The 144,179-nt window shown below is 42.8% G+C and overlaps 1 protein-coding gene across 1 annotated transcript; it reads right to left on the reverse strand.

Moving 5' to 3' along the window:
* Positions 1-51,821: 51,821 nt before the first annotated feature.
* Positions 51,822-96,000, reverse strand: LOC124551398 (chymotrypsin-1-like). The gene is made up of 6 exons (XM_047126438.1): positions 95,951-96,000; positions 90,971-91,127; positions 77,361-77,499; positions 75,536-75,652; positions 75,202-75,357; positions 51,822-52,044 (listed from the first exon to the last, which is right to left on the reverse strand). Exons 1-6 carry the CDS (start codon positions 95,997-95,999, stop codon positions 51,901-51,903), a joined length of 762 nt encoding a protein of 253 aa, XP_046982394.1. The 5' UTR covers position 96,000; the 3' UTR covers positions 51,822-51,900.
* Positions 96,001-144,179: the final 48,179 nt, after the last annotated feature.

A 144,179-nucleotide genomic window follows, 5' to 3' on the forward strand; every position in this document is an offset into this window, starting at 1 on the left:
CACAGAGGAATAAATCGAACCAACCACATCCGTGTATTCTGGTGGCCACGAGCTGCTGTGCACTGCTACACTTACTTCCTGATACTGTCATAGTGATGCCGAACAGTTGGCAGCACTTGCGCATGATGCAAAGGTTGAACATTCAAAAATATGTACCTCAGATTTCCAATGGGAGAAAATACATCTGTTGCTGGTAAGACACAGAAAATTTAATGTATACATTTGTAGCTAGTGGGCCTGAAAGAGTTGATACAGAAATCTACAATACAGGAAAGTGGTTAAGAATTTAATGTCATTAATTATTCTGAAGAAAATACTGAAATTTATTTTTAGCTAGAGCAGCACTAGTAAGATATTGGAATAAATGGACTTTGGTTTCGAACGTTTTGAGTACAGAGGTTTGCCTGTCGAATGGAATGGATGTTTCAGCAGTTCTCTGTACAAAAAGCACTCTCCGACAATCAAAGAAGAATAAGGTCAATTTTCTTCAGTGAGTTCTGAGGAACAACATTTTATTTAGTCCGCTCACGTATTGGGAATATGAAGGTTGCGTTTTCACGTAGTGACTTCAATCGTAAATGAAAGGAGAGGGTCACCCGGGTGATGTAGAAAACGGCGGTAATCCTTACGTGGTACCAAAGAAATCAGTTCACTAGACAAGTGTGCCTTGATGCTAAAATTATTGCTGCCACGTACCTTGGATTCGCCATGGAGGCTGTGACGTAGCTGCAGATTTCAGTTTGCTGCTAACACGATCTTGATTTCCGCGGTGTCGAAGCACATGCAACGTTAGAAAATTGTGTATTCAAAATGAGTGCTTCTTGTTACTGTGAGTTATTTAAATCGACGCCATTAATTTACAAATCCCTACTGCGAGAAATGTTCTTGAAAAAACAATCCCAGCTGGTGTACCGCATACCATTATGGTCCGAAGATTGGGAACACTTTATTTGTTTTCTCCATTACCAACTTGAGAGTTCCTGATGCAGAGCAAGTTTCCCACGCGCACTTCCTATAACACAAGTGAAACTTTTGTTTAGAATATGATGAGGTGACAAGTACTGAATCAAGTAACAGGCCTATTTTCAGCCATCCAGCACCAAAGTATTATTAATTTTCTATCTACCTAGTCATATTTATTTTTTGTCTTCTTGTAAATAAATAAAAATGTTGTATGAGTTTGTAATATTCTTCCGTCGATGCAATTATATGCATGATGATGATGATGGTGATGTTGGGTTTATGGGACGCTCAACTGCGCGGTTATCAGCGCCGGTACAAAGTCCCAATTGTTTCACAGTCCAATTTTTTTCACAGTGCAATCTAGCCACTTTCACGAATGATGAGGATGATGATGAAACGATGAGGACAACACAAACAGCCAGTCCCCGGGGAGAGAAACTACCCAACCCGGCCGGGAATCGAATTCGGTACCCCGTGATCCACAGATAGCAATGCTAGCCACTAAACCACGAGCTGTGGACGCACTTATATGGAGACACGCGTGTGCAGAGTTAATTGGTGGAAAAGTTAATCATTTTGAGAAAAGCAGAACACTATTAGTAGCGGCAGAAAGTGGACAAGATTGAGAAGATCATTTCGACTGTGTATGTAGATGGAGAACACAATAATTACACAGAGACGAGAAGAACGCAAGATGTGTAATGGTTTACGTGTTGAATTTAGAAGATACTTATGTAAATTTTTTTACAAATCGTGTTGGAATTAAATGATTTATTTATACTTATTTTCAATTAGTTGTTTTTAATTTCTTACGTTTTGATAAATGTAACTTTCTTAACTATATTAGAACTAATGGTTTTAGGTTTTATTGATGCAATAACTGACCGATATGTCGAGAAGAAAATTAATTTAGAATTTCGACACAGAAGAGGATTCACAACAGTAGAGTTATTTTGAAGAAAAGAAAAGATAAAAAGAATCTGAAGAGGAAAGATTTTTTTGAAGATTCACCTCAGAAAACGTTGGCAGGAAGACGCTGATAATAAACTCGACAGCTTAGTACCAAAAACAGTCACAAGAGAAGGTATACACTCCATAGCTTTTCCCGGCGTCGTCCGCAGCTATTTTTCATATTATTTAGGACAAAGACTTTGGACTGTGTTTACACATAACACCAGAATTACAGTAAAAGATACTTCCAACATTAGCTTTACACGAAATACTGGCATTAACTAACTTATGACATCTATATATAAATACAAATTTACAGAAACAGCCAAACAAGTATTGAAAGTCTTTTCGGGTTTACTGTCAGATTCTAAAATCGACGTGATTCAGTATTTCGGCGATACAACTGTCCGCCATCTTGAGGAGAACGCTGCTCCTGCTGCATAGTTCTTCTAAAAACTCCTCAGTTCTCAACGGGAGTCAGCAGCAAAAGCGTTGTCCTCAAGATGGCAGACAGTTGTATCGCCGAAATATTGAATCGCATTGATTTTAGGATGTGGCAGCAAACCACAAGAGACTTTCAAGACTTACTGTTCCAGAAAAGCCTTGGAAGTCACACCAAACAAATATTATTTGTACATGAGTATACCTATAGAAACGTAATAACATGAGATATAAAAAATCTAACTGTATACAAATAATCGATACATAAAGAAAAGGATAGCCTCTTGTTGGGAAGTGGATGGGTTGTTGAGGGGCCGGCCGATGTGGCCGGGCGGTTCTAGGCTCTTCAGTCTGGAGCCCCGCGACCGCTACGGTCGCAGGATCGAATCGTGCCTCGGGCATTGATGTGTGTGAGGTTCTTAGGTTAGGTAGGTTTAAGTAGTTCTAAGTTCTAGGAGACTGATGACCTCAGATGTTAAGTCCCATAGTGCTCAGAGCCATCTAAACTTTTTTTTTTTTTTTTTTGAGGCTTTCTCCAAACCATCACCTGGCCGTTGCTAATGCAACCATTATACTAGCAGAAGCACAAGCAGAATCATCCAGCGTTCGTTGGTTGTTTGGTTGGTTTGTTAGTTTGGAGAGTAAAGGGCTGAACAGCAGCGTCATCTCACCTTTTTTCCTTATTCAAACATATCTCGGAGTAAAACCATTCTCCAGAAGAGGCTGGAGAAGTAAAAAAGGCGTAAAACCAGCTGCGAACAACACTGAAAGACAAAACGAACGCAGCAATCTTTGAGGGGAAAAGGTTCTAAAATAATAAAGCAGGTAACTCGGGCTGGTTGATCACAAGATTAAAAAGGGATGAGAGAAGGTTAGGTCAAGAGCTGAAGTTTTTCGTTGGCATAAAGTGTTTAGTGAAGGCAGAACGAATGTTGAAGATCAAGACCGCAGTGGTCGACCATCAACATCACGGACGAATGTCAACTTGGTCAGGGTGCGTGAACTCGTTCGATCTGATCGAAGATTATCCGTGAAAATGATTGCAGAAGAACTGAACATCAATCGAGAGACCGTTCGTCTAATAATAAGATCTTGGCATGAGAATGATTTGTGAAAAAATAGTCCCCAAAAGTCTCACACCACAACAGCGAGAAACACGGAAAAATGTGGCAGCCGATCTGTTAGAGCAAACGGAAATCAATCCAGAATTGTCGAGCCACGTTGTCACTGGTGATGAAAATTGTTTTTTCCAGTACGATCCAGAGACAAAACGCCACAAGTTCGCAATGGTGCTCAAAGGGATCACCCAAACCAAAAAAAGCTCGCATGTCAGAGTCCAAAGTGAAATGCTTCATTGATTCCAAGGGAATTGTTCATAAAGAGTGGGTGCCTCCTGGACAAACAGTTAACCAATATTGCTACAAAGAAATTTTAGAAGGACTTCGTAAAATAGTTCTTCTTGCGTGAGCCAACATTGCTGATAAATGGATTCTGCATCACGATAATGCGCCATCCCATACTGCTCTGTCAGTGCAGCAATTTTGAACCTCAAAACAAATTTCAGTACTACCACAGCCACCTTATTCACCAGATATCGCTCCAAGCGACATTTTTCTATTTCCAAGAGTCAAAACGGCGGTCAAGGGACACCATTTTCAAACAACACAAGATGTCCAAAAAGCAGTGACGAGAGTCTTGGAAGATATTACAAAAGATGAGTTCCAGAAATGTTACCATCAATGGCAGAAGCAATGGAAAAAGTGTGTGCAATCAGAAGGGAACTACCTTGAAGGATACAATACTAAACTTGACTAAAACTGCAAGCAACTTTTTTTTCACATCAGTCTCATTACTTTATTGTCGCATCTCGTAAGTGAGTGTACCCAGAGGAAAGGTGGTAGAGGAAAAGACTCGAGTTCAGTGAGAAGGGACTGGTTACAGACTTCAGTTGTAATCTCTGATATGGGCCACCATTGTGGGAGATGGATTGCCATGTTAGGGGAAAGAGTAACTGAGCTGTTGAGCTCATCTACGAATGTGGGCTGTATACTTGGCAACCAGCTGTGCTACCTGATCTGCAATGGAGGAACCCCAACTTTAACCAGGAGGCTGTTCACAGGGCTTGTGTGGAAAGCTCCCCTCGCAAGTCAAACTCCACAGTGGAGTATAGGGTCCAGTTTCTGCAATGTGGAGGGTGATGCTGAACCATATGCCAGGATCCATAGTCAAGGCAGGACTGTAAAAGGGCTTTGTACAGCTGCAACAATGGAGGGCAATCTGCATCCCAGTTGGGTTGAGTCAGCTATCGGAGAATGTTAAGATGCCACCAGCACCTTTCCTTAAGTTGACGGAGATGGGGAAGCTAAGTAGGCGTTGAAAACCAGTCCTAATGAGCGATAAGTCCTTGTTACATTAAGAAGCCTGTCATCAAGGTAAAGTTCTGGATGTTGATGGACAGTACAATGAAGACAGCAGTGCATGATGCAAGTCTTGGCGGCTGAAAACTGAAAGCTGTGAGTGAGGGTTCATGCCTGCACCTCTCGTATGTCTCCCTACATTCGACATTCAGCCACACCAACAGTAAATGACCAAAGTGAAATATAAATGTGATAAACATATAAGAAGTGTGTTGTTAAGGTTCCGAGGGGTCATGTTAAGGTTATGACTGCCGCTCGAAGACCATTAATGACTACTAAAAGAAATGGGACAGTCGCTACAGAGCCCTCTGGGATCCTATTCTTTTCGACATGGGAGAACTGTGTGAAGCACCGACTCGATTACCGTACGAGTGGAGAGGCAAAAAGTTCTAAAATTGGGAGTGGCCCTGGAGACCCCACTCATGCAAAGTTGCAAGGATGTGGCGTCGCCAAGTGGTGTGGCTTTCGTCATGTCAAAAAAGACGGCAATAAAGTATTGACAGCGGGAAAAGGCCGTCTGGATGGCAGACTCCAGGTATATCAACTTGTCAATGGTGGAGCGTCCATGGTGGAAACTGCCCTGGGATGGAGTCAGAAGGCCCAGATACTCAAGGAGCCAACACAACCGCCAGCTCACCATCTGTTCGAGCAGCTTGCACAGAACGTTGGTGAGGCTGATAGGGCGATAGTCATCCACATCTAGCAAGTCCTTACCACGTTTTAGCACTGGAACGACAACGCTTTTCCGGCATTGCAACGGGAATTCACCGTCGCTCCAAATGCGCTTGAAGACGACAAGGAGAGGGCGGTGGTAATCCGGTGACAGATGTTTAATCATTTGGGGATGGAAGCAGTCTGGTCTAGGGGATATGTCAGAACAATCAGCAAGGGCACTGATAAATTCCCACTTACCGAAAAAAGCATTATGTGGCTCAGGGTGCCGTGTACCAAAAGATAAGTGTTGTTCCACCCACTGTTTTAGGGTATAAAAGGTGCGGTGCTAGTTTTCAGATGGAGAAGTCAGAGTATTATGCTCGGTCAAACGGTCTGCAAAAGAGGCTGGAGCTGTACAGATAGCTCCATTTGTGAAAATCAGAGGTATCCCTGCAGGGGTCTGATATCCACAAAGGCGCCTAATCCAATAGTGGTGACGAATCATTGCCAACACTCCTGCTTCTGTCATTTGATGAGTTGATGGGCCCAGGCCCAGAGACATTTGAAAGCAATGAGGTGCACAAGCGATGCGGCTCACGACGTTGGAGGACCACCTACTGTCTTTAATGGCCACTGCGATTTCCAGCAACCTTCAAGGCTGGGGGCAACCTTGGGAACAATGGGTTGCCTATTCAGCTGCAGCAGCAATGTTAGAAGTGATTATATGGATCAGCTCAAAGATGTTGCTGGGCAACAGAGAACTGGCAGTGGTAGCAAAGGTGAAAGAGTCCCAGTCAGTGTTGGTAAGAGCCCATATGGGCAAGTATCCAGGGGGGTGACGCTGGGGGAGGGGCAGGAAGCGTGGAAAGTGGTCAATACCACTCAAAGTATCCTGAGCTCTCCAGTGGATAGATGGTAGAAGGCCAGGATGGCAAATGGAGATATCAATATCTGAATATATGCCATCTACCTCACTGAAATGAGTGAGGGCATCTATATGTACAAGGCAAAGGTCAAGCAGAGTTAGTAGATTCTCAACAACTTTACCACAGTCAATAATCTTGATTAGACCCCACAATGGGTTATAGGCATTAAAATAACCAAGAAGTATAAAAGATGGGGGGGGGGGGGAGGGGGAGTGGAGTTGGGAAATTAGCACAGTACTTCACCATCTGAAGGTAGGTAGGTGCTGCAGATAGTAATTTCCTGCATTGTCTTCACCCTAACACCCACAGTTTCTAAAGGTGTTTGAAGGGAGATGCAGTGTAAACAGAGGATCTTAGATAAAGACTTCATCTGACATCCTGTTACAGTCAGTATGATTTTTGTAATACCCCCCATACCTATGAAGGGTGTGGGTCTGCATGGCTAGAAACCAGGTTTCCTGAAGGGCGATGCAAAAAGAAGAAAGGAGGTGTAACGCATAAGAGCTATCATAACAACCAGTTGGAGAGAAAGCACCTCATTTACAATGGAAGATAACGCTTTCTGTGATCTAGGAAGGCATGAATGGACCAAGGAGGCAGGTTATGCGTCATTGTCACTTGCCACCACCAGCTCAGTGCATGTATTCATTTCCATGACAGCTGAGGCACCAGCAAGATCTAGGTCCACTGGGGATGCTGGAATCTCCACCTTGATCTCCGACATGGAACTCATTAGGAGAGGTGGTATGGGGGCCACCGGCATCTCATGTCTCTTCACCAATTTCTTCTTCATTGGTTTGCCCTCTCGCTGTTCTTTAGAGGTATGCTAGGAGGGCTTCTCTGAAGTAGGATCAGGGACAGAGGAAGAGCATGAAGTTCTTTGACCAGCAGTTTGCGGTTCCTGCAGCCACTGGCTCGCATCCAGTTTTGAACTTGTGGCAACTTTGGAAGGAAGTGTTCTGATGGACAACTTCCAACACGAGCTGGAGGAGGCTGTTGCTTCTCCAGCTGGGGGTGGTGGGGGAGGGTGGGGAACGATGTCCATGGTGTTTGGCGTGGTATTGTTCCCAAAGTAAGTTCTTTGCGAGCAATGGAAAAAGAGGTACCTTCAACCACCAAGGGGGAGAGGATGTTGTCGGAATGTCCTGAGGGCCCAATGTATGGGGCAGAGACGAGGAGGCTACTGAGCCCAGTGCAGATGATGTCAATGTAGCTGCAGTGTATGAAGATGTCAAGCAGATGGTGTGCAACCATTCACATTTCCGTTTAACGTCTTGGTAAGTCAGTCCATCCAGGGTCTTATACTTCGCTCGTTTTGGAGTATTGTGCTGTCCATCTAACAGAAGGAGTGGTCCTCTACACAGCTGACACAGGTGGGAGGAGTTGCACATGGAACATTCGATGCAGTGGACGTCCTCCATCTCTACATTTGGAGCTGGAATTGCATTGGGAAGACATGTGCCTGAATTTTCAACACTTAAAGCATCAGATAGGGGAGAGATGTACGTTTTTATGTCACATTGGTACACCATCACCACACCATCACCTTCATCTTTGCAGGGAATGAATCACCCTCAAAGGCCCAGATGAAGGTACTGGTCACAACCGTATTATCTTTCGGTCCCATGTAGATGTGCTGGATGAAGCGAATACCCCAATATTCTAAATTGGCGCATAGCTCGTTGTCGGACTGCAAGAGGAGGTCACAATGGAAAATAATCCGCTGGACCATGTTGAGGCTTTTATGGTGGGAGGGGAGTGGGGGGATGGGTGTGGAGGGCACAGGAATATAACCTAGCTGATCACAGGCGAGCAGCGCCTTAGATTGATACATTTTTAATTTTGCACAACTTGTCCTCCAGGATTTCAACAAAAAATAGTGGCTTTTTAGCCGGAAAGGTGCCCCATCTGTTCTGCTGCAGACTAAGTACAGAGGCAAATAAGGCTCTCTTTTTCCATAGTCCTACATTCCTCCCATGGTGTAGCTAGGGAGGGGAACGATTTGGGGTCATACTTCGCCTCATTATAGTTTGCCTTTCCCTTCTTAGAGACTGCTAGGGACATTCAGTCACCAGAAAGAGATGACTTGGTCCACTTCATTGCAGGTCATCCGCCCTAATGCCATCCAGTCCGATTAGGCGCTCTCTCCACAGGCGCCACTCTGCCACAGCAAAGACCAACCGGCACGAAGTCCATTGCTGGGAGTCCTAATACCCCAAGATGACTGGCATCTACTCCTTGGCATACATGTGGGTTTGCCACTCAGACAGCATCAGTGCAATCCCTGTGTTGTCACGGGCTACAACCAAGTAGGTACATGACGACCCCTCCACAATGGACTGGATATCATGCTGGATATTGGGTGCAGAGAAAGACAATGTTGTCATGGGGGGCGAGAGAAGACGGTGGACAACGGAAGTAGATGATGTGCCCCTTAAGGGGAGGTTTACTATCTTTGGACCGAAAAAAACATGTCATTTGAGAATTTTTTTCTTGGGATGTGCTATAGATATCAATGTCAAATTTGGTCAAAATGTTTATTGATATTTCCTCTAGAAACTGGAATTTTTTCGACCGGAAAGATTGAAGAGTAAAAGCGGAAGTTCCGTGAGAACGAAACAAAATTTCTACGTAGACCTCCACGCACGGTATGTCACATGTCATCCGGCTTGTCTGAAATCAAAATTGAGTTGACGTTAGCGAAGTATATTTGATTCTTTAGCTGTACTTCACTTGAGTTATTTGGACCATAGGAAACAAAATGGCGGCCATTTGAAAAAAAAATAGGGTTGATTTTCACGTAAAAATATTTATAGTTGATGGATCAGAATGAAAGTGGTACAGCTCACAGACAATTTAGTTAGCTCCATCGGAAACAAAGAATCATGCATATCGGTTTAGTAGATTTGAAGTTACCATACCGCGCGATAAAAGAAAGTCATTTTGAGAAAAACGTGTTTGAAGTTTTGACTACATATAAATGCAATATTGTGCAACTTACGTTCAATCTATTATTCCGGGTCCATAAACTAGTCCTTCCTCTTCCTCATAGAGGGCGTTCTGCTCGATCTGCGCCATCCTGCGCTGCTTTAGAGCCGCTCGTACGGCGGTGACAAGCGAGAGTCGGCCGCTTGAATCCGATGGTCGTCCGAATGCTTGGCCAACTGCGTCGAATAGAGTCCCAGAGTGACGTCCATCGTTGTCATGGTCTTCAGAATTCCTGAATACCCTTCGTTGAAGCTGCCCACAGCCAGAAAAGACGCAATCTCCACAGTCTTCGCACCAGAAAACAAGTGTTTGGGGGCTAACTTCCAAACACACGTTTTCAAACATTCATTTGCATTTTGTGTGTTTCCTCCCAAGCACCGGTACAATAACTCGCCTTCCGAAAGGGCCTCGTAGATCGGATGAATCACAACTTCTTTGGAGAGCGGCTGGTCGTGTTGATATTCGTCCAGATGTCCGGTAGCCTATGCAATGCGCCACTTGCACCAACTAGTTTCGCCAGCCGCACAATTTTGGTGTTGTGGGTGGTCATTCGTCGAACACTTGTGGAAATACGTTGCCCAGATTGCCTTCTTCATCTGTTCCATTGAACTGGAATGCCGTCGGATTGCCAAACCGTAGTACGTCGTAAGCTCCTTGATCACTTTATCAGTTTTAGTCATGGGCTAGCACACAGAATAATTTTTCGCGGCTACAAAGTAGAAATTCCCGAAAAAAATTGGTGCATGAAAAAGACCGATTTCAGGCAGATGCAATTTTTGTTCAACCGCGAATAACAAATATTCAGGGATGGATTATAAACACTTTTATGGATCCAAAAATGCAATTTTAAAAAATCGATTTTTTGAGCCAAAAGATAGTAAACCTCCCCTTAAGGTGTCGTAGCCCAACTAGCTGGATTGCGGATGGAGTTACTGAGCCGTCACAGTAAGAGGTGCAGAAGGTCTAACCACAAGATGGAAATATGGTGCACCATGTATGCCTCATTCCGCAAATGGCCCGCACTTCGGAAAAATTTGGACAATGTGGAGGTCAAATCCTGAAAGAGAAACACATTAAGCCAAAAGGTAGAAGACTCCTTTTCCTCACATCTTACGACAGGCGGGAATAGCTCGAGCCTATTCTAATCCCAGAACCTGCAGGGGGAATCATTCAATGTCTCATTACCAATGACGCATGCTGATACGGAAACGTCTCATAACTGTCTCGTCCTTACGAAAAGTTGCATGCAAACCTTATACATAACATCACGCAAAAAGCAGAAATAAAAGAAATTACACCATATACTCCTGTTGTGCTACCTTTTTCCCGAGTTCTCTTCCTGGACACTTAACCCAACGGGTAGACTACACAAATAACTAAGCAATAAGCAAAAAATCACACTGAATTCCGATATTTAGCATGAACACACAAGTATCTTGTAGTACCTAGATGCATATCACCTCGTTGTCCTCTTGCAAAAATTCTCTTTGTCTCGTTGCTATCCCTTTACTCTTATCATAATATTCTGTATATCACTTCTCTTTGGAGGATAGGTACTATGGACACACACTTCAAACTTCATAAATGATTAGTTGCGATACGAAATAGTACACTGGATCGTAAGGTTTAGCGATTAATAAACCCCCTTGTTACTCTCTTGCAATTGTTCTCTCTCTTTCTTGTATCTGTTCTGCTTGGTTTAGGTCTGATTGGTTAACGTAACCTGCTAACTTGCCCCTCTTTACATTGCTATTGCTGTTTGAATGTCCCTCTCAGGCCACCATCACACGCGTTCTTAAAAGAACATGCTACAACCAGAAATACATTACCATTATCTTCAGGCAATTGATCAACCTCGGTTTTATGACTTATCCCTACTCTGTAAAACAATATCAAAAATCTTACTTCTGGAATCAACCTGCAGGTACTAAGCTCCGCGCTTTATCTCTGCCTTCGTAGGGCAGATACTCAAAACTTTCCCCAGCGCGCTCCCTGTCCGCTGACATACACTCCCTTCTCCCCCATCTGCAATATTCATCCTCTTCACAAATCGATAATTCATAACCCCAGACCAGTCTTCTTCCCTGTATCTACGCCAAGATTTCTTCCGTCACTGCCCATTTTGTAGCTCACACAGTGAGATAACCTAAAAGCGATCTTCGACCACCACAATACTCTAAAACTTGCGAAAACTCCGCAATAAGCACAGGTAACTAAATTATGACTCGTACGTAACAAGATGATAGCCTGTCAGACTCTCACGTATCGAATTACTACACTCCTGGAAATGGAAAAAAGAACACATTGACACCGGTGTGTCAGACCCACCATACTTGCTCCGGACACTGCGAGAGGGCTGTACAAGCAATGATCACACGCACGGCACAGCGGACACACCAGGAACCGCGGTGTTGGCCGTCGAATGGCGCTAGCTGCGCAGCATTTGTGCACCGCCGCCGTCAGTGTCAGCCAGTTTGCCGTGGCATACGGAGCTCCATCGGAGTCTTTAACACTGGTAGCATGCCGCGACAGCGTGGACGTGAACCGTATGTGCAGCTGACGGACTTTGAGCGAGGGCGTATAGTGGGCATGCGGGAGGCCGGGTGGACGTACCGCCGAATTGCTCAACACGTGGGGCGTGAGGTCTCCACAGTACATCGATGTTGTCGCCAGTGGTCGGCGGAAGGTGCACGTGCCCGTCGACCTGGGACCGGACCGCAGCGACGCACGGATGCACGCCAAGACCGTAGGATCCTACGCAGTGCCGTAGGGGACCGCACCGCCACTTCCCAGCAAATTAGGGACACTGTTGCTCCTGGGGTATCGGCGAGGACCATTCGCAACCGTCTCCATGAAGCTGGGCTACGGTCCCGCACACCGTTAGGCCGTCTTCCGCTCACGCCCCAACATCGTGCAGCCCGCCTCCAGTGGTGTCGCGACAGGCGTGAATGGAGGGACGAATGGAGACGTGTCGTCTTCAGCGATGAGAGTCGCTTTTGCCTTGGTGCCAATGATGGTCGTATGCGTGTTTGGCGCCGTGCAGGTGAGCGCCACAATCAGGACTGCATACGACCGAGGCACACAGGGCCAACACCCGGCATCATGGTGTGGGGAGCGATCTCCTACACTGGCCGTACACCACTGGTGATCGTCGAGGGGACACTGAATAGTGCACGGTACATCCAAACCGTCATCGAACCCATCGTTCTACCATTCCTAGACAGGCAAGGGAACTTGCTGTTCCAACAGGACAATGCACGTCCGCATGTATCCCGTGCCACCCAACGTGCTCTAGAAGGTGTAAGTCAACTACCCTGGCCAGCAAGATCTCCGGATATGTCCCCCATTGAGCATGTTTGGGACTGGATGAAGCGTCGTCTCATGCGGTCTGCACGTCCAGCACGAACGCTGGTCCAACTGAGGCGCCAGGTGGAAATGGCATGGCAAGCCGTTCCACAGGACTACATCCAGCATATCTACGATCGTCTCCATGGGAGAATAGCAGCCTGCATTGCTGCGAAAGGTGGATATACACTGTACTAGTGCCGACATTGTGCATGCTCTGTTGCCTGTGTCTATGTGCCTGTGGTTCTGTCAGTGTGATCATGTGATGTATCTGACCCCAGGAATGTGTCAATAAAGTTTCCCCTTCCTGGGACAATGAATTCACGGTGTTCTTATTTCAATTTCCAGGAGTGTATTTTTCTGGACTACGCTTCTGTGCCGGACTTCGCGAGCTAAAAATGAAACTTAATTGTACTTCCAATTGTCATTCGCACAAACTTTGTGTGCCTTTCATTCCCGATGGGCGAAAAGTCAACTACATCATATCTTAAGACCACATCTTCCCCAAAATCACCACAAGGCCACATGACACGAATTTAGAAATCGAATAACTACGAAGTCTCCAATGGCTAACCAAGAACATAAGTAACCAACAACGTTGACCCATTCTGAACACTCACATGTACCAGCGGACTAAAAGGCAAGCAGCTGTAAAATCAAAATTCGCTTCTACACATGAAAGTACAGAACCATCATTTCATCCTTACAACTGTAGCTATACAACCAGAATAGAAAATTCAAACGGGTGTAACTGTTCGTAACATGTCAGACAGGGCCTATCTTGCAAAACGGAGATTTCCCCAGTCAAAGAAGTCTGTTATTCACAAAAAGTTGTAAAATAAATATCGGAAAAACCTGAACATCGCTGGAATAAATTGTCCTTACAAATAATGTAGCAAACCTCATTGTTGTGTGTGCTCACGCACCACAGCTGAAGACTCGCAACAAACAGAAAAATCATCTTGTACTAACTAGCTCACTACATCATATTCTACGAGAACACTGCGTGGTACAAAACACATACACAAAGTGCCTGGCACATCAAAACACAAAGAAATGAGGGCTAAAAGAGAACACATCTAAACTGCCTGGTACTCAAAATTACACTGTAACAGCCTAATTATTGAATGAGACTTAGCTAGCGCATATTTACGAAAAAACTAAACAGTTTACAGCGAATACACGACAGCAGAAAGACAGCAACAACATTTTTTTCAGCAACATGACACATGTGCATGTCTTACTCCTTGTAGGCAGTAATTCCAACATTCCTCAGTATCCCAGATATTAAACTGTGAAGCATTTTGGATGGTGCAGATGGTATTTTATGCATTTTAAGCGTTACAAACTGTACTTTAATATGAATGCGCGGACTCAAGTTACATCCACAGACGTCTCTGGAATAGTTGTTACCGGTTCTAAGTTACGAGCACTGGTTGTCAGCACGTCATCTGGGCTTTCTTCAGCATTAACGGTCTCCTGGCCCACATTGGTAATCGAATCAGCTTCTGCTTTGACCTTCACTTGTCACTGTTGGTTTTTCATTACTCACATACTTGCCACGCTCACAGATTGTGTATCATCAGACGCATAAAAAACTGTCAACACAGAAATGTTACCCATCTCGTTCCTTAGTGCCTCTGCTTGACACAGCACCATAACGCTTCCAGGATCTTTCACGCACACTAAACTTTGTTCGTTCGACTTTTCTACTGGCTGTATACCTTCTTTTAGGGCCACGTTTCTGAACATTTTTTCCCGCGACCCATATATGTGATTCCTTTTCCTAGATGCAAAAAAGTAAACACATAACACGCTTACAATACAGTTTGTTTAATATAGAACGACTATGAGATATAAATTAACAAATTTATTGCGTAGGAGTCTTGAATAGGACCATATGAACATAAACATAAAGCTTACAGTAAAATAAACTTATTAATCTTATGCAGCAGCATGTAAGGCAGCAGCAGTCACAGAGTATATAAAATACTGTCATTAGGAGACGTCTGTGAAATACGAATCTCACGGACAAATTACGGAAGACTCTTAGTAGAAACATATGAACATGAAATAAACTTGTGACTTTTAATCCGGAACATAAACAATAAACTTTAAGATCAGAAATATAAAAATACTTACAACTTAATACTAGTAAGATGCTTGCCCCTGACAATTTTTGTAAAGTAAATCTATGAATGGACGAACTATTGATTGGCACACGCTTATCTCGCCGTCCACATCGAGGACGCGAGATCTATGGTCATATTTTGTATTCCAGATTCGCCGAAGTAGGACGCATAAAGGGCAGCTAAAAAGATATTGTTTTATTCGCCTTTATAGGATATTCACTTTTTTTGAGATAAAAAACAAAAAAAGATCAGAAGTATTTTTTTAAAAATTGTAAAGACTGTATTCGATAACATTTCGATAAGTTACTCTTTTCCGGACCTATTTAGTTCTGCTTTGGATACGTTTTCCTCGTCAAGTGCCATCAACCGCTCCAAGCCAGTAGTCGAGATGAGAGACAGTACTGGGATATCCCGTCTGCCTACTCAGGAGGGTGTCCTTTTATGTGTTCCTTGATCTGAGTGTTTTCTTTTCTACTCATCTCACTTGCTGCTGTAGCGGTAGCCGGAAAAACAGTTAGATCGATGCCTCCCGTTTCCGAGTTCCAAAGAGTGTTGATTTTATCACTTGATGGTATGATTATTTCATGGCGTCCGTGCATACCTGAATTCAAAGCAGTAAATTTTTTTACAATATCGGAGAGGTACGCCAGTGAAACTCACCAAAAGGGGTTTTTAAGATATTCGCAGAAATCAAGCTTATTATTGTCATTACATTAAAAAATGTAGGTAGTTTTTACTTAAGTTGTGGAACTCAGGTAAGTATTTTTCCTTTGGAAAGCCCACGAATTTTTCTACGGAATAACAACACTTTATGATCTGTATGCATTTCTTTGCCGAGTTTCTCAGACACTAACGATTTTAGAGGACGAGTTTATACAAAGTTGATCATTGACACAGCCGTCTGAATGACGCCACCAAATTAACTCCGTCCGTAGCCTTCACCATTTAAGTCTATCTCTGTAAAACGTAATGAGTCGCTATTACTGATGAGTTTTTACTCCGCACAAAAGTTAGAAAATCTTTTGCATTGAAACAGCGCCATCAATACGTACATCAGTGCAATCCGTCCGCTTGAGATCGTTATCTAGAAAGAAACTCTCAACCGCAGTGAATATATCAGCTCCAGTGGTTGTTGTTTACAGTTATCGACAAAATAGGCATTGCTCAATTATTTCTGGCATACAAACAAATCTCACAAAAGATAACAATTCAGCGTGTCTGGAGATGTCAGTGATTTCATCTAACTACAGAGCTACTGCGTGTGTGCTAAGTTTTCTATAGCATTATCCTGAATGTCAACTGACATGTCCATAACGCACGTTTCACAAAGGCACTTTTGATATCTGTTAACTATTTGCGGTCCCAACACAGTAACAAGAATTTCTTTACATGCCGATAAAATAAACTCTTCGCCGATGTTATGGGGTTTCTGTTTCTTGTCAGTCATTTCAAAAATTTTGAATAATGCCAAAAGGAATTTGCCTGAGGGGTTTATTCGCGTTTCCAACATGACCGAAGATACCTGAATGGACGTATACAGAGACTGAAATTAGTCTGAGAGGTTTTTAGACACGCTATGGTATTTTCGTTCCAAATGCGTTTTCAGTCTACCTGGTGCCATACAGTCATCTGACAAAACGGGGACGAGCATTAAATATTTCAGTGTAGATTTGACCTCCTCACCTGTCCAAGTATATCCGAAATCTAAATGATCTTCCATACAGTGGCGTTTATGTTGGACCTTGCTTGTTCCTGGTTTTATTTTTTTCTAGTTAGTAGATGATTCAGACGGCGATAACTACCAAATGCACGAAACTCGTATGAAACTGTACCGGTACCGAGACAAAAGACACCAAAAGACTCATTATAAAAAAAAAATTAATGTATGAGATGTTAATGACGGCCCTCTTATACACTACTGGCCATTGCAATTGCTACACCACGAAGATGACGTGCTACAGACGCGAAATTTAACCGACAGGTAGAAGATGCTGTGATATGTAAATGATTACCTTTTCAGAGCATTCCTACAAGGTTGGCGCCGGTGGTGACACCTACAACGTGCTGATATGAGGAAAGTTTCCAATCGATTTCTTATACACAAACAGTAGTCGACCGGCGTTGCCTGGTGAAATGTTGTTGTGATGCTCCGTGTACGGAGGAGAAATGCGTACCACCACGTTTCCGATTTTGATATAGGCCGGATTGTAGCCTATCGCGATAGCGGTTTATCGTATCGCGACATTGCTGCTCGCGTTGGTCGAGATCCAAAGACTGTTAGCAGAATATGGAATCAGTGGGTTCACGAGGGTAATAGGGAACGCCGTGCTGGATCCCAACGGCCTCGTATCACTAGCAGTCTAGATGACAGGCATCTTATCCGCATGGCTGTAACGGATCGTGGAGCCATGTCTCGATCCCTGAGTCAACAGATGGGGACGTTTGCATTACAACAACCATCTGCACGAACAGTTCGAAGACGTTTGCAGCAACATGGACTATCAGCTCGGAGACCATGGCTGCGGTTACCTTTGACGCAACATCACAGACAGGAGCGCCTGCGATGGTGTACTCAACGACGAACCTGGGTGCACGAAGGGCAGAACGTCATTTTTCTGGTGAATCCAGGTTCTGTTTACAGCATCGGTGAACGCACTTTGGAAGCGCGTATTCCTCATCGCTATACTGGCGTATCACACGGCGTGATGGTATGGGGTGCCATTGGTTACACGTCTCGCTCAACTCTTGTTCGCATTGACGGCACTTTGAACAGTGGACGTTACATTTCAGATGTGTTACGACCCGTGGCTCTACCTTTCATTCGATCCCTGCGAAACCCTACATTTCAGCAGGATAATGCACGACCGCACGTTGCAGGTTGTGTACGGGCCTTTCTGGATACAGAAAATGTTCGACTGCTGCCATGGCCAGCTAATTCACCAGATCCCTCACCAATTGAAAACGTCTGGTCAATGGTGGTCGAGCTACTGGCTCGTCACAATACGCCAGTCACTACTCTTGATGAACTGTGGTATCGTGTTGAAGCTGCATGGGCAGCTGTACCTGTACACGCCATCCAAGCTCTGTATGACTCAATGCCCAGGCATATCAAGGCCGTTATTACAGCCGGAGGTGATTGTTCTGGGTACTGATTTCTCGGGATCTATGCACCCAAATTGCGTGAAAGTGTAATCACATGTCAGTTGTAGTATAATATATTTGTCCAATGAATACCCATTTACCATCTGCATTTGTTCTTGGTGTAGCAATTTTAATGGCCAGTAGTGTATGTAAAATGATCCCGTAATGACGTTACGGCCTTTCAGGATGATGTAGAGGGGCTAGATGTATCACTTTGACGTCGTACGCCCTACTTCGGAAACGACCGGATCGGAAGTTGCAAGCGAAAATCATTGTGGTACCTCCTCTACTGTAAGCTCTTTACTTTCCATGCTTTTGGAGGTAGCAGTATGGACCAAAACAGGAAAACACGTCCAGTAAACATTGGCTGTAAAATGTATTATTGAAGAGTTACAGGCGCTTATTCAGTGGATGAGGAGTGTTTCAGAGTAACAAAGGTGAACAAGTGCTTATTAGTCTCAAGATATGAACTTTAGAGCCCATGTTTACTGGTCTTTTTTTCTTCTTGAATTCGATCCTACTTCCAACCAAAATATGGGAAGCAAAGAACTGCTGCTAGAGGAGGCTCTCAGTCCGAGGGATCAGAATGATGTTCTCTTATAACTTTCAACTTGGTCGTTTCCAGACCAGCGTTCCTTACCTAGAAATGATACATTTAACCACTGCTATCATCCATTAAAGTTTGTTACATCACCGGTGAATCCCTCCATAGCGAACTTAAAAGAGAAAACCAGAATTTCCAGAAATTCAGTTTGAGTATCCATCAAAATTTTTTGCTGATGCAGCTGACGATGTCGACAAATTTCCGCACCGACAAAATCTCAGAAGATGTCGCCCATCGCAACAAAATGGGCTCTTTTTTGGCGAAGATTATTCATTGAATAATGGATGGTTCGTTTTATAGTTCAAGGCAAAAAATTATAACTGTTTTTACACGATATATGTTTAAATGTTGATAATAATCTACAGTGATGGGTAATTTATTGCAAACTGGGATACTCAAAGATGTTTTTGCTGACAAATATTTTACTTTGTAGATATTTTATCCGCGGAACATTAGAAGACGTTAAAAATTTCGCGATGTACCTGACATTTATTTGCGACACGCCGATGTGTCGCGACACAACAGTTGAGACTGTCGTATTTGCAGCATTAATGGCTATCTCGCCTTCATTATTCTCATCCTGAACCCTCGGTAGAAACAGGCTCACACACGCATTTCACGGTCACGGTGTGATTATCCTTCGGAACCTCGAAAATTACTGCAGAAACGTCATGAATTTCGCCCCGTAGTGCCTATTTCTCTTACATGTTCCTGCCTTGTATACTTGTCCCCGCTACCGACTTCAGACATTCACCCCTTTTGCGCTTATTTCCTCAATTTTGACAAGTTTCGTGTTTTGCGCTTCGACGTTTTTAGTTAACCTAGTAATCTGTGCTTTTATTTCTGTATCGTATTCCATTAATAACTGACTTATCTTTGTGCTCTGTGCTTCTATTCCAGTTCTCATCTCAGCTGACTTAGTGTCCTGTGCCTACATTTCAGTATGAACGCAGTTATTAACTTACTTACTTTATCTGTCTTTTCATCGAACTTCTTTCCCAACTCAGTGGTCTGTGCGAAAAGGTTTTGGAACTTCATGTTGTCGAAGAATGTATGGCAGCCAATGACACATCTTATGTGTCGGTGTGTACTGTTGCCACCAGGGTTACCTAGCCTGCCGCCTGAGGCAAGTCCTCGCACTGTTGCGTTCTCTCATGGCCTGCGTAGCCGGCATCTCAGATAAGCTCGGGGACAGGACTTCTGCGATCCCATCACTCGAATGCTCGGCTTCCATTAAGAGTACCGGTACACATCCATCTTCTTGTCGGTACGGACAGCGCTTTCATGGCTGGTGTACGGCGTGCTGATGCTCTGTTCTGGATCCATTCAGAAAACTTTTGCATACGTGGTTTCATACATTCTATACGCATCACACTACTCAGAGTAGGAACCAAATAGTCTCAGGCGAATTTTAATAATTAACGCTATCCTACTTAATAACTGATTGTAGACACGACGTTGTTTGCCGGCCGCTGAGGTCTAGCGGTTCTAGGCGTTTCAGTCCGGAACCGCGCGCCTGATACTGTCGCAGGATCGAATCCTGCCTCGGGCCTGGATGTGTGTGACGTCCTTAGGCTAGTTAGGTTTAAATAGTTCTAAGTCTAGGGGACTGATGACCTGAGATGTTAAGTCCCATAGTGCTTAGGGCCATTTGAACACGACGTTGTTATGATAACGGAACTCCAAACCTGTTCCTTTTGCAACACAGAAATTGCATTAATACTGCAAGAGAAAATTATCCATTAAATATTTCCTATCATCCAGTCTTTCCCGAAAGATTCACGCTGTCTAAAATATCCTGTCAGGCACCGCCAAATAAAAGCCGCCACTCTGTTCATTGACATTTTAAAACGTTTTCAAACACCTCTACCAGTCCGAAAATTTGTTGACTTCGAAATTATTTATTTAGCACGTTTCGAGGTGGTACCTCATCATCAGGCGACAGTGGCATTACAAAAACACTTCACAGAAGTGTATAAAGATATTAAAGTTTCTTTACATGACTGCTGTGGTCACCCTGGGGACAGAGAGAAGGATAACTTAATAAGAGGCGATGTCACTTTGTGTATTGGTCTGCTACTCACATGAAAATTTTTATAAAACAATCATACTTGTTATCGGGGTGTGGCAGTCTTCTTGCGATGTGCTGAGATGTCGCTATACCCTTGGCTCTCTTGAACTTCACCATTGTTTCCAAACATCACAAGAGTGACTTTGAAAACACGCTGTAAGTGGGCCACGTACCGCTCTGTATGGAAATCACTGACTGTGCTGTGTGCAGTCTGTCGCTGGTTGGCGTTGTTGGAATATTCGCTATTGTAGTGTTGGGCAGTTGGATGGGAACAGTTATTGTTAGTCAGGGCGATTCTTTGGTAGGGATTATTGAAAGTCAGATTGCGTTGCGCTAAAAAAAATATTGTGTGTCAGTTTAGTAATGATCAAAATAAGTAAAGAGGGAAATGTCTGAGTACGTTCAGTTTTGCTCAGCTGTTTGAAAATCAAATAACGTAAGAAGTTTTCCAGCACTGTCATTTTTAAATTTTTCTAAGGGAATGTTTCAACGACAACACAAAACAAATAATCAGTGCACAAAACAAGATGTCGGTAAAAAAAAAAAAGCTAGTTTCGATTTGACTATCGATACGTCGATCCTGCTGTTGACAGTAGCAATGTCTTCTGCACGTCTTGCAACCTTATCACTGATGTTGGTTGGCATAAAGTATTACAGAATAAGTAACCATGACAATTTTATAATGGATATGAAAGTATAAACATTTTTTATTCTAAGTACCGGCCGGAGTGGCCCATCGGTTCTAGGCGCTACAGTCCGGAACCGCGCGACCGCTACGGTCGCAGGTTCGAATCCTGCCTCGGGCATGGATGTGTGTGATGTCCTTAGGTTAGTTAGGTTTAAGTAATTCTAAGTTCTAGGGGACTGATGACCTTAGAAGTTAAGTCCCATAGTGCTCAGAGCCATTTATTCTAAGAATTACAAAGATATTTCTGGAATATATAGCCTTGTATGATCTTAATGTCGTGCACTTACTTTTGTAAGAGTACTGAATCGAAATTCGTAAAAAAGCGTCAATTTTTGAACTCTGTCGTCTCATTTACGATCTCGTTTGTCCATTTCTTCTAAGTTGTCTCAATTATTCTCTGCCAAACAATGCACGAAATTTAGCCTAAGTTTCTACCAAAAGGAAAAAGCGCAGCGTTAATCCAACAACTAATTTCAGATTACGCGATCAGGGTTAACACGTTATTAAATGTTTCCTAGTAACTCTGTCTTGCTTGGCACGTGAGGTTACAGATCACAGAAAGAGGGAAGGAGTGCTAGCATGCACGTTGCGGCGAAGTTAAACGAACGAAATAGCTGCATGATAAATATTTAGCTACGAAGTTGGAGTGTACTCTTGAACTGCACGTAACTTGGAGCACATATAAAATCCTAACACTGTGGTTCATTACAACAAACTGTTATAGCTTAAAGATCACCTTTATTCGGCAAGGACTGAGTTAGCCAAGGTGCACAACATGGATACGCAATTGCTCACACACAAAGACTGAAACTCACAGAGTAGGTAAATGACTGAATCGTCAAAGCCGACTTGCGGCTCACATCAAAGAAAGTCACGAAAGTAAATTGCGCACGTGATGCACGAAGTGAATCGCGGCCAATTAAAGGACAAGTTCGGTTCCATTTGAATGTAAATAAAACAGTAGCTGAAATATAAGCCGCAAACATTCTGCACAGCTCCTAAATATAGAAGTTAAGCATTACAGAGAATCTCAACTCAAAACCGATCTGACTTCCATTTAAAATTGTTACTCAAGTACGCACAGAAGCTGGACATCAGACTTACTTCACCATAGAAGAGCATCTGCTCTGTTAGGACTCATGTCGTCAGTATCGCCGTAACTTCCGCCCAAAATTCGAACTGCCTCGGCTCTGCCTACCGATATCGAACAAAGCTGGAAGCGCGGACTCACCAGCGGCCAAGATGAACGTGGCAGCAGCTCCAGGCGTCTCTTCCAATCAGAAATCAGGAGGGACGATGTCTGGCTTCTTCGCTTCTAAATTTTCCTCTTTGTTTAACGTCCAAAATTCGAACACGGCGTCCCTAACACGTGGGTTAGGAGGAACAAGTGACGTCACCTGAAGTTTAAAACGCTTGGGCAGATTATTGTAGCGGCTGTCTGTCGCCATGGACCGGCTTCGGAGATCGCTTTCAGCTGCCTTTCCCAAGCAGCAAGATTAAACCATGAATTTCCACCTGAACTGACCCAGTCGCATGCATTTATAACCACGCCAACATTCATTCAGTCTAACGATCATCCATTTTTAGATAATTATCGGTACATAGTGAGCTGGATATCAAGTGTCGTAAAAATGAGAATGAAAGAAAAAACCACTCATTTTAGATTCGCAGCGTGATCTTCCTCCCTGGCTTGTGAAATACTAGAAAACGCAAGCAGAGGAAAGATACTCTGCCGACATTATGAAACCACGAAATGTTACGACAAAATTATATGGAAGGTGGATTGATTGATTTCAGTACTACAAGAAAAGGATCGACATACTTTTGTCCAGAAAAAACGAAATTAATAATAAATTTAGCATGACCTACACTCTATTGTAGCAAAGTATACCGTATACACTGAATCGCAGACTTTAATCAAAAGTGCTTTGATTTAATTGACTTTAGTGTCATTCTTTGTTACGATTACCACATACTTCCACTTGTCGCCATTGGATTAATTCATTGCCCTATTGCTGCTGAGATACGTAGTTCTCTTAAAATTACACACACACACACACACACACACACACACACACACAGACAGAGTGCCAGGTGCGAATAGGTCTCGCCGTTGAGGGTTCCGTACAAGCATAACTGTTTATACAGATACTTCATCCATTCCGGAAATCTACAATCTCTAAGATATCGGCTGTTATCGACACTGATACTCGCAAGATATCGGTTTCAGGGATTCCAAGACTTGGCACGAATGTTTTGATTTCAAGTTTGAGTTCGATTGAGAAAAAAAAAATTCTTTTCATGTGATATAATTACAAATTAACAATTTTCTGTTTTATTTCCTTTGCTTTTCATACCTTAGTTTTTGCCTAATTTCATGGTTCCAGGTCAACGGAAAATACCATATTGGTTTTAATGAGTGCGTCTGCGAGTGTCAAAATATCGACATACATAATCATATCTTTCGATTGGACCGATTTTAAATATAAACATTTTTACACCACCAAGGAACCGTAGATCTTAGTAAGTGATATAAATTTCAACTTGATACGTCAACCCGTTCGTGAGAAAAAGGTTTCTCATCAGTCAGACCAACAGACAGATAGATGGACGGACGACAAAGTGATTTTATATGGGTTTCGATTTTACAGATTGATGTACAGAATCCTAAGATATACGGCAGCTGTATAAAAAATGGTGTCTGCTCCGGTGCACAAGTGTGACAGGACAGACATCACACATATAATAATACATTAAATACAAGTCATTAATTCACATCCATTCATTTGCGCTTTGAGTAACATTTCATCAAAACATAACTGAAACACTTCATCACATTTTAGTAAGTATCATTACAATAGACCTTCCCGTGTAGACACACACACACACACACACACACACAGACAGACACACACACACACACACACACACACACACACACACACACAGCCGACCGCAGTGGCCGAGCGGTTCTAGAAGCTTCAGTCTGGAACCGCGCGACCGCTACGGTCGAAGGTTCGAATCCTGCCTCGGGCATGAATGTGTGTGGTGTCCTAAGGTTAGTTAGGTTTAAGTAGTTCTAGGGTACTGTCGAATCCTGCCTCGGGCATGAATGTGTGTGATGTCCTAAGGTTATTTAGGTTTAAGTAGTTCTAGGGGACTGATGACCTCAGATGCTAAGTCCCATGGTGCTCAGAGCCATTTGAACCATTTGAACACACACATACATACACACACACACACACATACTTATTAGCACGTAAGAAAGCATAGCCGTGTGTAGTTTTATCCTTCCCTGACTGACGTAGAAGGAAAGCTAGCCACAAGACGATTTTATAAATATCTTGATTCTATGTTGAAGCATCTTACGTTAAGCTGTATCTGATGAAGATGATGTAGTAATTTGAAATAATTTTGCTCAGGAGGGTTTATTTGTGACCTCGTAGTGCTCTGATATGCGACAGTACATTGAACATTTACTGTTAGTTCGTTTTACACAGTGAGGTGACAGTGCTTGGTTCGGGTATTACATCCAATTACGTCAGGACGTGTTCTGGTATATGTCAACGATTTAAAACTTAATTGCATGTGCACTACGGAGCTTATGATGTAAATACAGCGTGAGGCAATCACGTAACTTGTCTGGTCGTGGTTATCATAACTGATTGTATTGGGGACTGACATGCACAGGTAGACAGATATGGCCAATGTAACAAACAAAAGTATTCAAGGTTACTTCCAACCATGTGGTGTTCCCACTATTTCTGTGTTGTATTAAAACGCAATATTGGAGACTCGGTATAACGAGTGACCGCAAAAATTGACGTTTCACATCCTGTGGAAACTTGTTCCGAGATATTCATCGACAGTTACCGCAACTTTTTCACTGGGTTTGTTACTGAACTAAATACCGTCAAGAAGAACAGGAGCCGGCCGCGGTGTTCTAGCGGTTCTAGGCACTCAGTCCGGAACCGCGCGACTGCTACTGCCGCAGGTTCGAATCCTGCCTCGGGCATGGATGTGTGTGATGTCCTTAGGTTAGTTAGGTTTAAGTAGTTCTAAGTTCTAGGGGATTGATGACCACAGCTGTTAAGTCCCATAGTGCTCAGAGCCATTTTTGAAGAACAGGAGGCAACTGTTCGCAGAATTCAGAACTTATTAATGTCTGATGTGGCTTTGCGCCCATCTTACTACCGAAGACAGATAATCATTCATGTTGAAGCTCGCACTATTGACGTCATCAAGACTGCACTTGGAGATCGTTAGCCTAGAAATGATGTTTATAAGTGCACAGAACCAAAAAGACATTACTGACATACAAGAAAAATGATAGTAGTTCCAAGACAGACCCCTGTGGCACTCATTAGAGAACATGCTTCCACGATGTCTTTTCACTTCCACAGACAACGCGTAGCTCTTCGTTTTTCAAGTAGCTTTCAAACCACTATTTGAAAATCGTGTTTTACTGAGTCAAGTTAACAGTAAAGTTGACGGTATCAAATGCTTTGATGAAGTCCAGTAGTGTCAACATAATGGTCTCACCGTTATCCGTGGAATATTTTAGGTTAACAGTTACCTTAGTTAATGGAGTGTTTGGCTATGGTATATATGGAAACGAGACAGACACTTCTTGCATAAGTTGAATTTGCGTAAGTACAGGGTTATTACAAATGATTGAAGCGATTTCACAGCTCTACAATAACTTTATTATTTGAGATATTTTCACAATGCTTTGCACACACATACAAAAACTCAAAAAGTTTTTTTAGGCATTCACAAATGTTCGATATGTGCCCGTTTAGTGATTCGGCAGACATCAAGCCGATAATCAAGTTCCTCCCACACTCGGCGCAGCATGTCCCCATCAATGAGTTCGAAAGCATCGTTGATGCGGGCTCGCAGTTCTGGCACGTTTCTTGGTAGAGGAGGTTTAAACACTGAATCTTTCACATAACCCCACAGAAAGAAATCGCATGGGGTTAAGTCGGGAGAGCGTGGAGGCCATGACATGAATTGTTGATCATGATCTCCACCACGACCGATCCATCGGTTTTCCAATCTCCTGTTTAAGAAATGCTTCTGCTTTAGCCTTTTCCGTAAGATTTTCCAAATCGTCGGCTGTGGTACGTTTAGCTCCCTGCTTGCTTTATTGGTCGACTTCCGCGGGCTACGCGTGAAACTTGCCCGCACTCGTCCAACCGTTTCTTCGCTCACTGCAGGCCGACCCGTTGATTTCCCCTTACAGAGGCATCCAGAAACTTTAAACTGCGCATACCATCGCCGAATGGAGTTAGCAGTTGGTGGATCTTTGTTGAACTTCGTCCTGAAGTGTCGTTGCACTGTTATGACTGACTGATGTGAGTGCATTTCAAGCACGACATACGTTTTCTCGGCTCCGGTCGCCATTTTGTCTCACTGCGCTCTCGAGCGCTCTGGCGGCAGAAACCTGAAGTGCGGCTTCAGCCGAACAAAACTTTATGAGTTTTTCTACGTATCTGTAGTGTGTCATGACCATATGTCAATGAATGGAGCTACAGTGAATTTATGAAATCGCTTCAATCATTTGTAATAGCCCTGTATTTAGTATTCTGGTCGTGAACAGTACATTCCAGAGCTTTGGATATGGCGATAAGATTCTGATTGATTGGTAAAAACAAGTTAACTGTGGGATTTCGTTCTTAGGGACGGTTAGGGCTACGTTCCTTTTCATGGAGTAGGATATGTTACATTCACGAGAGAACAGTTTAACATGTTTGTTAGGAAAGATACTTAGTTACCTGCAGAGTTCTTGATGATGGTTAGGCTGATATCATCGTTGCCTATGGCTTCACAAGAGATTCTCATTATTCATTTTCTATTGTGTTTATTGCAACATGTTTGAGAGGAAAGGTTTCGTGGTTAGTTACATAGTCTGGAGATTCCCCTGGACGATATCTTTTTGAAGCGCTACATTGATTGATGCTGACAATTCACACCTGGAAATTGACACCTAGAAAAGACTTTCTGATTTTTGCTTTCCGACACCTAAGCTATGGAAACTCCACCACAGAATTGCGGGTGCCGTATGGCAACACTCAAATGTACCAACATACTATATTTGGTATTGCGAAAGTAATTCTTTCCCGTTTTTCGCACTTTTCTGTATTCGTTGCAGCGTTCTGATTTCAGATTTGCTTTGAAACGTCTGTGAGTAGTGTTCCAGTTCTTCGTCATTTGACGTCAGTTGTCAACCGAGATCCAGGAGTTTTTATGTAAACGGATTGTACGTATAGGAGCACGTTTGGCGTAGAGAATTGTAAGCTTAGTGCCAGGTTCAATAGGTTGCCATCAGTTGTGGGCGCTCTGATTATTTGTTGACATCGTGTTTCTGAGTTTCACGATCTATGTGCTTAACGTCCCTGCAAGTTATTTTATTTATTTATTTTTTATTTATTTATTTATTGTTCCGTGGGACCACATTTAGGAGAAGTCTCCATGGTCATGGAACGAGTAAATACATGAAATTATAACACGATTGTAGAAACAGATAAAATGAAATATAAGAAACATATTCAGGCGACAAGTCGTTAGTTTAAATAAAGAAAATCAAGAATGTAACACTGGAATTTGCTTAATTTTTTATCTCGTCCAGGAGCTCCTCGACAGAATAGAAGGAGTGAGCCATGAGGAAACTCTTCAGTTTAGACTTAAAAGTGTTTGGGCTACTGCTAAGATTTTTGAGTTCTTGTGGTAGCTTATTGAAAATGGATGCAGCAGAATACTGCACTCCTTTCTGCACAAGAGTCAAGGAAGTGCATTCCACATGCAGATTTGATTTCTGCCTAGTATTAACTGAGTGAAAGCTGCTAACTCTTGGGAATAAGCTAATATTGCTAACAACAAACGACATTAAAGAAAATACATACTGTGAGGGCAATGTCAAAATTCCCAGACTATTGAATAGGGGTCGACAAGAGGTTTTCGAACTTACACCATACATAGCTCGAACAGCCCGTTTTTGAGCCAAAAATACCCTTTTTGAATCAGAAGAATTACCCCAAAAAATAATACCATATGACATAAGCGTATGAAAATATGCGAAGTATACTACTTTTCGTGTTGAAATGTCACTTATTTCAGATACTGTTCTAATGGTAAATAAAGCGGCATTTAGTTTCTGAACAAGATCCTGAACATGGGCTTTCCACAACAGCTTACTATCTATCCGTACGCCTAGGAACTTGAACTGTTCCGTCTCGCTTGTAACATGCCCATTCTGTCTGATTAAAATGTCAATTCTTGTTGAATTGTGGGTTAGAAACTGTAAAAACTGAGTCTTACTGTGATTTAGCATCAAATTATTTTCCACAAGCCACGAACTTATATCATGAACTACATTATTCGATAATGTTTCAATATTACACACAACATCCTTCACTACCAAGGTGGTGTCATCAGCAAACAGAAATATTTTTGAATCTCCTGTAATACTGGAAGGCATATCATTTACATAAATAAGGAACAGCAGTGGCCCCAGCACCGACCCTTGGGGAACGCCCCATTTAACAGTGCCCCATTGAGACTGAACATCATTACCACTCTCAATATTGCGGAGGATTACCTTCTGCTTTCTGTTCTTAAAGTAGGAGGCGAACCAATTGTAAGCTACTCCCCTTACTCCATAATGTTCCAACTTCTGCAGTAATATTTTGTGGTCAACACAGTCAAAAGCCTTCGTTAAATCAAAGAAAACACCTAACGTTCGCAACCTTTTATTTAATCCGTCCAAAACCTCACAGAGAAAAGAGACTAAAGCATTTTCAGTTGTTAAGCCATTTCTAAAACCAAACTGTACATTTGACAGCAAATTATGTGAATTTAAATGCTGCAGTAACCTTGTATATACAACCCTCTCGATAACTTTAGCAAACACCGATGGCATAGAAATAGGTCTATAATTGTCAACATTATCCCTGTCTCCCTTTTTATAAAGTGGCTTCACTACCGAGTACTTTAATCGGTCAGGAAACCGACCACTCCTAAAGGAAAAGTTACAGATATGGCTAAGTACTGAGCTAACATACGTGGAACAATACTTCAGTATTCTGCTAGATACCCCGTCATATCCATGAGAGTTCTTGGTCTTTAGTGATTTAATTATTAACTCAATCACCCTCTTGTCAGTATCATGGAGGAGCATTTCAGGTAACAGTCTCGGAACACTTTTTTCTAAAAGCGCTATATGATTCCCTGTTGGGACTAGGTTTCTATTTAGTTCACCTGCTATATTCAGAAAGTGATTATTAAGTACTGTACATATATGCGTCTTATCAGTAACACGGACATCTCCACTACGCACTGATTCTATATTCTCGACCTGTCTCTGCAGACCAGCCACTTCCTTTACGATTGACCATATGGTTTTAATTTTATCCTGAGACTTAGCTATTCTATCTGCATACCACATACTTTTTGCCTTCCTAATAACCTTTTTAAGCACCTTACAATACTGTTTGTAATGGGCTGCTGCATTTAGATTTTGACTGTTTCTAACGTTTTGATATAATTGCCACTTTGTTCTACAAGATATTCTTATCCCTTTAGTCAGCCACCCAGGCTGCCTGTTTGTGCTAGTACCCTGTTTTGAACGTTCTAACGGAAAGCAACTTTCAAAGAGCTCGAGAAAAGTCTTGAGGAAAGCATTATATTTATCGTCTACTGTATCAGCACTATAAACATCTTGCCACTCTTGTTCCTTGATAAGGTTTACAAAAGTCTGTACAGCAACTGGATCAGCTTTCCTAAAAAGTTGGTAACTATATTTAACATGTGTTGCAGCACAAAAATCTTTTAGACTTAAAATTTGTGCATCATGATCTGAAAGGCCATTCACCTTTTTGCTAACAGAATGCCCTTCTAATAATGACGAATGAACAAAAGTATTGATGCAGTTTGAGCTTTGGGGTACCTGGAATAGAACAGGAATATTCCATCACGAGCTGTGAGTCCTAGAGCCGAGGTGTGACGTATATCTCTTACGTTGTGAGTCTTTATGTTGCGGTTAAACCTGTAAGTGAACCTGTATGCCTTGTGCTGTGTGGGTTTTAATGGGAGAATGCTAACATTATTGCAAGTAAACGATCTATTAGATTTATTTTGGAGGCAATGTTCATGTCACCCATTACAATGACGTGTTCATATTGGCAGTGAAGCGAATGTAATTCCGACTAGAAGGAAGTCATTTAGATGATTTTTGGATACTATACGACGCATTTAAGCACGTCTGGCACTGTATATACAGGGTTGAGGAAAACAATTTGACCGAAAGTATAGGACAGAAAGACAGAATCAAAGGAATTTGAGTATAAGAACTAGCGATCGCAGTTGCATGTCTTAGGAGGCACAGGAACCTACCTGAAATCTAACATATGGACGTCTTTACTCAAAATGAAATGTTATTCACAGCAAACGTATACATAAACGATATGTTTGGACTCAACATTCGTCACAATGAGATCAAGAGGTACTTACAGCATCACATACAAGTATCATAGTTAGCTGACGTTCAGTACACTAGTTCTTTAGAAATGAATGTTACATTATGTCTTAAAAAGTAAAAATAAATGATTAATAAGTGTGCTATTGTACACAGGCTTGCCACCACTTAATGATCGTAAGTATGTCGTAGCAAATGTTCAAACCGACTACCGTATTCACGCTGGCATAGCGCTGTAAATATTCAACTGCGACCCCTAGTTTCTATATTCAGGTTCAACAGACAATGTAACAAGCAAATTGAATCAACTAAGCCCGGTGGGGCGCAACGATAAATAAACAAATGACAAGCTAATTATCATACAGGCGAATAGTTCGCAAAATCAGTTGGTCAGCAGGCTTACGAAAATAGATAATTTTTCCACCGGCGTATTACAAGCGGATTTAGTGAACGTCACCAGATCGACAAAAGCATACAATAAAGTCGCTAGTAAACTATGCATTAATTAATGGGTGATGTGTCCTGCAGTCACCTGTAAGCTGAACTAAGCCTATTCCATTTAAATGTAACACCAGTGCAGAAAATAAGTTTGACAAGCAGTGAAAGTGTTAAACAGTATTGTAATAAAATACTGAAAACCAATGAATGAAGTCAATTGGCCTTGCAATAAGCGATAAACACTTTTCAATGAAATGCTGAAACCATCAATGCATCAATGGCGAGCATTGAATAAATACCTGTTTATGTAAATCACAAGACACTAAATAATATGTGAAGTAGATAGTTTAAAACTAGCCAAGAGTGACGAGCAGAGGCAATGGATTTTCGGACAGCGTATTAAAGGAAGCCATCGAAATTGCGAGTAATAAAAACTTCGAAAACAGGAACGGAGGTGCTGTCTGCTTGAATCTTGTTACTGACCGCAACAGGCTTCGGGACCTTTCATGTAAGATAGCAGACGAGGTAAGGCCAGGATGACCCCCTGATAGTCGAACACACACGCACACGCACACACACACACACACACATACTCCCGTTCGTAATTGCAGTAATGGGAGAGGGCACATCGTTCTCCACCATCGCTTATTTAAATACGATTTAAAGGCATTTTCGATATTTTATAGAGGGTGATGGGAGTGACAGTGATTCCGACATGGGACTTACCTACTACCTCTTGCTGGAGACGTGAAAACTTTCTATTTGATCTGGATCATTTCCATGCTGTCGAAAATGCGGTGGGAGAGAGGGCAGGAGGCTAGTACTGGGACATGGAGTGTGCGTTTAAAAGCTGGGCAGGTCTGGTTTCGTGGCAGCAGGTCTGTCCACCACGTTGTCCTAAAACTGTACCGGAGCCTGACGACTGCTGTGCCCATACAAGAGAGTCCATAGGTGAGTGCCTAGATATAAAAGTAGTCTCTAGCGGCGGCCAGATCTGTGTACCATCTCAGGAAGACTGCGGATCTACACCTGCTCGAGAGGTAAATTTTCAGATACGTAGAGATGGCTCCTTCTTCGAGTTCAATCTAAATTGGTTTCTTCACCTATGTCTTAAACGGATGAGCAAGTCATTCTCGAGTTGGATGCAGTCGAAGAGATTGTCATGTGTGTAATCCTATGTCTATGACAGCGAATTTGTTATTGTGCTGAAACAAAATGAAGACCATAATGAGCTACTACAATACAAGGATTCTACTGTAGTGAATCTTTTCCAATAAAAGCGTACAAAGAGGAGGAATGAACCTTTTGGAAACTCGGCTAACTGAACCTTGCAGGCTCTTCTTTCCTGCTGGTACTGTTGGCCAGTTTCGCAATTGCGTTCACAGTCGTAGGCACTCGACCAAGAAAGCTGGAGCACTCTGAAAGTCTGAATCTTGTCTCCCGGTCAACCTGCCTAATTATCATCTATAACAAGAACAATCCTGGAAGCGTGTTCAATGCTACAAGAAGTGAAGGTCATCGAAATACATATACTACAATTACTTTTTTCCCTATAATCAAAAGTATACCCATGTAAAAGTAACCTCATCAAAAATCTAGATAGGCAAGGTGTTTGAGAATTCCTATTACAAATTTCTGGGGATTGTAGAGGAGACTTAGTAGATGAAGTTTTGATAAGGAATCCATGCCTAGAATTATACCGTTCGGATATAAAATAAGTTTCAAGATGGAATCACATATTTACGCGTTTCACGGTACGTACACAAACGGAGAACAGGGCGCCGTCGTCAGTACCCCGACGTAATGTGCCCTCCGTTTACAGTTACTGCTCCAGCGCTCTGACAACGTGTCAGTACGTCGTTGAGCAGTAAAGACGACTGAGACATTACACGATGGCGGAATACACATTTGAAGAGTACACAGAGCTCGACCAGTACTCGAAACACTGCCCACACTATGATCTGCGTGACCAGCAACTCCACCCGTAACACTGACATAATATGCGTGAGTGACTCTGGCAGATGCTTGCCAGATTATGTGCGTAGTTTCTACATCAACGCGTGAACATGCCCGAATTTCCACGCCAAGTTCTTTTCACTGGCGGCTCTCACTTCACCATGGTAGCTGTTTTGAACTGTTGAAATAGCCACATCTGGGATGACGAGAACCCTCATCCCACACTTTCAGGTGGATTTGAGGAAAGCTTCGGTGTCAATATATAGAATGGTACATCACTGAAGGTGGTCGGGCGTCACATATTTGAGAAGAAGTACCGGTGGGGCCACCGGAAGACAGGCCACTGTCACAGTTATTCCCTGTGCTTCCAACATGACGGCGCGCCGGTGCATCTTGCACACAGCTTCTACGAACATCTCAACCAAGCATGCGGTGAAACGTAGTAGCATGAGGTAGACCAACTTCTTGGCCGCCACTGTCAACATATTTAACTTCTATCGACATTTTCTTGTGGGGCAGTATGAAGAGTTTTGTGCAGATGTTTTGTACACTCTGAAGAAGATCTCCTTGAACTAATGGCGGTAGCAGAAATTATTCAACACACACCAGGATTATGAAATCCTGCATCGCAAACACAGATTGTGCAACGGACTGCAGAGTCGCCACCTGCAACAGACCCTGTAGAGCACCAGAGTCAGAGCTCAATGTTCCGCTGTGTGCGTAGATATGATGGTGATCCGATCTTCGAACTTATTCTATATTCAAACGGTAGATTTCTACATTTCCGAACATAGGTTGAAATGGTACATTAGCGGACAGGGCTTCCCTTTGAAAACTTTATCTACCACGTCCCCTCTGCAACCCGTAGAAGACTGAATAGGAGTTGTCAAACAACCTGTACATTTTAATAAAGAAAATTATTTCTGTTACTTTCATTATCTTAGGTGTATGGTTTGCCAATGTTTGATTCAAACGGAGACAAAAAGCGCAGATAACGCAGCTGCTACCGTGGCAGTCCATCCAGTTGGAACGCTTCACAACACCTCCATCGTTTCTTGAAAGATGGGTTGCTTGGTACAGAATACAAAGGGTGAATCACCTTAAAAGTACACCGCAAATGTAGCGGGAATCTGAAGTGCTACTGATGTTTGTTTTCACTGAAAGATCAGGTAGTCAGGGGCTCGTATTTTTAGCCAATGAACAAATTGTAATAATGCTATTTTGTGTGAACATACACTTCTTTAAATGACACAATACCTATTGACTCTAAAAACTCAAAGTAGTGTAAATTAGAAAGTCAGTGGTGTTTGTTTCATGATTCTAGTGCGAGTCGTTTACGAATTATCGTTATTTTGTAAAGTTTCCACACCGACACTTGTTAGTGCCATTCAACCTATACCGTTTGCTATGTACGATGTTCTTATGTCTGCTTACAGTGTGCCTGCGTGTTCCTTGAGAGCACTGCGACTTGCTAGTCAGTTAGTGTGTGACAGTCCAAGCAGTGGCTGGCTCGGAGCACTATAGGATTAACTTCTGACGTCATCAGACCCCTCGAACTTAGAACTACTTAAACCTAACCAACCTAAGGACATCACACACATCCATGCCCGAGGCAGGAGTCGAACCTACGACCGTAGCGATCGTGTGGTTCCAGACTGTAGCGCCTAGAACCGCTCGGCCACTACGGCCGGCGTCCAAGCAGTAAGTCGTGAGTGAACTATGCGATTTGCCAACGCAGAAAACGCCGACATGCTCATGGTCTATGTAGAGAGAAGAAAGAATGCAGTTCATTCTTGCTCCGTGTTGTTGTTGTTGTGGTCTTCAGTCCTGAGACTGGTTTGATGCAGCTCCCCATGCTACCCTATCCTGTGCAAGCTTCTTCATCTCCCAGTACTTACTACAACCCACATCCTTCTGAATCTGCTTAGTGTATTCATCTCTTGGTCTCCCTCTACGATTTTTACCCTCCCTCCACGCTGCCCTCAAATGCTAAGTTTGTGATCCCTTGATGCCTCAGAACATGTCCTACTAACCGGTCCCTTCTTTTTGTCAAGTTGTGCCACATACTCCTCTTCTCCCCAATTCTATTCAATACTTCATCATTATTTATGTGATCTACCCATCTAATCTTCAGCATTCTTCTGTAGCACCACATTTCGAAAGCTTCTATTCTCTTCTTGTCCAAACTATTTATCGTCCATGTTTCACTTCCATACATGGCTACACTCCATACAAATACTTTCAGAAACGACTTCCTGACACTTAAACCTATACTCGATATTAACAAATTTCTCTTCTTCAGAAACGCTTTCCTTGCCATTGCCACTGTACATTTTATATCTTCTCTACTTCGACCATCATCAGTTATTTTGCTTCCCAAATAGCAAAACTCCTTTACTACTTTAAGTGTTTCATTTCCAAATCTAATTCCCTCAGTATCACCGGACTTAATTCGACTACATTCCATTATTCTCGTTTTGCTTTTGTTGAAGTTCATCTTATATCCTCCTTTCAAGACACTGTCCATTCCGTTCAACTGCTTTTCCAAGTCCTTTGCTGTCTCTGATAGAATTACAATGTCATCGGCGAACCTCAAAGTTTTTATTTCTTCTCCCTGGATTTTAATACCTACTCAGAATTTTTCTTTTGTTTCCTTTACTGCTTGCTCAATATACAGATTGAATAACATCGAGGAGAGGCTACAACCCTGTCTCACTCCCTTCCCAACCAGTGCTTCCCTTTCATGCCCCTCGACTCTTATAACTGCCATCTGGTTTCTGTACAAACTGTAAATAGCTTTTCGCTCCCTGTATTTTACCCCTGCCACCTTCAGAATTTGAAAGAGAGTATTCCAGTCAACATTGTCAACAGCTTTCTCTAAGTCAACAAATGCTGGAAACGTAGGTTTGCCTTTCCTTAATTTTTCTTCTAAGGTAAGTCGTAAGGTCAGTATTGCCTCACGTGTTCCAATATTTCTACGGAATCCAAACTGATCTTCCCCGAGGTTGGCTTCTACTAGTTTTTCCATTCGTCTGCAAAGAATTCGCATTAGTATTTTGCAGCCGTGACTTATTAAACTGATAGTTCGGTAATTTTCACATCTGTCAAGACGTGCTTTCTTTGGGATTGGAATTATTATATTCTTCTTGAAGTCTGAGGGTATTTCGCCTGTCTCATACATCTTGCTCACCAGATGGTAGAGTTTTGTCAGGACTGGCTCTCCCAAGGCTGTCAGTAGTTCTAATGGAATGTTGTCTACTCCCGGGGCCCTGTTTCGACTCAGGTCTTTCAGTGCTCTGTCAAACACTTCACGTAGTATCGTATCGCCCATTTCTCTTCATCTACATCCTCTTCCATTTGCATAATATTGTTCTCAAGTACATCGCCCTTGCATAGACCCTCTATATACTCCTTCCACCTTTCTGCTTTCCCCTCTTTGCTTAGAGCTGGGTTTCCATCTGAGCTCTTGATATTCATATAAGTGCCGCATACACGGCTGCACTGTGTATGCCTCAATATATCCCAATAGAAGTCAACCATCTCGACAATTATTCATCAGCCTCATCAACCAATGGTAGTGTTTGATAACATAACAGAAGGAAAAAAGTGACGACAGAAGAGTGGGAAATTAATGTTCTTGCTGCTGTTACAGTTGATCCGCAAGTTAGCTACCGCAAAATTCCACAAGGAAGTGGTATGAGTCGGGGAAGTGGCCTATGCACTTTCCATCGACATAAGCATCTCTCTCCATCAGAAGCTGCATAGAAACGACTATGAGAATTGTGTTATAAGACAGAATACTTCAGATGTGTCATGTATCTTCTTTAGTGATGAAGCCACATTTACCAATCACGGGCAGATAAATGCACTACTGATCTGCCGACAATCCTCGTTGGCTTCGTCAGCTGGAAGTCAACGATAGTGAACCATTGTGTTCCATAGACGGAACACTGAATGCGCAAAAGTACCACAGTTCCGTAACAGACCATCTTCCGCGGATGCTAGAAGCGGTTCCTCTGCATACTGGGAGAAACCTATAGTATCAACTTCATCGCTGTCCAGCTCACAGCGCACGGAATAGTACAGTATCTCTTCTAGAATTGTTTCCATATCGTTGGATTGGGCACAGAGAATTTCTATTTTGGCTGGACCGTTCCTTTGATTTGACACGCGAAGACTTTTTTGTGTAGAAAAAGCTGAAAACTCTGTCTACAAGACCATACCAACTACGACCGATGATATGCAACGACGTACTCCTGCAGCCTGCTCGGACATCTCCGCTGAGATGCTAGAAAGTGTGCAGCAGTCGTTCCATACTAGACTGGAAATGTGTTTTGCTCAAGTGGTGTTCATTTTGAACACAAACTGTGACGATCTACTGTCACGTTAGTGGTAAGAATTCACATAACTAGTGTATGCATTTGTGGTTCTCTTTAGTGTGTGCTACCACAGTTATTGTACAAGTGTCGGTAGGGGAAGTTTACAGAGTACAATATCTCGTAAACGACTCGCACTAGAATCCTGCAACAAACACCACTGACATTCTTATTTACCGTACTTTTAGTTTGTTAATGTCAATAGGCATTGTTTCATTTCAAAAGTGTATTTTTGCACAAAAGTTACCTTATTTGGTATTATTACAATCTGTTTATTGGCTAACAATACGAGACCCTGACTACCAATCCATTCTGTGAAACCGGGCGTTAATAGCACTTTCCATTTTCACAATATTTGCGGTGCAGGTTTTAGGCGATTCAGCCTGCATACTTGCAGATTGTCTGCGACTTAAAGAGGGACGAAAGACAATCAGTACTGAAAGTTGTCAATGCGACAGACAACTTTCAGTAAGAGAATCTGTTTCTACTATAACAGTGTCACTTGAATTTAGACTGTCTGAATTGTCTGTTGCGGATGCCTATTTTAAATTTTTGCACTTTTTATTTATGAAACGTTTGTGTTTATTACATCATCTCCTACGCAGGGATGTTCTTATTAACGTTTAAAAATTCCTGTAGCGACGTAGATGATGCTGAGTCAAGTAGTTTAAAATAAGACACATGGGGCTGCGAATGTCCGGAAATACCTCAAAAGTGGATGACTAATACTGAAAGTGAGACAACACATCTAAAATACGGAAGGTATTTTCGAGCGCATGCGTGAAGCGATAATTGAGTGATACAGTAATTGTGTTCAATAACTGTGCAAATTTCGAACACCTACTGTAAATGTAAAAATTGCAGAATTATTGTCCTCGCTGTAACCAAGCAAAAGCTGATCTCATTTTGGGTTTATTTCCTTTTCCCCCTGTTACATAAATTATGTAGTAAAGAAAACGTGGGACATTTACTGGTAATGATCCAATTCGGAAGATTATACTCATTTACCTTTCAGGCAAAACGATAGGTTTTTGTTGTACTTGTAAACCAGCGGAGACCGAGAGACCTGTAAATAAATTAATACCCCATTGTAAACACATAATTGTATCACCGAACGAAAGTCCGCTCCAGATAGCTGAATGGTTAGCGCGAAGGAATGTCATACCTAACGAGCCGGGTTCGATTCCTGGCTGGATTTCCAGATTTTCTCCGCTAAGGACTGGGTGTTGTGTTGTCCTTATCACCATATTTCATCGACATCGACACGCAAGTCACCGTAGTGGCGTCAACTCGAAAGACTTGCACCAGGCGAACCGTCTACCAGACGGAAGGCCTAGCCACAAGGCATTTCCATTTACCGAACGAAAAAAAAAGAAAACAAAAAAAATCTGCCTGCTAGACGCATGGTTTGAAGCCTGAGCCCACGCGCTAAGGTCGCCCACTTATGTGCGGAGCGACACCAAATTCAATACTTTGGTTGGGATGGTCAGGTGCAACAAACCGATAGGCTAAATAGCTGCAAGTGCGGCGAGGTACGTCACCTGATGACATCACATATTCAAGTTCTGTAATCCACTTCTGAGGGTATTTCCCAATATTTACCACCCCATGTGTCTTGTATTAAATGAGTTCTCTCAACACCATCTACGTTACTTCGAAGGCTCTAAACGTCAATAAGAATCATCCTTTATATTGGCTCATAAAAATTTTGAGTCCGCCTATTGGAAGTAAACTTTTTTTTTACCTAGTCCGCAATGCTCGACAAGGGAGGTTTTGCCTCCCACTCCCTGGTTCTTTGTTAGTCTTTCCTCACTTCTCTTGTTTTCCTGACTCTTGAATTGCCTTTTCAGAAGTTTCCCGATGCGTATTAGTTTTCTGATGGCTTTCTTAATCTATCGTGTATCTTCACCGTGTGTATGCTGATGGGACGTATCTATTTCTGTATTATGAGTATGAGGTTTGCTCCGTCTGACTGGTCATCATTTGTCGTAAAGCGAATTCAACTGCTACTGCGTTAGGTTACGCTCCTACTTTGATATGATTTGAGGTTTTTTATTTGCATCTGTAGGTTCAAAATATTTTGATTTTGTTGGGGGTATTTTTTTTATTTTTGGGCTCGAATTTATAACGTGGTTTCGATGTTATTGCTGATCAAGACGTTCCACTGTTTCTTCCTATCCTTTTAGCTTTTCGCAATTGTTATTGTATCTATGTTTCTTCTCCACTCCCAGGTGGTTATTTGGCTAATTTTGTGTTCACTAGCATTTTACCATGGCAAGGACGCATGTATTTAGTCTTGGAGACCTCTATTTTTCCACACATTTGTCCACGCTTTTATCTCCTTTTAAACAGCGTGTGCGTCGCACATGTTCTAGACAGTGCAGTGTCTTCTTGCGCTCTATTACAAAAGGTATGTTGCAGATTCGGTCTTCCATCAAGCCCAATCCCTCATAGAAAATGTACACCGTTGTGTCACCATTGGACAGATCTTTAGCCTCGCTCTTTGCTCACATGTATCTGAATCATCTTTCATCAATATCTCTGTATCTCATAATACTATTCTTCCATACATACAGGTTTCACTCTCTAGAAGCTTTGGCCATTGACTTGAGAATGGAAACGAAACTGCCGGCCGAAGTGGCCGTGCGGTTAAAGGCGCTGCAGTCTGGAACCGCAAGACCGCTACGGTCGCAGGTTCGAATCCTGCCTCGGGCATGGATGTTTGTGATGTCCTTAGGTTAGTTAGGTTTAACTAGTTCTAAGTTCTAGGGGACTAATGACCTCAGCAGTTGAGTCCCATAGTGCTCAGAGCCATTTGAACCATTTTTTGAAACGAAACTTTTAATGTGGCTCTCCTTATTGATTGTTCCACTGACTTAGTGGCAAGATCTGTTACAGTTCGCTGTAGTAGCGCCATTCTTTCAGCCTCGTTGTTAAGCGCGATGAGCACACATTCTCTTACTGCTGCGGCTGGAGCGAATTGGAGTTGTACTGGGTACTACTGCAGCCAAGTATTTCTTACGGCTGTCCCGTTCTCCGCTACACTCGGCGGCATAGTCCGCGTTTCCTAGCTTTGTAACGTTGTGTATGACACCTTGCAAATTTCATGTGTGTTTTTAGAGGTTTGGTACTCCCTTATGCTAAATGTCAAGACTTTTCCCTCCATTTCGCTTAAAGTTACAACTAATATGTACTTTTATAATTCCGTCGGAATTTCTAAAACCATTGCGGAAAATCGCAACTAAACAATTACTGACGTTGGTGGGTAGTATTTATGAATCTGAAGATACACCATCAGACTTTCAGAAAATTGACAGTCACGCATTTCCGAAGATAGCGAGAGCAGGTCATTACGAGAACTGTCACATAGTCAGTTTCATGTCCCTCGCATCCAAGGTATTGAAAAGAACAATATACAGAAGAATGTAGAAGAATTTGAGGATCTATTAGATGCTGATCAGTGTGAACATAGGATAGGTAAACCATCATAGACACAATTCGGACGTGCTTTATAATGAAAAAAGTGGTTAAGAAAAATCAAGGATTCGAATTTCTGAGGAAGATATGTGTAAGCTACAGGAAGATGCGGTTATTATTCAGTATGTATAAGAACCAAGAGAGAGAAACGGGAATGAAAAACCAAGAAAGAAGTACTGGGATTACAAAGAGTGCGAGAAAGGGATGTAGACTTCCGCCATCATTGTTTAGTCTATACCTCTAACAGGTAATATTGGAAGTGGAAGAGAGATTAGGAGTGGGATGAAAATTCGTAAAATGAGGGAAAACTGCAGGATTTGCTGAATGGAATGAGCACACACTTTGGACTGAGAGTAAACCAAAGAAAGTCGAAAGTAATGAATAGCGGTAGAAATGATTTAGCGGTAGACAACCTCAAAACTGGAAAATGTGGGACATGAAAAGCAGACTAACACTGGCCTACAGGGAATTTCTGATCAAAAGAAGTCTACAGGTCTACATATGAGCCTTAATTCTACGGTAGCCATTCCCGGACTGTGGGGGAACTGGAAAAGAGAAATAAAGCGTTCGGGTGTAACGCTATGAAAAAATATTGAAAGTTAGGTAGCCTGATGAAATAAGAAACGAGGAACTTCTCCACAGAATCGGTGAAGACAGAAATGTATGGAAATCATTAATGAGAGGAAGAAAGGGTATGATGATAGTAGTTGTGCTAAGACATCTAGGAATAACTTAAGCGTACGACAGTGAGGGGGGGGGGGGTGTTATGGAGGGTAAAAGCAGTATGGGAAGACAGTGACTGGAATATACTGAGCAAATAATTGAGGAAGTTATACGTGCTGCTACTTTGAAGAGATGAGGTCGGCACAGGTGAGGAATTCACAGCGGACCACATGAAACTAATCTAGCGTCTGATGACAAGAAAATAAGTGATCATGATTAAAGCATTCGCAACTGTTGTACAGTTATTTATTGACCGAAGTCTTTACACTACAAAGTTTCAGGGACTCAGCCCCATCTTTAAGTGTATTTACAAGTTAAAACTATATCTATGAATTGCAAGACCATAAACAAGGTAACAGTACTAGAGGAAAAAGATAACTGTGGGCTAGGGGGGATCACATAAATCCACTTCACTGAACATAAAGGTCGAAGTGTCCTTATCAAAACTAATAGTAAGACAACGTATCTGCCGGACATGGCTCGTCATAATGAATACCCAAATGCGCCCGCACAACAAACGACTTTCTACTGTAACTGACGTAAATCACTGAAAAAAAAAACACGCCGTCCAAACAGGCCTTGAAGGCCGAACGGTACTGAGCGGCCGCCGTGTCATCCTCAGACCTTCAGCGTCACCAGATGCGTATACGGAGGAGCATGTAGTCAGCTCACTGCTCTCCGTTGCCAGCTTTCCGCGACCGGTAAGTCGCTGAATTAAAATTAAAAAAGCCAGGTTAGGCACTACGTGGGAGGCAGAAAGCTGGAAACAAGAGGGAAAGCTTCCACGAAAAGTACACCGTCAGATGTGAACTAGTTGTGCGTAACGTGGCACGTAGTTCAAATGTCAGCTCTTGCCATTTTATGTGTTATCAGATTTTCCGTCTGGAGTACCTCTGGTGCGCCGATTCTTACGGAAGTGATATGTTGATTATAGGAAATCTGGAAAATAAAAAAAAAACTAGAATCATCTGAAGTGTGATGCTATCAAAAAATATTAGATATGAAGTGGGTCAGTGAGTCAACTGAAGACGGGCATGGGGTAAACAGCAAAGAACATTGCCTTGCTTATGTGGTGATTGGTCCATCAGCCAAGAATTTTATAGCCTGTCATATTCGAAAAAATATGCCTCAACGGTGGAGTGTGTGTACCTAGACTCTGTATGTGTGACCATTCTTACAGCAGAGCAGTGAAAACTGAATGATTTTTCTACTCATTCGCATTAGGAGAAGGAATGGTATCATAAGTTTGATTTCTATAGCCCAATTAACACATGCTTCTGTTGCGACTAGAAAGCAATAAAAGTAGAATTGTATATTGCTTTATTACATGAACATTCATCTGAAATGTGCGATATTGTACGATACCCAGTAATGACTTACAATTTCCCAGGGGCTAGTAAACGTTACAGTTTAGTAATATGATAGACACATCGTAAGCCATTTCCACACTGCAGCTCTGGAGCTACCTGAAGCCTCAACGAATATATCACCTGTCCTCCCATCTAAGATGGAATGACTAGCGGAGGCCATTGCTCTCAGGAAAGAGCATTCTAAATAAGGCACCGACACCGAATAATTTTTTGACAGATTGTCACCCGTCAGAAATGAATCAGTGGTCTGATTGTAAAGTGGAAGCATCAGGTTAGCATTGTGTCCTATCTTTACGCCCGTAGGGCAAATAAATTGACATGGAACCACAATTTTAAATTATATCATTCGAATCTTTTTTTCTTCAACAGTTCTTTATTGAACATAATGAGAATTACACACACGAAAGAATGTTTTATCTATACACTCAAATTTTCCATGTAATCTCCATCCCGTTCTACGGCCTTCCTCCAGCGCGAAACAAGGGAGTGCATGCCCGGTCGGTACTAATCATAGATCTGACAACGGAGCCAGTGCTCAGTGTATAAATTACCTCCTCATCGCCCTCAAAATGTCTTCCACGAATGGCATCCTTTAATGGTCCAAACAAGTGGAAGTCCGAGAGGGCTAGGTCAGGTGTGTCAGGTGTGATAGCTGTGGATGGTCTCCCCGACCGTTGGAAATCATGGAGCCCCGCCGAACCGCCTTTTGATGACCTCACACTCCATGCCCAGCGACTAACTGTACTTCTGTTGACAGAAGATGTTCCACAGGCTTTCCATTAGTGTTTATTAATATTCTTAATAATTTCTTTCTCTGCAGTGGCAAAATCAATGATGACGCATTGCTTATAACGTACATCACCTATAGGGACCGACGACCTAACCAGTTTAGTTCTTAGGAATTCACACACAAATATCGTACATCACCTACAGTCGTCGTTTTGAAACTGTCCTGCAGCTGCGCCCTGTATCGGAAGTGACGGAAACTTGATGCGCTCACTCAGCAGACTTCAAATAATATATACGTAACTTTTCGCATTCGTAGCATTGTTTTCAGATGAGGAAAAAAAATGCGGCGCATTACTTTCTGGGCAACCCTCGTACTTTCTGATGCAGGGGATAGTAGCGGCCCGTGAAGCTTCCTACACAAAGTGGACGGTTTGAAATAGAAAATTTTCTGCGTCAACATGACTGTATCCTGCATACAAAGAAGGAATGCTGACCTTGTGTTTGGAAGGAATTGCGGAGCAATGGTAGGTTTGAACAAAGATCCGACATGAACATCAGAGTCACTGATGAAGGCTGCCTGCAGCAGGCGACGAAACGCCGGTAATTTTATCAGATATGACGCTGTCACATACCAGGGAGAATTTTATTGAAACTATCTCTGGCTGAGAAAACCGACGCTCTCTTATCGAACTTCCTTGAGTGTTTTAGAACATCGGTTGCATGTCGTATCACATGGATTAGAAACCGCACAATGTGCTTTGATCGTTTTACAAGGAGAACGGAAAGAAATTTCGCTTCAAGTATGTCAATGTATTATTGAAATATTTCCAGGATTATTAAATACTGTGCAACAGCAGGGAAAATAAATGTTACACACCATTATCATACGGATGATGTACCTGGAACGAACGTAAAAGAGTCGTGCGTCGATGGGAGGACTAGTGGCTGGAAGTGACAGACCATAAGCTACATCTAGTGAAGACCCATAACTCGGCCGTGGCGCACTTTCTTCGAGTCACATAGGCGGCATGAGATCCTGCTTACTCACATTTGCGTCGACGTCGTCTTGCCCTGGAGAGAGGACCCTCCAATATGTGGTACTTGTGGAGTACAGATCATGTTCTTAATGTGTAAACAATGCGACCGGTTGACCTACGTTATTGTAAGTGCTCAGATATTCAAAATTCCCTGTGCCGTTATTTTAGCACCCAGGTATAGCACCTTTCACCCTTTCTCAATTGTGTTACGATATTTGGGGTAGAGTGCTTGTGTGGGTCGCAACTAATGACATGGGAGTGAGCGAGTTAGTGTGCAACATTTTGTAGCTTAACTCCTCACTGTGTGATAGCACTTTTAGCGATTTTATCCTCAGTCATTTTTTCATGTACTTGTAACGGCGCTGATAATCTAGTCGTTGAGCGCCCAGTAAACTTCAATTTACATTTGAGAAGAGTTACAGACGGAGGAATCGTACGTGTTGTTCATATCGCGGTATGGAAATGTCCCTACCATGTGAATCAACAGAACCTGAACTACGTCCTCGTGCGCACAAGTGTGATATTTCGTTAGTGAGGAACCATTCTTAGTAATTACAGAGAGTAATATGCTGAGTTTACGGAACAGATTTGCCCGTGAGTGCAAAAATTCTCTTCGGACTCTTTGTTTGACACATTAAAAGTAACAGATAGAAACTGAAAATCATTTGTTGCTGTCAGAGGTCAATTTATTGTTAATTGCTTTTTACCTTTCGACTGCGTTACGGCATTCCATCAACGATGGAAAATGTAAATGAAGTAATATGCAGTTTCTCAACATTTATACTACACAGAAATGAATTGTTGGTATGTAAACTCGTCATACGATAAATGTTAACCCTTAACTCGAGAGGTGACGTATACCACGAGGTGGGGTCTCTGGGACCCCTATATTTAAACCGCGATATAAAGCAAAATAATTTGAAATTTTTAATTTATGCTATATAACATTTATTATTACAATTATTTAAGTGTTGTTTAAATGCTTCTAGTTTATTTTACTGGACTAAAAAAAGCCTGCAGCATTTTACTATTTATCACACAAAAGCACATAATTTTGTGTTGTTCTTTTAAATAGTTTACATAGATTGACTGTTAGAATAGTGAATTTTACACTCTGAAAAACTATACGTTCTCTGTAGCAAATAAATTCCAAACAAAACTAAATTCCAGTGTTTAAGTTTGCGCTTAAAAATTCCACCCGATAGGTACAAAAAGTAAGTCTGTCAAATTGACATTCATTGCAGGGAACTACATTTTTATCACCACTCAGAACACATTCGATTTTAACGGACACTTTAAGTACTTCACCGAAGAAACAGACGGATCCCCATCACAACTTTCCTGAAGTTCTTCCTCTGAATGATACTCTTGTTCGATAGCAGAACAGTGATCACTGGCTCAAGTAAAATCGTCGTCTTGTTCGTTCATTTCTTGATCTATATCACTGACACCTACCTCCATAGACCGCCTAACAATTTCATCAAACTCCGGAAAGTTAAATACGGCTCTGAGCACTATGGTACTTAACTTCTAAGGTCATCAGTCCCCTAGAACTTAGAACTACTTAAACCTAACTAACCTAAGGGCATCACACACATCCATGCCCGAGGCAGGATTCGAACCTGCGACCGTAGCGATCGCGCGGTTCCAGACTGTAGTGCCTAGAACCACTAGGCCATTCCGGGAGAGTTAAAACTGACACATTGTGACAACACATTTTGAGCTATACGGTACCGTACTGGAGACAACAGGAACGTAGTTCACGATGAGACTCCAACACCTATGCGTAACACGTGTCAACAATAAACACAGAAGGTGATAGAGCAACCGAAAACCCCTCCGGCTGGAGGTTCGAGTCCTCCCTCGGGGCATAGGTGTGTGCGTCGTTCTTAGCATAAGTTAGTTTAAGTAGTGTTTAAGTCTAGGGACCGATCACCTAAGCAGTTTGGTCCCTTAGGAATTCACACACATTTTTTGAGCAACCGACAACAAAACATTGTAGGCAATTTAAGGGGAACGAGCTCGAAAATTTTCGCTCCGTCTAAGAGACCACACCTTGTGATTTAAGGGTTAAGGCTTTCGTGGTCACTCGTTAATCCTGTATTCCATTACTGCAGCGAAAGCTCGTTTCAGGTAACACGGAGAGAACAGTAGTGATTAGCTTGAATGTTTCAAAAAGAGTGACCTGATTCGAAAACTCATATTTATTGACATAAACATCCTAAAAACCTGAGCTAAATTGCAAAATACTTACAGACTCTTAAAGTTTTATATATACTATTACAAATGCTCTACTTGTCCACCAGCAACAGTATGAACAACGTCTAGACGATAGCTAAATTCATCATACTGTACACAACGTATCTGCTTTTTCAAAAGTTAGGGCTGCTGTTATTCTGTTCTTCTCATCTTCTATGTCTCGACATAAAGGGGAGATAACACACTTTCCTTCTCACATCCCCCGCAAGAAAAAATCGCAGAGTTAATGTCTGGTGATCTTGGAGGCCAAGAATGCAGGGCAGTGTCACAGGGTCCTTTGCGTCCTATCCAACGTTGAAGCAGAATGTCACCAACAAACTGCAAAACAGACTTTTTCCACAAGTTCAGGAGCGTCAGATGACTTCATTTTCCAATAGGATGGAGCTCCATCAAACTGGCAAAACAACATACGATAGTTTCTCAATGAGACTCTGCCTCAACGCTGCTTTCCCTAGACACTGCAATGCATTATTGACTTCCAAGATCGCCGGACAAGACCCATGGGATTTTTACTTGCGGGGATATGTGAAGGACAGTGTGTTCATCTCCCCTTTTCCTCGTGACGTATAAGAAGTGAAGAACAGAGTAACAGCTGTCATAACTTCTCTAAAAGCGTATCCGTACATTGTGTAAGGTTTATGATAAATTTATCTATCGTCCAGATGTGGTTCGTGTTGCTGCTGGTGTGGACGCAGAGAGCATTTGTAATAGCGTAGCTAAAACTGTAAGATTTTATGAGAGTTTTGCAATTCATTCTATGTTCGTAGTGTTTTTGTCAATAAAAATGAAGTTCTGAAAACAGATCATTCTTTCTTAAATACTTTGTATGCACAGAAAGGCCCTCAGACCCTGTCGTGGCAAGTACACAGAATCTCAGCACGTCGGCTCGTCTCTTTCGGTGACCAGCAGTGGAGGGTGAGTTTTTGACAATGACAGCCACTCGTGGTGTAGAAACGTCCAAAGAACCATTAAACTAACGTCGGCCGTAGATCCCTTGACGATAGCCAACAGACAATACTGAAAATCAATATTTCACAATTCTGCATTCGGTTTGTCAGGGTCCTGTCGTAATTATCTTTCGTTTCTTTAAACTTTATTACTGTCAGCAAAAGCCAATGTGCATAAAAAAGCAGTTTTGCTAGGAAGCCAAACGTCCCTCATCAGTTTTCACGTGCATTTCCTTAGGTTATGAAGTTTTTTAAATTGCTTATTTAAAACAACCGGTTTAGCCACATACAGTAAACCATCTTCAGATTGATTGCACTGTAAAGGTTATAAAAGTACATAGTAATTAAAAAAGTCAACCTTGCGTAAAATGTAAAAAGATTAAACTAAAAAGGAGTGATGTTCTAACCATTTGCTGGAGATAGCGACCCGCTGAGCAGCTGCGTGTTGTCTAGACCAGGGCTTCCCAACCTTTTCAACTGGCGGATCCCTTCTTCAGTCGAAAAGCAATGGCGGACCCCTAGTCAGGCAAGAGCACAGTAACTTTAAATTTCAGAGCAAAACCCATGGGAACTGAAAACTTCTTAATGCAAGTGCCATGTTCCCAATGAGCCCCCCCCCCTCCCCCCCCCCCCCCCCTCCGGAAGTATCCATAATCTTTGGAGCTTCTTGTGATTGTTCTTCCTTTGGTCGTCCTCCCTCATCATTCATTTCAACTAGAAACTTCCCTTGTTGTGAAGGCGATGGAGAAACTGCACCCTTCTTCAATGATCCTGACTTCAGCCACGGATCCATGTTAGAAGTAATAAACTGGTCAAAAATCGACTTATGAAATAGGTAGTGTACTGACAAAGCAAGTTTAACATTTAACGATGCCTGGGGCCGCATACGTGCCAGCGAATGCTGTGATTGGTCGGCAAAGCTCGCTCCGCGCACGCGTAAAAGATTTCAAAGCGTCTAGCGCCGTGAGCCAGCGCACAAACGACCCCTGTTTTGTTGCGGAACAGTCGATCAGAGAAGCCGCATTCTCCGGCACTAAACTGTGTATGCGTTCTCACTTAGGAACTGCAAAGGCTGCTTGGGAATACGACCTGAAGTAAAAGTACACATGTTTTTCGCACGAAAAAAAAATAGTGATGAATTTGATTTCCACATTTTTATTCTATAATTTTACTCATTATTTTACACGATTTGGTGAAAGGTGGATGCGGACCCCCTAGAAAGAGCCAGCGGACCCCTAAGAGGGGACCACAAGTTGGGAAGCCCTGGTCTAGATGATACTTGCTGCTAGCGGCTGTACTGCCTCGCGTTATACAGTGCTTGATAGTGCGGCAGTTGGCTGCATTACGTCAACTGGGATCTTACTTTACGTAAAAATATTTATGAGGTGCAAATGAACTATAAAACTAACTGTACAGTTACATGCATATCATTTTATAAGTGGTGCTGTTTAAATAAATAATGTAGATCATTAATAAAATTGCTTAAATTTAAATACATGTGCACCAATATGAAGGGTTATGCGAACGCTGAACGCCAGCTGGTGGTCCTTGTTGGTACTTGAAGGCGGCGGCGTTTCCATGGAAATGGCGATATGTTGGTCGTTGCTTGCCAAATTCCATGCTGTAGCACGCTGTTACTTAGGCTACGTTGTATATTGCCTATTGGCATCCAGAGATGTACACTATGTAGACAACGTTGTTCCCATGGAGACATTGTCCAAGACCATGGTGTAGGACGATGTTGCCTAGGCGACGTTGTATAGTGCCTATTGGCGTCCAAGATATATGTAGATTACGCGGTTCCCATGAAGACACAGTTCCCCACAGTCGTTTAATGAACAAATTAAGAGCATATGGACTATCAGACCAATTGTGCGATTGGATTGAAGAGTTCCTAGATAACAGAACGCAGCATGTCATTCTCAATGGAGAGATGTCTTCCGAAGTAAGAATGATTTCAGGTGTGCCGCAGGGGAGTGTCATAGGACCGTTGCTGTTCACAATATACATAAATGACCTTGTGGATGACATCGTAAGTTCACTGAGGCTTTTTGCAGATGATGCTGTGGTGTATCGAGAGGTTGTAACAATGGAAAATTGTACTGAAATGCGGGAGGACCTGCAGCGAATTGACGCATCGTGCAGGGAATGGCAATTGAATCTCAATGTGGACAAGTGTAATGTGCTGCGAGTACATAGAAAGATAGATCCCTTATCATTTAGCTACAAAGCAGCAGGTCAGCAACTGGAAGCCGTTATGTATGTAGATTATGCAGTTCCCATGTAGGCATTATCTGGGAGTACGCATTAAGAGTGATTTAAAATGGAATGATCATATAAAGTTGATCGTCGGTAAAGCGGATGCCAGACTGAGATTCATTGGAAGAATCCTAAGTAAATGCAATCCGAAAACAAATGAAGTAGGTTACAGTGCGCTTGTTCCCCCACTGCTTGAACACTGCTCACCGGTGTGGGATCCGTACCAGGTAGGGTTGATAGAAGAGATAGAGAAGATCCAACGGAGAGCAGCGCGCTTCGTTACAGGATCATTTAGTAATCGCGAGAGCGTTACGGAGATGATAGATAAACTCCAGTGTAGGACTCTGCAGGAGAGACACTCAGTAGCTCGGTACGGGCTTTTGTTAAAGTTTCGAGAACATACCTTCACCGAAGAGTCAAGCAGTATATTGCTCCCTCCTACGTATATCTCGCGAAGAGACCATGAGAATAAAATCAGAGAGATTAGAGCCCACACAGAAGCATACCGACAATCCTTCTTTCCACAAACAATACGAGACTGGAATAGAAGGGAGAACCGATAGAGGTACTTAAGGTACCCTCCACCACACTTGCGGAGTATGGATGTAGACGTAGATGTAGAAGACGTCCCAAAAGCCGTTATGTATGTAAATTATGCAGTTCCCATAAAGGCATTGTCCCAGTAGCCGTTACTGTGGTTGACTTACCGTTTTGCTCGAATTTTCAACTTTGTGCTTAGAGAATAAAGTGATTTATAAAAGACAGGGAGAATTAGACAACATTTGTAATAATTATAATGTGTGAATAAATCAGTGTAGTATGAGGGAAAAAATTTTTAGACATTAGTTAAGATTTGTAATAAGAGCTATTTGGCTATGTCAGTCGTAAAATAAACACAACGGTATTTTTAAAAGTTTTTTTCCCTTTACGATACATTATCGATATTCGTAAAAGATTTAGGAAATAAAATACAAAAAATATAAAATGTGACGGAGTTAAGTGGTAAAAGCAAAATACGTGAAATCTAATAGGTTCAGTGAAATAATCTATAAAGGTTGTTAGATAAGCTTATTGAATGACAAAACGAAGAACCAGCAATCGTTCCTAAGTGATTTTTTAAAAAATTATCGATAAACGTCGTTTCGTGAAACTCCAATTGTTCATTTAAAAGACTTGAAGAATTATTTTTTCGGTGAATAAAAATTTCAAGCTCCTTAGGTGTGTTCAAGGGAAAAAGTTATATTTTTTTGATCCCAAGTGTTACTTACGACATCTTTCCTCCCTATTTATATCGACCATGGACAGTAAAATAACTGAGGTTTAACGAAAGAAATTTACGTGAGTGCCAGTCAGCAGATATTTTTGAAAATCTGTATGACTACTATCACCATGTAATGAAACAATTTCGTCAAAGGTGTTACGGAACAACATTATGCATTTTCATGCTAGGTTTTTTTATTGAGGAGAAAATAAAGAAAACCTTGAGACTTCTTACAATGATCATGATTCACTTTTCCACGCACAACGCCAGACCTACTGGATGTTGTTATGTATCCAGTCCACGAAGGAAGCGACCCTCGTGAAGACGCTGGGCGGCGTGATGCCGCCACAGTACTGCATGAAGTCCACGGTGCCCACCAGCAGCCCGTCCACGTACAGAGGACCGCCAGAGTCACCCTGGAAACAAATTCAATGCGTATAGCTGTTCCGTTGGTAGTAACAATAAAAAGAAAATTTAAAGCAATCTGCTTTAGTACGCTTTTAAGCATTTTCACGACATTATTATTATTATTATTATTATTATCACTATTGTCATTATTATTAAAAGCGAATTTTGCCAATTACTGAAAGGCGGTAAGGAAATAATCCAATAAACTTTTCTTTAGGATTTTATCGTTGCCCCAATAGGCTTTCATTCTTTCCGAGAAGGCTTGCTCACGTTCTTCCGACAACTTTGGTATATACTATTTTTGTTTCCTTTACTCTGATGGAACTTTCCCTTAGTCTACATTGTTTCTGAAGGTGTCTCTTTCTAAAATCTCGGTTGGTCTTATGTTTGCATTTTTGAGGGGATTTCGAATTTCGTTCGGCCAAGGCATTGAGTTCTTAAATAATGTTACATAGTCTATTATCCTTTTTGCCCGCCGCTTTCCTTGTAGTCTGTTGAGATGACCAAAGGATTTCATTCTCCTTTTCTTTATGTCAGTTTCGAGATTTGAAAACTTTTCTGTTGTTTTGATTGACCGTCATTGGTATGTCTTGCTCCTAAAATTTAGCTAATATTTTTTCTCTCTTCTTCCTTGATTCCTTCAAGTTCCTGTTTTTCTGTTGAGTGTCAGTGTTTCGGTTGCGTAGAGGACTCTTGGTTTTCTGACTGTACTGTAGTGGCGAATTTTTTTCCGTCTTGACACGGTTTTTTTGTTGTAGGTGTTTAGGACTAATCTTAATGCTTTTTTGACTTTTTGGAGGCGATTTTTTCAAGGGCTGTCCTTTAGATGAATTCTCCATGGTATTTAAAGTATGGGACCCTGTTAATTTTACAGTAGTTTGTTTCAGGTTCGCAATTTCTGTCTGTTTCTGTAGCTGTTTTGCAGCAGTTCCTTCGCCATCAGTATCGCCAGATCGTTCTTAAACGCGAGGCATGGAATGGAGAAGCTGTTTTTGGGAAAGCCTAGTAGGATTGGCTTCCAAAACCCACGTTTCTTTTCTTTCTCATATTCGTCATCATCGATGTCTAGGACGATATTGAACAGAATGAGAAAGAATCCAGGACAGCGATATTTCCTCTTCGAATATTTCGGCTTTTAACTGAAATATCGGAGCAAGAAATATCACTGTCCCGAAAGCATACACGAAAGATGGTGGAAGATTCTATGTGTAGGGAAAATTTCAAGAAACATGAAGCACTTCTCATTCAAATTTTAGAACTGGAAATCTTGGACATATTTTAGTATATCTGAATTCAAAACTGGTTTCGGATGTACAGCCATGATCAAATCTTGTAAGAGAACGACACGTGAGATATAAAGTCGTAAACTGATCTGCTCATGGCTGCAAAGATAGAACCATTTATTTGTTCACAAAAATTAAATCGTGATCGAAACTGAAAATTCTACAGTTTATTTAGACAACTAAGTCAACGGACTCCTCGAAAGGTGAAGGCGACCTCATTTTAATACGAACTTTGTAAAAGATTTGCGTGTAGGCATATGACTTTGCCTATAAAATGGAATAAAGTCAAAGATTTACCACCGTGCACACTACTCCACACTCCTCACCATTAAACATGCAATACTATGAAGAAGGCGTCCTATAAACGCTAAACTGGCATCAAATGTGCCACATCTTGAGTACGTAAATGATTTTCATTTCAGTTCAACCGTTCAAAGTAACTCCATTTATATTCTGTATATAAGAAAGGGTTATTATGTGGGTTTCTCAATCTGAAGCTACTCTTCATTGTTCGTTGTTTCTGAGCAGATTGCACTGTGCCTCGTGTAAGGAGGAGATGTGTCTGCCAGCAGCAGTCGGAGCGTGTCTGCGGCAGGATCGCGGCCCGTCCAGGGTGACGTTTACTGTTCCGCCATATTGCGACTCGCTTTGGTCAGGATCCTGCGACCGCTACGTGAATGTGGAATCCATTGGTACAGGAGGGCCATGCTCAGCGTAATGCAGGATCTCAACGGCCACACGTGACTAGCGCCCAAGAGAGAGAGAGTAAAGTTCACTCCACCTAGCAGTATCGCGCAACCACACCATTTACATTGAATCAGCAAATATGCTTATTTGAAGGAAGACAAATGTCCACATGGAAAGTACGATGACTCAAGAGCACCATGTGCTGTCTGCATGGCAATGATTCTTACGTCTTCCCTCGACGCGCCAGCACAGAAGCGGACGGACGTTGGTGCATCCAACGACTATACTGGATGGAGGGTTGATACCAACTTGTCTTCTTAGAGGAATCTGCGTAAAACATCCACAAGCTGCTTTTATGAGGAGATCTAACGTTAGCAGATTCCAGTCGTCATCTTCATACGGACCTGGCAACTGGTGCAATAACACGAGGCGACATCGGGAATACGACACGGTCACCACCAGTTCATGCTGCCGGTAGTTTTGACAACAACCCCTACATTTAGAAGTTTTAAGACCTGTGGATATGCCCTATCTTCGAGGTTTCCTTGACATTATCTTCCAACAAGAAACATCAACACCAAATGTTACTTAACTTAATAAAGAGGTTGTTCGGCTATTGCGTTGGTCAGAGCATTCTCTAGGTAAAACATTTGGTAGTAGGATGCCGAGAAACACACCACAAAACACGAACTCCAACACAGAGTTGGAGTAGCACAGACTGTCATCAGATCTCAGTTACGATTAGATGTCCAGCCAGGTTTGTGCTCCATTTGCTGTGTACTAAAATTCGCTTCCTGTATATCCCCAAAACCAAATACAAATTTAATAGCGCGTGATAGGTACACGTACAGTAACTAGAATTTCGTTATTTGTTATACTTATGTTTTTGTGTTGCAGGCTTAATGGCTAACAGTGTACACGTGTTTTCATACGACACATTGGTTCACAACTCTTTTCCATGACGAGTCCTGCATTAACTATAGGAACAACCAACCACAAAGATTAGTGAACTTTGCGCCCCATGGCGTGGTAAATGGCACCGGCAGTTTGTTGTACGATGACACTGGCTTAGCTAAATGTGTTAGTCTCGATAATAATATCCACTGAAAATTAATTACTGTAAGATATAAAAGACAAACTACTGCAACACCTCAATAAAAATGTCTGTCTTGAAACTTTATCTACAGAATTGATACGTTATGAGCGTAAAAGCAATAGGGAAAGAGATAAAGAAACAATTACAATAAGCAGATTGATGCTTCATGACAGCTCACAGTTTAATAACAGTCGAAAAGCGACGACGATCACAGAATTGGAAAGAATCGTTTAGTAACAGCAGTATAACTTGCTGTTTAAATTGCGCGTTGTTCAACAAAATATATAATAGAGAATATGTATTAAATGTGCAAGTGTTCCACATGCAAATTTCATATGGATCTGAGCACTATGGGACTCAACTGCTGAGGTCATTAGTCCCCTAGAACTTAGAACTAGTTAAACCTAACTAACCTAAGGACATCACAAACATCCATGCCCGAGGCAGGATTCGAACCTGCGACCGTAGCGGTCTTGCGGTTTCAGACTGAAGCGCCTTTAACCGCACGGCCACTTCGGCCGGCAAATTTCATATGATAAGATCATATGAGTGAAGGAGATTTAGAATTCTCAAGAGAAACGGAATTCCTCTTCTCAGTAATATGGTTTCATAAAAAAATAAAGAAATTTGAGTATTAACTGGGTTCTAAGTTAAGACAGTCTGCTGTCAAGGAACCAAATTACACAGGACGCCACATAAATTGGTTAACTTTAATGTTACGGCAACCAAGCAATAGCTGGAATTAGGAGACACTGGTACTGTTGAGAGGATACGGATCAGCGAGTGTTTATACACTAGGGATGAGACATCATTTCATATCTATTTGCGTGAGAAAAAGAAGGAAAAAAAACATAGAGCTTAATGTAGCTACGTTGTCACAATGTACTCTTGTAAGAGTCTCCACGTTTTTCAAAAATATAAGTATAATGTAACTATAAGTTGGAGGTCAATGATTCACTCATAATTATTGATATTGGTAGTTTCCTCATTCTGTTAAGAAGATACATGCAACTTAGAGCAGAGTACAGTGGATGCTGATTCAACAAGATTAGTGCACAGGACGCTTATGAGTGATACACGAGACACTGAAAGAAGTTTCCTTCTCAGAAGTGCCACATTTCCTGTTAGACAAACGTTCAGTATTCGCCGTTTTGAAGAACTACAACGAATGCACCATGACACATACACAGATAATACTGACACATGTATACATGGGATTCAATGGAGGCTTTGCTACCCAACGAACCATAGAATCTGTGGGCTATCGGAATATTATTACCGCAGCACATGTCGACTTCTGGTCCAAACATTCGCCAAATCAGAGTACCAAAACTCACTCGTCATTATATTGGTAAATGCTCTACTTTTGTCTAGTTACATCGACCTCTGGAGACATACCATACTACCATAATTCATGATGTGAGACAAAGCAACTGTCTCGCGCAACGGTCATGTACGTCCACGTTATATGGTGCATCAACGTAGTGTCTTGCATTGTATGATGCAGCTGGGCAAAGCGTATATCATCGAATAAAATAATATAATTCAATATTAGCCTAAAAATTTAACTTTTCGAAAGTCTAGATGTGTACCACCTTTCTCAATAGTGATAGGAGTGGTCAGTTGGGACCGGTTATTGGCATCAAACTGGGAAAATGCCGCTAGTCTACAAAGGAAGTTGTTTACATAACACTAATGTGTCCTATCCTGAAAATTTCTCAGATCTCTAAAATCCGTATGAAGTAGGTTTAACTGAGAGTATTGAACGTATACAAAGAAGGACGGCAACAATTGTCGTAGGTTTGTTAGACCTATAGGAGTCGTTACGAGAATGCCTAAAAACAATAAAATTTACTGCAAAATTTTATCATATCTGTAGCTCTCAAATCACTTACATGAATGTCAGGACACAGAGATAATTCCTTGCCTATTGATTTACAGAACTGTTTTCAGGAAACCAATATTATTTTATAACAAGTCAATTGTTTTAACGAAATTACTCCATGTTCCTTTTACAACGGCTATGTAACTGCGTTCTTGTACGTTGAATCTTCAAACTGCTGAGTGACGTGGGTGAAGTGACATTGAATGACGCATCCATATGCTATGATACACATTGTCTCCGCCATTCAAGAACTCTGAGCAGCGAAACATTTTATTTAAAGCAATTACGCTGTCAGATCTTGGTATTTCAGTGTAAGACATAAGTTTATGTCTCAGAAAATAACATCATCTTTGTATCTCAGTTATCTTTGAATCACATTCTCGACCACTTATGTTAAACTGATAATCATCATCATTTCCATGGGCCTTTGTCCCACTTCAACGCAGGGTTGGCCTTGTTACTATGGATTTGGCGGAGGGTGGCTGGATGCTCTTCCTGTCGTCACCCTCTACCCCTCGGGTCAGAATTATTGCATCACAGCTGTCTGCGTCTAGTGTAATCCGTGAAATAGTGCGAACGTTTTCAAACGTCTGCAAGTCGTGTAACTGAGGCGGAAAATGGGGACCTGCCTAGTATTCATCTAGGGGGATGTGGAAACCGTCTAAAACCCACATCCAGGCTGGCCGGCACACCGGCCCTCGTCGCTAATTCGCCAGGCGGATTCGATCCAGGGCCGGCGCGCCTCCAGGAAGCAGCGCATTAGCGTCCTCGGTTAACGTGGTGGGTCGATCACTTTTCTCAAACTAATAGAACTAATATTTCTTCCTACTTCTAATTTGAGTATCGGTGATATAAGGTTGTATTTGTCCTGTAACTTGTTTTTTATGTTAAAAAATAATGCTGTTCTAATTATTTACTCTTTATTTAGTTAGCATAGTACGAGACCTGTACTAATGAAATTGGTTTTGTATAATTCGCCCCATAGGAAAAAGTCAAGAGACTTTACGTCAGATGACCTGGTCGGCGAACGGAACTGAGCCACATCATCTTCACCACTGCACTCAGTACAGTGATGGCGAAGTTTGTTTAAGTAGTGACAAACATCAGTGGTCGAGTGAGGGCATTCTCCGTCTAGTTGGATGATGAAATTCTCGAAGTCAGCAGTCAGTTGCGGAAACAACCACAATTCTAATACATGAAGTTAATGGGTACCCGTCATGATCTTCTCATAGAAGGAAACGTCCCAAACAGCTTCGTCTGTCAACGTTTTTACAGGAACAGTGGAAATTCGCAGCTCGACTAATCAGCTTAACAGGGACATAGGATACCAGTTCAGCTCGGCATGGGATACAGCGCTGGTCATGTTAAGGTCACAGCGACCACAAAGAATGGTCGTACGAGAGATGACGCTGCTGTGGCGACATAGATATTCGATTGACAACGGCGACGATGGGCGGCCGACGGCAGCGCGCAGTACGATCGACAGCCTCTTCGCCTTCGTTCGTCTTCCGACAGATAGCGTAGCTGTCTCTCTCGCTGCCGTCCAGCGTAGCTACGCCATTGGTCAACGAATTTAGCGCGTTAACGCCTGCTCAGTTTCTTCTCAGATTGTCACAAATAGGAGGCTCGGTCACTGCCTCAGCTTGCTACGAAGATGTGGAGTAAAATTTCGCTTCTCCCTCCTTTTATCACGTCCTACAGATCCTTGAACCCCATCCACTCTGCCTACCCTTCTGAATCTGCTACTCTTCTCACCCTCATTCTCTAACAACTTGTAAAATTCCCCTCTCTCCTCTTCCATCTTGAACACCTCCGAATATTCTACATAACCCTTAAAATCGACACAACCCACCCCATAGTCTCCCTCCTAATCACTGCCCCTGGTACTCTGGCGCGTCTCTACCACCATATTCACCCAAAGCTATGTCTCCACACACTCTGCACATCCTCTCCCAACGAAATTTAAATCGCGTCCGTTACCTGACCATGAAATCCGCCCTGACGTGCAGTCGTTCTGCCAGATCTAATCGGAACCCACCCCACCTCTCCCGCTCAGAGCTTCCATCGTCTCCAGTCCTCTCCACCCACACCCTAACGTTTAGTCAGAACGGCATCCCTCTTCACTCTCCCGCATTCGTCCTCCTAACATCTGCCCTCACAATCACCTTCTTACTCGTTACCCCAACCGTTACGATCCCATCATAACCCTCTTGCTGGCAAGGTATGTCCAGTCGTCATTTCACTCATGTATGTCTCTATATTAATAAACCAGCACACCAGCGTTTTACTTCTTAACTTACGCGACTCTTTCTGTCTTTTAACTTTTCTGAAACTTACATTTGCCTTTTCATCTGTGTTAATCATTCACTTAATCAACAAATCCATTTTTTGTATATATCAAATCTCTGTTTTTTCATTATGTGACTCACTTCGTCAACCGCCGTGTCCAGTTTTATAATATGTTTCAAACTTTTACTCTTACATGGTGACTTGAATCTGCTGACAGCCCAACCCCGTTATATGGGGCGAGGGGAATTAAATTACAATAAACGAAAAAAAATAAGAAAGCCCAGCCCCGGCTGTATGTTCGGCACCGAAATATAGTGGAAACTCCACGACGGTATACAGTGCCTCTCCCGAGAACTATATTTGCAATCTGTCCGTCGGGAAGGCCACAAACAATGCTAACCTAAATATTAATACTGATAGCACTTAAATAACTCTTTGCAGCGGAGTAACTGTATGTGGCCCAGAAACAGGATAACACTCCAGTGAGTTATTGTTGTTAGGGTCTTCAGTCGGGAGACTGGTTTGATGCAGCTCTCCTGCTACTCTATCCTGTGTCAACCTCTTCACGTCCGAACAACTGCTGCATCCTACATTCTTCTGAATCTTCTTACTTTATTAATCTCTTGGCCTTCCTCTGCGATTTTTGCTCCGCACTTCCCTCCAATGCTAAACTGGAGATCCCTAGATGTCTCAGAATGTGTCCTACGAACCTATCCCTTCTTCTCGTCAGGTTACGCCACAAACTTCCTTTCTCTCTCCAGATCTGTTTAGTTACGTGATCTATCCATCTAATCTTGGACATTTTTCTGTAGCACCATATTTAAAAAGCTTCTATTGTCCTATTGTCTAAACTATTTATCGTCCATGTTTCACTTTCGTATATGGCTACACTCCACACAAATACTTTCAGAAAAGATTCCCTAACACTTAAATCTACATTCGATGTTCACGGTTTTCTCTTCTTCAAAAACGCTTTTCTTACCATAACCAGGCTACATTTTATATCTTCTCTATTTTGGCCACAATCAGTAATTTTGCTGTCCAAAGAATCAAAATGACCGATTACTTTAAGTATCTCGTTTCCTAATCCAATTCCCTTAGCATCACCTGATTTAGCACGACTGCGTATGGAGCGTCGCCTTGTTTCCAGCTCTTCAGCTCTTTGCTATACGAGCACAGCAAGACCTTTTTGGTTGATGTTGCAAGACTAGATCAATCAATCACACAGACAGTTGCGCCTGCAACTATTCAAAAGGCTGCGTTCCCCCTTCAGGAATCACACGTTAGTTTGGCCTATTAACAGATACCCCTTCATTGTGGTTGCACCTACGCTATGGCTCTCTGTATCATATAGGCACCCAAGCCATCCCAGCGACGGCAAGATCCATAGTCACTGGGGGGGGGGGGGGGGATATATATGGAGCGATGGAGCGAGAGCCTAGTTGAATTCATGTCGACATCTCGCCCCAATACTCTCCAGATAAGATTAAAAAAACTTCCTCTTCGTAATACTGCGTAAATGCGTTATCTGTATCTAGTTATATCCACCTCCAGAAACGCACTAAAAACTATCAGAACCCATGTTATAGGAAAATACAACTGTTTTTTGTAACTGACGTATAGCTCGACGCTACGTGGTGTATCGCCGTAGTGTTCCAGATGTTCTGATGCAGTTGAGCAATAGGACGAGGAATTCCGCCTTATGCAAGACACCTTTTTTCTGTTTTGTTTCACCCAGACGAGTTTCAGCACTTTTTGTGCTATCTTTGTAGGTTATTTTTTTATTTTCTTACTTACATGATGCTACTGGACATTTATTTTGGCACCTATTGTGCTACACAATCTACAACTTCTCATAGTTTTTATATTGTGGTGCTTTCTCATATGTTGTTGGCGAAGTTAATAGACTCATTTCGTGACCTAAGGCCACTTGGCACTGCACTTTCCCCGATTTTTCAAAACAAGTATTTTTCAATATTTCCTTTAACTCGTCAAACGGTTTCTCGCACTCCTCAGATCAGACAAATTTGATGCCGTTTTTCAATACTTGTTTAACCCTCTGTGATAAATCCGCAAATCCTCTCACGAATTCTCTATAACAGTTCGTTAGGCCCAGGGAATTCCTGTTACTTAAAAATCTCGCACCGCTTCTGTTCAGCCGCGGGTCTGTATTCACACGATCCTTATTAATTACCTGACCCTAGTAATTTACTTCTTCCAACACAAAGTGACACATCTTAGTACTCAGTATTAAATGTGCAGCCCGTAACATCTTGAAAACTTCACTCAGATGCTGCTTACGTTCTTGCATATCCCTTGAAAAAGAAAGCGTTGTCCGGATACACAAAACACTGACGCAATATCAGTCCCTTCAACACTCCTTTTTGACACATTCCACCTCTGCAATCAACTTTTGCTTCATAATCGTTTACTGGGAACGTCTTTCGGCGGTTCTAGGGTTCTCTTTTAAGTTGAACGGTTGCTTATTATCATCCAGACCACCCCTACCATTATTACCATAATACTGCTTCTGGTTCATACCATCCTACTGTTATTTCCACAAAATCACTCGTGGTCCCTACCACCCGTACAATTTCGTGGCTGGTGGCACTGCCTCTGCACATCCCTCTTACACAAACAATTGAATCACCTTATATCCAATGCAAACACATTTCGTCGATCTCTTTCCTCTGTCGCAACATCAATTTCAAATTCCATTGCTAGCATAACTGCCGCATGAAGATCTCTAGACGAACAATTGCGGATCCTAATACTTATCCATATTAGTTGTTCTGTTTCTCTACTCACAATTCTCTACAGCTTTATTAGATCCCTTGGAAATTGCACTCAACTGGTCATGGAAAAACCTCGCAGTATTCCGCTTCTTACCGTATATCTTTGCACCAATCCTTGCCTAAGCTGCTAAAAAGTTTCCACCTTGTGCATCATACAAAGGACTTTGCTTCTCCTGACAGGCGCAATCTTGCGATTTCCAACAACTGATTTTGCGACCAACCCTCTATGTAACTGCTGACAAGAGATCCTCCACAAATGGTAGCACGTCCTCGAATGCCCTACTGGAAAAGGGAGCAGGAAGATCCGCAATAGCTGGATATATTTCATGACTCCGCGATTTCAACCTCCCCAACTTCTCATCCTTCTCTGCTAGCCTCTTATTCTCAAAATTGTTCTCTGGCACCTTATTAACTAATGATTAGATAGCTTCCTCACCAGTGACACGTTGTGTCTCTGTTTTCTCAATTGCATCACCCTTATTAATATTTACAAATTCAAGAACAACAACTCAACAGTAACAAGAACACAACATTTTTCTGGCTGTAACACTAACACACTTATTTTTAAAGTCTAATCATGAGCCACTTGGATTTCCTCATTGTCTTGACATATGACCAAATCGATGAAACTTAAATTAAACAACTGCTACCCTTTCATTGCAGGGGGCAGAACGCCCCAGTAAGTAACTCTACACGTCGCTAAGGGTCCAGAGTTATCTTTAAAATGGGAGACATCCACTGGTTCTTCCGGCTCCACATAAATTTTGCAGTTATACTGACCCCTAACTTCCGACCCCCATGATGGTCACCAAAACACACTCACTCCACAACAAAGATACTGGAGGGTGGGAACGAACGTCATGCTGCAAGGGATGGTAAGCACTCCGTTGTCCACAGGTCGCGAAGTCAGTTCCCCTGAAACCACTCGATAGGGGAGGGGCCAATTTCTGGCGCCACTCAGCAGGGTGCGATGTGGAGTGATGGGTTGGTTGGGCCCAGTGACTGAATGATGGTAGAGATAAATATTTTATTGCACCTAATTTCACATCTCGTCGTTGACAGTGTGAGGTAGTCTCTGGGTGTGACAGGCTGACGATGGCCAACACGCGGTAGGGGGCAGGAGGCAGGCAGCAGGCTTCAGCCTCAGTGAAGAGTTTCATGCATCAGCGCCTTGCATTGCTGGCGTCAGATATAGCAGCGGCTGGTAGTCTGCAAGGGGCCAAGGCTCAGTCATTGGCACGTTTCTTCCTCTTGCTATAACTGTGTTGTGTCGTTGAGTACGTGCACTCATGTGACTCAGACCTGGTTCCCATCCATCACAGTGACAAGGGAAGACTGCCATGCATAGGACATGACCCGCTGCCATGAGTCTTGCGGTGGTAGGCACGGACGACAAGTCAGCAGCGCTGTGGCACTGAGTCCCACAGATGGCAATTTAGTGGAGAAGGCAGCTGGCCAGACCTGTTCTCGAACCACAGCTACAGCTGGGGGAGCGACGTGTAGACAACCTCCAAGATGGTGCTCCCCGGGCAACGCTGCAGTAAAATCCAACGGCAAAAAGTCTACACAATTCCGGCGACCGGACGCTCAAATGCTTCCCGGTCCACAAGAAGACAAACGATTCAGAAGCGGAATTACTCCACGAAGATGGTGAGAGTGTGCCACTTCAATATAGAAGGCTACACAAGGACGAAAGGAGAAATCCTTGAAAAAATTGTAACAAGAGAAATAGTAAGTGTCGTACTCTTGCAGGAGACACACTGACGGATGAAAAGATCGAACGATTATGCATACCAGGATTCACCAATGTGGGATACTCAGGACATGACAAACATGGTATGGCGACCCTGGTGAAAAATGAGCTTCTAAGAAACCTCGAGAACAATGTGGAATCGGTTCCACACGCAATATACATTAAACTGGGAGAGATGACAATCTAAAATGTCTACAAACCACCTTCGCAGCAATGGCCTATAGGAATCTTACCGCAGGCTATCATCCAGCAATCTATGCCGGTGACTTTAATTCCCAGCACACCAGATGGGGATATCAGAGATCCACTCCGGAAGGTGTTGGACTAAGTGACTGGGCTGACAACCGGGACCTACACCTCCTGTTTGATCCCAAGGACAGAGCATCCTTCAATTCAAAAGTATGGGACACAAAGACGACACCTGACCTGACCTTTGTTACACGCGGCGCAACGGGCGTACCAATGCAAGCTACAAGAAGAGTCCTCGAAGATTTCCCACAGAGCCAACACCTCCCGATTATTGTGGAGATCGGCCTTTCCATCCCGATCATAAAGAGCCCCCCCGATTCCACGGTAGAATCTAAGAAAAGCAGACTGGGGGAAATATAAATCTTTTATTGACAAGACAATAAATCGAATACCACCAAGTCCAGAGAACTACCAAAGGTTTGTAAACCTGATATACACTCCTGGAAATGGAAAAAAAGAACACATTGACACCGGTGTGTCAGACCCACCATACTTGCTCCGGACACTGCGAGAGGGCTGTACAAGCAATGATCACACGCACGGCACAGCAGACACACTAGGAACCGCGGTGTTGGCCGTCGAATGGCGCTAGCTGCGCAGCATTTGTGCACCGCCACCGTCAGTGTCAGCCAGTTTGCCGTGGCATACGGAGCTCCATCGCAGTCTTTAACACTGGTAGCATGCCGCGACAGCGTGGACGTGAACCGTATGTGCAGTTGACGGACTTTGAGCGAGGGCGTATAGTGGGCATGCGGGAGGCCGGGTGGACGTACCGCCGAATTGCTCAAAACGTGGGGCGTGAGGTCTCCACAGTACATCGATGCTGTCGCCAGTGGTCGGCGGAAGGTGCACGTGCCCGTCGACCTGGGACCAGACCGCAGCAACGCACGGATGCACGCCAAGACCGTAGGATCCTATGCAGTGCCGTAGGGGACCGCACCGCCACTTCCCAGCAAATTAGGGACACTGTTGCTCCTGGGGTATCGGCGAGGACCATTCGCAACCGTCTCCATGAAGCTGGGCTACGGTCCCGCACACCGTTAGGCCGTCTTCCGCTCACGCCCCAACATCGTGCAGCCTGCCTCCAGTGGTGTCGCGACAGGCGTGAATAGAGGGACGAATGGAGACGTGTCGTCTTCAGCGATGAGAGTCGCTTCTGCCTTGGTGCCAATGATGGTCGTATGCGTGTTTGGCGCCGTGCAGGTGAACGCCACAATCAGGACTGCATACGACCGAGGCACACAGGGCCAACACCCGGCATCATGGTGTGGGGAGCGATCTCCTACACTGGCCGTACACCACTGGTGATCGTCGAGGGGACACTGAATAGTGCACGGTACATCCAAACCGTCATCGAACCCATCGTTCTACCATTCCTAGACCGGCAAGGGAACTTGCTGTTCCAACAGGACAATGCACGTCCGCATGTATCCCGTGCCACCCAACGTGCTCTAGAAGGTGTAAGTCAACTACCCTGGCCAGCAAGATCTGCGGATCTGTCCCCCATTGAGCATGTTTGGGACTGGATGAAGCGTCGTCTCATGCGGTCTGCACGTCCAGCACGAACGCTGGTCCAACTGAGGCGCCAGGTGGAAATGGCATGGCAAGCCGTTCCACAGGACTACATCCAGCATCTCTACGATCGTCTCCATGGGAGAATAGCAGCCTGCATTGCTGCGAAAGGTGGATATACACTGTACTAGTGCCGACATTGTGCATGCTCTGTTGCCTGTGTCTATGTGCCTGTGGTTCTGTCAGTGTGATCATGTGATGTATCTGACCCCAGGAATGTGTCAATAAAGTTTCCCCTTCCTGGGACAATGAATTCACGGTGTTCTTATTTCAATTTCCAGGAGTGTATAAAGGGGCCCTAAAGGCTATCCCCCGAGGGGCCCGGAGGTAATACATTCCTTGCTGGTCAGAGGAGTGCGAGTCATTGTTAGAGCAGTATGAAAGGAGTGGGGAGGACGAGACTGCAGATCGACTGATGAACACTATGAACGAGGAACGTAGGAACAGGTGGAAGATGGCAATGGAGAATCTGGACTTTACCCATTCTAGCAGGAAGAGCTGGGGTCTACTACGGAAACTGGGTGGTGCCACAACACCACGAAGATTGGTCGCGGGTGTGGGCCCATCCGAAATAGCGACTGCCATGAAACAGACCTCCAAGATACGCCTGAAGACTGAGGAGAAGAAAAGGATCTCCAGGAACCTAACCAAGGAATTGGCCAATAATCCTACTAATCTAGATATTGTCAAAGCAGTAGGCGTCGAGGAGATTACATAGGCCCTAACACTAATGAAAACAGGGAAAGCAGCCGGACCCGACGAAATCCTCCCAGAATTTCTGAGGGAGCTGGGACCCATTGGGAGGAAATGGATGGCCAAGCTCTTCACGGAATGCATTAAATCAGGTGCACTCCCGAAGTTATGGAAAGAAGCTAAGGTAATAGCGGTACTGAAACCAGGGAAGGATGGAGATAATCCAAAGAACTATAGACCGATCTGACTGCTTTGTACCTCTTACAAACTATTTGAGAGAATATTACTGGCCAGACTAGCACCATACATTGAGGCGAACCTCCCGGACTATCAAGCAGGGTTCCGTGTGGGAAGGAACTGCTGTGAACAAGTTTTGTCCCTTACAACATATATAGAGAAAGGCTATCAGAACAACCTGAAAACGGGCCTGGTATTAATAGATCTTACATCAGCCTATGACACTGTCTGGACCGAAGGACTACTGCTCAAGCTTACTCGAATTATCAAATGCAATCAGACGTACACATTACTAAAAAACAGGCTTACAGGCAGGAAGATCAAGGTCTATCTCCATGGAAAGAGCAGCAAAAGCATGGTCATATACAATGGCCTGCCGCAGGGGTCAGCCCTGGCGCCGACCCTTTTTAATTTATACATATCTGATATGCCGAGCACCAGGTCGCGTAAATTTGCGTATGCGGATGATCTGGCCATCGCATAACAAAGCAAAAATTTCGAAGATCTTGAAAAAACATTGAATGCGGACCTTGAAGCGCTGAACACCTACTACCTTAAGTGGCATTTGCATCCCAACCCCAATAAAACGACCAGTACCATAATGCACCTTAATAACAGAGCTTCAAGCAGGATACTACAGTTTTCCCTGAATGACCGGCATATCAGACATGAAGATAAGCCCAAATATCTGGGAGTAAAATTAGACCGCACACTAACGTTTAGCTCCCATCTGGAAGACATCAAACAGAAATTAAAATCTCGAAATGCCATTATGTCTAAACTGGCCGGAACATCATGGGGGTGCAGAGCTAATACACTAAGGACGTCAGCATTAGCCCTCGTGTACATCGTGGCTGAATACTGTTCACCAGCCTGGGCGAAAAGTGCGCATGTAAATAAAGTAGACACCCAATTGAAAGAGATGATGAGAATTATCTCAGGCACACTTAGGGCTACCCCATGTGACTGGCTCCCAGTCCTTGCCAACATAGAACCCCCTGATATAAGGCGCTCCATGGCGACCTCAAGAATATATAGGAAGATCGTACACAGTCCAGAACTCCCTATACACCAAGACTTATCACCCATCAACAGGCTAAAATCTAGGTCCCCATTTTGGAAGATTGGTAGGGAATTACAGGACTTCGACCCAAAGCTAGCCTGGGGGAATCATGGCGCAAAGGGACACACAAGAACCAAAAGCTTATCGATGACCCCAGCAAGAAGATAAATGGTTTTGATCTCCCTCGGAAGCTCTGGGTTGCCTTAAATCGCCTTAGAACAAGCGTGGGAAGATGCAAACATCTAATGAATAAGTGGGGACTTGCGGAGAGTCCCGTGTGTGAATGTGGTGAAATCCAGACAATGGACCACCTACTGGTGTGTGAAGTGGTAGGATATAGGGGTGAACTGAAGGACATACATTACCTGCCTGACCTAGCCACAGATTGGCTCAAAACTATAAGTAGCATTGTGTAGTGTTGTAATTTCCTGGTGGATTGTAATGACACTGTAATATTTTCCTTGTATATGCCGAACGAATAAATAAAGCTACAGCTGGCTGAGCCTAGTAATCTCATCGCCTAGCGTGGTCCTGGAATCGAGGTGGTGCTGCAGGGCTCCAAATCAATCTACTTCAAAGTTCATAGACAATTATACTGCTCTGGGGCGTCTATGTTGGTTGTCCCATCACGTAGCTCATAAGATGGTTCCTGCCATGGTCTGAGACAACACTTGTTCGCTCCAGCCATTATTCCTTCACAATGCAGCTTTTTCAAAAGATATGGTTAGGCCTCTTCACAGTCTTTTTGCATACATGTTGCTATATCCTATTTGACGCAGCACATTGCTTACTGGTCACCGTTAGCTAACATCACACTTTAAAGTGACATTCTTACAAATTCCAACAAGTTTCCCTGAAACTAGGCAGTGACACTACAATGACTTCTCTCTCGAGACCTTGAGAGCACTGATCATGAAGAGCCTGGAAGAGAAGATACAGGCCCCCAAGTTATATTTTGATTCAATTTTTCTATAATGCATCTTATTCTTGGCGACAGTCATTTATACATAACTAGCTGGTATGTATTTACTCCAGTCCTATTAGTCTATCTCCTCTTCCCCCTATCTTGCCTGTCTCCTCTGTCCCCTCTCTGTTCATCTCCTTCTACCCCTTCTCTCTGTACACCTCCTTCTCCCTCAGTCTATGTCCTCCTCCCCTCTCTTTCTGTTCGTCTCCTCTTAATTTTCTCTGTCCATCCCTCCTGTCCCTCTCCCAATCCATTTCCTTCTCTAATCCCACTATCTCCTCTTCCATTTCTCTGTCCATTTTCCGTTCCACTCCCTCAGTCCATCTCTTTCTCACCCATATCTATCCTCTCTCTCTCCTTCTATTCATGTCTTCTACCCCCTATTCTCTCATCATCTTACCACCCCAACTCAGTAAGAGTTCTTATCCCCACAGTAAGTAATATGTATATCAGATTTTTTGAAATTGATCCAGGGGTGTATGAAAGATTTTTATATGTAGCTTGGTCTGCAGACGCACATGTCACTTATACTTAATGTATTTCACACATATTTGTCCCATATTTCACCTGCATCTCTGGTGAATTTCGCCCTCCAGTTTAATTTTCACGTTTATCAATGTTAATGTCATACCTTCTGAACGTACAGTTATATAACTTCGCAATTATATTCAGTGGCATATGTGGATATCCCCCCATGAACCATGGACCTTGCCGTTGGTGGGGAGGCTTGCGTGTCTCAACGATGCAGATAGCCGTACCGTAGGTGCAACCACAATGGAGGGGTATCTTTTGAGAGGCCAGACGAAAGTGTGGTTCCTGAAGAGGGGCAGCAGCCTTTTCAGTAGCTGCAGGGGCAACAGTCTGGATGATTGACTGATCTGGCCTTGTAACACTAACCAAAACGGCCTTGCTTTTGTGGTACCGCGAACGGCTGAAAGCAAGGGGAAACTACAGCTGTAATTTTTCCCGAGGGCATGGAGCTTTACTGTATGGTTAAATGATGATGGCGTCCTCTTGGGTAAAATATTCCGGAGGTAAAATAGTCACCCATTCGGATCTCCGAGCGGGGACTACTCAGGAGGACCTTGTTATCAGGAGAAAGAAAACTGGCATTCTCCGGATCGGAGGGTGGAATGTCAGATCCCTTAATCGGGCAGGTAGGTTAGAAAATTTAAAAAGGAAAATGGATAGGTTAAAGTTAGATATAGCGGGAAATAGTGAAGTTCGGTGGCAGGAGGAGCAGGACTTCTGTTCAGGTGAATACAGGGTTATAAATAAAAAATCAAATAGGAGTAATGCAGGAGTAGGGTTAATAATGAATAAACAAATAGGAGTGCGGGTAAGCTACTACAAACAGCATAGTGAACGTATTATAGTGGCCAAGATAGACACGTAGACCATGCCTACTACAGTAGTACAAGTTTATATGCCAACTAGCTCTGCAGATGACGAAGAAATTGAAGAAATTTATGATGAGATAAAAGAAATTATTCAGGTAGTGAAGGGAGACGAAAAATTAATAGTCATGGATGACTGGAATTCGAGAGTAGGAAAAGGGAGAGGAGGAAACATAGTAGGTGAATATGGATTGGGGCTAAGAAATGAAAGAGGAAGCCATCTGTTAGAATTTTGCACAGAGCATAACTTAATCATAGCTAACACTTGATTCAAGAATCATAAAAAAAGGTTGTATACATGGAAGAATCCTGGAGATACTAAAAGGTACCAGATAGATTATATAATGGTAAGACAGAGATTTAGGAACCAGGTTTTAAATTGTAGGATATTTCCAGGGGCAGTTGTGGACTCTGACCACAATCTATTGGTTATGAACTGTAGATTAAAACTGAAGAAATTGCAAAAAGGTGGGAATTTAAGGAGATGGGACCCGGATAAACTGACTAAACAAGAGGTTGTACAGTCTCAGGGAGAGCATAAGGGAACAATTGACAGGAATGGGGAAAGAAATACAGTAGAAGACGAATGGGTAGCTCTGAGGGATGAAGTAGTGAAGGCAGCAGAGGATCAAGTAGGTAAACAGACGTGGGCTAGTAGAAATCCTTGAGTAACAGAAGAAATATTGAATTTAATTGATGAAAGGAGAAAATATAAAAATGCAGTAAATGAAGCAGGCAAAAAGGAATACAAACGTCTCAAAAATGAGATCGAGAGTAAGTGCAAAATGGCTAAGCAGGGATGGCTAGAGGACATATGTAAGGATGTAGAGGCTTATCTCACTAGGGGTAAGATAGATACAGCCTACAGCAAAATTAAAGAGACCTTTGGAGAAAAGAGAGCCACTTGTATGAATATCAAGAGCTCAGATGGAAACCCAGTTCTAAGCAAAGAGGGGAAGGCAGAAAGGTGGAAGGAGTATATAGAGGGTCTATACAAGGGCGATGTACTTGAGGACAATATTATGGAAATGGAAGAGGATGTAGATGAAGAGAAATGGGAGATACGATACTGCCTGACGAGTTTGACAGAGCACTGAAAGACCTGAGTCGAAACAAGGCCCCGGGAGTAGACAACATTCCATTAGAACTACTGACGGCCTTGGGAGAGCCAGTCCTGACAAAACTCTACCATCTGGCGAGCAAGATGGACGAGACAGGCGAAATACCCTCAGACTTCAAGAAGAATATAATAATTCCAATCCCAAAGAAAGCGGGTGTTGACAGATGTGAAAATTACCGAAGTATCAGTTTAATAAGTCACAGATGCAAAATAGTAACGCGAATTATTTAGAGACGAATGGAAAAACTGGCAGAAGCCGACCTCGGGGAAGATCAGTTTGGATTCCGTAGAAATGTTGGAACATGTGAGGCAATACTGACCTTACGACTTATCTTAGAAGAAAGATTAAGGAAAGGCAAACCCACGTTTCTAGCATTTATAGACTTAGAGAAAGCCTTTGACAAAGTTGACTGGAATACTCTCTTTCAATTTCTAAAAGTGGCAGGGGTAAAATACAGGGAGCCAAAGGCTATTTACAATTTGTACGGAAACCAGATGCCAGTTATAAGAGTCGAGGGGCATGAAAGGGAAGCAGTGGTTGGGAAGGGAGTGAGACACGGTTGTAGCCTCTCCCCGATGTTTTTCAATCTGTATATTGAGCAAGCAGTAAAGGAAACAAAAGAAAAATTCGGAGTAGGAATTAAAATCCAGGGAGAAGAAATAAAAACTTTGAGGTTCGCCGATGACATCGTAATTCTGTTAGAGACAGCAAAGGACTTGGAAGAGCAGTTGAACGGAATGGACAGTGTCTTGAAAGGATGGTATAAGATGAACTTCAACAAAAGCAAAACGAGGATAACGGATTGTAGTCGAATTAAGTCGGGTGATGCTGAGGGAATTAGATTAGGAAAAAGAGACACTTAAAGTAGTAAATGAGGTTTGCTATTTGGGGAGCAAAATAACTGATGATGGTCGAAGTAGAGGATATAAAATTTAGACTGGCAATGGCAAGGAAAGCGTTTCTAAAGAAGACAAATTTGTTAACATCGAGTATAGATTTAAATGTCAGGAAGTCGTTCCTGAAAGTGTTTGTATGGAGTGTAGCCATGTATGGAAGTGAAACAAGGACAATAAATAGTTTGGACAAGAAGAGAATAGAAGCTTTCGAAATGTGGTGCTACAGAAGAATGTTGAAGATTAGGTGGGTAGATCACGTAACTAATGAGGAGCTATTTAATAGGATTGGCGAGAAGAGAAGTTTGTGGCACAACGTGACTAGAAGAAGGAATCGGTTGGTAGGACATGTCCTGAGGCATCAAGGGATCACAAATTTAGCATTGGAGGGCAGCGTGGAGGGTAAAAATCGTAGAGGGAGACCAAGAGATGAGTACACTAAGCAGATTCAGAAGGATGTAGGTTGCAGTAGGTACTGGGAGATGAAGGAGTTTGCACAGGATAGATTAGCATGGAGAGCTGCATCAAACCAGTCACAGGACTGAATACCACAACAACAACAAACAATGTGGATATGTTGACAATAATGCTAATAGAAATGAAGCAAAACGTTCACGCGTCATACCCGATGTGACAATTTTACTGCATGAACAGTGAAAAAGTAGTAAGCGATAAACTTTTTTCCTTTCATCATTTTGTGTGAGTTATCAGCGATAAAATGTTTCGAAACTACGTGTTCAGTTTGTCACAGGTCACTAAGTGCTCTCATTATCAAATACAGCTTGAATAAAATACGGATATTCGAGCGTCGTGGACTACACACTACCCGTTTGATAGGTAGGTGTTTCTTGTCCCTATAAAGATTCTCTTCACACTGTAACGGATATGTGTACTAAGCTCGGTTGAAATCGCTCCAGTGACTTAGGAGGAGGTGCGGAACATGCATATACACATACATACATCCCTTTATAACATTTTTGTAATACACATGGGTTAAATTATCTGTATAGGGACTTGATGCACGTTGGTTAAGTACACTTTGATCCACTGACGCTTGATCTATTAATGTAAAACAACTTTCGCAACTGAAGTGACGTAACATCTGATTTGGTTGCGATAGTATATTTCATTTCCTTGAGTTAACTACAAGAGAAAGAGGTTGGAAAATATATTATTGCTGTAACATTGCGGTTGTTTGTGTTTTCTCGTAGTGTCCAGACTATTAATGACTTTACGAGTCGTTACTAGGGTGGTTTGGTGGATCTGATACGGGACTCAAGGAGTCTAGGAAGGGAGAACACATCGTAGTTCGCGCTTCACTGACAGATGCAGAAGTACTCGTAATTACAGGAGTCCCCCCCAGGGAAGCGTGTTGGAATCTATGTCAGTGTTCACGTTTTATGTTAATGACATGGCACACTATATTAACAATAAAGTCATATATTTACGAATGGGCATTTATCTGTTGTTATGTACAATAAAAACACTACACCTTCAGTAAGATCAGTAAGATTTCAAAGAGGTGCAAAGATTGACAACTCACTTTAAATGTTCTGAAATACAATGGCAAAGCGTAGAAAAGCAGTATCATAAGACTAAAGCGTCAGTGAGAGATAATTTATGTGCAGTAATGGATGGCATGAATTACAATGTTCACATCGACTGACTCGCAGGAAAAGCTGTTTTAGTTTCCTTGGTAGGATACTGGGAAAATGCAGTTAGTCTACAAAGGAAGCTGCTTAGACAACACTCTTCTGTCCTATCCCAGGAATCTGCTCTGGTTTGTGAAATCCACATCAAATACGTTTAACAGGAGGTCATGAACGTATACAGTTTTGTTTGACCCATGGGAGTCGTTACGAGAATGGTTCAAAGCAGTAAAACTGGCAGATTCTCGAAGAGAGGCGTCAACATTCCCGCGTCAACCCACTTACACCATCTTGAGGAATAAATGCATATACTATAGCACCTTATGCATCGCTCCCGTAGGGATGCGAAGACAAAAGACTACATAAAACGCACACAGTGACCAGCATTTCTCTTGCCTTCCATTCGCTAACGGAAAAGGTTGCTTCCCAGAGTTTGGATGTAAATGCAGCTGTGGAATAAGACTTAGTAATGCAAACGACGAACATCCAGAGTAGGTTGTGTAGCAAACAAGTAAGGTTACAGCCATTCATGATGCGGAAATGATAGGTTGAAATCTTAAAGCTGACTGAAATTCAAGGCACTGAGAGGCATTAATTTTTTTACGTCGCACAAAATGTGGCGGATTGTTGAGACTAGAAGGAAGGCGAGATTAACGTCATTAGATAAATTAGCAATTGGTCGGCATGTGGGTATATTAGGAACACATCCCAGCGAAATTTCCTGGCAGATTAAAACTGTGTGCCGGACGGATACTCGAACTCGGGACCTTTGCCTTTCGCAGCAAGTGCTCTACCAACTGAGCTACCCAAGCACGAATCACGCCCCGTCCTCACAGCTTTACTTCTGCCAGTACCTCCGCTGCAGAGTGAAAACCTCGCTCTGGAAACATCCCCCAGGCTGTGGCTAAGCCATGTCTCCGCAATATCCTTTCTTTCAGGAGTGCTAGTTCTGCAAGGTTCGCAGGAGAGTTTTTTTAAAGTTTAGTAGGTAGGAGACGAGGTACCGGCAGAAGTGAAGCTGTGACGACGGGGCGTGATTCGTGCTTCGGTAGTTCAGCTGGTAGAGCACTTTCCCGCGAAAGGCAAAGGTCCCGAGTTCGAGTTTCGGTCCGGCACATAGTTTTAATCTGCCAGGAAGTTTCACATCAGCGCACACTCCGCTGCAGAGTGAAAATCTCATTCTGGAACCACATCGCAGTGTTTGCTGCATGTAACAGTCAAAACATTAGTTTCAAAAACAAATGGACATTGAAGTAAATGTTCTGATCGTCGAAGCATACGGTACCTTTGGTAGAAAGGAGGTTAAAAGAACACAGAGATTGAAAATGACAAAGGACGAGGTATCATCTAGTCATTATGACACATGCAAGATATTATTCGTTTCCACTACGTCAGGGCGTTTGAAATTTCTGTTAAGCGAAGTTTCGTACAAACAGCACCATTCATACCGAAAAATTAATAAGTTATATACACTGTAGATGTTAACGTGTCTTTATTGTAACAGTGACGCGAGGTGGAAGCGTTCCAGATACTTACCCCGCACACTCCATGCCGAGGCTGCGGATTTCCTGCACAAATGTGTTCTGGCAAGATAATGTTGAATCTGTAGTCCTTCTGACAGTCTTCGTTGTTGATAACTATAACGTCGAGTTTCTGCAGCCATGGAGCCAGCGTTTCGTTCCCGTAGTCACTCTGAAATGAATTCCATCGACGTATTGTACACGGAAGATTGATACTGAAGTAGATTTCGTTGCTTCATCCACTTAGTCATACACCATTTTGAGCCGACTCACAAGCGCACTTTTATTTGCTAAGCGTATTGCGATTGGAGTATGGGAAGAAGCAGGCAGCCCGTCTGACCTGTGCTTACCGAGAGGTACCCCCAGCCAGCGGCGACACCGGCAGCTCTGTCCTCTGTCTCCTGGCCCTGCGTGGGCAGCCGCACTGTGGAGACGGTCACACCGTCCAGGGGCAGCGGCGGCGACACCTGCACGACGGAAATAGTCACAAGCGCACCTGACACTAACTTTTGGACAACTTTTGTCCCCTATACCTTCACTTGCTATTAGTACATTAAATTTCTATATATCGTTCCAGCTTCCACTGCTATTTGGCTCAACATTACTAACTTTTTTTGCGCTGAAATCATTGGAGCTTTTTTATCTATTTGTTTTATTATTGCGATTTCGGCTTTAGAACCATTTTCAAGTGCAATGGCGAAAAAATCAGTACACAGCAAACATGTATGATTTTCACCGCTGTACTCGAAAAGTCTCTACGGCCAAAATCACAATAGTGAAATCAATAAAAAATAATAAAATCACACTGCCAAATGGTGGCAATGATTTCATTCAAAATAAATATTATGACTGGTCTCCAACAATGGAAAAATCGTCAACTCTTAACTAAGGGCCGTTCTGGGTACGACACTAACAACGGTATAAAGGCGACGACGACCATTTTTTAAAAATATTTTCGTTTTCCACCCCAAGGAGTGTAGCGGGCTGTTCGAGATCCAGCCTACCGTGAACCGCGGAGCTATTTAGTCAAGTTTCAGATAAGCTGATGTTGGGACAAATGGGGAATACTAGTTGGGAATAAACGAGACGGTTGTACCAGTTCTGGCATTCGCGTTACAAACAAGCCGAACCTACCGAAAGCCATGCTGGAGACGTGAGAAAACTCATTAAATAATTTGTGGTACATTGTATTTCGTTGAGAATGTTGTCCCAGCCAAAAAACAAGAAAGACGTTATGTGTAAGGTGTGTATTTGTGCGTGTTTGAGTGAGTGCAAGCGCAAGAAAGACGTTATGTGTAAGGTGTGTATTAGTGCGTGTTTGAGTGAGTGCAAGCGAGCGCGCATACGTAACAGAACGAAGCGAGGTACTGCGTGACGACCATTGATACCGTACGGAAAACATATCACTATGACCCGAAGAACAACTGCGAGAAAAAACAGAAACGCTAGCAACATGACAGCAAGCCTCAGAAGCATACCACACGTCCACTCGCTTAAAATATGGATTATACAATGTGCACCTCTAGAAAAGGACAACTCAGTAATTACTGATTTCCACTTCGGGTAACTGAAGCTCCGTACTCCTATACCTTCTGTGTCTCTTATAACAGTTTTCGTCCATTCTTTTCCCCTTCAGTGACAATGTAGCCGGACCTGAGAACTTTTGCGTTACCCACAGATTGTAATCTACTCTAATGTCTCTCCACCAATATATGAGCGTTGTGTACACTACTCTAAAAATTCATAAATAGCAGCGTGTGTTTTTTTCTGTTTTCTTAACGTTTACGATCATGAAGTTCCCTACCAAAGGCCTACATCGTGATTTTACATTCATACAAGTGAAGTAGAAGCGGGTAAAATGATGCTTGTCATTTTATCGAGGACTTGCATGGAGAACATGGTTCACTTATAGCTACAAAACTACAGTGCACTCTGTCCGACATCAGTCAGAGTGAAGATCACATCCAAAAATGCTTCAACAGAATTGATAAAAGTAACCTAAAAAGTAGTGCGCACTATGATTGATAAAAACTTCGGCCCTTCCAATTAGAAAATGAATCATAAAAACAGATATTAACAACGTATTCTGTAATCTATTATAACAGTGTTTTGCTTGCGAATTTACGAGATGCGTAGGCATTCCGAATACATCGATATCATCTGCATGAAACTCACCCTGATCAGTGCTATATCTGCAAAAAAGACCGGCATGCCAGTGTAGTTCTCGTGTATGATGACCTGTTCCACCTGGTGGACGGAGCCTCCACTGGTCTGGGAGTTGGTGCCGGCCAGTATGGTCTGCTGAGACCACCCGCTGTAAAGACAAGTACGTGACTTGAAGGTTTTGTTCAGTTACCGGAAAAAGCAACCTTCTCACCATACATGAGACCCTGTAATATTTTCCCGCTTACCTATTTAAAATGAAATGTGTCTGAGCTACGTCACTAGCCCACGGAAAGTGTTCTGAAGTTTTAATTGGACATGACCCAGGCTTGCTGAATGTCACTTGAGAGATTTCAGCTACTCCATGGACAAAGGACCCTATAAGAGCGTGCCATGTGCGGAAGCATCCCAAAAGTCATTTTGTATTTTCCTGACTTTGTGACCGTCTGGTGGTGTCGGTGGTGGTATAGGTTGCCTTTGCCAGAGAGTAACTTGTCGTGTGACGTGGTCCACTAGGCGGCGTGTGCCGGTTAGCGAAGATGTTTTGCGTCGGCAGCGGCACAAGGAAGGTGGTGACCCAGGCAGGTGCTTGGAGAAAAGCCCTGTTTATGTCTGAAAACGTCTTGTCTGGATCTCGTCGAGGTTGAGGACCGTTTCTTTGAAAAGAACCACAGCTTCTAGCTTCAGTTGTTCGGTGGTCGCACCGTACTGGTGTTTGTAGATGTGTTGACAGTGAACGGTGTCTACGCTTTCGGTTCCAGTATCCGTTGTCCGGAACAGATTGTTGTTCAGAGCAAAGGTGGCAGGTCTGTACAGTCTCACTACATTGTCGCTGCACCCTGCTTGCATTTATGGACGACTACTTGTTCACTCCATGAGAAGCTGAGCAGTTCCACCACTGAACAGCTGGTGATCTGTTAATTTTATTTGTTCATGTTGTAAAGATTGTCATTGAGTGTGCCCTTGTGGGTGCCATTTACACTGTGTGTATTAAGGAACCGGTGGTAAATGACTTACGTTTCAGGTTTTATCATCCGAATTTAATGGCGTGTTTAATGAATGGCCGAGAAGTGTACTCAGGACTGAAGTGTGAAATAAAACATGATTGCAAGATTAAGCCACTGTAAACTCACTGCGGTAGCTTTGGATGAATTCTAATGTTACAGATCACTCTTTGAGTAAACACCTTTTCTAACTAAATAGTACGCGTCGCCTTATTTGGCGTTCATTTGAAGGCGATTGGCTCCTAAGATTGTTTTTAAATTGTCTGATACTTCTTTACAGTATTTGAGTGAATTTTAAATTGTGCCACGACTGTAATTCATGTGTGTAAACCTTGGGTAGGGATCCCGCTGTCATTCGTATTGTGTATTGTAAGTTCTATTGCTAAATTAATTTTTTTGTGAAGGGTGTTTTGAAATTTCAACTGAAGTCAGTTTATCATTATAAACTTTGTTTAAGGTTTTACCATATGCGTTTTTAAGATAGGTGTGAGGGTTTAAATTTTAACTTAGAGTAGTTACCTAGTTTCAGCTGAAACTTTTAATTTATGCCATTTTAACTGTCTTGAGCTTAAATTTTACATCATTGTATCACCGCCATTTGCCATCTGTATTGGATCAGCGTTAATATTTAATCAAGGGTACTGTAATAGTTACCTTAAGAAAAGGAAAACAGAGGTAGCGATAGAGTCTGTTGTTAATATTAACTCAGAGTGACAAGTGCACTCATGTATTACACATTCATACATTACGTTAGAGCATATTTTGAAATAATGGATCGACTCGTTAGTATTCAGTTGCAGTCTAACTCTTGTTACTTTCATATAGGTTGTTACCCACCACTGGATTTCGAGAGCTGTTCATACCTCGTTGTCCTTGGCCAATTCAAGTTTCACAGTATTCTTCCAAGGGAAGGCTTCCATCGCTTTTCGGGCTTTATACTTGTTCACACCCTTAGGAAAGTGTAAAGATTACCACTTTCCATGGAACACAGCAGTATAGTAGACGCTATCTCAGTTGGCACGGATTGCCTGTGACTTGTAAATACTGGCTGCAGCGCACACAAGTAAACTATATTTGACTGACGACATGGAGTGGAACTGTTGCCCCTAAACCATGGGTCTCTGTTGAGATGACAAATCCGTCCTTAATTATTGTAGGTTATAAAGCAGATATGATCATGGGTATTGATTTTCTAAATTATCAGTTCTTCGAACTTGATTTGGATACACTCCAGCTGAAGATAAAGGTGGATGAAATGCACCTGGTAACACAAAAAGACCAGTGTTCGGTTACCTCAGAAGTTGATCATATTGAAGAACTGGATGAAGCAAAAGGACAAAAGTGATGTATATACACTGGATAAGGGACGAGAGAAAAGCAGATACAGATAAATTACGTAATCATCAAGTTGATGAATAGGTACCTTAATTAGATAATATAGTGCTCATCCTTGAATTTGGGACGCTTTACAGTTGGACAACTGTGTGCACTAAAACTGGGTAGGAGAATTCTTTGTTACCTTGTTCTGCTCTCTTATTGTTTCTGTTTGTTTGGCATTTTTCCAAGTATTTGATTTATTTTGAGTTCATATTTGTTTTCAAAATAAGGCCTGTTGGGAAATCGTGTTTGGGTAATTGGAATAATCATAGCCGTTGAAGGGATAGCAGAGCACAGGGTTAGATAATATGAGCTGGACAGGAACATATGGGTTAATCCAGAAAGACTGACCGAACAAAGGACAGTGGTAGAGTCTATTGCTAGCCCTTGGGATACACATTATCAGAGGTGCTGTATTTAAAGATTTGTACCAAACCCATCTGATAGCAAAGATGAGAATAAATAGGCTGAAGTGAAGGTAAAATTGTGCACACGATAGTACAATATTAGTTAGAGATAATGGAATTATTCTGTTTGATGAATTGTGTAAAGAGGTATGCATGGTAAATTGTTCATAAGGGAAAGACCAAACTGTTCTGAGTGTTAGTGATAAAATGTATTACTTTTAACGTGATGTACGTCTTAAAATGGACTAATCTGCCTCAATTGCTAGTGATACGGCTATGTATTTTGTAAATACAAAGCTGCCATGAATGCTAGGGTACAAGAAAGCTATTTTTCCTTTATCATTTGAAATCAAATGGACTGGGAAGCCACGAGTACCAGTGTGACATTGAAAGTTGTAAAATACATTCAGATCTAACTAAGGTGAAGGTGGTAACCTGGAAGGTGTGATACATGTTAATACAGAGACTGAATCAAAATTTTGAAGTACCCGAGTACAACGGATTATGTTTATCTTCATTCCTAAAATATTTTCAAAACTATAGAATTGCTTTCAAAGTGTTCACAGTAAGGTAGAAGAAAGTTGATCTCGTGGAAGAAATTGAAGAGAAAGTAGGAAGGTGATATTTCGCATAGGAATATTGTTACATGGATAGACAAGTGGTCGCATTAGGACACTATTGCAGAGCCAGATTTTGTGTTTGTAAACTTAGTCTGGAGTTGAGTAAGAGCCAAGTCAGTTGGGGTAGTCATGTGTGCAGTTGGCAACTGAAGAGGAAGGAGTCGTCAGAGGTCAGATGTCGTGGGCAGAACCCGCACTGTCCATCGGCAGGTATTACCCTCAAACAGAAAAGTGACTACTGGAGAACCCATAGCGCTCTACAGCTATCTCTAATACACCGACCATCATCATCAACTGTACCACAAAGTTTGTGAAACTGTTCAGAGTGTGGAAAGCTTTAAGGGTAATGGTGATAATGAAGGGAGAAAAATAAAGTAGTAATGTGAAACATTGTAATGTGTTTGTAATTTGTAAATTTTGTGTACGTCTGTTTCGATTTTGATTTTTTTGTAATACAGAATACTAATATGTTATTGGTGTTGTTTATGAACAGAAATAGTATTTGGTATAACCAAAAAGGTCCTGTATAACTTAGATAAAGAGAAAATAGAAAAGGTAACAAGATTAAGGGTTTAAAGAAATTATTTGATAGTAAGGAGTTGTAGTCGTTTTATAAGATTGCAGTTTGTCCAGAAATTGCTCCTGATTTTCCAAACTAAGCTTTCAAATATATGGAGACAGGGTTAAAATTAACAGTGACATGCTGTTTCTTTGTCATTTCCGAACATACTGTTGTGTAATATCTGGAGCTGAGGAAAAGCATAACTTGTTGTAGAACAGACCACATAAGAGGCGGCTGGAATTTTTAAATTTCAACTCATTTCGGAACCCGACGTTTGTTTCGGGTGTTATCCGACCTTTGTTTTGGGTGTTACGTGATTTTTTAATCAATCTGACCCTTAGAATTCAGGGAGGCGAGCAGCAGCCATGTCTCATTGATGTCAACGCAAGGTGATGACTCGCGGCACGGGAGGCACGTGATCGTTCCAAGTAGGATGAAACAAGGTGCCAGAGAGGAGAGGGAGAGGCGTCTAGAATGTTCTAGAAGTTTACGTAGGAATACTTCCATAGAAAGTACAAAGTAAGATGCAGCAACAGCTGTGTGGACTTGTTAATTTCCCTACATGGTGGCAGTAAATGATTAGTCCTTCTTGTACGAGATAGAGCGATTTTAAAATTGCCAAAAGAAGGGCGCGGAGAGATTATAGCGTGGTTGGGTCACCCATGAAAATACATTAATTATGAATGTTGTTAAAAGTAACAAGTCTAATGACACAGGCTCAGGAAAGCTTAGGAGTTGGGTAATGTCCCATTGTTCTGGACAGACTGCAACGGATTTTGGCTGAGATCAGACCATGTAGCTAGTGCCCTCTCGACGTCCGCGGCATAATAATTTTATTGTTAGTTCTTCTGATGTTTACGAAGCATAACAATGCACACTCACTTGGGAAGTGATTTAAGATGATCGCCAAAACTTATGTTTTGAACGTAAACAAAAACTATAGACAGATGTGGTTAGATCAGATGAACAAAGATTACGTCGTTCCATTGCGTTGTGCCTAAAACTGATACTGGTAAGTAGGGTTATGCTGAATATCTTACTGTGTATATGCTCAGCGTTGTAATGGATAGACGCTGATGATCTTTATGTTGCGACTGACTGTGGAATTTTAATACGAGCGGAGAACTTCGGCAGCGAGGTGCAAGCAGTATTAGAAGCATCCTGACGTTTCACGTACACTACTGGCCATTAAGAAATGCAGATGATAAACGGGTATTCATTGGACAAATATATTATACTAGAGCTGACATGTGATTACATTTTCACGCAATTTGGGTGCACAGATCCTGAGAAATCAGTACCCAGAACAACCACCACTGGCCTTAATAACGCAACCACCTCTGGCCTTAATAACGGCCATGATACGCCTGGGCATTGAGTCAAACAGACCATGGATGGCGTGTACAGGTACAGCTGCCAATGCAGCTTCAACACGATACCACAGTTCATCAAGAGTAGTGACTGGCGTATTGTGACGAGCCAGTTGCTCGGCCACCATTGACCAGACGTTTTCAATTGGCGAGAGATCTGGAGAATGTGCTGGCCATGGCAGCAGTCGAACATTTTCTGTATCCAGAAAGGCCCGTACAGGACATGCAACATGCGGTCGTGCATTATCCTGCTGAAATGTAGGGTTTCGCAGGGGTCGAATGAAGGGTTGAGCCACGGGTCGTAACACATCTGAAATGTAACGTACACTGTTCAAAGTGCCGTCAATGCTAACAAGAGGTGACCGAGACGTGTAACCAATGGCACCCCATACCATCACGCCGGGTGATACGCCAGTATGGCGATGACGAATACACGCTTCCAATATGCATTCACCCCGATGTCGCCAAACACGGATGCGACCATCATGATGCTGTAAACAGAACCTGGATTCATCCAAACAAATTAAGTTTTGCCATTCGTGCACCCAGGTTCGTCGTTGAGTACACCATCGCAGGCGCTCCTGTCTGTGATGCAGCGTCAAGGGTAACCACAGCCACGGTCTCCGAGCTGACAGTCCATGCTGCTGCAAACGTCATCTAACTGTTCGTGCAGATGGTTGTTGTAATGCAAACGTCCCCATCTGTTGACTCAGGGATCGAGACGTGACTGCACGATCCGTTACAGCCATGCGGATGCCTTTCATCTCGACTGCTAGTGATACGAGGCTTTTGGGATCCAGAATGGCGTTCCGTATTACCCTCCTGAACCCACCGATTCCATATTCCGCTAACAGTCATTGGCTCTCGACCAACGCGAGTAGCAAAGTCGCGATACGATAAACCGCTATCGTGATAGGCTACAATCCGACCTTTATCAGAGTCGAAAACGTAATGGTGTGCATTTCTCCTCCTTACACGAGGCGTCACAACAACGTTTCACCTGGCAACGCCGGTCAACTGCTGTTTGTGTATGAGGAATCGGTTGGAAACTTTCCTCATGTCATCACGTTGTAGGTGTTGCCACAAGCGCCAACCTTGTGTGAATGCTCTGAAAAGCTAATCATTTGCATATCATAGCATCTTCTTCCTGTCGGTTAAATGTCGCGTCTGTAGCACGTCATCTTCATGGTGTAGCAGTTTTAATGGCCAGTAGTGTATATATCCGTTATAGTGCCTTATTTTCTGCGATATACCCCTGGGGTTGTTAGTACATCAGAGTTGCGTTGTTGAGAGGACTGCTACGAAGTAGTAGCTTCCGTCAATGCTTCTAGAATTCTGGAATGATGCTCATTTATCTTTGATTTGAAACTGACTCTCCCGTACAGCAAATTAGTTGAAGGATGCAGAATTCCATGAGTTTAGTCTGTTTTTCCAGACGCATTTGATACTTACTTTCTGATCACCTACCTCTATGTAGGGCTACCTTTACATTCAAAGGCTGTGCGTGTACCACAATTTGATGCGAAACGCCAGACGTCGTACAGGGCAGGTAAGCCAGGTGAGTTTTCCGCAGGCGGTAGTGCTATTGACGTGGATCGAGCGGCACCAATGTGCAAGTGGGTTCATAGTAACGTACGTAAGCATCGCTTGCTCCTGTAGCTCAGCCAGCCATGGCTGCAGACACTCGTAGAGACTTTGCACGTTTTGTGATTTTTTGTAGCTCGTAGAAATTGATGCAGAATCATTAACTGACGGATGACTACGGTCTGCCGGCCGCGGTGGTCTAGCGGTCCTAGGCGCTCAGTCCAAAACCGCGAGACTGCTACGGTCGCAGGTTCGAATCCTGCCTCGGGCATGGATGTGTGTGATGTCCTTAGGTTAGTTAGGTTTACGTAGTTCTAAGTTCTAGGGGACTGATGACAACACATGTTAAATCTCATAGTGCTGAGAGCCATTTGAACCATTTGACTACGGTCTACACCGAGAATTGATTTCATTTTACAGAATAGTAAGGTCAATCGGTTCACATAAATCACGAGAGTTCTCATAAAGCTACTGGCCATTAATACTATAAAGCCAGAATGGTACTAAATAACGAACCCTTCGCCAACGAGCGTGAAAAGTATAGTAGGAAGAACAGATGGTCAAATTTGTGGGTGATTAGGGACATACAGAAAGCAATATTTAGTACATGAGCTGTCATATTCAATGGGTACAGAGATGAAATGATGGTAGAAAGACACATGTCGGGATTCATCAATCGTAGAGGCTAGCGAGTGCAGGCCTTCTAGTCACCTGACAACGTATCACATATCTTTCCAGTAGGTGAGGCATCAGGGATAGGTTATGACCAAGGCAACAGCTGAAGCCTCTGTGTGACATTGTCAGTACAGCACGGGCAACGTGCGATCTTATATAATCCTATTGAAAGATAACACCATGGAGACCTCAAAGATAGGGCACTGCCTTCGGCCTCAGAAAATCAGAAATGCTGGGTGGCTACAATTAAAGACTCATGGAGGCGGAAGTGGATGTAGATGAAGATGAAATGGAAGATATAATACTGCGTGAAGAGATTGACAGAGCACTGAAAGACCTAAGCCGAAATAACGCCCCGGGAGTAGACAACATTCCATTAGAACTACTGATAGCCTTGGGAGAGCCAGCCCTCACAAAACTCTACCATCTGGAGACCAAGAGGTATAAGACAGGCGAAATACCCTCAGACTTCAAGAAGAATATAATAATTCCAATCCCAAAGAAAGCACGTCTTGACAGATGTGAAAATTACAGAACTATCGGATTAATCAGCCACGGCAGCAAAATGCTAACACGAATTCTTTACAGATGAATGGAAAAACTTGTAGAAGCCAACCTCGGGGAAGATTAGTTTGGATTCCGAAGAAATGTTGTAACACGTAAGGCAATACTGACCCTACGACTTACCCTAGAAAATAGATTAAGGAAAGGCAAACCTACGTTTCTAGCATTTGTAGACTTAGAGAAAGCTTTTGACAATGTTGACTGGAATACCCTCTTTCAGATTATGAAGGTGGCAGGGGAAAAATACAGGGAGCGAAAGGCTGTTTACAATTTGTACAGAAACCAGATGGCAGTTATAAAAGTCGAGGGGCATGAATGGGAAGCAGTGGTTGGGAAGGGAGTGAGACAGGGTTGTAGCCTCTCCCCGATGTTATTCAATCTGTATATTGAGCATGCAGTAAAGGAAACAAAAGACAAATTCGGAGTAGGAATTAAAATCCATGGAGAAGAAATAAAAACTTTGAGGTTCGCTGATGACATTGTAATTCTGTCAGAGACAGCAAAGGACTTGGAAGAGCAGCTGAACGGAATGGACAGTGTCTTGAAAAGAGGATATAAGATGAACACCAACAAAAACAAAACGAGGATAATGGAATGTAGTCGAATTAAATCGGGAGATGCTGAGGGTATTAGATTAGGACATGAGACGCTTAAAGTAGTAAATGAGTATTGCTATTTGGGGAGCAAAATAACTGATGATGCTCGAAGTAGAGAGGATACAAAACGTAGACTGGCAATGGCAAGGAAAGCGTTTCTAAAGAAGAGAAATTTGTTAACCTCGAGTATAGATTTATGTGTCAGGAAGTCGATTCTGAAAGTATTTGTATGGAGTGTAGCTATGTCTGGAAGTGAAACATGGAGGATAAATAGTTTGGACAAGAAGTGAATAGAAGCTTTAGAAATGTGGTGCTACAGAAGAATGCTGAAGATTAGATGGGTAGATCACATAACTAATGAGGAGGTATTGAATAGAGTTAGGGAGAAGAGAAATTTGTGGAACACCTTGACTAGGAGAAAGGATCGGTTGGTAGGACATGTTATGAGGCATCACGGGATCACCAGTTTAGGATTGGAGGGCAACGTGGAGGGTAAAAATCGTAGACGGAGACCAAGAGATGAATACACTAAACAGATTCAGAAGAATGCAGTAGGTACGGGGAGATGAAGCAGCTTGCACAGACAGGATAGAGCAGTATGGAGAGCTGCATCAAACCATTCTCAGGACTGAAGACCACAATAACAACAACTCATGGAGGACGAGTGTGGACAGTATTATGCTATGGGAGGGAAACTTATTAGATAAGTTAATACGTAAATGTGAAGCCGATTTACGCTGGAATAAAAGTAGTTCCAATTTTGACTACAAGATGGAGATCTGGCGCTTAGTATGCAAGAGAGACGGACAGAAATGTTTCCATAAGTAATGTATTAGTAACGGGACATGGGTAGATAAGTTCAAACAAGTGAGAAAGGCATAACGTTGATTTTATTAACCGCCGCTTACACTATTTGTTCAGTATGAGCACAGGAGATGCCGACGAAATGCTGCATCTGTAAAACGACCCTTTCTACAGTTGCTCGCGGCAGTTTCAGTGGAACATGAGCAACGTGTTTCTGCACTAAAGCGCCAAAGAAACTGGTATAGGCATGCATATTCAAATAAAAAGATATGTAAACAGGCACAATACGGCGCTACTGTCGCATCGCCTACTTAAGACAACAAGCGTCTGGCACAATTGTTCGATTGGTTACTGCTGCTGCAGTGCAGGCTATCTGGATTGAAGTGAGCTATAGTCGGCGAACGAGCGATGGGAAACATCATCTCCGAGTTAGCGATGAAGTGGGGATTTTCCGGTACGACCATTTCACGAGTGTATCGTCAACATCACGAATCCGATAAAACATCAAATCACCGACATCGCTGCGGCCGGATAAAGATCCTGCAAGAAAGGGGCAAACGACGACTGAAGAGAACCCTTCAGCGTGACAGAAAACCAACCTTTCCGCAAATTGCTGCAGACTTCAATTGTGAGCCATCAACAACTGTCAGCGTGCGAACCATTCAACGAAACATCATCGATATGGGCTTTCGGAGCAGATGGCCCACTCATGTACCATTGATGATTTGATGACTACACTGCACCAAGCTTTACCCTTCGCCTGGGCCCATCAACACAGACAATGAACTGCTGATGGCTGGAAACATGTTGCCTGGTCGGACGAGTCTCGTTTCAAATTGTATCGACCCGATGGATATGTACAGGTAGGGAGACAACCGCATGATTCAGTGGGCGCTGCGTGTTAGCAGGGGACAGTTGTAACTGGTGGAGTCTCTGTAATGGCGTGGGGCGTGTGCAGTTGGAGTGATACTGGACCGCTGATACGTCTAGATACGACTCTGACAGGTGACACTTACGTAAGCATCCTGTCTGATCACCTGCATCCATTCATGTCCATTGTGCATTCCGACGGACTTGGACAATTGTAGCAGGACAATGCGACAACACAAGCGTCCAGAATAGCTACAGGTGGCTCCAGCAGCACTCTTATGAGTTTAAACACTTCTGCTGGCTACCGAACTCCCCAGACATGAACATTAATGAGCATATGTGAGTTGCCTTGCAACGTGCTGTTCAGGATTCATAGTATCAATTCCCTCCATCACTGCTTCAGACGTTAGTCGAGTGCATGCGACGTCTTGTTGAGGCACTTTCGCGTGCTCGCGGTGGCCCTACACGATATCAGGCAGGTGTGCCAGTTTCTTTGGCTCTTCAGTGTATGTGCTGACCTACGGATCAGGCAGAGACCGAACATGTCCCTGGTAAAGCTGTTCTTTTAGATATCCTCACAGCCAAGTCTCACGTGGATTCAGATCAGATAATCTTGCAGCCCTTGCTTGTGGAAAACCTCTGGAGATAACAAGTTCGTGGAAGATTGCGTTAATCAAATGTGTCACTGGGCAAGCGACGTGAGACGTTGCCCCATCTTGCATGAAAACAGTTGTCTCCACACAGCTGCCCTTTTCCAAAGCTGGAATCACATGCTGTCCGAGGAGGTCTCGAACACATGCAAACGTCGCGGTACAACTGGCAGGCCCTTTCAGTGTATTCTCTTTACAGAAAAACTTGAGAGTGCAGTAGATCCTCGTGCAGAAGAAGCACTTTAACACTACCCCAAATCCGGAAGTTTTGTGTATTGACTGCAGCCTGTAATGTAAACTGTGCCTGGCCAAGTGCCATTAACTTCAATGTGTACCAGAAACGGAAGAGCAGACACAGAACATTGCAACACATCATGAGGTTTCAGTTGCTCACCCTCTGGATATTGTAGGGGTACCAGTGCACAGCAGACCACAAAATTTTCCATACTGTTGACAGTGGGACAGCCAATTCTGGTGACGCAGCACGAACACTAGTACTATCCAGGGCACGTGCTGCATGTTCAGTTACAGCAATAGCAACCTAGTCAATAACTTCCACCGCAATATGACGTCTTTCTCTTTCAGGTTCTACACCAACCTCACCTGCGTTTTGGAATTTCATCGTAATCTTCTTTAAAACATTTAATGATACTGCCGGCCGGAGTGGCCGAGCGGTTAAAGGCGCTACAGTCTGGAACCGCACGACCGCTACGGTCGCAGCTTCGAATCCTGCCTCGGGCATGGATGTGTGTGATGTCCTTAGGTTAGTTAGGTTTAAGTAGTTCTAAGTTCTAGGGGACTTATGACCACAGCAGCTGAGTCCCATAGTGCTCAGAGCCATTTGAACCATTTAATGATACTGGACCTCACCTGAGACCTTTCGGTCAGCGACAGTTTCTCAATGCTGCTCTATAATTTGCTGCTGTTCACATAAAACAGCTGCAGCAACAAAGCACGGTCGGTCTCATATAGCCATGCCATTCACTACATTATGGCTTGTCAAACGAAAGCGTTGATGTCACACCGTCATAAAAACATTGTACAGTGCCAGATTTGTCTAATTTTTTCACAGAGTAAATCGGTTTCACTTTATGCACTAGCATGTCCACCAAGTTTCACTGCCAAGCGATAATTGCAGCCCACACTCGGTCTCTGTGAGTAGCGGCACTTTAATCACAACACCGCACACTGCTTCCCAGAATACAGCCTATGTAAACCAGAGGAAAGTGTGTTGAGTCCTCAGTGGCATGCCATACCACTATGCTGATGCTGGGTCTGTATGATGATGACGAATGCAGTTCTCGGAGCTTGTATGTACGTAAGTCCAACATGACGTTGATGCAGAACCAGGATGTAGTGTCATACCTGTGTCAAATACTGTCGTTGGACGCGCCACTGTCAGCGCAGCTTTCTCGACGGAAGCTGCAACAAAGGTTGACCTACTGACAGTCCTTGATGTTTCAGATGTGGTCGCTCTGTCCCTGTCGATACTCGCATTGCTGCAATCAAGTTCATTTCCTGACTCGCGGTAGGTGACGTAGCTGTCAGAACCTGCCTAGCAAAGTGAATATCATGTCACATGGGGCCAACGATATTCCGCATGACGTTGTATACGGCCCTCCTGAATCCACCAGTTGCGCATTTCTAAGGCACTCGTGTGGTACCGGCTATCAGGAGCTACAGAACGATGAAACAGAGCTTCCACAGCGGCGACAGCCACTGTCTCTCCTTACGCAAGGAACTGCATAATCATCTTACAAACAACAGTGATATGCCATATCTGAATACTAAACCCACTACTTATTCTTTCCTTGTAGACTGAATGTAAATGGCATTACGTCTTACGGTATATTAATAATTTTGACTTATGGACCGTCTGACAGCAACTGAATAAAACACAATTTTAGTGCCATACGCGTTTCGCCTTTATTTTCTGCAAGGCATCATCAGTGGCAGATTGCGTTGACAATTTCTTACATATTACGCTCCTGTTGCACTTTTGGTGTTGTTCTTCTTCTTATGAATGCCAATTTCCGGTTTTTTCCCACACTCCACAGCACTATGAACTGAACGCTTGTTTCAATGCAATGTTTAATATGTAAGAAATTGCCACTGACGATGCCTTGCAGAAAATAAAGGCGAAACGCGTATGGCACTAAAATTGTGTTTTATTCAGTTGCTGTCAGACGGCCCATAAGTAAAAATTATCAATATACCGTAATATTACACGCAAATGAGGAAGACAGGACTACAAAAGATGAAGATGGCATTACGTCTATTTACTTTGTACGAATGCGTTGAGATTCTACTAGTTTTCATATCCAGGGATGTGGTTTACTTCACACCAATTTGACGTTTCTTACAATATTATTCATGATCATGTAATTTTAATAGTCACCAGCATATATTGGACACTGGAAGTACATGTTTGCATGTTTGGATAAACCCCTGTAAGAAACCTAAGAAATTTTCTAATACTGAGTCAGCTCACTGCTGCTCTCCACCTGCTTGTTGTACACGTTTGGCAGCGGCCGTTTACCTGGCTATGACGCAGTGCGCGGCGGTGAGCAGCCAGCGCTCATTCAGGACGTTGGCGCCGCAGTAGTGGCTGCCGTTCACGTGCAGAGACGCCAGCGCCGGGAACTCGTGGTCCTCCGCCGGCTCGCCGCTCACGATGCGGCCACCGTGTCCGGACACTGTAACAACAGACCGGCGTGTCAGTGCAGGCTGGGAGACGTTTCTGTGACTAAGTCAGCCTGTTTCCTTCTTTCGGATTTTTTCCGATTTCTATTCTGGTGCTGGATGCCAGTATTTCTTCGCTATGAGCATGAGTTATGGGGTGTGGTGTGTCGAGTCATAAATCTTCTATGACGCAGATTTCATATTTTTATCGACCTAAAAAAGACTCCACCCTGAACATTCGGTGATTTGTGTAACAGGATACCAGTAGAGTTTGCCATAATACCAACCAATGAACATGCCATCTATTAATCATAAGAGTAGAATGTCTCTGATAAAGTGGGTACAGTTGTCTTTCCAAATACTAAATCTGCTATCATACTAATGGTGGCTTGGGTCTTCATATGTTCTTCAGGAACACGTTGTTTATGTTAGCTACCAGATCACTTTTATATTACAACCTACTGTCTTGTATTAATAAAGTCATGAAATATTAAATCACTGGCTGGTAAAAGGTTTTGGAAGATTATAACAGTAATGTTAAAGACTGTAACAGTTGCGAGATACCATGAAATTATAAATCTTGTGCGAAAATACCTTTCAGAAAAGAAACGCTCATTACAGGAAGAGTGGCTTCAACACCAGATTCCTTCATATACACAAATGATTGCTTAGCCTCATTATGGATTCAGTCACTGTCATTGTTCTGTTCGGTTACTTAGACACAAAATAGTAACAGTTTACAGTTTCATTACTGCAATTATTTAGTCTTCAGGTGTACAGTCGTGGACAAAACGAGCGAGACCCCTCGCCTTTTCGTTATGCTGATCCGCATAGCTTTAAAGTCTGCTACACTGCATAACAGGCAAGGCGACGAAGTGCTACCAACATACTATGTACAGGCGTGAAATTGAAGAACTATCCGAATTTTGTCGGACTGTTTTCAATCACGTGTAAGACTATAATGCTGATTAGTGTATTAAACACAACACGTAAATATAAGATATAAATGAAAGAAGAACCGCTAATTAGTATGATCTGTACTAATAAAAATGAATTTCAGCTTATCGATATAACATAACTGTTTTAGTAAGACAAAGTACCCCAGATCGTTACGAATTAGAAAATGTTACGCGCATTCGGCTGCGAAACGGTCTGTGTCAAAGTTCAGACCAGTCATACTGGATTACCGTTGCTCACCTACCATGAAAGTGTGCAAATTTAGCAATGCGTGAAGATTCATAACGAAATTCAGTTAGAAATCATTCAGTGCCACACTTAAGTCCAGTTATTGACGGAAGCGGATAAAGTAGGCAGTAACAAGAATGAAAGTTTCATATTGACATCCAAAGGGCGCCGGTACAGAATAAAGGTAACAATAAAACGTATTGGGGGTGCGAGAATTTCTTAAAATTACTTTACTGATAGTCTATCTGGCCTCCATCGAGATTAGAACCGAAAACAAACCAGACCTCCCTTGCAGCAGCAAACACCTTTCACTACACTAGCTGACAACCCAGGCAAACAGTCCTCTATCATTACCCCAGACATGAATAAGGCGGCAATTTCGTGATGAAAATGGCAAAATGGTGCAGTTTCCGTTGCGTAGGGCTTTCTGGACTGAAAACAGTCTAACAAAGTTCGGATAGTTTTTCAATTTGACGCCTGCGCATGGTATGTTGGTAGCACTTGGTCGCCTTGCCTGTTATGCTACATCTACACCTACATTGATACTCCGCAAGCCACCCAACGGTGTGTGGCGGAGGGCACTTTACGTGCCACTGTCATTACCTCCCTTTCCTGTTCCAGTCGCGTATGGTTCGCGGGAAGAACGACTGTCTGAAAGCCTCCGTGCGCGCTCTAATCTCTCTAATTTTACATTCGTGATCTCCTCGGGAAGTATAAGTAGGGGGAAGCAATATATTCGATACCTCATCCAGAAACGCACCCTCTCGAAACCTGGCGAGCAAGCTACACCGCGATGCAGAGCGCCTCTCTTGCAGAGTCTGCCACTTGAGTTTATTAAACATCTCCGTAACGCTATCACGGTTACCAAATAACCCAGTGACGAAACGCGCCGCTCTTCTTTGGATCTTCTCTATCTCCTCCGTCAACCCGACCTGGTACGGATCCCACACTGATGAGCAATACTCAAGTATAGGTCGAACGAGTGTTTTGTAAGCCACCTCCTTTGTTGATGGACTACATTTTCTAAGCACTCTCCCAATGAATCTCAACCTGGTACCCGCCTTACCAACAACTAGTTTTATATGATCATTCCACTTCAAATCGTTCCGTACGCATACTCCCAGATATTTTACAGAAGTAACTGCTACCAGTGTTTGTTCCGCTATCATATAATCATACAATAAAGGATCCTTCTTTCTATGTATTCGCAATACATTACATTTGTCTATGTTAAGGGTCAGTTGCCACTCCCTGCACCAAGTGCCTATCCGCTGCAGATCTTCCTGTATTTCGCTACAATTTTCTAATGCAGCAACTTCTCTGTATACTACAGCATCATCCGCGAAAAGCCGCATGGAACTTCCGAAACTATCTACTAAGTCATTTATATATATTGTGAAAAGCAATGGTCCCATAACACTCCCCTGTGGCACGCCAGAGGTTACATTAACGTCTGTAGACGTCTCTCCATTGATAACAACATGCTGTGTTCTGTTTGCCAAAAACTCCTCAATCCAGCCACACAGCTGGTCTGATATTCCGTAGGCTCTTACTTTGCTTATCAGGCGACAGTGCGGAACTGTATCGAACGCCTTCCGGAAGTCAAGAAAAATAGCATCTACCTGGGAGCCTGTATCTAATATTTTCTGGGTCTCATGAACAAATAAGGCGAGTTGGGTCTCACACGATCGCTGTTTCCGGAATCCATGTTGATTCCTACATAGTAGATTCTGGGTTTCCAGAAATGACATGATACGCGAGCAAAAAACATGTTCTAAAATTCTACAAGAGATCGACGTAAGAGATATAGGTCTATAGTTTTGCGCATCTGCTCGACGACCCTTCTTGAAGACTGGGACTATCTGTGCTCTTTTCCAATCATTTGGAACCCTCCGTTCCTCTAGAGACTTGCGGTACACGGCTGTTAGAAGGGGGGCAAGTTCTTTCGCGTACTCTGTGTAGAATCGAATTGGTATCCCGTCAGGTCCAGTGGACTTTCCTCTATTGAGTGATTCCAGTTGCTTTTCTATTCCTTGGACACTTATTTCGATGTCAGCCATTTTTTCGTTTGTGCGAGGATTTAGAGAAGGAACTGCAGTGCGGTCTTCCTCTGTGAAACAGCTTTGGAAAAAGGTGTTTAGTATTTCAGCTTTACGCGTGTCATCCTCTGTTTCAATGCCATCATCATCCCGTAGTGTCTGGATATGCTGTTTCGAGCCACTTACTGATTTAACGTAAGACCAGAACTTCCTAGGATTTTCTGTCAAGTCGGTACATAGAATTTTACTTTCGAATTCAATGAACGCTTCACGCATAGCCCTCCTTACGCTAACTTTGACATCGTTTAGCTTCTGTTTGTCTGAGAGGTTTTGGCTGCGTTTAAACTTGGAGTGGAGCTCTCTTTGCTTTCGCAGTAGTTTCCTAACTTTGTTGTTGTACCACGGTGGGTTTTTCCCGTCCCTCCCAGTTTTACTCGGCACGTACCTGTCTAAAACGCATTTTACGATTGCCTTGAACTTTTTCCATAAACACTCAACATTGTCAGTGTCGGAACAGAAATTTTCGTTTTGATCTGTTAGGTAGTCTGAAATCTGCCTTCTATTACTCTTGCTAAACAGATAAACCTTCCTCCCTTTTTTTATATTCCTATTAACTTCCATATTCAGGGATGCTGCAACGGCCTTATGATCACTGATTCCCTGTTCTGTACATACAGATTCGAAAAGTTCGGGTCTGTTTGTTATCAGTAGGTCCAAGATGTTATCTCCACGAGTCGGTTCTCTGTTTAATTGCTCGAGGTAATTTTCGGATAGTGCACTCAGTATAATGTCACTCGATGCTCTGTCCCTACCACCCGTCCTAAACATCTGAGTGTCCCAGTCTATATCTGGTAAATTGAAATCTCCACCTAAGACTATAACATGCTGAGAAAATTTATGTGAAATGTATTCCAAATTTTCTCTCAGTTGTTCTGCCACTAATGCTGCTGAGTCGGGAGGTCGGTAAAAGGAGCCAATTATTAACCTAGTTCGGTTGTTTAGTGTAACCTCCACCCATAATAATTCACAGGAACTATCCACTTCTACTTCACTACAGGATAAACTACTACTAACAGCGATGAACACTCCACCACCGGTTGCATGCAATCTATCCTTTCTAAACACCGTCTGTACCTTTGTAAAAATTTCGGCAGAATTTATCTCTGGCTTAAGCCAGCTTTCTGTACCTATAACGATTTCAGCTTCGGTGCTTTCTATCAGCGCTTGAAGTTCCGGTACTTTACCAACGCAGCTTCGACAGTTGACAATTACAATACCGATTGCTGCTTGGTCCCCGCATGTCCTGACTTTGCCCCGCACCCGTTGAGGCTGTTGCCCTTTCTGCACTTGCCCAAGGCCATCTAACCTAAAAAACCGCCCAGCCCACGCCACACAACCCCTGCTACCCGTGTAGCCGCTTGTTGCGTGTAGTGGACTCCTGACCTATCCAGCGGAACCCGCTGTGTAGCAGACTTTAAAGCCGTGTGGATCAGCATAACGAAAAGGCGAGGGGTCTCGCTCGTTTTGTCCACGACTGTACAAGCATTGAGAGATGCAACTAGTCTAAGTAGGTATGTGTATAGTGCCGCGATAAACATAGAAAGCCAAGTTACCTAAAGCTGTAGCCCCAAAGAGGCAGTAGACCACCAGCAAGTTCCTCATGTTTCTGAAATCCATTGACTGAATCAGTGTCTCCAGCGTTTTCAATTTATACTTAGCAACATCCGCCTTGTTTGGCACTTAACAGATCTAATCTATTAATTTACCCGTAATCTTACTGATAAAATACGTTACAGCGATCACATTTTTGATCCTTATCTCTTACTGCGTATGTCACCTAAGTTTTTACAGCAGCACCTAAGAACTATAATTGCAATACTCTACAGAAGACAGTAATATACTCTTCACAGTACCCCCCATATCACCTACAACCGCGATACAGTTCCCTTCGACTGTTATCTGATTTCTTGAGAACTTAATTAGATACCTGGTACTGAAATTCCGGATCACAATAAAGATTTTATTTTCACAGGAAGCTGGCTAGGACTTCTGGCAAAACCGCGAGTATGTAAACGTTTAATACTTGAGACACAATCGATTTTTATTTTACGCTATTCGGAAAATTTGTTATTTCAGATTTAAAAAAAAATTAAGTCGTCACGAGTAGAAATATGTGTTACACAGGGCAGTTTTCCCACTGGGTCTCCAAGCAGGGAAGAGGGGCCGCTTTCTGTGCTTACAATGAGTTTCTAGGTATGTTGTAGCACTGCGAACCGCCAGAGTGGCTATAGTTTGAAATATTTGTTAACAATGTTTGCGTGAAATATTCTACTTACGCAATAAGATCATCATCTTCATCATCAGCCAAATAAGTCACTTGGTGATGTGGCCTCTCTGAGACGACGTGCAACAAAGTGTCCTAGCAGCTTCATCCATTTCCACCGATCTTTAGCTTCTCGATGCCAATCAAATCCAGCTGTCGTTCGTCTTTGTTCCATCTGTATGGTGGTCTTCCTTTCTGTGCTTTCGGTTAACCTAGCATTTGTTTTGGTCATCTGGCATTTTTCTACGAGTGACATGACTAGCTCACAGCCATTTCAAAGTATATATATACACATTCCTTTGCGTTACTTATATTTGTTGTATGTCTGACGTCTACTAGTTTCTTCCTGTGTTTCTTTGTGCAGCCCAACACTGAGTTTCCATAGCACTTTGAGCTACTGTCAGTTACTTTAAAAATGAACACATTTAATGTCCATGTCCCATAGTCATAGTTACTAATCGTAGGACGAATTGGACAAAAAAATGAACACATTTAATGTCCACGTCCACTAGTCATACTTCACTAATGGTAGTATAAATTGGTCTTATTTCTGTTTTGTGAACACTTTCCTTATAGGCAAAGGGTGTTCCTTAGGGATCCTGTATGTTTCAAGTGACAATGATAAGGCCAGCACATGAAATAAAATGGTATCTAGATTTATAGAAGACTTTACGTGTCGTAATCCACATTTACAATATATCCACTACTATCTTCTGCAACAGCCATCATCTGTGAACATTCCAATTAGATTAGTTCACGTTTGTTCACGTCTGTCCAGGGTGAACCAGCACGTTTAGAGAACTCCACCGACAAAATATCGAAGATTTTTCAGAAATCCTTTCGAGATATTTCAGTATAACTAAACACTTGGTAGGACCAGCTGTAGCTACCATCTAGATCGCTAAAGCCTGTACCCCTCTTTAGCTAGAGATGACAGTCGCAAATACACCACCACACTCCTTTCTTTGGCTTTCTTACTGTGAACAGAGTCAGTGCACTAAGTTTCATGATTATTCTTAATATTTCCTATTGAGCACTATCTGCTTATTTCTTATTTATGAAGTTATACAGCTACTATTAGTTAAACTAAAGTTCAAGTGGGACATAATAAAGAAATAAGCCTTGGTTGAATTTGGGGCTGCAACGAAAATACAGTATATTCGTGTTTCCTTGCACAGTGCCTGGACACATGAAGCCTTTGTAGAGTTCCTCTTCCCATACACTGGGCATGGTCTTGAATAAAAAGATTATTTTGAGCGACTGCCACTTTGTCACGAAAACAATAATGCATCACTTCAACTGTTAGCTACCTCACCCACTAACTTCACAGTCTGTATTTGACAATATGGTGCTGATAATGTCAGAAACCTCTGCTTATCTTACTTTATGAAGAAATGCAGATTCTAATCTGTCACATGAAAAACAATCAGACAACCGAATTTCGTTGTTAATCATGCACACAAAATAAGGGCACAAAACGGAGCACACAACGAATACAAATCCAAATAGAGTTCGAGGCTACTTAAATTATATTTTAATAGCTGAAGGCAATTGTTTTAAGATTCATATATCACAGAAGGTGATGTAAAGTTCGTCTTTTGGATAAGGGTCATGAATACCTTTAGACTGGTAAAGAAGAAAATATAACTACAATAACATTTTGTATCGTCTCTTTAGAATATTATACCTAGGTAAGTGACAATAATCGATTATGAAGTGAAAATAGACAAGAATAAGTCAAGAAGAAGAAGAAGCAGGTAGATGTGGGCTCTCAAGCCATTTTAAAATTCATTTTCTAATACATAAACAAACAGTAAGTGGAAAACATTAGCAGCATGGAATCGATACATTGACAACTGATAAAACTTCTCTGGATGGCAGTCGCTCAATGCAAAGATATCGCTGTCACCAAGTGTGAATTCCTAATGGTTTCACTTGCCACAAGTTGAGAACTACGAAATTGTTGTTCAACTCCAGTACTTCCTGTGCTACAAGTTGAAAATTCACTTCCCATTTACAACTATGGACGCAAAATCAACTGACCTTTAATGGTTTGCTCATTAGTGATTAACGTCTCACATTTCTAAAGTAACTGATTGAATTGACGTCAATCTGCTTTTCTTACATTTACGAATTTCACTGAAACCGCACAAACATTGAAACTTCGCGTGCAAGTGGTCTATCGTAGAGCAATTTCCCATGAAAGTCAAAGGTTCCGAGTTCGAGTCTCGGTGCGGCATACAGTTGTAATCTGCCAGTTTCATATCAGCGCACACTCCGCTGCAGAGTGAAAATCTCATTCTGAAGCACAAACATGTCGGGTACCTATCAGTCCAGTAGTTGACACAATGCTTTCAAAATAAAATATTTTCACAAATCTCATCTCTTATTTCACGCCCTTAGGGGTTCAATTTCCAAAAACACTGGAACAATTATTTTTTTATTTGTAACCGAAAAGTCAGAGACCAATGTTCATAGATGTAGCTTTAAAAATACCTTAGCTGTTCTTAAATAATGTATATTTCCGAAGAAAGGTTTCAACCACACAAGATTAATTTACGAAACTGCTGAAACATGTATTTGTTTTAACTCTTCAGGCTTTCCCGGCGATCTAATGACATCTTGGGTCGGGTGTTATGCCGGATATCAGGGTCGTACTTGCACGATATTTCGGTCACGTAGCTCGTAACCTTCATCAGGTGCGACCTGAGACTGCTCCTCGAGTGGACCTGGTCCAGTATTTATGCCTATGGCCTTCCCCCTCCACCAACGGCTGCAGGCGCTTCCTCTGTGGTCCGCGCCCATTCCCTGCGACCTGCTGGAGCGTTGCTGCTCCGTTTTCCGTCCGCTGCGGTTCTAGGTGTTCCCTCTGCGGTCCGCGCCCACCAACCCCGCTCCTGGGGCTTTAATCTACGGTCTTGGGTACCAAGCGTTCCCCCCGCGGTCCGCGCCCGCTCACCACGACCTGTAGGAGCGTTGCCGCTCCGTTTTTCGTCCACTGCGGCTCTGGATGTTCCCTCTGCGGAACGCGCCCACTTCTGGGTGTTCCATCTTCGGTCTGGTGCTCCTGGCAGTCCGTCAGGGTGAAGGTTACGAACTAAGTGACCGAAATATCGTGCAAGTACGACGCTGATATCCGGCAGAACACCCGACAACCCAAGATGACATTAGATCGCCCGGGAAAGCCTGAAGAGTTACATCAAAAGTCTCTACGGGGAGGAGATGTATCAGAATGTCAAGAAGCTGGACAAGCTTCGGCAGAAGAAAGGGAAGATGCTGAGCTCTCTCAGTTTTTTGCTGAGGTGTCGAGATGGAGAAGTGGTACCAGTATTTGCCAGAATTAAACATCACATCAACTCCAGAGCGGCGAACAAGATAAAACGCAGAGCCAGCATGGCACTGGTGAGAGAGAGGATTCGAGATATGCACCACAGGTTAGATGTTGTGGCCAGGGAGCTGTTACACATTCATCTGTATATGGCAGCCTCCTTAACAAGAGAAGATTGGGATTGGGTAGACTGTGCCTCCTGGTCTTTAGCTGAGTGTGCTAGAAGGAATGCCTCATCTTGCCAATCTGCAAAGTTTGACTGCATGAGTAAGAGAGCACAGCAGATGGAAGAGACACGCACTGTGACGAATCTGAGTGGCATACAGTTTGATGATACAACCTTAAAGGTACTCAGCAAGGGTCTCAACTTTGCTACGACCCCTAGAAATGTACCCATTTCAGGTTTCGTGAGTGCAGTAGAGCAAGTTGCAGCCACAATTCCACCTAATGTGGCAGAGGAAGTCCGCCGAGAGACCTGCAGGGCCCTCACCAAGGCCAGGCTGCCGAAATCGAACATAACAACCGAGGAGAGGCTTCCACTCAAGAAACTCTGGGAAGACAACAGCGTTGTGGTACTGCCAGCAGACAAAGGGAACTCCACTGTCATCTTGCAGCGGGTGGATTATGATGAGAAAGTACGCCAACTTCTGGAGGACCCTGCATACAGAATTCTGGAGTGTGACCCCACGGACAAGGTGGCCAAGAAGACTAGTGCTCTCTTGAAGGAAACAGGGATGCCTGATAAGATCATCAGACAACTATGGGAAAAAGCGCCAGTGCCACCTAGACTGTATGGTCTGCCTAAAATACACAAGGAGGGCGTGCCCCTACGTCCAATTGTCAGTAATACTGGGGCACCTACGTACATAACAGCCAAGTTCTTGAAAGGTCTCCTGTCTCCATATGTGGGCAAATGTATACACCACATCCGCAACTCAGAAGATTTCCTGCAACGCCTCAAGCAACTGCACATCACAGATTCAGACATCATGGTCAGTTTTGATGTGGTATCGCTGCTCACCAGGGTCCCACTGAAGGACTCACTAGAACTGATTGCAGAGAAATTTGACGGTGCTCTGTTGGACCTGTTCAGTCATACACTAACATCCACGTATTTCCCGTACAGAAACCAATATTACGAGCAAACTGAAGGTGTAACTATGGGCAGCCCACTGTCCCCTGTGGTTGCCAACATGTTTATGGAGAGTTTTGAGGAGAGGGCATTGGAGACAGCCACATTTAAACCCACATGCTTCTTTAGGTATGTGGATGACACCTTCGTGATCTGGCCACATGGGATCGACAGGCTAAAAGAGTTTCTTGAACATCTTAACTCATGCCACCCTAATATCAAGTTCACCATGGAACTGGAGAAGAATGGCCAGCTGCCATTTCTGGATGTACTAGTCCAGAGGAAAGCAGATGGATCAATTGGCCACAGTGTGTACCGAAAACCAACACACACTGATTTATATCTGCAGGCCAGCAGCTGTCACCACCCTGCACAGAAGAATGGGGTTCTGAAGACTTTGGTCCACAGAGCACATGCCCTGTCAGACCAAGAGAATCTACCTATAAAGATAGAACGTCTCAAAACATTCTCTAAGAATGGATACACGGACAGACAAATTGAGTGGGCACTCCAACCAGCCACCATACCACAGGTTCCTGAAGAAGACCAAGATGAAACAAAGAAGGTGGCATATCTGCCCTATGCTGGCTCTATTTCTGCCAGAATCAGTAGGATCCTCCGTAAACACAATATCAAGTGTGTTTTCTGTCCATCCAACAAGATTGGGGGACTGCTGGGGAGTGTCAAAGACGACGTGGGGTTACGAAAACAAGGGATTTACAATATACCTTGTCAATGTGGCAGGTCCTACATTGGCCAGACGACAAGAACTGTGGAGATCAGGTGCAAAGAACATCAGAGGCACACTAGATTAAGACAGGTGACTAAGTCAGCCATTGCTGAACACTGTCTAGAACTAGATCATGCCATGAAGAATGAGGATACCAGGATTCTAGCACAAACACCAAGATTTTGGGACAGTGTTATAAGAGAATCGATAGAAATTAAAATGGCTGACGATCTTATGAACCGTGACACAGGGTACCAGCTAAGCAGAGCCTGGGATCCGGCTCTGGAATTGTTAAAGGAGCAACGGGGCCAGCTGCAACACTGCACAAACAGAAGTACCAGAGACATGGAGATGGAAAACGAGCCCCTGACGGACTGCCAGGAGCACCAGACCGAAGATGGAACACCCAGAAGTGGGCGCGGACCGCAGAGGGAACATCCAGAGTCGCAGTGGACGAAAAACGGAGCGGCAACGCTCCAACAGGTCGTGGTGAGCGGGCGCGGACCGCAGGGGGAACGCTTGGTACCCAAGACCGTAGATGAAACCCCCAGGAGCGGGGTTGGTGGGCGCGGACCGCAGAGGGAACACCTAGAACCGCAGCGGACGGAAAACGGAGCAGCAATGCTCCAGCAGGTCGCAGGGAATGGGCGCGGACCACAGAGGAAGCGCCTGCAGCCGTTGGTGGAGGGGGAAGGCCATAGGCATAAATACTGGACCAGGTCCACTCGAGGAGCAGTCTCAGGTCGCACCTGATGAAGGTTACGAGCTACGTGACCGAAATATCGTGCAAGTACGACGCTGATATCCGGCAGAACACCCGACAACCCAAGATGTCATGTATTTGTTTATTTGTGATTGGGAAACCAAATGCCAATTTTCGTCTGTCTTTCTTCAAAATTCCCTTATTATCGACTTTTTCAAAAAACCCTTCGTCCCCTGTTTCACCCCTGTAGGGATGGAATTTCGAAAAATTCCTTCTTGCATGGCGCCTACAGTATATGATCCGTGCCTTCTGCATATTTAAAGTTTCTGTCCTTTGCGATTTGGGCTGGGCGATGATGTGTTAGTCAGTCAAGCCATTGTTTCTTATGTGTTCTTTAACTCTTTTTTATTTGTTTTGAGCTATGGGTAGTTTAGCTATATAGCTAATGAATTTCAACTCGGTTTTATTTCGCTGTAGCCTAATGTGAACTGTGAGATCTAAATAAATCATTTTGAAAGTTTTAACGAATGTGATGCCTGATAAAATCACAAATTTGTAGTAAAATTTATGTTCATTCTGTGTGAAGACATTCTGTTAAAGTTTATCTCTGCAGATTTACTGGTGATGTCTCGCTGATATCCCTTATGAAAATTTGTACTTTACCATCAATAGTTAGAAGCAAGTTATGAAATTGTGATGGTGACAAGCTACTATCAAGCTTAAGTCTGTATTTATTCGCATAAGCCTCCCTAATTTCAATTTTAGCTCAAGAAATCTCACTGTCTGGGTCTTTAATTTGTTCATTTTTAACTGAATTCGAGCATACTTGTGGATCACGTTACAAGACTTTTTAATTAAATTTAATTTTAAAGCACTTGTCATTAGTTTAAGCTTTAGTTTCAGAAAATACAAACTGTTTCCTGGATTATGAAAATATTAGAAGATGTAATGTGGTAGGTAAACTGAATTGCTTGTTACACGTCATTATATGGTCACTGAAATCCTTGGCCTTATCCAAGTAACTAGTGATGTGAGGTAGCCCATAATCAGCCCATGCCTCAGACCGGGTGGGACACCCTCTGTATCTGACTCTGATGGGTCTGTTACGTAACGCTGATGGCTAAAAGTGCTGTGATTTTGTTGTTACAGATGAATCTGAAACAAATAAAGACAGAATGTGTAGTTGGAGGTAAAGGGGCAAGCATGAATCATTCACCACTAGAGTAAGTCCAGTTTATCTGTCGATCTTAATGTCCACATTCTACGACGGTATCATCAATGGTACCCTAATATAGCGTGGCTAAAACTACAGACGTCACTGCACATGTTTGGTATTTCACCAATACGCCTTGTATATAGGTAGATAATCAGAAATCGTACATTGCTTTATCCTGATCGACATGTCTCTCTCAGTTAACCCATCTTTAGTCAGCAGCGTCGTAATTCTCTGCGTTAGTTTGGACGTGGCCACTTGAAATATGTACAGATGCCTCGGCCATGGACATGAATGTAGCTGGTGACACGTGAAATCAAAGTCTAAAATTACAGTACATCGAGACAGATTGTCATCACGGATCTCAGCCGCTGATTTAATTCATAATCAGGAAACGCCAAAGTCTTACGCACGTCTTGTGATTATTTAGAAAAAACAATCTTATTGACTAACTAATCAATAACCTACTCGACAAACCGTGATAATGAAATATCTTAACACCGACGGATGGCTCAGAGCGATTCTAGGGGCTCATGCGACAGATAACTGCAGCGGAAGTGGCGGCATCGATGGATAAGTGCTTGTAATGGCTATAAATGAGTACGAATTTGCGTCAACGAGATAACCTTCGGTCCATATTGGTGAACTTAAGCCTTAAACTCAAGACTTTCGCTTGTATCGTTGTTATCCCGAAGGCTCTATAACAACATGAACAGAATATTTATATGATTCATAGCTCACGCAGAATCCGGAATTAAGTACCAGTTACAATAGTTGCGCCGACAACAAGAAATCTTATCTCTGTATCAACAGAGTGTACTTCTACTTATATGAGCAAAAATATAATAATATTTCCAGTATTAACCAAATTAAACAGTTCAAGTGACTTACATAACTTACAGATCATAAACGTTATTCAAGTGTGAAACGAATCACTGATGCGAACATCGCCATCCAGAAAGTGTAAATGTTACAGCACGGCAGAAAACGTACACAAATTCGTTGTCTCATAACTAATGGTAAAGACATGGTTTCTTAGTAATAATCACTTAAGGGCTTGCGGTGAATGAATGTTATATTAATTTCTACAATTGTGATCTTCAGTCCAAAGACAGGTTTGATGCAGCTCGCCGCGCTACTCTATCCTGTGCAAGCCTTTTCATCTCCGAATAACTACTGCCACCTACGCCCTTCTGCATCTGATTAGTATATTCATCTCTTGGCCCCCCCTCTACGATTTTTACCCTCCACGCTTCACCCCAAATTGGTGGTCCCTTGATGCCTCAGAACATGTCCCACCAACCGATCCCTTCTTATAGTCAAGCTATGCCACAAATTCCTCTTCTCCCCAGTTCTATTCAGTACCTCCTCATTAGTTATGTGATCTACCCATCTAGTCTTCGGAATTCTTCTGTAGCACTACATTCAAAAGCTCCTATTCTCTTCATGTCTACACTATTTATCGCCCATGTTTTAATTCCATACATGATCACACTCCCTACAAATCCTTTCGGAAATTACTTCCTGACACTTGAATCTATACTCGATGTTAACAAATTTCTCTTCTTATAAAACGCTTTTATTACCATTGCCAGTCTACATTTTATATCCTCTCTACTTCGACCATAATCAGTTATTTTGCTGCCCAAATAGCAAAACTCATCTATTATGTTAGATGTCTCATTTCCTAACGTAATTCCCTCAGCATCACCTGATTTAATTCGACTGTATTCCATTATTCTCGTTATTTCTACAGCGTGAACCGTAATTCCATCGTGATGACATCCATTTAGGCTTTCTCGCATCTTAATAATACAGAATACATCTAGCCTCAGCTGTCCAAGCGTTGAAAGTATTCTCTAAGAATACAGATTTATGTAACAAATGGATGTAATAATAATATCCGAGGAACTGCCTTTATCCTGTTGTAAAGAAACGTAGCTCAGTTTCGTTGTTTAATGTGTTGGTTTCAACCAGGATTCCCAGACCCCACCCTCGTCCCCAGCTTGCCTCTGTGGCCGAGTGGTTCTTGGCGCTTCAGTCCTGAACCACGCTCCTGCTACGGTCGCAGGTTCGAATCTTGCCTGGGGCAAGGATGTGTGTGACGTCCTTAGGTTAGTTAGGTTTAGGTAGTTCTTAGTCTAGGTGACTGATGACCTCAGATGTTAAGTCTCATAGTGCTTGGACCCACTTGAACCTCCTCCCCACTTCCGGCATACTGTGGGTGGATCCATTTCTGAATGCTAGCCTGGAACTAATACAGGTAAATCCATCCTGGAGAATATCACATGTCAAATGGAGGTCGATCCACCGTTGTACGCTTTCCTCAACTGAGCGCAGTTGGATATTATTCCAAACTCTATCCCTATACAGAACCTGTTAGCAATGTGGGTTCCCGCAACAAATCGACACACTAGACAATGTAATAGATTCATGTTCCTGTACAATAGAATAAAGTTAGTTCCTGGAACATTATTGTTATTTACATCTGTTTCATGAAAATTGTTGCTTTAGGGTGTATTTACGAAGCTTTGTCACCTTTAGTTAGACTGTTTTGTATTATTAACATACGAGAAAGTATAAATGGAAGTCGTAATTATGAGGTAGTCATGGAGTGATACTTTGTAAGAATCAGCAGGCTAAAGCTCTATTTAAAATATGTAAAGCTAGTTTTCCATGTACGTTTTAGCATACATAAAAGTTGCACTTGACATTTAGCACTGCGTGCCGACTGTTTTTTTCTGTGTTAAGTTTAGCAAGACAGAGAGTAATAAGTGAGCTTGCATACACTTCGTATATTCTCACTGATTTGGTGGAGGGATCCAAAATCGCTGATGGATGCTAAAGAAACTTGGTAGGGTAAGCAATGAGATTATAAATATTCTTGTACGTTTGTGTGTAGACATCAGACAAAACTATACAGAAAAATGTGGAGAAATGGGGAAAAATTTGTGAAATGGGAAAAATACGTAAAATAAGAAGAAAGTCTGAAAAAATCCGAATACCAGAATGGGAGTAAAGGATATCGCTATCTATACTGAGGAAAAAATCGAAATAAAGACACAAAGGAGAGGCAGATAGCACCTGTTAGGTGCCAATGAAAATTGCTACGGTTAGCAATAAGAACACAGACATTCTTGTACATTTATACACAGAATATGAAAAGAAGAAAAATAAGTATAAGGCTCTGACAGGAAATGGAAAGACAAGTTATATATATCTATACAGCTGGAGGAATTGAGATTTGTGGCATAAGCACTAGATAAATTGGAGACAGTTGACACACATCCATATACTAAAAAAAAAAAAAAAAAAAAAAAAAAAAAAAATTGATACCTACGTCCTCAATTATTTGCTGTGTATATTCCAGTCTCTGTTGTCACCTACAGATTTTATCCTCTATAGCTCCGTCTAGTACCATGGACGTTATTTCCTGATGTCTTAATAGATGTACTATTATCCTGTCCCTTCTTCATGTCAGTGTTTTAGATATCCTCATTTACTCACCGATTCTGCGGGGAATCTACACGTTCCTTACCTTATCAGGACACCTGATTTTCAAAATTCTTCCTTAGCGTGACATCACAGTCCATCACTGCCATACGATTCTGTGCTCCAAACGTATATTCTCAGAAATTTTGTTCCTCAAAATAAGGCCTATATTTGATTCCAGCAGACTTCTCTTTCCCAGGGATACCCTCTTTGCCAATGTTAGTTTGCTTTTGATGTCGTCCTTGTTCCGTCCGTCATTGATTATTTTCTGTCTAGGAAGTAGAATTCCTTAACTTCATCTACTTCGTGACCATCAATTCGGGTTTAAGCTTCTCGCTGTTCTCATTTCTGCTACTTCCCACTACTTCCATCTTTCTTCGATTTGCTCTCAATCCACATTCTGTACTCATTAGATTGTTCATTCCATTCAACAGAATCTGTAATTCTTCTTGACTTCCACTGAGGACAACAATGTCATCAGCGAATCTTAATACTGATGTCCTTTAAACATGAATTTTAATTCCGTGTTTGAACCTTTCTTTTATTTCCGCCATTGCTTCTTCAACGTACAGATTGGACAGCAGGAACGAATGATCTTATAGCCTTTTTAATCTGTGCACTTCTTTCTTGGGCACTTACTGTTATTGTTCCGTTTTAGCTCTTGTACATATTGTACTCATCCTTCCCTATAGCTTGCCCCTTTCATCACAGGATTGGGAAAATCTTGGTGCTTTATCCATGTCAACTCTTACGAATGTGTCTTGATTTTTCTTCAGGCTAGCTTCCATTATCTGCACTACCTCTCTGGTGTCTTCATCTTTCCAAAAGTCAATATGGCCGTCATCTAACAATCTTCAGTTTTCATTTACATTCTTCCGTAAGTTATTCTTGTCAGCAGCTTCGATCCATGAGCTGTTAATCTTATTGTGCTATAATATTGCAGTCTTGGGAATTGTGTGGATAATGTTTTTCCGAAAATTCGCCAGTTTCATACATTCTACACACCAGAGTGAATAATCTTTTTGTTGCGACTTCCCCTCAATGATTCTAGAAATTCTGATGGAAAGTTATCTATCCCTCCTGCCTTATTTGATTTTAAGTCTTCCAAAGCTCTTCTAAACCTTGATTCTAATACGGGGTCACCTATCTCTTCCCTGACGACTCTTATTTCTTCTTCTGTCACGTCATCAGATAGTCCTCCCGATCATAGATGCCCTCAGTGACCTCTTTACACCTACTTGCTGTCTCCTCTGCATTTAAAAGTGGATTTCTCGTAGCACTTTTAATGTTTTCACCCTTGTTTTCAATTTAACCGAAGGTTATTGTGACTTGTCTGTATGCTGAGTCAGTACTTCCGAAAACCATTTATTTTTGACGTCTTCACATTTTTAAAATATCATTTAAGCTTCCCCGCTCTTTCTGTGTATTTCATTGCTAAGTGACTTTTATTTCTGTATTCCTGAGTTTCTCTGAACATTTTTGCACCTCCTTCTTTCATTCATCAACTGAAGTATTTCTGCTGTTACCCACGGTTTTCTTCGCAGTTACTTTCCTTGTAACTCCAACTTCTGTGATCGTCCTATTTAGAGACGTTCATTCCTCTTCATCTGAACTGCGTACTGAGCTATTCACTATCTCAGTGTGTATAGCTTCAGAGAACTTCGAGCCTATCTCTTTATTCCTTAGTACTTTTGTACTACTCTCTTAAAATTCAGCCTATTATTCATTATTACCAAACTATGAACAGAGTCTATGTCTGCCCCTGCGTACGTCTTACAATCGTGATTTCGGAATCTTTCCCTGATCACAATGTAATATAACTGAAATCTTCCTCTATCTCCTTTTCCACGTATACCTTCTCTTTTTGTAATTTTTGGGCAGAGTATTCACTATTAACGTCTGAAATGTATTGCAGATCTCAACTAATCTTTGTCATTCCTACTACCAAGCCTGTATTTTCTCCTAGCCCTTTCTTCTACTCCTTCTACTACAACGTATTTCAATCCCCCCATGACTAATTGATTTTCATCTCGCTTTACGTACTTAATTACCCGTTCAATTTCTTCGTATAGTTTCTCTATCTCTTCATCTGCTTGAGACGTCGGCATGTGTACCTGAACTGTTGTAGTCGACCTTCGATTCTAATGAGAATAACACTATCATTGAACTGTTGACAGGAACCCATTCTCTGCCCTTCCTATTCACAACGAATCCTGCTCCAGTTATCCTTGTCTTCTTTCCATTTCACTTCACTGAGCCCCACTATATATGCATTGAGTCTCTGCATTTCTCTTTTCGGAGTTTCTAGTTTCCTTATCACCATAACACTTCTGACATTCCACACCCCAGCTCGTAGAACGTTATTCTTCCGTAGTCATTAATTTCCTTTCTTCTGGTCACCTCTCCCTTTGCAGTCCCCTCTCAGGGATTCGAATTGTTGACTATATCGAAATCTTTTGCCAATGGAGAGGTTATCAAAATACTATGTCAACTACAGGCCTCATGTCCTATGGATATACATTATATGTCATAAACTCAATGGTTTGCATTGCTTTCTCCATCCTCATGCCATTGATCATTGCTGATTCTTTCACCCTTAGGGGCTGTTTCCCACCGGAAGATCAAGAGAGTCCCCTGAACCTCTGTGCGTTCCTCCGCTCTCTTTGACGAGGCCTTTGGAAGAAAAGGGTGACTTTTGTCAAACTCATACCTATCTGAGGTGGTAAAGCTGTCTGTAACTGGCAACTAGTACCTGTTGGTGCCCCATAGTTTAATTTTTAACATTTACTATCATACATTATTGTTTTAAATTAACAAATACGCTCACGATGCATAGGGGAACTGATCGGCATTAAAAATGGATTGACTACCTGTGTAAAAACTTTTTTAAAATTTGGGCGTAGACTACGTGATAAACAGTGTTACACATACATTTACATTGCTATACTGGTGTATTGACTATCCTTCTTGAGGAAGTTGCATTTAAAACTCAGAATATATATATATATATATATATATATATATATATATATATATATATATATATATATATATATATCAAAAAAGTTTTGCAACACCTCGGTTCCAGTAATTCTGGAACATGTACAGAAAATTGGAATAGACATCAACGTAAACATCATTTCCTCCCTTTTTATTGTTCATGAAAATCACACATTGTATGTTGTACCACCACACAGCGATACCATCAGCGGTGGTGGTCCAGAATGCTGTACACAACGGTACCTCTAATACCCAGTAGCATGTCCTCTTGCATTGATGCATGCCTGTATTCGTTGTGGCATACTATCCACAAGTTCATCAAGGCACTGTTCGTCCAGATTGTCCCATTCCTCAACGGCGACTTGGCGCAGATCCCTCAGAGTAGTTGGTGGGTCACGTTGTCCATAAACAGCCCCTTTCAATGTACCCCAGACATGTTCGATGGGGTTCACGTCTGGAAAACATGCTGGGCGCTCTAGTCGAGCGATGTCGGTATCCTGAAGGAAGTCATTCACAAGACGTGCACGATGGGGGCGCGAATTGTCGCCCATGAAGACCAATGTCTCGCCATTATGCTGCCGATATGGTTGCACTATCGGTTGGAGGACGGCATTCACGTATCGTACGATCTTCCATGACCACCAGTGGCATACGTCGGCCCCACATAGTGGCACCCCAAAACAGCAGGGAACTTCGACATTGCTGCACTCGCTGGAAAGTGTGTCTAAGCCGTTAAGCCTGACCGGGTTGTCTGCACACACGTCCCCGGTGAGTGTCTGGTTAAAGCATATGCGAAGCTCATCGGTGAAGAGAACGTGATGCCAATCCTGAGGGGTCCATTCGGCACGTTGTTGGGCCCATCTGCACTGCGCTGCGTGGTGTTGTGTTTGCAAAGATGGACCTCGCTATGAACGTCGGGAGTGAAGCTGGCATAATGCAGCCTATTGCGCAAAGTTTGAGTCGTAACACGACGTCCTGTGGCCGCACGAAAAGCATTATTCAACATGGTGACGTTGCTGTCAGGGTTGCTCCAAGCCATAATCCGTAGGTAGCGGTCATCCACTACGGTAATAGCCCTCTTGGGTGGCCTGGGAGAGGCATGTCATCGACCCTGTCTCTCTGTATCTCCTCCATGTCCGAACAACATCGCTTTGGTTGACTCCGAGACGACTGGTCACTTCCCTTGTTGAGAGCCCTTCCTGGCATAAAGTAACAATGCTGACGCGATCGAACCGAGGTATTGATCGCCTAGGCATGGTTGAACTACAAACACGAGCCATGTACCTCCTTCCTGGTGGAATGACTTAATTGATCGGCTGTCGGACACCCTCCGTGTAATAGGCGCTGTTTCAAAAATGACCGGTATATTTGAAACGGCAATAAAAACTAAACGAGCAGCTATAGAAATACAACGTTTGTTGCAATATGCTTGGGACAACAGTACATTTTCAGGCAGACAAACTTTCGAAATTACAGTAGTTACAATTTTCAACAACAGATGGCGCTGCAAGTGATGTGAAAGATATAGAAGACAACGCAGTCTGTGGGTGCGCCATTCTGTACGTCGTCTTTCTGCTGTAAGCGTGTGCTGTTCACAACGTGCAAGTGTGCTGTAGACAACATGGTTTATTCCTTAGAACAGAGGATTTTTCTGGTGTTGGAATTCCACCACCTAGAACACAGTGTTGTTGCAACAAGACGAAGTTTTCAACGGAGGTTTAATGTAACCAAAGGACCGAAAAGCGATACAATAAAGGATCTGTTTGAAAAATTTCAACGTACTGGGAACGTGACGGATGAACGTGCTGGAAAGGTAGGGCGACCGCGTATGGCAACCACAGAGGGCAACGTGCAGCTAGTGCAGCAGGTGATCCTACAGCGGCCTCGGGTTTCCGTTCGCCGTGTTGCAGCTGCGGTCCAAATGACGCCAACGTCCACGTATCGTCTCATGCGCCAGAGTTTACACCTCTATCCATACAAAATTCAAACGCGGCAACCCCTCAGCGCCGCTACCATTGCTGCACGAAAGACATTCGCTAACGATATAGTGCACAGGATTGATGACGGCGATATGCATGTGGGCAGAATTTGGTTTACTGACGAAGCTTATTTTTACCTGGACGGCTTCGTCAATAAAGAGAACTGGCGCATATGGGGAACCGAAAAGCCCCATGTTGCAGTCCCATCGTCCCTGCATCCTCAAAAAGTACTGGTCTGGGCCGCCATTTCTTCCAACGGAATCATTGGCCCATTTTTCAGATCCGAAACGATTACTGCATCACGCTATCTGGACATTCTTCGTGAATTTGTGGCGGTACAAACTGCCTTAGACGACACTGCGAACACCTCGTGGTTTATGCAAGATGGTGCCCGGCCACATCGCACGGCCGACGTCTTTAATTTCCTGAATGAATATTTCGATGATCGTGTGATTGCTTTGGGCTATCCGAAACATACAGGAGGCGGCGTGGATTGGCCTCCCTATTCGCCAGACATGAACCCCTGTGACTTCTTTCTGTAGGGACACTTGAAAGACCAGGTGTACCGCCAGAATCCAGAAACAATTGAACAGCTGAAGCAGTACATCTCATCTGCATGTGAAGCCATTCCGCCAGACACGTTGTCAAAGGTTTCGGGTAATTTCATTCAGAGACTATTATTGCTACGCATGGTGGATATGTGGAAAATATCGTACTATAGAGTTTCCCAGACCGCAGCGCCATCTGTTGTTGAAAATTGTAACTACTGTAATTTCTAAAGTTTGTCTGCCTGAAAATGTACTGTTGTCCCAAGCATATTGCAACAAACGGTGTATTCCTATCGCTGCTCGTTTAGTTTTTATTGTCGTGTCACCGCCAGACACCACACTTGCTAGGTGGTAGCTTTAAATCGGCCGCGGTCCATTAGTACATGTCGGACCCGCGTGTCGACACAGTCAGTGATCGCATACGGAGCGCCACCACAAGGCAGGTCTCGAGATACGGACTAGCACTCGCCCCAGTTGTGCGGACGACGTAGCTAGCGATGCCCACTGACGAAGCCTCGCTCATTTGCAGAGCAGATAGTTAGAATAGCCTTCAGCTAAGTCAATGGCTACGACCTAGCAAGGCGCCATTAGTAACATTGCATGTATCTAAAGAGTCTCATTTGTATCGCCACAATCTCCAGATGTACCAAAAGGATGGATTAAAGTTAAGTATTCCAGAAGCTACGTGCTTTTCTTTATAGCATTCATTACGTATCCTGTTTCAGACCTCACGCCCTCCTGCTTTAGCTTAGCGCGTGCCTTTCGACTTCCTCTCATTGTGTCTAGGCTGTCTTGTCTAGACACAACATTTATTGCCGTTGCAAATATACCGGTCATTTTTTAAACACCCTGTATATATATATATATATATATATTGTTTTTTTGGTAATATCGGGAGGTAGTACCAAAACGTGATACTAACATTCATATGCAGACTTTCTCTTGGTGGCATTCTACGTTATGCGTCTGATATCATTGCTATACTGGAGGAGGACTGGCTATTCGTCGTAAGATAATTATATTTCAAAGTCAGTACTTGTAGTATATTCCATAGAAAGGTAATTTTTAGTGCAAAATTTATTGACGGTAGGAGGTAGTACCTCACGCAGCATAACTGTACTTAAGACGTAGGACTTACAGACGTAAGACGTATTGCAAACTATGTGGTATGTTATACACGTGGTTGCTTTGCCCTTCTGATGTACTGACTGTCCATCTTAAGCAAATTCCATAGCAAATTCCATTCAAAATACATAAAAGATATCATTCAAGACTAGAGGTTTTTACTGGAACATTTTTAGTGGTGAGGGGCTGTACTACACACAGCAGTACTCTACTTACAGAATGGGGGCTGTTGGACCGACAGAAATATTGTAGACTAGTTTCGTATAGAAAACACAGATACAGTATCATTACAGAAACGTAGATAATAATGGAAATTAAACTGCAACGTCCTCGAAATAGCATGTGTAGAATTATAAATCGTAGGTCGACTGGAAAAGTTTCGTTCGCGACGAGTGGTTAGACCTCGTGACACCTAGCATACAGAACGATATAAAAAAGGCAACCTTCGGTGTAAATAACGACCTTAGAAAGAACATCGAATGTTACTATCCTCTAGCTCGTGATCTGCAAGTGAACGTAGATAATGGGAAAGATAGAGAAGCAGCAGATACAAGCAACGAGACTGAATGACGAGGAATCAAAACGAGCACTTTACCATTCATAGCCTAGTACAACTGCTGAGACTGGAAGCGAGTAACAGTCATCTACCAGTCGAATCTGTATACTAGCGCAGCAGAGCTAATGTAGACCAGACCTATAGATTTTGTGGAACGGCAGTCACGGCATTGAAAAGTGAATATTGTATCGTATCATTTATTAGTAGGTGTTTTGTGACGAGAGAGTAGCATTTCAGAGGCAACTTATACCCTTCCCTAGCCCAGTAGTAACTCGAGACTGCAACTGGATGACAGAACAGAGAAAAAAATCTGATTCCGCTACGACACGACCCCTCCACAACATAACAATCATAATTCATTGCGAACAATTATATTTCAGAATAATGTTACAATTCTGGCTTTTATACACTGGTACAGCAACTAGTAACTTATACAGTATGTTTCAAAAAGAGTGATTTGATTTTGGATGGTAATTAATACGAAATGAAGGAAGCGCCAGCAAGGAAACGTGTATTGTTTGGATGATTGTGCTCTAGGGTTTGAGAAAATTGTCATTAGGTGTCGATCAGTGGGTCTTCTCGCTCTGCAGTCAGTCAAAAGTGAGATGACGACCGCTCAACAGAAGGCGTCTGGTGTGCTGTAGTTGGCAAAAAGTGGGTCAGTGATTTCGCTGCAGCGTACTTTTCGTCGGCGTTTTGGCATTGATCTTCCTGCACCCAAAAACATACCTCGTTGGTATCTCCAGTTTAAAGAGACAAGATGCTTGTGCAAAGAGAAGAGTCAATCCAGGTGCACTTCTGAGTGCAAACGTTTGAGAGGAGTCCGCGAAACTACAGAGAAACGGCTGTCAGTGCGTCGTACGACTTTAAGGCATCGTTTGGTCTATTAAGCGTATAGAGTATAATTGGTGCAAGATCTGCGGGTTGGTAATAAAAGGAAACGCGATGGCTTCAGCAATGCTCTGCTGGAGGACATGGAAGACAACACATTTTTACCACAGTTAATTGTCAGTGATGAAGGAACATTTCATATTAGCAGCGAAAATAAAAGAAAGGTAAACCGACACAACACACTCATACTAGGACGTCAGAACCCTCATGACATTATGAATACGAAAGAGACTAACCTAAATTGCACGTTCTTTGTGTAATTTCTCGTGAATAAGTGTACGTACCCTTCCTTTTCGAGACAAATGCAGTGACTGGAATAAGCTACCTTCAAATGTCAAAAAAATGTCTTTTTCCACAACTTCAGGAGGACTTCGATGATTTCGTTTACCAAAAGGATAGCCAGACATGACCCCATGAGATTTTTTTCTTGTGGGGATATATGAGGGGCAGTGTGATGGTCCACAACTCATGTAATTGGTCTTTGATATCCTGGACACTAGTACTATGACAGAATGAACTGTCATTCGAGCTGGTTCTACATATGTCCTATAGGGGGTGGATATGGCGATCTTGCTGGCCACGAGGGTGTCGCAGCATCACGCACAATTATTTCCTGTGCGGATATATGAAGGAAACAGTCTCCATCTCTCCTTTACCTCGTGACATAGAAGAACTGAAGAACAGAAAAACAGCCACCATAACTCCTGTAAAAGCAGATGCATTGTGCAGAGTCTATGATGAATTTTGCTGTCGTCTACATGTTCTTGCTGCTCCTGGTGGACACGTGGAGCATTTGTAATAGCACAGCTAATACTTTAGGATTTTGTATTTTGCAATTCATCTCATGTTTATAGTATGTTTTATAAATAAATATGGCGTTTTGAAATCAGGCAATTCCTTTCTAAATACTCTGTATTTTAAATGAGAATCGCTTCAGATTGTAATGACAGAACGCTTTAAGATTATAAATTGGTCACGTGATCATGATGTCATCCTGACATCGCTCCTAAAATTGAAACGCATATTGATACTACTGATTAAATCACGTTACTTGATCGGTTGGTTTCTTATGTCACCTTCACCTGTATCTTGGAGCTTCTACCGTGCTAATAATGGAAACACGACCGATGAGAAACAGGAAAAGATGTGTCTCGGTAGAGCTTGACGACCAGACTTTAAAGAAGATGATTTTATTGTAGTAAAACGAAAGTACTAGGCACGCGAAGACGAGCATGATTGCGCTTGCTGTTACAGACCGACTGGCTGATACAGACACATAACAGTATTCGTTGGTGTGTCAGTACACTATTGGTAATAAGTCACTCGAAACGGCAGCAACTGTAAAATAGCCAGACTAAAGTATTTAATCACATGCATCATTTCGACTGTCAAGTGCGTTTTCTCAATGTGTCCTGAACTGCCTACACTGTACACCACAATCCTAAACCAATCCTTTGTAATATAGTACTTCGTAATATTACAATAGTTTATAAACTCATTTAGAAAAGTAGCCATTCAGAGCCATCTGAAATTAAATTCTCTGAATATGCTGGACTACTGTGAGTTACAAGAATTACTGGAAGTGAACAGCTCTAGATCAGTGGTAAACTATAGCACGCCGTTGGAGTTGTAATTGTTTTTTTTTTTTTTGTCATGATGCGGCCTGCCACTAATTCCTTTCCTGTGCTAAACTCTTCATCTCAGAGTAGCACTTGCAACCTACGTCCTCAATCATTTGCTTGACGTAATACGATCACTGTCTTCCTCTACAGTTTTTGACCCCTACAGCTCTCTCTAGTACCATGGAAGTCATTCCCTCATGTCTTAGCAGATGTCGTATCATCCTGTCCCTTCTCCTTATCAGTGTTTTCCACATATTCCTTTCCTCTCCGATTCTGCGTAGAAACTCCTCATTCCTTACCTTATCAGTCCACCTGATTTTCAACATTCGTCTATAGCACCACATATCAAATGCTTCGATTCTCTTCTGTTCCGGTTTTCCCACAGTCCATGTTTCACTACCATACAATGCTGTACTCCAGACGTACATCCCCAGAAATTTCTTCCTCAAATTAAGGCCGGTATTTGATATTAGTAGACTTCTCTTGGCCAGAAATGCCGTTTTTTGCCATAGCGAGTCTGCTTTTGATGTCCTCCTTCCTCCGTCCGTCATTGGTTATTTTACTGCCTAGGTAGCAGAATTCCTTAACTTCATTGACTTCGTGACCATCAATCCTGATGTTAAGTTTCTCGCTGTTCTCATTTCTACTACTTCTCATTACCTTCGTCTTTCTACGATTTACTCTCAAACCATACTGTTTACTCATTAGACTGTTCGTTCCGTTCAGCAGATCATTTAATTCTTCTTCACTTTCACTCAGGATAGCAATGTCATCAGCCAATCGTATCATTGATATCCTTTCACTTTATATTTTAATTCCACTTCTGAACCTTTCTTTTACTTCCATCATTGCTTCCTCGATGTATAGATTGAAGAGTAGGGGCGAAAGGCTACAGCCTTGTCTTACACCCTTCTTAATACGAGCACTTCGTTCTTGATCGTCCACTCTTATTATTTCCTCTTGGTTGTTATACATATTGTATATGACCCGTCTCTCCCTATAGCTTACCCCTACTTTTTTCAGAATCTCGAACAGCTTGCACCATTTTATATTGTCGAACGCTTTTTCCAGGTCGACAAATCCTATGAAAGTGTCTTGATTTTTCTTTAGCCTTGCTTCCATTATTTGCCGTAACGTCAGAATTGCCTCTCTCGTCCCTTTACTTTTCCTAAAGCCAAACTGATCGTCACCTATCGCATTCACAGTTTTCTTTTCCATTCTTCTGTATATTGTTCTTGTAAGCAGCTTCGATGCATGAGCTGTTAAGCTGATTGTGCGATAATTCTCGCACTTGTCAGCTCTTGCCGTCTTCGGAATTGTGTGGATGATGCTTTTCCGAAAGTCAGATGGTATATCGCCAGACTCATATATTCTACACACCAACGTGAATAGTCGTTTTGTTGCCACTTCCCCCAATGATTTTAGAAATTCTGATGGAATGTTATCTATCCCTTCTGCCTTATTTGACAGTAAGTCCTCCAAAGCTTTTTTAAATTCCGATTCTAATACTGGATCCCCTATCTCTTCTAAATCCGGATTCTTCTTCTATCACATCAGACAAATCTTCACCCTCATAGAGGCTTTCAATGTATTCTTTCCACCTATCTGCTCTCTCCTCTGCATTTAACAGTGGAATTCCCGTTGCACTCTTAGTGTTACCACCGTTGCTTTTAATGTCACCAAAGGTTGTTTTGACTTTCCTGTATGGTGAGTCTGTCCTTCCGATAATCATATCTTTTTCGATGTCTTCACATTTTTCCTGCAGCCATTTCGTCTTAGCTTCCCTGCACTTCCTATTTATTTCATTCCTTAGCGACTTGTATTTCTGTGTTCCTGATTTTCCCGGAACATGTTTGTACTTCCTCCTTTCATCAATCAACTGAAGTATTTCTTCTGTTACCCATGGTTTCTTCGCAGCTACCTTCTTTGTACCTATGTTTTCCTTCCCAACTTCTGTGATGGCCCTTTTTAGAGATGTCCATTCCTCTTCAACTGTACTGCCTACTGCGCTATTTCTTATTGCTGTATCTGTAGCGTTAGAGAACTTCAAACGTATCTCGTCATTCCTTAGTACTTCCGTATCCCACTTCTTTGCGTATTGATTCTTGCTGACTAATGTCTTGAACTTCAGCCTACTCTTCATCACTACTATATTGTGATCTGAGTCTATATCTGCTCTTGGGTACGCCTTACAATCCAGTATCTGATTTCGGAATCTCTGTCTGACCATGATGTAATCTAATTGAAATCTTCTCGTATCTCCCGGCCTTTTCCAAGTATACCTCCTCCTCTTGTGATCCTTGAACAGGGTATTCGCTATTACTAGCTGAAACTTGATACAGAACTCAGTCTTTCTCCTCTTTCATTCCTTGTCCCAAGCCCATATTCTCCTGTAACCTTTTCTTCTACTCCTTCCCCTACAACTGCATTCCAGTCGCCCATGACTATTAGATTTTCGTCCCCCTTTACATACTGCATTACCATTTCAATATCCTCATACACTTTCTCTATCTGTTCATCTTCAGCTTGCGACGTCGGCATGTATACCTGAACTATCGTTGTCGGTGTTGGTCTGCTGTCGATTCTGATTAGAACAACCCGGTCACTGAACTGTTCACAGTAACACACCCTCTGCCCTACCTTCCTATTCATAACGAATCCTACACCTGTTATACCATTTTCTGCTGCTGTTGATATTACCCGATACTCATCTGACCAGAAATCCTTGTCTTCCTTCACTTTACTAACCCCTACTATATCTAGATTGAGCCTTTGCATTTCCCTTTTCAGATTTTCTAGTTTCCCTGCCACGTTCAAGCTTCTTACATTCCACGCCCCGACTCGTAGAACGTTATCCTTTCGTTGATTATTCAATCTTTTTCTCATGGTAACCTCCCCCTTGGCAGTCCCTTCCCAGAGATCCGAATGGGGGACTATTCCGGAATCTTTTGCCAATGGAGAGATCATCATGACACTTCTTCAATTACAGGCCACATGTCCTGTGGATACACGTTACGTGTCTTTAATGCATTGGTTTCCATTGCCTTCTGCATCTTCATGTCGTTGATCATTGCTGATTCTTCCATCTTTAGGGGCAATTTCCCACCCCTAGGACAAGAGAGTGCCCTGAACCTCTATCAGCTCCTCCGCCCACTTTGACAAGGCCGTTGGCAGAATGAGGCTGACTTCTTATGCCGGAAGTCTTCGGCCGCCAATGCTGATTATTTATCAAAATTTAGGCAGCGGGGGGGATCGAACCCGGGACTGAAGACGTTTTGGTTATGAATCAAAGACTCTACCCCTAGTCCACGGGTAATATAAACGCATTTTTTTTCTCGATAGCAATTAGAGTCCACCTTGGTACTTTATATATATTGCATCTTTCGTAGGTAAAAGGATTTGACAATACACCATGGTAATCAGTGTGTGTGTGTGTGTGTGTGTGTGTGTGTGTGTGTGTGTTTGAAGGGTGTGTGTGTGTGTGTGTGTGTGTTTGTGTGTGTGTGTGTGTGAGAGAGAGAGAGCGAGAGAGAGAGAGAGAGAGAGAGATGGGGGCGGGACACATCTTGTACCATGATATGTGGTACGGCGATTGTACTCTACTACTGCATGCATAATGAATACACACATTTTTTTTAATGATTCCATGACGGTGGTCAACCTGTGTCACCATTAAACATCTCTGTACAGTTACCATCGTCCATGTGCCAGAGGGAATTTTTTGAGTACAACATGCATAAAAATGATTTTTGTATAGGAGAAGTTTGCTGGAAATTGTAGTTAGTAACATTTAATTTCTGTAAATATCTTCGAAAATTATAGAGATAAGTTATTAAAAAATGTCTGTTTTTAATAGAGCTTGCTTTTCCCGCTGTTGTTGGTGGATTATTCGACTAGTGCCGTCTCACCTGTATTATCAAGTCTCTACATGTGGCAGATTGATACACAATCACAGGCGCTGCCCGCACGTGGGTGTTTTTGGCTTTGCCCAGTTTCTATATCGTTTAACAGTCGCAGAGCAAGATTTCGCTACCTCCCTCTGTTCTGGAAGTAGAAACAGCACAGGCATAGTTACCTGCTGTGGATCCTTGTGAGAGGGGGGAGGGGGGGGGGGTCTTGACGTAATGTTTCGCAGTATGGCAGTCTTTTCAGCTGTCCAAGTATCAGGTACATTACACGTTGCTAGCTATGGGTGGCAATCCGTTTGAAGACTAAATTTATCTATGTGTCATGGCATGTGTGTGTGTGTGTGTGTGTGTGTGTGTGTGTGTGTGTGTGTGCGTGTGTGTGTAGCCTACTTTGGATTTTCAGTTGTTATTTATAAATCTGTTAAGCTCAGTGACATTACTGTTATGGAATATCATACTGTGATGTCATGTTTCAAAATACCAGTGACGTTAATTGCTTACAGTGTATATTTAGCGATGTTGTATGAGTGTACATACTCAGAATTTTCTGCAGTAATCTATGAGTGTGCTAGCTGCTGTCTTTTAGCCATGTCACACACTACCAATGTGGGAATAATGTAGACTTATACCTGGATCAGAATGACAAAATGATTGACGCCTAGCTGTTTACAGAGCTGCTACCACAGCTACATCCAATCGGAGAACGCGCTTGGTCGCGTCTTCTGTTCCGTTCACCATTGTCCAATCTCTCTGCTATGGCTACGGGGCTACTGTAGCCAGTTGCAGACGACGCTTCTGTCCGGTTACCTAAACAGTTGTGCTCCGTTTCTTTGTAGACTTTATGTATCAGTAGGCTTGTTTATTTTACGCTACAGAACGTCTGAAACTTTCAGAAAAAGTGTGCAGAAATGTGTGGATGCTAAACGGAAAGTTCAGCGACCCGCTCATGTTTTGCGTGGACAGACACTTGAGTTCGTGAGCTCGGCGTGAGAATATTTGGTGAAGGAAGGGACAATGGTGCTGCTCTATTGCCTCCAATGAAGGTAGTCGAAAGAACTGCAGACCCTTTGAAGATACATAAAAACACTGTCGTCAGAGTTTGTAAGGAAAAATACTGTGCAGAAGAGAACAAGTCTGGTTACTCTAAACTACGGACACCCAGTACAAGAGGGGAAGAATCCTGAGTAACAAACTTGGACTCATTTCAACAAGAAGCTGTTCGTCGCCACATACAGGGTGAATAAAAAATGCCACACTTGGAGGTCGGCAGGCGGTACCTCATCCAGATTCAAGGCAAAAGTTTATTTAGCGAAACCAGATCGGGTATGTTTTGAAAACACATGTTTAAAAAACACTGTCACATCGTGCAGCGCAGCGGAATGTCCACAGGAATGTGTATCATGTCGGACTAATGTACCAGCCGTCGTAGTTCGCCACGATTCGCGCGGCTTCCCCCGTCGGAGGTTCGAGTCCTCTCTTGGACATGGTTGTGTGTGTTGTCCCTAGCGTAAGTTAGTTTAATTTAGATTAAGTAGTGTGCAAGCCTAGGGACCGATGACCCCAGCAGTTTGGTCCCATAGAACTAACCGCAAATTTCCAATTTTTCACTGAGTAGATTACTGGGACATCGAGCTCACATCCCAGATCGAGCTACAGTTTGAACCCTCGGCAGATTTCTTTTTCATTTTTTAGACGCCAGTTCTCTAGTTCTAGTCGTTTACAAGCAGGACATCATTTTGTCACATGACAGTAGCCTATATATGAAGTAACAGTGGGATCCATTAAACTGCGTGCATGTGTCTACTAACCGTGCAGTGCACAGCCGTAACTGATACTGTCATATTCATGTAGGGCGGTTCCTGACAGATTACACATACGATGAATACGCCGATATGGTTTTGGTGGTAGTTGTATCCGACAACCAAGCAGCTGGTGCTAATCATGCGTATGCTGCAAGATACCTTCAAACGCGCCATCGCGATAAGAATATTTTTTTAGCGTCTGGAGCAACGCCTTCGGGAAACAGCTAATCTTCGTCCACAAGTAAACTACAGAGGTCGTCCAAAGACTAGTACTCCACAAAAGACGCGATTCTTGAAGCCGTTCACCAAACTCTTCGGCGAAGTATTCACGGTATTACAAGGCAGTTCCAGATATCTCAATGACTTGTTGTTCAACTGTTGCACGTTGGAGAAGTGCATCCGTATTATTACACGTTAACTCAGCACCGACTGCCAGACGACCCAATGCGATGAGTAAAGTTTTGTGAATGGGATCTGCACCAAGTAGGATATAAGGAATATTTTATAAATAACGTGATATTGACTGATGGACATAACTCCACTCGTGAAGGCGTTTCAACCCCAACAACAGCCATTTTTGATCGGAACACAATCCACAGTTCACCCACGAACGTGGCTTTGGCATAGACCTGTGGGCTGCAATCGTGGGAAGAATGCCTTAGCGCCCTTACCTATTGCCAGAAATGTAAATCCCCCCTGTATCGTATGTTTCTTTGCAAAACCTTGCCTGACGCCGGCCGTTGTGACCGAGCGGTTCTAGATGTTTCAGTCCGGAACCGCGCTGCTGCTACGATCGCAGGTTCGAATCCTTCCACAGGAATGGATGCGTGTGATGTCCTTAGCTTAGTTAAGTTTAAGTAGTTCTAAGTCAAGGGGACTGATGACCTCAGATGTTAAGTCCCAAGGTGTTTAGAGCTATTTTTGAACCTTGCCTGACGCATTAGAAATCATTAAACTTGGTACTCGGTGACAGATATGGTTTCGTATGATAGTGCACCGCCACACTTTCGAATAAATGTGCGTAATATGTAAATGAAACCTTTTCCGGGGAGTGGAGCAAACTTGGAGGTTAAATGTTGTGGCGTCCACGTGCCCCAGACCTTGAATCACTAGATTTTTGTTTCTGGGGAAACTTAAAGGAACAAGTTCATAGCACTCCGTCCACCGAAGTACTCGACATAATAGCTCCCGTACGTGTTGCTCCGCCAACCCTGGATGAAGCTGTACTGCGCAAGATCTAGCAAAGTACACTGAGGTGACAAAAGTCAGGGGATACCTCCTCATATCGTGTCGGACCTCCCTTGCCCTGGCTTAGTGTAGCAGCCCGATGTGGCACGGACTCAGTACTTGCTGGAAATCCCTCGCAGAAACATTGAGTAATGCTGCCTCTATAGCTGTCCATAAGTGCAAAGTGTAAGGTTTTGTGTACGAATTGACCTCTCGATTACGTCCCATAATTGTTGATGGGATTCATGTCGAGCGATCTAGGCGGCCAAATCATTCACTCGAACTGTCCAGAATCTTCTTCAAACCAATCAGAACGACTGTAGTCCAGTGACATAACGCATTGTCATCCATAAAATTCCGTCCTTGTTTGTGAACATAAAGTCCATGAATGACTGCAAACGAAGTGGCCGAAATATAACCATTTTCAGTCAATGATCGGTTCAGATGGACCAGAGAACCATTCCATGTAAACACAGCCCACACCATTATGGAGCCCCAGCGTGTGCACAGTACTTTGTTGACAACTTGGGTCCATGGTTTCGTGGTGTACAGCACACTCGATACGTACCATCAGGTCTTACCAACTGAAATCGGGGATGACCTGACCAGACCACGGTTTTCCAATCGTCTAGGATTCAACCGATATGGTCACACATTCAGGAGAGGCGCTGCAGGCGATGTCGTGCTATTAGCAAAGGCACTTCCATCGGCTGTCTGCTGCCGTAGCCCATTAACACCAGATTTCGCCACAATGTCCTAACGGATAAGTTCGTCGTACGCCCGACATTGATGTCTGCTGTTATTTCGTGCAGTCTTGCTTGTCTGTTAGCACTCCAAACTACCGGAACGCCACTTTTATAGGTTGTTAAGTGAAGGCCTTCTGCCACTGAGATTTCCGTGGCGAGAGGTAATGCCTGAAATTTGATGTTCTCTGCACGCCGCTGACACTTGATCTCGGGATACTGAATATCATAACGATTTCCTAAATGGAACACCCATGCGTCTATCTTCTACTACCACTCCGCGTTCAAACTGTTAATTGCCGTCGTGAGGCCATAATCACGTTGGAAACTTACCAGATGGTTCACCTGAGTTAAAATGACAGCTCCGCCGATGCACTGCCCTTTTATATCTTGTGTACAGGATACTAACGCCATCTGTATACCCGCATATCGCTATCCTATGGCTTTTACTACCTCAGTGTACGATCTAGCGAGTGGCGAAGTGTTTGCAAATGAAAGGCGGTCGCTTTGAACGTCTTCTCTAAAGTGAAAGTTGATGGTATGAGTACGTATTGGCTCCGTGAAGGTAAGTCTGGACGTAAACATACAGATTTGAATTATTGTGCGTAGCATAATGTGCAATCTAGTCTAGCCTACCTGTTGTGCTGTTTATACCTCACTGGCTACAGACGATCTTACTGCATTCATTATTATTTTCTATTTGCTTAATTTGTGTCAAGGACAAAAAGAAAGTAATTGCTACGTCTGTAAGAGGTTTAGGTTATGTCTTAATGTTAAAATAAAAGTGACAGTAACAGAAACAAGCACATAAGATATCGCATTGTGGAGGAGTAAATTGGATACAGTTTGAGGTTTTAACTGAAAGGAAATGAAGTGTGGCGTGAACGTGACTCGACACTTAACGGGTATACCGTCCCCTACTCGTCTCAATGACCTAATGGGACAGCTCCGGCACAGTGCAGATTTCATGCTACCCGTTCTTGGCCACGCTGCACGCAATTACAACGTTGTCAGAGCCTCGTTTTTAAATTACATTTCTATTAAACCTATTGGCGCGTGGCACTTGGTGTTGCTAGACACAAATGTCCAGTCCAGTGTGGCATATTTTCTTCGGCCCTTTATTTTATTTCTTTTGAGTCATCAGTTTTCTGCTTTGATACGGCCCACCATAAATTCGTTTCCTGTGCCATCCTTTTCACGTCTTCATCTGAGAGTAGCCCTTGCAAACTACTCTTCAGCTATTTGCTGGATGTATTCCAATCTCTGTCGTCCTCTGCAGTCTTTACTCTCTACAGCTCCCTCTAGCACCATAGAGGATATTTCCTGATGTATTAAGAGATGTCCTATCGTCCTGTCCTTATCATCAGTGTTTCCCATATATTCCTGTCCTATCCGATTCTGCGCAGAACCTCCTCATTAACGGGAACCTCCTCATTGCTTACCTTAAAGTCCACATAATTTTCAACAATCATCCGTAGCGGCACATCTAAAATGCTTCGATTCTATTGTGTTCCTGTTTCCCCACAGGCCATGTTTCACTACCATACAATGCTGTGCTTCAAGCGTACGTTCTCAGAAATTTCTTCCTCAAATGAAATCCTATGAGGGCAGTGTCCCACTCCAAGAATAACAGAGTGCTCTGAACCCATGTCCTTTCCAGCGCCCTGTTTGACAACGCCGTTGGCAGAATGAGGACGGCTTCTTATGCCGAAAGTCTTCGGCCGCAGTTGCCGTCTGTTATTCAAAATGTAACCAACAAATGTAATAGGTCCTTGCAGTAGCTCCTGTTGACCAGTCTCATTTGGTGTAATTGAAAACGTGTCCACTGTCTTGTAAACTGGAAGTCTGCTCCTCCTCATGTATCTTCTGCGTCGGTACGGCATGGCTGTCTTCTCGCTGCGGCTGCCTCGAGTCGAATGAGCCAGCAGCTGCCTCAGTACCGGATGACGCCACTGATAAGACGTCACCGCTCCAGTTATCAGCGCCGTTGCGCAAGAGGGTGTGAGTTTTCCAGCAACACGCTCGTAGTAATACTAGGGAGCGTGTTGCCCAGCCCATTTGAATCGCGCGCCACAGCCTCGTTCTGCGGCTAAGTCCCACTCAAGGTCACACGCCTTACACAGCGGCATACGGGACCGAGGACGCATCGATTACGAATCGAACACCCAACCCGTAGACTACTGTCACGAGATGAAAGACTCTCCATCTATAAATAACCTGACCATTAGTCTCCGCGCGGCAGCGTTATTCAGTGGCAACAAGACTAAAGGGTAATGTTTGTCAGAGCCGTCGCTTTTGAGAACTAAAGAATTAATGGATGGAAAATTTTAATAGAGAGAGGTGACATCGTAGCGTGACGCTGTTGATTTTTAGGAAACATTGATAAAGTGCCATTTGAAGACATTGTGTAGCTCGACGAAATCTGGATGAACTCTAGTCATTCCGTCAGAAAAGAGTGAACAGTTGATAATACGTGTGGAAGTTGTGTTGTTCCCGTGGGAAAGACCGCAAGAATTATTGATTGGTTGGTTTGGGGGAAGGAGACCAGACAGCGTGGTCATCGGTCTCATCGGAATAGGGAGGGATGGGGAAGGAAGTCGGCCGTGCCCTTTCAGAGGAACCATCCCGGCATTTGCCTGGAGTGATTTAGGGAAATCACGGAAAACCTAAATCAGGATGGCCGGACGCGGGATTGAACCGTCGTCCTTCCGAATGCGAGTCCAGTGTCTAACAACTGAAGAATTATTGACTTACATGCTGCAACTTCATCTGAAAACGTCTCCTCTTTTACAAATCGATGAAAACAAGCGTCTATGGTGAGAACTACGTTTTTTTGTGAAGTGGTTCAAGGACCAAATATTGGAAAACTTAAATAGGCTGTCTGTCATTGTAATGGGCACTACCCCATACTGTTCAGTCATTAAAGATAAAACTCCAAGGATAGCAACGAAAAAAGTCGACATTCTTCATTGATTGAAATGCCACATTGTGAAAATTCAGGACAAGTTATGCAAGGTGGAGCTCTTGGAAATAGTGAAAAACATAAGCTAAAGATCCTCGCCACTGGGTTCTTAGACTTTCACTATACCACTGCCACTGTAACAACGTCTAGACGATTTTGACGCAGATTAAGCATTATGTGACAGCAAATAAAAGGTTCCTTGTGGCAGAAATTCCAATAGTTTAGAATAAGCAGGGGCTCAGATAATTCCACAGAAATGGAGTAATAATGTACGCCCCACAAAAACGGTTGTTAAAGCAGCGTGGAAAGTGAAGTGAGTGCAGAAAGGAATATTGAAAACATAATTATATCTTTTGGCAATTCCAGTGGCTCTTCCACGCACCAGAACACAGAAAATAACGGTGGCAAGGACGAAAGTGACGCTGATCTAAGTGGCGTTTACCCTTTGCCATAATTCGTCTTTGTCTTTGTGTTCCATATTTTTGACTGGGTTTTGCCCCTGCATTTCCACAATAAATCTCATCGTGTTATTAAGGAATAATCTTCTGTACAAGAATGGTGTACTGTACTGACGGAAAAAAATCGCAACACCGAGAAAGAGTTGTGCGATATATACGGAAGTTGGTGGGCTTATTTTCACATATGAAAGATGACGCCTATTCAAATTTCGCGCCAGGCGCGTAAGGAAGGCGCCAGTAGGGCTACTATGAGGATACAAGCCAGGTTGGCTTTAAATACATGCAGGCGTGAGCGTTACTTGTATTTAAGATTGGGCGTGCTGAGTTGATGCTAGTCACGAATGGTTTTAAGGCGTCAAAGACACCATTATCAAAATCTTACTGAGTTTGAACGAAACCGTGTAATAGGGCTACGAGATGATGAATGCTCCTTCTGCGATATTGCAGAAAGACTTGGCAGGAATGTAGGCATTGTACGTGACTGTTGGCAGCGGTGGTCGTGTTCGGCTTGGGCCTCTGGCGCATTTTATTGCATCTTCAGCAGCAGTTTGAGCAGCATTTATCACTACAGTGACAGAGCGAACTGTTACAAATCGATTACTTCAAGCACAGCTCCGAGCCATACTCCATGTATCTTGTATTCCACTTACGCCAAACAACCTCCATTTGGGACTTCAGAGGCTTCAAGCGAGAGCTCATTGGAGAGCAAGGTGGAGGTATGTTGTTTTTTTTTTTTTGACGAAAGCTGGTTCTGCCTCATTGCCAGTGATGGCCGTGTGTTGGTTAGATGGAGGTCAGTTGAGGGCCTGCAACCACCCTGTCTACGTGCTAGACACATCACACCTACACCTGGAGTTATGGTCTGGGATGCGCTCTGGTGTTTATCCCACGTACCGTGATTGCAAATTTGTACGTCAGTTTGGTGATTCGACCTGTTGTGCTGGCGTTCATGAACAGCATTTCAGGGGGTGTTTTCCATTAGGATAACACTCGCCTACTCTACAGTGCGTCGGCATGTCACCAGATCTGTCTCCAGTCGGTACATGTTGGTCATTATCGGACGACAACGCCAGCATCATCCAGAAGCAACATTAACCGTCCTTTTATTGACGGACCACTCTAGGGTAACAAACTGACATCCTGCAACTGTACAACACAGTGCATTCAAGTTTGCATCCTTGCATTCAACAGTGTGGCGGTTATATCGGTTATTAATGTATCAGCGTTTGACATTTGCAGTGGCTTACGATGCGCTTAACATTAACCTGTGATCTTACAATGTCAGTCACTTAATTATGTTACTTAGCCAAATGTATTCCCGAAATTTCGTTGCTCTTCACCAGTTTTTGGTGTTGTGACTTTTTACCATTAGAGTATAAGCACGCTACAGTGACTGCTAAGTACTTAAAGAGTTGATATTCTTTTCAATCATGTGAGTTATTGGTTTCACTTTCGTAACAAATACGTCAATTAAATGTGAATTATTCTGATTGTTTTAAAAGACAATGCATTATTGTGGCTTTAGTTGAGAAATATAAATATTAAGAACACGGGGTCATTTCATACGCAGGAGCGCGTTCGCGAAGCCACAAGAATATTACCATCGTGTAAAGCGAACTCAATACCGCACTTTAAAGGCAGCGTGATAGGATAGTCGGTAAGGAAGCGGGTAGGTGTTGCTGCTACAGCCAATACAGCGCGCACCCACCAGCGAACAGAGAACATCGGTCCCTTCCAAGCTCAACCGTTTTCCACTTTCTGTCACTTTGTTATTCTGATCCAGGTATAGTACCTAACAAGAGCATAACTGCTATGACATAATGCATTGTGGAAACTGTCAACCATTCAGTAGCCTCGTATTTATGTCTATGTGTAATTGGAATACTGAGTTGTGGTCATGCTCCGAAGAGATCATAGGAAACACCATGATGATATATGTTTACAGAAAATGCTATGTCATTATTATATTATGGTATATCCGCCAGTAGAACTACACGCCCATGTTAATACATTCACCATGAAGGCACACCCTATTAATTTAGGGATGCATAGATTTGGAATAAAGCAAGTGTTTATTTGTTTAAATATCGCGTTGTGGTATTTGTTTAATGTTTACAGTCTCAGTAAGAACATGTTTGTTGTTAGTAATGCATTGCGGAAATTGTTCATGTAGTAAGATCAACGCAATTCATTTAATTATGGTGCTATGATACAAGGGATGTTCGAAAAGTAAGTTACGAAAGTCCACGAGATGGAAACCACTGACGAAATCAAAAACGTTTTATTTGCAAAAGTTAGGTACGACTTCGAGCTACTAGTCAGCGCCACAACTTAGTCACAGTGTTGCACCTACTTTCCAATACCCTTTTCATAGAAGGCAGCCACCACCAATTATTTACGCTGGTCTACAGCTCGTTGCCTGTGCCAAAATGTTGTCTTCATAGCTAGCGGTACATGCGAGCAGCGATGAAACTCAGAGGGAGCCAATTACATTGTGTATTGTGGATGATCAAACACTTACCACCGGAAACGCTGCAGGAGTGCGGCTGCGATTTGTCTTAAAGAAGGAAACGCGTGACGGTTATGTTATGCGGGCTAGATAACTCCAGGAGAAAGTTTTCACCAGGCCAGGCCGTTTGGCAAGAGACACTAATTTTCTAGGCATCTTTACGTGCCCGCTGTGAGCTGAGAACTGAAAAAAGCGACATGACGCGAGAGACGTACGTACTAGAGGCACTGCCCAACACGACTATGCAAAGCTTCATCGGATTTTCGCAGTGGTTTCTATATCGCGACCGATCGTAACTTACTTTTTGAATAGCCCCCGTATTTGTTATATGTCGTAATTATGTATTTCTTTGGATGGAGATTTAGTTACTTGGAAAATTGGTAAAATTGAAACCATAATTTGCTGCTAATTGCGTTAATTAACATACAAATCTTCAAGGTGGCCTTTTCTAACAATTAGTTATGGAAATATTGACTACCATTTCGTAGTCAGTTAAGATACTGTAACACAATTCGCCTAGAGAATTAATATGTTGTACCATTTCATAGAATACGCCATGACATCATTAAATTATGGTAATTCAGCAGCACATTGTAATGCTGAAATTACATTAGTATTAACAAGGGTTGTGCAGAATATGAGGAAAATACCCAATACTTTGTGTTAACCAAGTTGGGAAACTTATAGGCAACCGTTTTGAACTATTAGTTATGTTAATATTGGCAATCATTTGTAAGTAGCGTAGCACTCTGTCACATAATTCGCCTTGAGGAACGAATTGAGTAATTAATTGCCATTTTTTGCAGAATGTGCCACAATGTCATCAGTTTATACTAATTCAACCACACACTGCACATTATGGTAATTTTTTAAGTAGGGTAACTCTGCTGCTGGTGATCCTTCCACTCTAGCATACAGACCTCGAATGACAAGGTCCACGAAACGAGGAGTGGGATGGAGCTTGATTTTCACTGGTCCAAGGTGGAGATTTCCTATTACTTTCATATCACGCTATTGCCTTCCTTATGTGTGTGGGCCGGGTGGGTGCTCCTGCGGGAGACGAGAGGGAAGGGGGGAAGAGGGTGAGGGCGTGATCTGACACACAGGAAGAATTGCCTCATCTTTAGATAAGATTGTTGTCTGTCCTTCTGTCTCATACCGGCCCTGCAGCCCTACTTGTGAGGGAAGGTTACTTATACAGTCCAAAATATTCAACATTACACGAGAGCCACAAATTTGGAATACTGCAGCAAACTATATGGGAAATTTTACGACTGCAGTTACATCCAAAACTGCACTATCTGTAGCTCGTGAAGCACTTGAAACCAGAAGATTACGGCTGGCGCTTTCAATTTTGCAACACAATGCAGGAAGCATTTGAAGATGAATATTTCACCTCCAACATGATTTTCACCAACGAAGCAACCTGCATTTAACTAAAACGGTTAATCCACTCCATGTTAGAGTGTGAGGCACGGAAACGCATCATAAAATTGTGGCACATGAACGAGATTCGTCGAAGGTTAATGATTTCTGTGCAGTGATACAAACGAAGCTGTACGGGAGGTTTTCCTTCAATGAGATGATGACGACTGGTACCTCCTATCTTGATATACTGCAGTTCTCGTCGTTTCCGCAACTGACTGCTGACTTCAAGAATTTCATCTTCCAACAAAAGAGGAAATCTCCTGATCGGAGCATTGTTGCTTCTGGCTACTTAAATGAACTTTCGCATCGCTGGATTGGGCGTAGTAGTGAATGAAGATGATGTGGCTGTGTTCTGTTGGCCGTCCAGGTCGTCTGACGTAACGCATTGTGACTTGTTCCACTGGGAAACAATAAGAATCGTGTTGAATCGTGTTTCCGTACCTTTACTGCCAAGAACACTGAAACAGCTCAGAGAAAACATCAATGCTGCTGTGATAACGATTGACTGTATTTTGCTACGTAAGTATGGAACCAACTTGCTACCACAACGATGTGTGACGTGTGATCAGGGAGGCATGACAGAACATTTGTACAATGTACAACTAGTGTACAATTGTGTAAAATCCAAGGTGAGTTTACGGTTCTATTGATGCATCCATCTTATTTGTACGTGTAACGCTGGAAAATACAAAGCTTTAAAACCGAATGACTCTTTTGCAGTAGCCCTATATTCTTAAAATAATCAAACTGTTGCATTGTATCAGCATCTGCTTCATGGAACCATGACGCTGGAAAAGAAACCACGAAAGAGACTTACAGTGTGAAACAGCCCAACATTGTAGTTAATGCAGTGGGAAGCACAGTAATTTCAACCTCCTTCCAGCCACAACAACAAAGCTGCATGAAGTTCCGAGTATTCTCCTGGGCTGACGAAGTGAAATTTTTATTAATCCCTGACACTGGAACTAGTGCTGCAGGGAGCCACCATGAGCCTAGTGGTTAGGAAGCTGCCGCGCGTGAGGAAACGCTACTGGATCCGTAGTTGACATACAATGAATAATTAAAGAAATGGTCGCAACAAATAAGTCGTGTTGGTGGTTTCGCTGGTAAGATACTTAAGGTATTCACACTATCTATTAAATGATAGTGACATAATTTATTTAGAAGAACCCCAGTAAAACAGCTACAAACTACAAACTCACTTAAAAACATTATGGTGAAGTCTCTAACGCAAGTGACAGCATTAATAATGAAGAACACAGTTATTTGAAATCTGTGAAGTAAAGAGCGTGGTGGTTATGGTTAAGTCAGCAAATACATTTATCTTTCCCACGACTCGACATCTCGTGTTCCGTATACTTTAATTAATAAGATGTGTGATTACACAAACAATACAGGAAGAAATGGTCAATAGATCGTTAGGGCACAGCCAAGCTCCGTGGTTTGCAAAAGCACATATTACTGTTGTTATCCTAAAACCTAGCCATCCTGTTGTAATGTATCACCTTTCTTCCCCAGTAAGGGTTTTGTTATTTTAAAATGGTATCAAAGAAAGGCTACATCAAATTACCAAAAAGGAAGAAAAACATGTAATCATAAAATTGGCTACAAGGTATTGATTTTCTTAGTCTTTTCTTACGGCATACTTCCATTCTCATGCAAAATTAGGTCCAAGCAGAGCAGTCGTCGTTGGAAAGCAGCGAGTTTGGTGACGCGAAACTAAGGCAAAAGTTGGTTTTGCATGATAATAATAATCACAGGATACGTTAAAAAACACAGTTTGCAGGTTCGATTTACAAACGTTGAAATGGGCATACGATAGCACGTTTATGGCGCATGATTGTCGCTTCATTCAACTGCCTACTGTTTGTCCACGGTAAATTGCCTGTTGGCGCGGTCGCTGATGGGAACGGCCGGACCCCCGCATTATGGCTGCAAAGGGGAGAGGAGCGGTGAGGGGAAAGCAGCGCTGGCCGCATGTAACAGTGCTTAACACGAAATACGAGGCGGCACTCGCAGAAATATTGCCGGCCTGAGTGACACTCCCGTCGGATCGGAAATCACCTTATTTGCTGACATGTTCATGCTAGAGATATTTACCTACTACTTATGTATTATTTATTTATCATAAATAACGAAAAATGAAAGTAGATGAATGTATAGTTTACGACACTATGAATCGAAACCAGAAAGTTGATTTTGGGAAACTGTTCGCTCATTGCATTTATTACACATAACATAGCAGTAATATTTACAAAGTGTAATTAAAGAACTGTCAAAATGATGTTCACTAAAGATGACTGTTATTTGTGTTTGATGCAAGATCATCGTCGCTTAAGGGAATAGTATTGATTATAAATTCATCGATAGCCAATTACATTATTCCATCTCGTGTCCAGTACTCTCGCTACAACTGTTGCACTTTCCTGCAGTAACTTTGCCATCCTGTGAAGTAACTGAAAGGAAATTAGCATTAACAAAATTCTACAATCTTTCCTTAGATTTATCACCAGTAAGATTGTTCTCCCTAAAACTGTGTTTTATTTTGGCCCATGCGAGTTCTGTCGAATGTAGATCGCAGTTGTAGGACAGTGACCAGACTATTTCGTTGCTTCTGCTCCCAGCGATTTTATCCACAACGTACACTTTCACTACTAGTTTGTTTTCCTTTATTTTAGATAACAGTTCAGCCTCCCTTATTGAGTCGTTGAAGTTTATTTGCGTGTTTCGCACTACTCTAACATCGTCTTTCCTTTATTTTAGATAACGGTTCAGACTCCTTTATTGAGTCGTTGCAGTTTATTTGCGTGTCTCGCAGTTTGAGAGAGTTTGAGAGAAATACAGTCTTCCTGTGCTCTCGGTTGCCGTATTTCCAATTTAACATATTCCTAATTGTTTTAATTTTAATATCAGAGATGCTAATCTCAGACACAAAGCACATACTTTTTGACTTTTTAATAATTTTTCTTAATACGGTGTAGTAGACTTTATGATGTGTGATTATTTCTGGTTCATTACTCCTCTTAGCTGTAAGACACATTTCCCTTTTTTTGTTTACAACATAGTTTTATACCTTTAGTAAGCCATGACCCTTTAGATGGTTTCTTACAGTTATGTTTCAATGTTTTCTTAGATATCACAAAGGTATCACGAAACAGGTTAAATTTTGAATTAGCATCAGTTTGCCTGTACATCTCATCCCAATCTGCATCAAGCTTTCCCTAAAACTTGAAGCTGTTAAATCGTTAATTGAACACATTATTTTAGAGGACTGTTTTGCATTATTGTATGGAGCTATGCCATATACTGTGACTAAATGTGCAACAACATTAGAAAGACCATTCTTAACAGCAGTTTTTATTAAATTTTTCTTTGTCTCTACAAAGATTATCTGTTAACGTGGTGCTTTCCTGTAATACCCAAGTAGGAAAATCAGTAACTGGTGTCAAATTGAAAGAACCTAGTAGTACTTCAAGGTCATTCTTTTATCAGACTCTTTCAGAAAATCTATATTGAAACACCCACAAACGTAAATTAATTCCTTGTGTCTGAAAAACAGCACAATAAGAATCCATGTTTTTCAGAAATATCTGAAAATTTCCCAGTGGGGACCTATAAACAGCTACAATTATAAAAGTGCCATTATTTAGTTTAAGCTCACAGACACATGCTTCTTTATGTTGCTCTGCACAAAACATTTTAGTTTCCATATTTATCACACTATGTTAAATTGTAACATGTATTGCAACTCCTCCTCTCTCCACAGTGCCTCTACTTACATGTGTACAATTTATATCCATCTACATTTACTTTGTCAGTTTCAATGTAATTCACCAATAGCCAAGTAACTTAAGATGTTATTTTATCTTATTTTGAAGGCCACCAGTTTCAGCCCCTATCAGTTGCCGTCAAGACTTCGAATGACGCATTACTGTAACGACTGAATTTACGACATCCAGAGGTTTATGGCTCTATATGACATTTTTGTTTATTTGGAGAGATGCATATGGGGCCTCAAAATGGCATAGTGAAATGCTGAAACTGGTAGCCTTCAAAATAAAACAAAATAAAATAACATCTTAAGTTACATGGCTTTTGGTGAACTTCATTGCTATTGACAATTACTTAACCAGTCGATGTCCCCTGCCCATTATGGACCAACAGAGAGTTTACAAATCTGTGAATGTAAGATGTTCAGACAGGCGCAGTACATCTCTTCCACTCTCAGTTTCTAAATCCTCTAAGCAAACAAGAAGCTCATCTACTGGGTTTTCAGTCCCCTTATATTCTGATGCAATATGTAACACTATTTTTCACTGTACTTTCATAAGAATCTTGTCATATACTTACATTATTTCTCTCTGTACTTTTATAAGAACCTTGTGATATTTTAACATCTCAAGTACCTGCCTGCCTGATCCTCTCATTAAACTTAATTTCATTCAAAGTTGAATCACTGGACACTGATCTTAGGTAAAAAAAATAGGCATCTCCGTGAGTTTTAGCGTCCTTCCTTAAGGATTTTGCTATCATCTTGGCCAATTTCGCCTTCTCGTTCCTACAGAGATGCAGGCAATGCCTTGTGAAGTCCCAGATACCAATAATATCAACAGGAACAAAATCCATGCCTGAAAAAGTAGCCATCTAAAGCACCTTATCTACATATTGATCCTCCTGACAGAGCTGTTCAGTTGGAGTCAATCGTACTGCATGAAAGCGGTAACCAAGCCAACATTTGTATGGTTCGTTGCAGATGCTGTTTTTACCAGGTCACACTCAATATCGTAGACCTGACCCCTGTCAATACCGTTCTCGGCTCCACCCACTATCACAACATGATCTTGCCTTGTAAAACCTTTGCACAATGATCCTACATCCTCTATCACTTCGTAAAGACATTCACTGGGCTTGGAAAAACTTGTGACCTGGAATTTGTCACCTCATTTTTCCTGTAAGATGTGGCCCACGTCTCTTTCATGGCTACTACCTAACAAAAGACCTTCCCTCCTACTTTTAACTTTTTTTTGAAACTGTTGGTTTCCTGGTGAAAGTCTGTTGAATATTAACTGCACTTACATCTACTTGAGCCTCTTCCTTGTTAACTGAAGTAGCAAGGCAAATCTATTATTTGTACCAATGATGAAACTGTCAGATACTGTTATCTTACTGTGATTCCTGTTCCTTGCTACCACTTCCCACTTCTCTTCATACTTATCCATCCTTAACCTCATCAGCTCCTCCCTCGCGCTATCGAGTTTAACCTTATGAGCTCTAATCGTCCCTTCCTGTTCAGCTATTTTCTATCCCTTGAATATACTTTGCAATACAATGGAAGAGACTCATTTACTTCCTCAATTCAAATTCTGCTACAGTCCCTCCAATGTAACCATCTGTCACAACAGCTGCATAGAACCCCAGAACTAACTTTCCTTCAGTCGCTCAAACACTTCCCGCTGACGGTTGTTTACAATCGTTTTACAAAATTTATCCATACAATAACAGTAATATTCTGTTAAATATAAATCATGAGATTCACTAAAGTTTGTGGAACTTAACATTGAAACTCAAAACTTGTGTAGGTAAAATTTAAAACCTTTTATTACCGAACTATCAGTTTAATAAGTCACTACTGCAAAATACTAACGCGAGTTCTTTACAGACGAATGGAAAAAGCTGGTAGAAGCCGACCTCAGGGAAGATCAGTTTGGATTCCGTAGAAATGTTGGAACACGTAAGGCAATACTGACCCTACGACTTATCTTAGAAGATAGATTAAGGAAAGGCAAACCTACGTTTCTAGCATTTGTAGACTTCGAGAAAGCTTTTGACAATGTTGACTGGAATACTATCTTTCAAATGCTGAAGATCGCAGGGGTTATATACAGGGAGAGAAAGGCTATTTACAATTTGTACAGAAACCAGATGTCAGTTATTAGAGTCGAGGGACATGAAAGGGAAGCAGTGGTTGGGAAGGGAGTTATTCAATCTGTATATTGAGGAAGCAGTAAAGGACACGAAAGAAAAATTAAAATTCATGGAGAAGAAATAAAAACTTTGAGGTTCGCCGATGACATTGTAATTCTGTCAGAGACAGCAAAGGACTTGGAAGAGCAGTTGAACGGAATGGACAGCGTCTTGAAAGGAGTACATAAGACGAACATCAACAAAAGCAAAACGAGGATAATGGAATGTAGTCGAATTAAGGCGGGTGATGTTGAGGAAGTTAGATTAGGAAATGAGACATTTAAAGTTGTAAAGGAGTTTTGCTAGGGAGAAAAATAACTGATGATGGTCGAAGTAGAGAGGATATAAAATGTAGACCGGCAATGGCAAGGAAAGCGTTTCTGAAGAAGAGAAATTTGTTAATATCGAGTATAGATTTAAGTGTCAGGAAGTCGTTTCTGAAAGTATTTGTATGGAGTGTAGCCATGTATGGAAGTGAAACAGGGCGATAAATAGTTTGGACAAGAGGAGAATAGAAGCTTTCGAAATGTGGTGCTACAGAAGAATGCTGAAGATTAGATGGGTAGATCACACAACTAATGAGGAGGTACTGGATAGCCCGCATCTCGTGGTCGTGCGGTAGCGTTCTCGCTTCCCACGCCCGGGTTCCCGGGTTCGATTCCCGGCGGGGTCAGGGATTTTCTCTACCTCGTGATGGCTGGGTGTTGTGTGCTGTCCTTAGGTTAGTTAGGTTTAAGTAGTTCTAAGTTCTAGGAGACTTATGACCACAGCAGTTGAGTCCCATAGTGCTCAGAGCCATTTGAACCATTTGATTTTTGAGGTACTGGATAGAACTGGGGAGAAGACGAGGTTGTGGCACAACTTGCCTATAAGAAGGGATCGGTTGGTAGAACATGTTCTGAGGCATCAAAGGATCACCAATTTAGTATTGGAGGGCAGCGTGGAGGGTAAAAATGTTTGTCAGTTCAGTGTATCTTGTTGAAACGATTGACTTTCGTCCCCTAGGTCCTTACACATTCTAATCAGTTCTGTCTCTAGCATCTCAGCATACATGTTAGAGATCATTTTAGTGTTCGGTCAAGCAATGTCTCATTTACGTGTAGTATAGAAGGCTGCCGGAATCGTGATACTTCCTCCAAACTTTCTACTCATTCTTACCTAATGTTCTGTTCCCAGATCATGTCACTAATAGTGAAATCCATTTGGCCCGTCTAAATTAAACTCTTTATCATCAGTGAAGATCACTTTATCCCATTCTGCAGTCCACGACATAGATTTTTCAGCAAACTATAATATAGCCTGTTTATTTTTGGGTGTTAGAGCGGGGTTCTGCAATCGTTTCTTGAATTCAAGATGTTTGTTATGTGACAAAATTTGTCCTATACCTGTGACAGTTACTGGTAGCTGTAAGTCAGCGACAAGTTGAGAAGAATAACTGTTTGTGGCCCTTAATTAGCGCAAAAGTGACCGTTTCTATGCCTCAGCTAATTTTATACTTTGCCATGTTTTCCGTTCTGTCCATATCGTACTCAATCTAACAATATTATCAATCACTACACTTGAATAGTTCAACTTCTTGGCAATTTGTCTAACGTCCCATTTCCTTTTACATACCGAATTTTGCTTTTTCTGCGCATTATAACTATTTTCCCCGTGGCATCGGCTCAATCGTGGTTTATGTACGCAACACGCAGTGTCACTAATTGTATCTGCTTTGTGTCTGCATTGAAGGCTGTACGCACACATTATTGCATATATATTGTGCACAGCGGTTCCAACCGACACTTTAATTTTCCGGCAAATATCCATGCCTTTATACTGATGTTCACTACTGTATTGTCGAGGACCTGAGTCCTACAATATGGTAAGTGTACATTCGCTGCAGCAACGGCACAAAGTTCCAGCTTCTTCGATCAGAAGTCACAGTGAGCTCGCCAACTTAGTTTCGCCTCTCGGGCCGAAACTGCCAATACGCAGGACAAGTTACTTGCTCTAGAAGGCACATTAATAATTTCCCACCATTCTTCTCCGTTTGAAACTGTACCTATGACGTGGGTCTTGCTCCCACACCTCGCCAGGTTAGTTTTGGGACTGCTGGCGCTTTCTCAGTGAACAAAACTCAGTTAAAATCTCTCCCTGCTGCAACCAATTGGTCATCAGCGACTGTAAATACACCCCACTGATACAGCACACATTGAAACAGTAAAACCAACACGTTTACTTACGTATGTTGTGGCGATGGGCCAAAGGCGAGCATTGCCTGATATTATATAAGTCTGGGAGTGTGTCACAAAGCCAAAAATACCGGTAATAAGCAAAAAAATGCACTTACTGCGAAACTTAACTTATTAAAATATTACCCATGCAGTATGCGCAAAGACAAAGCATATTTATCCATAACTACGGAGCTGTCTCCCGATACCTGAGCGTGCTCCAGGATCCAGTCACGATTCCCTTCCTGGAGACGCACACTACCAACATTAATAATTGTGAATGTTTTTGATGTCAGAGTACCTTCCGACAATAGTTCCAAGTAAGACCCTTGCAGAATAATATCTCCCAAAATTTTCTCTCCACACAATTAAATTCTGTGTTCTCAGATCATACATTGTCTGTGACTTTTTATGTCACACAGGACTCGAAAAGAAGGACAGTTCGAGGCTGCAGACTAAGCAGTATTTTAGTTTAGGACACATTTCATATCCACTGACCACCCCTCCAACCTTCCAGAAGTCTTGGCCACGCTCGCGCCCCGATGACTTGCGATTCTCGGCCAACACGGTCCCACTGCGCCTAGGTCAGGCCTGAATTAAGATGGACCAGCTGAATTAAAACGTTAATGTTTCGCGATCCGATACACGGATCATGTTGCGATTTTCACCTCCATTATTGTAATACGAAAGGTGTTCAATAAGTAATGCAACACATTTTTTTGGGCACTTTCTGTTCAAAAAAATGAGGAATTTGTTGTGGGACATTGTGGAATATTCCAACTTCAGCCCCTATTATTTCATGAAGCTCTGATTGGTGGCGGCCTATTGTTTCATGAAGCTCCGATTGGTGGCGGCACTATACGACGGTTCCAAATGGAGTCTGTACGGAAGTGCGTTTTTTGGCGTAAAACCAGAGCATCCGAGGTATTTATAAGCGACTGAAGAATGTCTACGGAGAACAAATGCCCGGCGAGTCTTTGGTCGAGGCGTCTGTCGTCATCGCAGGTGGGTCACGTGAATCTGTCGGATCCCTCGCGTGCCGGCCAGCGGTAAACTAGTGTAACTCCTGCGGTGTTGGACGGTGCAGACGCTCCCATTAGAGGTGACCGATAGATCACAATTAGACACATCGCTGCTCAACTGGACACCGCTGTTGCCAGTGCTGACACAGTTGTCTTAATTTCGGGTATCCGAAGGTGTGTGCCTGCTTCCTTCCTCGCCCATCTAACAGAAGACCGTAAAGAGCAACGAAGGACCGTCTGTGCGGAATTGCTTGGCGTTTGCGAGGCTTATCACGTTTTGTCGAACATCGTCACAGGCTATGAAACATGGGTTGTCTGGGTTGATCACATCGAAGCAGAGACAAAGCTGCCGTCCATGGAGTGACCTCACCAACTCTCCTCCGAAGATAAAGTTCAGTACTCGTAATGTCATGGTGACGGACGATCATTTGAGACTCTGGAAGGTTATTCTGTTCGATATCTTCCCTCGTGGTGCAATGGAAAATGGAAATGAGCGTTTGGCGTCATTGGCCTGGAGGCCCCTTACGAGGGCAGGTTCGGCCGCCTTGGTGCAGGTCTTATTACATTCGACGCCACATTGGGCGACCTGCGCGTCAAATGGGGATGAACACAACAGAACACCCAGTCCCTGAGCGGACAAAATCCCCGACCCAGCCGGGAATCGAACCTGGGTCCGTAGGGAGGTAATCCGTCACTCTGACCATTCAGCTATTGGGGAGGACGCACGGTGGAGTGTCCAACTGTCAAGTGTATTTTGCAACAATCAGGTAACTGAAGAAACGATTTCAGCGTGTCTTCTCCATGACAACGCAAGGCCTCACACAAGTCTGTCCACCCGGGAGGAGCTTACAATATTTCATTAGGGAGTTCTTTCTCATCCACCCTAAAGCCCTGATCTCGCATCTTACGACTTCCATCTGTTGCGCCCAATGAAGGATGCGGTTTGCGCTCTGCAGGAAGCAGTACGTGGATAATGCGCAGGTTACTGCTGTAGCAAGACGTTGGCTTCGGCGTCGACTAGCAGAGTGGTACCATACGGGACACATGTCCTCCCAGTAAGGTGGGTTAACGCCGTGGCATTGAAAGGAGATTATGTTTAAAGACAGAGTTTTGTAGCAAAAAGAGTAAGGAATAGTATGGTGTATTGGAGCCCGCCCGGCTGGCCGTGCGGTGTAACGCACGGCTTTCCGGGCGAGAAGGAGCGCCAGTCCCCGGCAAGAATCCGCCATGCGGATTTGTGTCGAGGTCCGGCGAGCCGGCCAGTCTGTGGATGGTTTTTAGGCGGTTTTCCATCTGCCTCGGAAAATGCGGGCTGGTTCCCCTCATTCCGCCTCAGCTACACTATGTCGGCGATTGCTGCGCGAACAAGTTCTCCGCGTACGTGTACACCACCATTACTCTACGACGCAATGCAAACATAGGGGGGTTACACTCGGAAGGGGGGGGGGGGGGTTCACCGGGGTCGAACCGCACAATAAGCCTGGGTTCGGTGTGGGACGGCGGAGGGGTGAAGTGGACTGCGGTAGTCGTCGTGGGGTTGCGGACCACTGCGGCTGCGGCGGCGACGGAGCCCCTCTGTCGTTCCTAGGTCCCTGGTTAACATGACATAACATGGTCTATTGGAATACTGAATAAAGCCAATCTGTTTTCAGAAAAAAAATGTGTTGCATTACTCGTAATGTCCGTCGCAAAATTCTCTTTACAACTAGATATGACTGTATTTGGTTAGTTTTCTTTAATAATTTTGATTTACACAACCATGGACGGGTATAGGATACAATTTGAAGGATACAGTTAGCGTGGACAGTGGGCAGCCATGCAACTTTCTCGTCTCACAGCGGAAATTTTATTCATACAGCGAGGCAGAATTTTAATGTAGTGGGGAACAGATAATGAAAGCCTACGCTAACAGCAAGCGAGCAGTCCGTGATAGTATCTTTTGTTGCAGATATTTCGGCTTGGACTCCGATCCTACTGTCTGTGTGAAATCCTCAAAGTGTGGAATGGTATCTTGGAACAAGTGGAATAGGGGCAGGGGGTGTGGGTAGCGGCGGCGGCGGCTGGGAGCCATAAAGCGATACGTCAGCGCATGAGGACGGCGAGCTGCTGCGAGTGATTCTACTGGAGTTGAGCTGCGGCGGATTTTCGGCGGCGGCGAGTACGCGGCTGGCATTAGGAACTTGTTGCGCACTCGGCACGTCCGTTACTGAAAGGCGCAGCTGCGAGGGCGGAGGCGGCAACGGCGGCGGCGGCGGGGGCAGCGGGGCCCGCGGGGGCGGCGACCATCGGCGGAGCGTGCTCAGCGTGCGCGATGCGCCAACGGCGGTTCACCAGATAAAGAGGGGCAGCGGACGCCAATTTGAGAATTAAGCTGCCGCTCTCCTCTATCCTGATGCAGCGCAGGCAGGCGGGCGCTCGAAACGACTTGTCTTTTGTACATCGCTGACTGTCGACTAGTAGTAGACTTTTCGAACACCGCAAATGCGCTGATAACTTGGTCTGCACAAAAGAGAGAGAGCAAATACATTTCGTATTACTGGGAAAGGAGAGAGAAAATGCACTGCTCTATGTTCTGTTAGTCAGGCGGACTGAATTGCTCTGCTTTCTGATTTGTTCACCGATTGTATTTGATGGTGATTTCTGAATTTTTCAGACTAATTGATTTCTTTTTGGAAACAATATATCCACCATATATGGTTAACATAATGGACACACGTTCGAGAGGAGTACTGCCCTAATCAGCGTGTAGCTGTCACGATTTATATTTTCTATGGATTGCCTTGCGAATACTGCTATGATTCTTTTGGTGTGGCTGCCGATTTCCTTTCCCATTTTGATCTTCTTGAACTAAACAGTCTTCATATATATCCTTCACATGCTACGAGTAGTGTCCGGAACTGTCCTCGCTGCTTGTCTCCAATCATACGACCAGATTACGGGTGATGTTGACAGTAGACCTACCAT

This window comes from Schistocerca americana, chromosome 1 (assembly GCF_021461395.2).
Source record: "Schistocerca americana isolate TAMUIC-IGC-003095 chromosome 1, iqSchAmer2.1, whole genome shotgun sequence".
Lineage (NCBI taxonomy): Eukaryota > Metazoa > Arthropoda > Insecta > Orthoptera > Acrididae > Schistocerca > Schistocerca americana.

What these genes read in the sequence shown, in the direction of transcription:
- LOC124551398 (XM_047126438.1), bottom strand. Translation starts at nt 95,999, where the DNA reads ATGAGGAACTTGCTGGTGGTCTACTGCCTCTTTGGGGCTACAGCTTTA. An exon ending in CTTTGGGGCTACAGCTTTAG is followed by an intron (nt 91,128 to 95,950) that starts GTAACTTGGCTT and finishes CTGTTGTTACAG; the next exon opens with TGTCCGGACACGGTGGCCGC. An exon ending in CAGATATAGCACTGATCAGG is followed by an intron (nt 75,653 to 77,360) that starts GTGAGTTTCATG and finishes TCCGTCGTGCAG; the next exon opens with GTGTCGCCGCCGCTGCCCCT.